General features: G+C 41.6%; 4 protein-coding genes across 10 annotated transcripts; all 4 read right to left on the bottom strand.

Moving 5' to 3' along the window:
• Positions 1-25,459: 25,459 nt before the first annotated feature.
• faxcb (failed axon connections homolog, metaxin like GST domain containing b) lies at positions 25,460-45,101 on the bottom strand. Its single transcript, XM_078251946.1, has 6 exons — positions 44,757-45,101; positions 40,490-40,625; positions 39,177-39,373; positions 31,101-31,318; positions 27,022-27,138; positions 25,460-26,463 (listed from the first exon to the last, which is right to left on the bottom strand). The coding sequence occupies exons 1-6, from the start codon at positions 45,014-45,016 to the stop codon at positions 26,141-26,143; spliced, it is 1,251 nt and encodes a 416-aa protein (XP_078108072.1). The 5' UTR covers positions 45,017-45,101; the 3' UTR covers positions 25,460-26,140.
• Positions 45,102-47,303: 2,202 nt separating this feature from the next.
• On the bottom strand, positions 47,304-60,127 carry coq3 (coenzyme Q3 methyltransferase). 2 transcript variants are annotated; one of them, XM_078253703.1, is made up of 7 exons: positions 59,973-60,127; positions 59,811-59,942; positions 56,883-57,020; positions 54,132-54,231; positions 51,237-51,503; positions 49,031-49,190; positions 47,304-48,300 (listed from the first exon to the last, which is right to left on the bottom strand). In XM_078253703.1, the coding sequence occupies exons 1-7, from the start codon at positions 60,032-60,034 to the stop codon at positions 48,110-48,112; spliced, it is 1,050 nt and encodes a 349-aa protein (XP_078109829.1). In that variant the 5' UTR covers positions 60,035-60,127; the 3' UTR covers positions 47,304-48,109. The 2 variants fall into 2 exon arrangements, with proteins under 2 accessions (XP_078109829.1, XP_078109828.1); XM_078253702.1 differs by having other exon boundaries at positions 59,811-60,127.
• Positions 60,128-60,697: 570 nt separating this feature from the next.
• pnisr (PNN-interacting serine/arginine-rich protein) lies at positions 60,698-70,923 on the bottom strand. The gene is given in 13 exon segments (XM_078253701.1): positions 60,698-61,071; positions 61,575-62,096; positions 62,098-62,677; positions 65,989-66,183; positions 66,603-66,656; positions 67,289-67,388; positions 67,486-67,620; positions 67,820-68,010; positions 68,354-68,516; positions 68,910-69,163; positions 69,813-69,989; positions 70,157-70,265; positions 70,835-70,923. Coding segments are annotated over 12 exon segments (2,493 nt in total). The 5' UTR covers positions 70,245-70,265; positions 70,835-70,923; the 3' UTR covers positions 60,698-61,037.
• A 1,027-nt stretch (positions 70,924-71,950) lies between these two features.
• Positions 71,951-116,355, bottom strand: usp45 (ubiquitin specific peptidase 45). 6 transcript variants are annotated; one of them, XR_013502169.1, is made up of 20 exons: positions 116,048-116,355; positions 113,972-114,082; positions 113,239-113,408; positions 111,926-112,026; positions 111,421-111,521; positions 100,488-100,639; positions 98,151-98,246; positions 97,290-97,420; positions 90,610-90,697; positions 87,932-88,013; positions 87,423-87,514; positions 86,731-86,787; positions 85,846-85,977; positions 84,359-85,013; positions 83,498-83,595; positions 83,239-83,325; positions 80,024-80,168; positions 78,572-78,654; positions 76,233-76,371; positions 72,873-75,027 (listed from the first exon to the last, which is right to left on the bottom strand). XR_013502169.1 is itself a non-coding variant. In XM_078253697.1 (20 exons), the coding sequence occupies exons 2-19, from the start codon at positions 114,072-114,074 to the stop codon at positions 78,157-78,159; spliced, it is 2,472 nt and encodes an 823-aa protein (XP_078109823.1). In that variant the 5' UTR covers positions 114,075-114,082; positions 116,048-116,355; the 3' UTR covers positions 76,281-76,371; positions 78,130-78,156. The 6 variants fall into 6 exon arrangements, 5 of the variants coding, with proteins under 5 accessions (XP_078109825.1, XP_078109823.1, XP_078109822.1 ...); XM_078253697.1 differs by lacking the exon at positions 72,873-75,027 and adding an exon at positions 78,130-78,255 and having other exon boundaries at positions 76,281-76,371; XM_078253699.1 differs by having other exon boundaries at positions 71,951-76,371.
• Positions 116,356-120,555: the final 4,200 nt, after the last annotated feature.

The raw sequence follows: 120,555 nt of genomic DNA, 5'->3' as shown, positions 1-120,555 counted from the left end.
AGTCGCACTTAGTATGGGGTGCCGAATGTAAAAGTTCGGTTACAATTTTTTAGCTGATACATTTTCAACATTTAGCTCACTTTCCTCACATTTAGCGCATTTTGCTCACATTTGAGACAGAAATGATATATATCTTATATCTAAATGTTAAATGTTAAATCTAAATGTTATATCTAAATCTAAATGTTAAATTTATATCTAAATGTTAAATCTAAATATTATATCTAAATCTAAATCTTAAATATATATCTAAATGTTAAATGTTAAATCTAAATGTTATATCTAAATGTGTCGCCAAGTGTAAAGCTAAATATTTAGAAAATATTCAAATCCCCAAGGAAACCACGCCCACTACCGTGGATTAAAACACATTTCGGTCAGTATTTTGTATTATTGACTTATATCACAGAAATGTCTTAATATTTGTGTGTACTATAATGCCGTTGTTTTGTTTGACTCATATCTCCTTGTGTGTTTAACGTTAGTTGGACTCATCCTTCACAAGCAATCTAGCTCACACACTGCAGCCGACATGTCATCTGAACAGGCCCCGCAGCACTGTAACTAGCTAAGTTAGCTAGGTCTCGCAATGCGAGACTGAACAGCAGTAGGCCTGTCACACTATAGCCACATGTAAGTAGTTTTCAATACTTTGGTTACATTATCGTATTTTATTAACCTGAATTATGTTGCTATATTAGCTTGCGAATGAGCTATCCGTTGCTAACGCTAATTTAGCTCAAAAAGCAGAAACGTTAGTTAACTACTGCCAAGATATGATTCCACTAGAGACCAGAGAGGTGTTTTAAAACTCGTCAAGTGTTGTCATGTGTTCACACTGTCTTACAATGAAACCATATCTTGGCAGTAACATTAGTTAGCTACTGCTTTTTGACATAAATTAGCTAGCTAACGTTAGCGTTAGCAACGGATAGCTACTTTGCGAGCCAATACAATATAGCCTTGGCAAACAGAATTATGGTTAATAAAACACGATAACTAGCTATGTAACCAGTATTACAAACTTCTTACAAGTGGCTGAATTGTGATATTTTAGTTGTGTTCGGATGAATATGTTGGATGCATAGCTGGACTTTATCCATGCTGGGCTAATGTTAGATTGCTTGGGAAGGATGACGTTAGTCACACACTGAGATATGTAATTCAAACAATGGTATTGTGATTAACACAACTATTAAGGCATGTCTGTAATATACCGGTCGGTCAATAATATAAAATACTGTAGATCAGTGCTTTCCAACCCTTCTGGTCTGAGGTTCCCCCACAGCCCTGTCATATAAACTCGCATACCCCGCCCTATCAATTCCCAATGTATACACTATTTATCATATTAAAGTGAATGTTCTTACATTTTCATGCAATTGAACTGTAAACATTTAGGTTGGATTGGTCAGAAATTCTACTAACTAGACCTTTTACTTGAAGTGTGGTTAATGTTTCAAAAGTCATCCATTACTTTTAGCTAATCATCTCAACTGTTGGCTAAGTCAGTAGGCCACTTTTAGCTATTTTTTTCTACCATTGATTACTTCGCTATATGTTTTAACATATGTGTTGAGCTGTTTTAGCTGATATATTGTTTTAAATCAATCATAATTCAATTATTCTTTTGATTAGTTAAGCCACTCCACAATCTTTCCAAGTACCCACTGGCTACAGCAGAGATACCCCTTGCTGGGGCATCACTGGGTGCAGCGTGATTTGAAGCCCTGCAGTGGGCGTGGTTTCCTTGGGGATTTGAATATTTTCTAAATATTTAGCTTTACACTTGGCGACACATTTAGATATAACATTTAAGATTTAGATTTAGATATAACATTTAGATTTAACATTTAGATATAATATATATAGATATAATTTCTATCTCAAATGTGAGGAAAATGTGCTAAATGTTGAAAGTTTATCAGCTAAAAAATTGTAACCGAACTTTTACATTCGGCACCCCATATAGCCCTTTGCCATAATGTGCAACGTAACGCATTCACTATGCCTATGTGCGCACTTACATATAAAAAAAATAAAAATCTCAAAACGCACCCAAATAAGTCAGTCACTTGCTTGTGAAAGAGACGTTATATTTAGCATATATCGTCACAGGTAAGCTAACCATGGCAAAGTGTTGCTGGGAACTTTATAAATTATAGAGTGTGGTCTAGACCTACTCCTATCTGTAAAGTGTCTGAGATAACTGTTATGATTTGATATTATAAATAAAATTGAATTGAATTGAACAGGCAAATTGTATCTTTATAGTTAGTAGTTGCTGAGGCTCAGACATCCATGGCGCACAGGAGGCGGGACGCACGGATCCATCTCCCCAGGAACAAACGCTGTGTCGGGTGGGAAAACTCATGTGATGCGTAATTGATCCCGTGGATGATTTGTAGGCTATTAAGTGAACAAGGTGTAACCGGTCCACCAAACACTGGGCCGTCTTGACTGTCTTAATTCTGCACATATTTCTGTTACTGTAGTCCTATTTACTATTTAATTATTTCATCCATGCGCGGCGCAGCGGATCCGTGCGCACTGTCATCTGCCGTGGAGACGCTGGCCTCACTAACCTCTCCTCCTCTGAGTCGGATCTCCCTCACGCTGGACTCAGTTTCACTGAGCGTACTAACACTTAGAAAATAAATGGCATTACATCAGTGAGTTCAAACTGTTCATTGTGCGTAATTTGGACTGTGTTAGGGACAGATCAGATGGCCAGAGACTTGAGACTTGACTTGGACTCGAGCTCAAAGACTTGAGACTCGATTTGGACTTAAAAAAAAATGACTTGTGAACATCTCTGTTAACCAATATCTTAAAATGCAGATAGTTTAGTTAAATCAATAAATAATGCTAATCTTAATATGCATGCTGTAATGGTATTTCTAGTGGCGTATTCATTTTAATGGTTGTAAACAATTACCATTTTTCTCAGATAATAGTTTGTTTTGTAGCTAGCAGTCGAAGTGAAAGTTTCCCATGTGCTAAAAGCCTCTCCTCTGCAGCCTCTTCCCTCCATCCCCATCAAAACCCTCCACCCACAGCAGACACGGATGTCACAGTATGTTACAAGAATACAAACGGCTGTCTGTTAAGCAAGTGTAGTTTCAAGCAAAGTTTCGAGTTTACCTAAATCCATCCTGAGTTGATAGACAAACACCCTGCTTTCAGAATTTATCTCAGTGCAGGTCTTTGAGGTTATTCTTGGTGGTAGCTTTGGCACATTTTTACATTTCAGGTGGAGCCAGCAAAAGAAGAGATCATAAAGCAAAATCTATAATCTCCCAAGAAAAACAGTGGGTTCTTCTCACTTTGCCTAAATTGCATCCCACAGGCTCCTCCACTTGCTTCCCTTCCACACAGGAGAGACGCGAGGAAATCATGGGAGGAGAGAGGAAACAAGCTAATGTGTTTTAGGGATGAGACGTCCTTTCCTCCGATGCGTCACATGAATTCGTCAGCTGTTTGGCTCTGAGACGGCCTTCGTGGAAGAGGGACGGAAAAACGTTCGGTTCAGGAATAGGAGCTATCGAATAAGGGACATGAGATGCAGCCAGTGGTGTCTCTTTGCTGATGTCGAGATGTGATTTGAAAAAGATTTCCTGGAGACAGATCTTTTCATTCAATCAAAAGATCTGAGGTTCGTACCTCTGCAAAAAATAACTGAAGGCTTACTAGGCTTTTGCCTGCTGCTTTTATACATTGAAGAAAAGGACTGCGTCATGTCTTAACCAATCACAATACTTGGTAACACATCACATATCAAGCTGACCTCAAGCGATTACATCAGACATCACATTCCGTTCACAACCTTTACCAAATAAGGCCCAGCAGTTATTTGCGCTGGCCAAAAAGTAAGGAAGCCTCGCACAACAGCTGCTGGTGTATTTCGCAACAGATCCTAGAAAGTCTCACAACAGCTGTTTGAGCTGATAAAGGCGCAGGCGCTGCGGGGAAGAGATGGCGATGCCTTTACTGTTTTGGAAATACTCCAATGCCCATAAATACAAAGAGCCAAAGCCACAGCGGTGTCCTGCAAAGGTTAAAGCAATTTGTGCAGAGTTATTGGTGGTATAAGAAGAATTTTGTTTTCCCGGGATCGTAAAGGTAACATCCTTTGTCATATGGATGTTTCACAAAGTACACAGATCTTGGCTTTCATGAATCTTAAACTCAGCCAGCTTGAGACACCATGAGAGAATACTCGTGTACAGGAATTGGGAAGGACCATTAGCGGCTGGATTCCTCAAAATATTGTCAAAGCCCCAGTCTCCAAAATAAAGGCCTCCATTTTCTTACAATCACATGAAAATCTGTAGATTGCAAATTACATATAATCTACCCGGTAAATGACGTACATTATTACAGAGGAACAGCCACATTTTCACCTTGGTATTAAAAAAAGGTAATTTAATAATTTCCATGTAATAAAACAAAACAAAAAACATACCTCCTACAGTATTTCTATTACAGATTCACTCACAGAGACCTAAAACAGCCCAAGACTCAAAACAGCCAATCCCAGTCATGAAACACGGGTCAGGTCAACACCCCCCCACCCTTTCTTAAAAGGTCTCCCAGTTCCTTAGCATACGACATACGTTGGTCTCAGCTGATTTGTGAATAGTTTTTAAGAGACACTCTTGAACTTTTAGCTATTTAGTTTTGCATACAGGTCTAAAGTATAATTTTCCACTATCTTGTTTAAAAAAAAAACAATACAAAGTTGTTGGTCTTCTATGTACTCCTAGTAATGAATCTCAGGAACAGTAGACACGGTTACGTGCGCTAATGGGGATGGAGGGAAGAGGCTGCAGAGGAGAGGCTTAGCACATGGGACACTTTCACTTCGACTGCTAGCTACAAAACAAACTATTATCTGAGAAAATGGTAATTGTTTACAACCGTTAACATGAATGCACCACTAGAAATGGAGCTCAGCGTAAATTCTTGCAGGAAGATTTCTAAATGTAATCACATTTCTCTCTAACAGCCGTTAAAGGGCGTTCACTTTTATCTAACCAATCAGAATCGGCCTTGAATTTCACGAACCAATCACAGCATGACATCCCTGTTTTAAACCTGTCTCTCTCTGCTGCTCAGTTGTCATTCAGGCTAAGAGCACAACCCTCCTCCTCCGCTTGCTCCTCCGGTCTTCATCTTGCACGGCTCCTGGTTCCTCCTCCGACAACACTGCCAACGGCTCCTCGGTTCGCTATTCGGGTTCCTCACACCACCATCAGTGTCTAGACTCCATCTGGGGGAATCAGCTTCTGGCTTCCCTAAATATATATATATCATTTCATAATGATGGAGTCTAATCTCCAAAGACTGTACATGTCATATCATGCATTCGTACAATAAATCTTTGCATATCTGCAACGAAGTCTCTCCTGATTGAAATACCATTACAGCATGCATATTCAGATTAGCATTATTTATTGATTTAATTAAACTATCTGCATTTTAAGATATTGGTTAATAATAAAAGTGGAATCATGAAAGCAAGCAAAATCATTTAATGACTCATTTGTCAAGTAAGACATGTTTTCCAATACTTGCAACACAATTAAAATAAGATATACTTACAAATAACATCTGGCAAGGTCATTTTTATTTTAGAGGTATTAAAGTCTTTCAAATTCACATTTATGCCATTGTACATTGTATAGTCTTGTTACAGTACAGTATACAGTAAAATCATTGTTTGTGTCCAACCATACCAGAGATGCAAGGCTTTTTGACCTTGTTTTTATTTGGATTATTCCAAATAAAACAAGACCAAGATTAAATTGGGTTTGATTTCATGCCTCAAGGCAGTAATTAAGAGATCACATCCGAGTGTGAAGAGTTCTGCTAAGTATACAATTGAAAATGTGTGGACATTTACACCAATAATGCTGGTATGATATCGTTTTAAAATATTACATTATTCTGTACTATGACTTGAGTATTCAGTGCTCAGCCCATGTAGTTTATTTCTTTCTATCTTTCTACTATTACCTCTAGTGAAAGTATTCCAAAATAAATGACAGACACAGACACATGTACACAATCTCAAATTCACAGATTCTTTCACACACACACACACACACACACACACACACACACACACACACACACACACACACACACACACACACACACACACACACACCCCACAGCGGGTAGGGGGCTGATAATTAAGAGCCTAATGGATCTTTTTTTGGTGTGTGTGTGTGTGTGTGTGTGTGTGTGTGTGTGTGTGTGTGTGTGTGTGTGCGTGCACGGTGGTGGTCACATTTTGGCTGGCATTTGCATAGATGAATGGCTTGTCCGGTCACTCTGTCTCTGCAGTGCTACGAGGCTCTATTGTCAAAACCAAAAGAGCTGATCGTCTCCACAGACCCGCGGGCAACCAATCATGAGTTCAGCTCTCATTAGCTGGCATCCATTGTGGGTGACAGGAGGAGATAATTACCTTTGACTACAAGAGCTCTTGCTCTTTTTCTCCCAATGGAAACAATACTTGGCCTATCATAGAGACCGTGGGCCGTTTTAGAGATAAAAAATACACCCCAGTGTGACTAAATCAGTGTCTTTTTTTTGATAGGAGGCATGACTATGACTTGCAAGGTGCTTTGATTGTAAGACTTTATAGTTCTAAAATATGTTGAATAATAAGTTACACTTTGGCGTCAATGCATTAAATCCACTGCTCTACAAAAAACTGATGAACTCTTAGCAATCCCTGTACCAGTTTTTCATCATTCTTTGTCTTGATTGATCTCTGTCTGAAACAGACCCATGCAGCTAAGACCATAACACAGAAACACATCAGAGAAAAGGATGCACCCCCCTACACACACACACACACACACACACACACACACACACACACACACACACACACAAACACATACAAAGACACACAGAGAGTATAAACAGTGCCCAGCCAGATTTAGAGTTAACAAGATAGGATGATGCGAATGAGGGGCAGTGGGCATGCTCTGTGATTGACAGGCCGGGCCGCTGTCAGCTCCTCCAGGCAGGCATCAGCGAGCAGCAGCCCTGCTACTGTCAGAGCTCTGTTCTGGTCCGCTGTGCCACACATACATATGCACATGGCCGAGCTCACACAAATGCAAATGGACACACACGTAAGCGCACGCACAGCTACATGTGTACACACACACACACACACACACACACACACACACACACACACACACACACACTCATCCATGCACTCACACACGTTCTGTCCCTCTGCTATGCCCCAGCTGTCGAAAAGCCAGTTAAATAACGAGTCTGATGCTCTCCTTCCTTTTTGCATAGAGGCTGAGGAGCTGGTTATTGCTTGTATAGAACAGTATATGTGTGCTTTTCTCCCAGCTGCAGCACGGTCAGCCCACATGGGGAAAAGTCTCAAGAGGCTCTGAGAATATCCAGGCATGCCTGCCCATCTTGGTTTAGATTGAGGCTGTGGTAGGCAGCCTTGTACTGTAGCTAACCTTCTATTTTAACGGACAAAAAACACATAGCAATGCATCATATGTATTGTCCTAGTTTATACACTGTGGGACTTTGCCTACACTAAGGAGTTGTAGAAGCTTGTGATTTATAAACGGATCGTCATAAGTTATAGTACAGCATAATTTACCTCAGACAGGTCCGTCGTCAGTGCCATTATAAACATGACTTCCAGGTGGCAGGGCATTTATTATTCACATACATTTAAATATATCTGAGAGTCCAACATGTTTTATGCATTTAGGCATGTCAGCAGTGCAAAACCTATATGGGCAGTTAAAGTGTGAAGTACCTGCGACTGAGAGGGTTGCATATGATTGACAACAGAGAGTTGTCAGAGAGTGGAGTGGGAGTTGGCGGTGCAGTGTTGTTCTCAGGTGAAGATTTACTTTGCTGTTAATCATTCAGTAAAAGGAGACAGGGTTGAGTGCAAATGTAAAACTGTAAGAGTGAATAAGCAATGTATTCAAATAATGATAAATGTTTTCAAGTGCGTCCGTTCCGGAGTATATCCGAGCCTTAAGTAAGAACGCATCTGACACAAAAAATCCTGGTGTGCTACATGAGTGTAAGGGAAACTCTGGACTATGTTGAGACTTGATACTTCGGACATTGTCCAGAGTTCATATGTGAAAAAGGCTTAAGTCTTTAGTGACAGTTCTGTTTTACATGCAGCATAGAGTTGACTATTATAGCACAAACTTCAAGAATCTCAACATTCCCATATTGCAGTAGGCTATTGGTCTGAAATGAACATCTGTTACATCCACACAACAGAAGGACATATGTTAATAATGTGATGAGCTGTTGATGGCTCCTGACAGCAGAAAGTTTAGCTGAACCCAAAATGTTTTGTCACACATTTCTGCAGGGTTTTCGAAGGACTAATTGAACGTCCAGTGACTTTTAGACCTTAGCTTGCACCTTGAGCAGTACGTCTAAGATAAGATTGTGACATTTTTACGAATGCTTATATATTTAGTGTTTGTGTTCCTGTGCTTTTTACCCTGCAGGCCTGAACTGAAGCCAACATCATGAAGTAATGTTTAGTTTTGTTTAATTTCCCCTTGCCGTCCTATTAATATTTATCATGCAAGGTGAAGAGTTCTGGTGATAAAGGTGTGATGATGCTTGTTTGTTCAAAGTCTCAAAATGCATGTACTCTATCAGCCTGTGTGCATCTCCTCTCTTTGTTCAGATGATCCCCGGGGTGAATTAGAAGTCGCAGGGTCAGTGTCTCCTCTGTTTGCCTCTGAACTCGCTAACACTGTATTTAATTAGGCCTCTAATCAGCCACTAAACACACAATAAAATGAGACTATCTGTATCTGTTTACCTCCCTCTCAACTCTCTAACACACATACACACACACTTTGCATATTTGCATGTAAAGTTGGTAAAGAAAAAAAAAATCTTTTATCAGGGAGAAAGATCAGGGTCATGACTCCTCTTCACACCCGATTCCCTGAAACCAATTAAACTGTCGGTCGGTGAAGTTCAGTTGGAGGACACCGAGTGGAAAACAATGGCAGATGACAGCTTCTCTCCGCTATCTCTGGCTGGGTTTTCTTGCAGCAGTAATTATATTTGCAGATTCTGTCATTAGGACAAAAAAGCCGGAGAAGTTTTGCAATCAGTCAGATATATTCAAACTGTTCTGCTAAATGGTATTGTCAGCTTTTGGAAACGGAGTCAGATGTCAGAGATTCTGATGGAGGTCAGACCTGAGACTCAAACGATGTACGAGATGTGATCTGCAATGGGAAATCAATTGTGCCGGCTTTATGAAATGCAAAAGTTAGTAAAGTAACACGAAGCATTCATAACTGTATAAACAAAACGAATGACTGACGTCAATGTCTTTCATTCAAACTCCATTCCCAGTTTGTAACCTTAGCCTTTCTATTATAACTGTTACTATCATCAGGGTTATTTTCCTAAACAGCTGTTTTCAGGGCCAAATTTGAAATGAACAGTGTTGGGCAGTAGCGGTGCTCCAAGTAACAGTATGACGTATGGGGAATTATGACTATAAAAACATGCATGCTAGGTAACCAGGACTACAGTTGAAAATTAGCCGTCTGGCTAACACTGGTGCATTTACAGAAATGTTGATTAATGTGAATTAAAAAAAGGTTTTAATTAGAAATATGTGGATGGAAATTTGAGAGAAATCAGTAAAGATTACTGCAGTTTTAGGGTGATACAGCAGTACGGGATCATATGACATGAACATATACCAAAAATAGAAAATATATTCAATCAAAACTAAATGGAAAAGATGAAGTAAAGTAAAAAAATTGAAATCAATGCCATACCATGTGAAAACGACATATTGCAGCTTAACATTACCATATGCAGTTGGTGTGAAAAATATAGGCTAGATGTGGTGCAAAAGCGTACATACAGAAGCAGATAACATATGTACAGATTGTAAGGTGAAAGCAAGGTGAGTATGTATACGTGCTGTATACAGTACACAGAAGCAGTAAGAGTACAAAGCGTATCTGCATTGCTGCTATTGTCAGTGTCATTATGAGTAATCTAAACCAAGGGAGGAAGTTGTTTAAAATGAGCAAAAATATCACTGCAGTGGCCAAACCTTTGATTTCCATTTAGCTTGTGTTCCTCCTCAGGCTTGTGAAGGCTATTTCACATGCAAACCCCCCCTTCACTACTGCAAACACCCCCCCCACCCAACCTTTTTATTCCCCAACCCTCTCATCCCCTCTCCACCCCATTTGCGCCAACAATACCCCTCTCACTGCACCGCCCCACTCTCAACAGGCTTCTGTGGAATTTATTCAAATATTTTGACATTTCGCCTCCCCTCACTTTCCTAGCAGAAATGATTTGTGACAGCTGGAGATGGGCTCGGTCGGAGTAGCTTCCTCCAACACCCTGCCTTCTTTTTTCCTCCCGTCCTTCTTTGTAGAAAGGCTGATTTTTCTCTTTTGACCCCTATCTTCCCCCCCTCCTCCCTTATTCACCGCCGCTCCTCCTGTCAGCTGGCGTAGGCCTTGAAAGCTCCTCTCCTCGTTGTTTTTTTAGATTTTTTTCATGTGACTCCACAGTGTGATAGACAAACTGGGTGATATATCTCTATTTGTTGACATTGTGTTTGCTGTCTTTTTTGTGCACAGTGCCCACCTGTCTGATCCTGTGCTGACACCATGTATTGGCAGCACGGAGGGTAATCCTCCTGTGAAACAGCTTTCATCTGAATCCTCTGGGGCTACAGTGCAACAAAATTACTCCTTTATTTTTTTTTTTATAGAAGATGAGAATGTTAATTAGATGATCACTATCATACAGTATGGTCACCTGTGCACACAGTAAGTGAAATCTGAACTACCAACAGTTTCAAGGTGCCTTATTTCCCACATGCATTTCAATAGGCGATAAACTGATAGAGCATCAAAATGAGGAAGTGGTGCATCAGGCGATGCAGACTACAGCGCAGTGCACTGACAACAAAGACTCCATTTGAATAATGCTGCTCATTAGTTGGGGTACAGGGCCTTTTTCTGTTGGCGCCTGTCCCTGGTCACTTTGCAGCGCTGCGATAGACAAACACACACACTCAACACCAAGGTTGTCATCCATCACCGCGCTGAGAGAAAGGTACGAGCTGCCCAAGACAAATGCGTCTTTCTGTTTTTTTTTATTTCCTCTGCAATGATTAGACATTTCCTTCTGGTGGAGCATCACAGCATCCAGAGAGAATAAAGTGATGCCAGCTCTCTCATACTGTACACGGTGCCTTCTGAAAAAAGCTATTGAAGAAAGATCTGAAAATCCAGTGGAGACTTGAGCTGCTGAAAATCCTTTATCAACTCTGGTATCAGCACATGAAACAACAATGAACCTCTTGGCTCACCTACACAAAAGCGTCAGTACAATTTGGCAACCAAACAAGATGTTTCTTTTGAGTTAGTCAGATACTGGACTCTCAATTTCTGTTAGGCTTTCTGTTAAAGGAATGCTTCGATATTTTGAGAAATCCGCTTATTTGCTTTCTTGCCACTTGTCACTGTGAGAAAACTGTGAGACTTCAAGAAGTTACTGCACCCGGCCAAGAAATAACACCCCCCCCCAAAAACAACAATACAATGTGTCTTTTTTACACAGCCTATGTAGGTGGCCTACGTCGGTGTGAGGATTTCTACTTGTGCACTGGTGTGTCTGCGTCGTTCTAGCGTATATCTTTAAGAGAATAGCAAAGCCGATAAGTAGTGTGTGTGTGTGTGTGTGTGTGTGTGTGTGTGTGTGTGTGTGTGGGGAGAGTGTGGAGAATGACGGGGGGGGATTAGCTTCAGAACAAGAACCGACTCCGGTGGTGGAGATGGAAAAACAAAGTGTCTCCCCTGTGCTTTCTGACCACGGATTTCATGTCGTTCACGGAGAAGGAGCACTTGGAAATGAGTAGGAGGAATTGCGATGCAATCAAGCCACGTCCAAGAGGACCAATTACAACTGTTGGAGTCTGCGTCGCCACGGCGCAAAGATACATTTTTGGGGAGGTGCACGTCAGGCTACGGCTTAGGGTGTAGTGTATCTGTGTGTACCTACATACCTACGGCGTAGATTTAACGCAGAACCATAAATCAGGCTTTAGGGGTGCTGGTAGGCGGAATTTGTCACCTTTGGACAGAGCCAGGCTAGCTGTTGGCCCAATCTTTGTGCTAAGCTAAGCTAACCACTTGCTGGTGTTTAGCTTCATATTAGTCTATATCCACAACGTTCCACTACCGGGATTGCTCCGGCGCCGCTGGAAATTCCGCTGGATGTCACTCTTTTGGCCAGATGTCCGTTACCTTCCTCTTTCTTTGTGTTGGCATTTTAAACTCCGGTGGATTTGTGAGGACTATGGTTAACTGCTCCTCAGATCTCTGCAGGGTAAATCCAGACAGCTAGCTAGACTATCTGTCCAATCTGAGTTTTCTGTCGCACGACTAAAACTACTTTTGAACGTACACATGTTCGACCCGCCCAAGACGATTGTGATTGGTTTAAAGAAATTACAATAAACCAGAGCACGTTTTACTTCCATCCCAGAAGGCTGTGTGGACTAGCCAGACCCTCCTCTGCAGCGCTGTGGAGGAAGGTCTGGCAATGCGAGACTAGCTTCATATTTACATTTACTGTCAGCAACCAAGCAAATGACCAAAAATGTTGAACTGCACTTCCTTTAATGCCACAGTTTATTGGGATGTAAAGGTATAACCACTATAAGCAACAACACTCAGCATCAGGAAAATCCATCTGCAAGAACGTGCATAAGCACATCTCTAAGAGAATTTAATTAGTCAAGGGATAATCCTTTATGCAAATGAAAATCCTGAAAACTAAATAATTGTATTTAAAAAAAAGAATACAGGAACATAGTGACTGTTTGAACAGACCTGAGGAAAATCCAACTGTAGCTCTGTAAAAGGAGAGAATCAGTCATCTGCCAAGGACAGCCGGAGCTAATAAGTGTGTAACATGATAGAAAAGAAAATTAGTTCATAGCTGTCATCTTCTTGATGAAGAGGCAATCAAAATCAAAGTGAATCATTCCGTGAGGAGGATTGTGTTTTGGAATTCAAACGGGCAATGCTTCAATATGACAAATCAGCCAGTGTGGTGCATGTTGATTGATTCCATCCATGAAAACCTAATAGATTTAGCCCTCTGTGAATTTGGCTCTCATTAACCTCGCAGCGTTTTCATATGAGAATGTATTGGAGCCATTTTATCCACCACTCAAAGGCAATTCACTGGGTGATAAATCCTTTGGCTTATCTGGCTGCAGGTGACAGCACAGTAGAGCATTGAGGCTGACTGGGGTACAAACACACAGAAACACACACAGCAATGCACGCTCACACAAATATTCACATCCCACATAAACACATGTACACACACTCTGCAGACACACGCACACATTTTCTTGAAGGGGTCGCCATGGTGACCCATGAGCGGAAAAAACTTGTGATCCAACCGGAACCGAAGACATGCTCCTCGACCCAAGCGACCAGCCGCAACAGAAAAATCTTCCTCTCGGCTCCCTGAAAAAAAAGAGGAAGAAGAAGAGGAAGGAGGAAAAAAAAAAAAAAAACTGAATTCAATTACACAGTCGAAACCCACTCCTTGCCCTCCGGGAGTGATATCAGCACCATTTAAAAGTCTGATTACTCACAAAACCAATAACATTTTGACTCCTTGGTAATGGACCAGTAGATTAGAAAATTTAGATTACATTTAACTGCCTGTAGATTCTCATTAAAACGCCACCAACTAGTTAGAAACAATAGGTAATTAAGAGTGTAATGAAGCGCAGTAGCGTTAGCACACGTCGGGCTGTATGCTACTCTTGTGGGACCCAGCTTTACTTTGCACTTATCCTGCAGCAAAGCCATACCAGCGTCTCATTTGGGCAATACGACATATTTAATTAGATTAATGAATTTCGGTGGTGTCTCCGTGGGGTTGGATGTGCTCCTTGCGGTGACAGTGTATCAACAGATTATGTATTAGGGGAGGCCTGCATGCTGCAGGCAGGCCGGTGTAGGTTGGTCCCTCGACAGAGGCGCGATGTGTGACAGTTTGGGTGGATCCTGTCTCAAGTTTACTCCTGCTAAATTGTCAAATGCAAATAATCATAAAAAAAAAAAAAAATGTGCTGCAAGAGTAAACACAAACTCGTATCCTAAACTCCAGATTTGATTTAGCAAAGTGAGGCCTATTGAATTAAACATGATTGATTGTAACACAAACAGAGGCATGAAAGCCCACAGTGATAAATGGGTTAGTGCCCGTGTTTGGCTTTAAGCTAGTCTCTGTGGCTCTGGCCGGCCACAAGTAAATGCTTTTACACAAAGTAAAGACTGAAGGAAATGAAACGGGGCACAGGTCTCTGTGGCCGACACAAACTAGTTTGAAATACTTCAGCCTCCTGCAACAGTAATCACAGTTTTTGTTGTGAAATGTAGATTGAACTCTGAAATCAACGTGACATCATGACTTCGCCAAGTGGCGTGTTATATGTACGCATTTTGAGCTATCCGCGTGTATGTCTACGCCGTATCCAGCGGACTGGTTTCAGACTGATCTCAATAAGTGGCGTATGTATGACACGCCAATTCGTATGCCATTTTGGCGTGTTATCAAGACGCATAATCGCTTTTCGGACGGTTGGGTTTAGGAAAACAATAACGGGGTTGGGTTTAGGAAAAGAAGAACTGGACGGTTGGGTTTAGGAAACGTGACACGATCCCCGGTCCTGTGTGTTTTGACCCATCCTCCACCCCGAAAAACCTCCCTACGCAGATTTTTGGGCTTTCATACTACTCGCTACGGCGTACATTGACACGCAATCGCGAAGGTAATGTAAGTCAATGGAGGCCAAACGACGTTGCTAAACACGCTAAAAAGCCGCTATGCGTCTTGATAACACGCCAAAATGGCATACGAATTGGCGTGTCATACATACGGCACTTATTGAGATCAGTCTGCTGAAATGCAGATTACACAGACTACTATATGAATGATTTCATGATACTGTGATGTGTTTTACAATTAAACAGGCTAGCTGACAGTTTCAGTACAGTGTTAGGTTAGGCAACTGAAATAACTTTCTGTAAAAATGAAGATTAGGTCATGTTTTCCGCAGTGTAGCATGAATATGCGTGTCCTTGGAGTTTGTGTCCTCCACCCTGACACTTCTGCATACCATGGCAGCATTTCAGTGTCACATGGCTGCCTTATTGTATCAAGTCTAAGCTCACTCAATCCTTTTCTGTGGTGGAGACAGACAGTAATTCTCTCTCAGCTTTCACATGCAAAGCACAAGGCAGAGCGCTCATTTCACAACATTCCAGGTGACCAGGTTCTTGCCTTCTGCCTAAAGCTGGAAGTTAAGTTTAATAACTTTTGCATTACTTTCACTTCATTTTAAGCTTAAGCTCAGGTTTACATACGAGAAATCTAACTAGATTTTAGTTTTTGCTTTGTTTTACAGTAGCTAAGATAGGTATTCACATCTCTAATTTAATATGACATTTACATTACACTTTAGGTTTGACTTTGGCTGTAGTTTTAGCTTTAAAGCTACAGTATTTTTCTTTTGATTTTTTGATTTAGAATTGGACACAACTTAATTTGTCTATAACCACATTTGTACAACACTTGACATTTTACAAAAAGAGTTTACAACTTAAATGTGCAAAAGAGAAAAGGAAAACACAAATGACCTCTTTAACTTTCAATCACCTTTAATGAACTGCTTGTGATCGGTGCTCTTTAGAGCTGAAGTCATAGCAACAAACAACTCTGTAGAAATATTAACAGGCTGTCAATATTGAGCACTGCAGAGTCACGCCTTTCTGTAGTTCCAGTGCTCGATGTTGTCTTTGAAAACATGATGTTTAGACCAGTTTTATTTTGTAGTGTAACACTGCCCTCTATAGGGATGGATCCTAACTGCACTGCATCGATCCTCAACACATAAGTTGTGCGTGTGTCAGTGATATACCCTCCCCAGATGTTATAACAGCACTACTGATCTACATGTCAACACAGAGAGAAGCTGAGAAGCAACATTTCCCTCAGTTGAGCTTTATTCAGTGTATACTGTAAATGGCTGGCTTTATTATAACTTCTGCGCTGATTTTCAGTGACACACGCAGATGTTGCACTGTCTGTGTGTATATACACAGATTGTATGTGAATCACAAGAGGACTATGTCTAGAAAACACTCTCATACACAACCTGGCAGAGTGTTTGTGCTTGTAAACACTTGAATAATTGAGCCAGATTCAATCACACCGCCACTCCAAAAGGAGTCATGGAGGAAGACGAGGAAGAGGAGCAGGAAGAAGAGAGAGAAGGCCCAGATGGCCCGGTGCTGATAGACTCAGAGACTGGGAGCGAGGAGTGTTCTCTGAAGGACGAGGGCTTGTATTGTTGTGGCTGCGAGGGCCGCTCTGTCACACGGTGTACCAGGGGTCCCCAAAGAGCCAGGGTCTTATGGTGTCAGTGTCCCCATAGTCCTCATCCCCAGCGCTGGCCTATTGTCATTCCTGTTTTTTTAATTTCTCAAACGCAATCAAGTGTGACACAACCTGTTTACCTAGCGTGTCTGCCACAACCAGGAAGAGAAAAGGAGGGGGAAAAACCGACACACAAGCCAGGATCTCGGCACAAAATAATCCTCCATAATACCAGAGAGTTTAAAGAGGCTTTGCCAATACCTCCCTGACCCCCACACACACACACACACACACACACACACACACCTCTTTTTACTCTCATGAAAAAAGGAGGGTGAGATAAAGAGGAAAAAAAGGGGGAAAAACACATCAGAAGAAAGCTGTTAAATTCACCCCTCAGTCTCGCTTGGGATTGCTAATTATTGTTTTTACATTACAACAATTGGGGTATTAGGGCATAAGCGGCTGGAGATAACATCCTGAGGAAGGCGATGGGAGGGAAAGGGGAGAAAAGGGAAGAGGAGCATGAGGGAGAAAGATAATGGGTTGACAGAAGGGAAGCTATGATAGGGTCTGATCCATGGCGGTGTCTCTCTGTCTCTCTGCTACAACACCTCACAGTATCAAGAGACTCACTGACTCACTCTGTCTCACAGGATCTTGAAAAGGGAAGGGAACTTGACAAGGAAAAGTTTTAATTGTTGGACAGTTTATGGATCGCCAAAAATCAGAGAACATGAAGGAGAACTGAAGTTACCACATCCACGATAGGATACTTCTCTTCACATTTTACCGGTTCAAATATAAACATAAGACACACAACTTTAAGACATCACATGTACAAATACACACACATACACATACACAGGATTGAGGTTAAGAAATTAAAAAAGTTGAAGCTGCTATAATGATTTATTTTATTAACAATGGACTATTTCTATGTGACAGAGGTCACTCATCGATGAACCCACGGAGAAGTATTACTTAATTACAACTCTGCAGTTTTCCTCAGTTCTACAGATCTTTATAGCAACATTCAACTTAATGTTTTAACTTCCGAGCCTGCAACTGAACTGTTTTGGTTTTCATAGGGTCTTTTCAGCCACAGCAGGCTGACAGCTGACTTTATTCTACCTTTTTCAGCATTTACAGCAGACAGATACAGTTTGATGAACATAGTGGAGCAGCTAAAGAGACATTTTCCGTTGGAGTTAGTGGGGATCAAAAACAGAGCTAAAAGGAGACTGAATATTGGACATTCTTCAGGAAACCAGCTCCACAGAGATCTCGAGGTTGTAAAGGGCAACTATTACATTGCATTTTCAAGATAATATTTGTATCTTGTGTTTGTAAATTATTTTATTATAAATTATTTTTCTCATACTGCCCATGGCTGCTGCACCTGTATTCACCCTTTGTATGAGACACTCTGTACGAGCGCCTGTCTCTTTAAACCCCCTCCTGAAAAACCCAGTCTGCTCTGATTGGCCAGAGTGTTTCCTGGAACTGCATTTCACTAGTGTCAGTTGGAGCTACTGCAACGGAGTACAATATGTAGCAGGACTTTGTACCGTGAAAATCCCCAATAAAGGCTTTTAAACCAAATACTACACAACCGGACATGTCCCAGCAGTATTGTGACCCAAAATTGGTGAGAAATTACCAGCATTGCCCGCCAAAATTACAGCTATGTCGCATTGGCATGCAGCTACTTAATATTTCGCACTAGGCTAACGCTAGATTGTAATGGAACGAAGCAGCACTTTCTACCATCAAAATTCGCAGATAAAGGTTTCTGAACCAAACACTGCTGAATCAGACATGTTTCACCAGCAAAGCGACCCAAAATTGGGAAGAATTTAACAAATTGGCAGCGAAGATTACATATTACGGCCGTTAGCATGTAGCTACTATAGTTAGCAGTGGACACTAGAATATAGCAGCACTTTCTACAGTCAAAAATCACAGATAAAGGCTTTTTAACCAAAATACTACATAACCGGTAATATTTCAGTAGTGATGGGCCCCGGAATTGAAGAAAATTTAACAACACTGGCAGCCAAGATGACATTTTACTGCCGTTAGCATGTAGCTACATGCGACAATGTTAACACCATAGTAACTTAAAAATAATTTTAGTAGTTCCTTCCTGCCTGCCTGGAGCAGATGACCAATCAAAGAAGGCCGGCTTAGAGTTGCGTAACACTTAGCCAAGAGTAGAAAAAACTGTTGGAACTGGAGCGTTCAGAACAGTTGGAAATCTGAACGTTTTAGCTCACGGGGATTTCTCTAAAATATGTTTACCTCATTATTTGAGGTATAACGTTTAACATTAAAATCCAACATTATAACATTGTAGATATGACAGAAACTACACAAAAGCATAATATGTCCACTTTAAGTCACATTCTTTGTGCTCATACATGGCAATTTTTTTCCCCACCCCAACCAAGGGTAAAATCTTTTTTTGTGATATTTTGATAATAAAAGAATATAGATTTTGTGTATCGTCGATAATGTATATTGCAATTTTGTGCAATACTGCAAGGTAAATTATGAGTACTAAAAGGCAGGTGATGGCTTGTGTCCCATGTGGGAGAATAAAGCCTCCTGGAAAACACACACACACACACACACACACACACACACACACATTGACTTTTATCCTGTGAATGAGCAGGCCAGCCAACGTCATCTGGAAGCTTCAACATGCCAATGAATAAATAAAGCTGTAATTAGTAAAGAAAACAGCACCACCTGTTGGTGTACCACCCCTGTGAACTCAGACCATTATAGGATGCTCTGGGAAACACCTGAGCCTGCAAAGGCTGTATGTTAAAGGGTTGGCACACATGCACAATGTGTGTGTGTAAGAGGAAGTTTTTTCATGTGGCCCTGTGTAACCATGTGTGTTGTATGGCTTCCATTTGTAAAGAGGCTTACCGAGCATATGTGTTGGTATTGTGATTGCGTGTGTGTGTGTGTTTGTGTGCTCCTCCGTGTGTGTCTGTGTGCTCCTCCGTGTACATGTGTGTATGTGAAAGGGTCTAACTGTGTGTCCTGGGGCCCACCTGGCAGCACTGTGCACATTCTGGGGCCTGAGCAGCTGGCCTGGGGGCGGGTGAGGGTGTTCGGTGAGGGGGAGATTTGAGAGGGGTGCGGGGGGTCTTCCATGGCCCCTGTCCCACCAGACCCAGACAGTAGGAGGCAGATGGACAGGCCACAGCCACTGCCAGAGGGCCAGAGGGGCCACAGGGCCAAGGGAGAGGGCCAGCCAAGACCAACTGAGCTCACTCAAGAACACACACACACACACACACACACACACACACACACACACACACACACACACACACACACACACACAGTAACAGATACATGTAAAACACAAAACTTATTGAATGTATACTGATTCTAAGATACTAATTATATATATTTTTTCCTCAATTTTTTCTTAATTGCAAAATTTTACATGATGGGGATTGAACTATGTAGTTGTGTTGTACAGTGCAATACATGTGTTATGTTGTAATTTACATTTTTAGTTGCTCCACTAACATTTAACGGATAATTTCATTTCATTGCAAGTTGGACCTTATTTTTTTATAGGTTTGGCCATCATTTATTTCGGCTATGTTGGCATTGTGTTTATTATATATATTATTATATATTATTTTATATGTATAAATTAATTGCTGAGATCTGGGAATGCAGCATCATTGCCACAAAGAAGTTTGACAGGTTAAGAACATGAGTAGTCAATCAAACCCCCAGGTTAGCCAAACTTATTTTGCTAGAGAAAATGAAAGCTGTAAGTATCACCCAAACAGCCTGTAGACAACCATCACTGTTTACAGACTGACTTTCTGGTCAACTTTGACCTACTGTGCTTGCTGTTGTTGTTGTTGTTGTGCACTGAGGGTTAAGAGGATTATTAGAGACATTTTTAATGCACTGACTTTCGGTCTCAATCACTCCAATATAAAGTAGTTAATTAGTTGAAGGCAACCTGTCTGATCGACCTATGCTTGTGTTTCTGCATGTCACTGTGATCCCAGATCTTAGCAATTTATTTTGATGAGTACAATGTTAACATAAAGAATGAAAATGCATACCTACAAAAATAAGATCCAAGTTGTAACAAGCTAGAATCATCCTTTAACAAGTCACAACATTTCCCACAATGCCTTTTGAATATGGCCCAAGAATGACTGGGAACATATAGAGCTGCATGTTAGGCTACTTGTTAACTGCGACTAAACTTTGTGAACAAATTGGTATTAGTGCGTCTTCGACAACAAATTTTCCCTGTACGAGCTCTACTTTAACAAAACTACACCAAACTACTGCAAAACAAGAAGGTGCTGGAAGCAAAAAACAGTAAAGGATGAAGACCAAAACATCTGCACACTTCTCTCTACTGCAAAACCCAATTCATTGTCCACATGTTCGGCCACGTAGCTCATCAGAGCATTAGACATGCCTGTTTTTCCCCCCTGTATGAGCTCTGAAAGGATCGAGGCCCTTGCTGTTTGATTTACCTGGCACTAGAGCCAAATCTTGATGTCCCTCACTGATGTCAGCGTATATTTTTAGCCAAGCTAGCTACTTGTCTCTAAGGATGTCGGCCTGTCAGTTGGTCGTTAGGTCCACTACTTTTGTTCAGAGTGAAATATCTTGACAACTTTTGGATTGATTGCCATGCAATTTGGTAGAGCCATTTATGCCCCCCCACAGGTTGAATTGTAATCACTTTGGTGATCTCCTTGACATTTCATCCAGCGCCATCATCAGGTCACAATTTCAAGAGGTGAAGATGGTAAACAGTATACCTGCTATAAATCTGCATGTTAGCATTTTCACTGTCAAAATGTTTGCATTCTAGCAATTACCTCAAAGCCCCACTGAACAATAGCTTTAGAACAGATGAATGACACCACTACAAGACAACAGAGAAAGCAGATGTGTTACAATAAAAAATCAGAACAGAATAGAACCCACTTAGGCCTATAGATATTCAAGACTGCACTACTGTACAAGTATTTTTGTATGACACACATATGCTTATATGCATACATCCACCAACCATCAAGCCTATGAATAAACCTTCTGAAGCTGATTTAAAAAAAAGAAGAAGATGTTTCTTGAAACTTTGCCCAAAACAACACCATCCAGAGGACTGTTTTAGCACAGACAGTCACAGTGATTTGAAGAGAATATGCTAAGAGTGTGTAGGATTGACACAGAGTTTATTGTGAACATGTACTATAGGTGGCGGTGATGGTGGTGTGGGAGGTAGCCACCGGCTCCAGTAGTCCAGAGAGCCACAGATGCTCCACTGTTAGTGTGTTGACTCTCTGTAATTTGTTTGCTCTAATTTGTTTTGCCGTGCCAGGGGAGTTCAGATTTTAATTTTGCTCTGTGTGTTTACCCCTCTTTGTGGATCGCTGAGCTGTTAAGCATAGAGAGAGGGAGAGACAGTCAGTGTGGAGGGTGGGCTGTTCAGAGAGCCAAATTAAAAAAGGAGCAGTGCAGATTGTTTTAAGCTCTGGCAGCCCCTTCAGGCCCAAAGGCCTCGCTCGCAGCCTGCACCTGCTCCGTCCCCCGGGAGCCTGGTTCCTGATCCGTGGCCCTCCCCGGGCCCCTAGCCCAGCAACCTCCTCCTCTCCTCTCCTCTGATTCCTACTCCTACTTTTAATGTCTGCTTTTTCTCCTCCCCATCCACTTCTTTCCTTTTCCTTCCCTTCTGCCACCTCCTTCTCTCTCCTCCTCTTAAACTAAACCCTCCATCTCTCCCCTCCAAAAACTCCTGATGCTCCTTTCCTCTTTCCTCCTCCCCAGTGACTTCCATCTATTCCTTCATTCCTCAGTGCTGGCCTCTTCACCCCTTCTCTCCTCTCCACCACCTGCTCCTCTACTCCTCTTTAGCCCTCTTTCTCCTCTTGCTCCTGGTTACTTCAACGTTTTGTTGTGCCTCTTTGCCCTGGCTCAACTTCCTCCTATCCCCCTTCATTGTTTTCTTCTACCATTTCCTCTTCCAGTTCCTGCTCCTCTCCCGTCCTCGTCTCGCCTCCAGCAGCAGGCAGACTCTTAATCAGCCCCCCTCTGCACCTGAATGATTGCGACTTGTTAGCCTGATTGAAAACACACAACCACACACAGATAAAATACAGTCAGAGCTATGACAATATAACACAATCTGGTGGCTATTATGATTACTAAACTGCAGTGCAGAGCTCAAGAAAGCAGCGTCATGACACCAACACCCGAGACACATAATAAGGATGCAAATTCAACTCAGAGACATGTTTAAAATTGTCACAGCTATTCTTTATTGAAATCATCTAGTCGCTCCAGTTTATGACTGCACATCCATAGGTAGTTTGATCAGTCAGTCAGCTCTACATACAGTATGGTAGACTATGTCACACATACAATATTTACATTACCCCAGCAGTAATGCTATGACATGGTTCTAATTAATAAGACATTTAGTTTTAATATGGCTTGTTTAAAGCAGTCCAATTCTATATGATGCCCAGACTGGATGAGGCGACTGAGAAAAAGCGCACAATCCAGGCCCGGGTGGGTCGGGATGCGAGCCACAGGGCGACATGATGGAAGAGGGTTGTCTCTGGAGTCCAAGTATCTGGATCAAACTCTGGCCTTCTGTCACTAACTCATCTATTGCATCTATCCAGGCTTCTCATTTAAAGGGTCACTTCCCCCAAACTGCATAAAAAACACAAGTGGTGTGTAGCCGTGCAGATAGTGTTGGGCTTAAAGTTGGCATGGCAAACTTGTTAACAAGCAGCTACATCTAGCAGACACGGAGCAACATTAGCATTCACTCAGAGTCGTGTTTCTGGCCACCTGATGAATGTAAGTCCAATATTCCCTCTGCTTTGTGCTCTCCACCAACTCCTGAGGGAAATATATCCCTCTTATGCAGCAAAATGCTCATGGTCATCAACTAGTCCCTAACTTTGTCTGTTGCCGTTTGGTGCAGAGCAGGTAGCGTACAATGGGTTTTAAAAACTTTTTAGTTTTTTGATGCGCATGGCCATTATTTTATGGTAAAAACATAAAGAAGGCGTAAGATGCTAAAACACTCTGTAGCGCTTAGGGAATCTGCGGAGTAAGGTGATAATTATCTGTGGGTTCATCATTACAAGCGACGACCCCTTTCACATTACATTAATATACAAATGCTGACTATAGCAGTTTTAAGTGAAAGTCCACAGGTATCCACAAACCTCGCTGGGAACTTGGGCTGTTACTTTTTATTCCAAATTCAAACAACCGTTTGAATGAGGGGGGAAAAGCATTTTGGGTTTGACACCATAGTTGAAAAAATCCTGGATGAAGATAAGGCTGTTTGTGATCTTGTAAAACTATGTTACGGTAACATTACCACGAATAAACAGAACGTCAATTTTACAGGGTGGTTTAGGATTATGCTGCGAGTGTTGAAAGGAATCTCAATGATTTATGTGTTAGTCATCATTTGCTTGAACTGGATTCTTTCGTGATATTACAGTTTTCATCGGATGTAAGAAAGCCAAAGTGACAGGATTCGCAAAATCTGAAAACCTGGAGAAATAAAACCCAAACTATCTGAATGGCTCAATACCATGAGATTTTGGTGAGAATGTTTTTTGTAATTTGAGTGCACTGACCCTTAAACTTAAGTCACATCTACTCTATATGCACCCCAATCTTTTTACAGCAATCATATTGCCATTACGAGCACTTCCACCAAGCTTGACGTGACAGACAAAAGTGAACACTTCCCGAGACATTTTGGTCCATTTTATACCAAAGGTTTTTAAACTAGCGATGTTCAGTTCTGTTTATTTGGTATTCTGACTGTCTCTGCAAAGACTTCATCAACTGCTTCACTGATGACATTCACACCCAGTAAGATTCACATACACGACATACAGTAAGCAGCACAGTCCCCTCGCAGCACAATCATTATCAGGACGCTCAATGTCCTGTACTACTGATATACACATTTATGTTTCCCATTCCTTTGGCCTACACTGTTCTCTACCTCCACAGCAGATTGCTCCCATTGAAATAAGGTGAAAATAAATTTCCACTAGTGCAAAATAACATCTCTCTTTGAGAGCAATAACAAAACAAAGTTTAACAAAATATATATTTGACACATAAGATCCTATAGAAAGAAAAATAAAGTGGCACAGATAATAAATTATATCACAACAAAAACAGGCTGGTTTCAGGCTATTTTCACCCATTTCTCTAGTCTTAAAGAACTAAGGCTGATTTGTTGCTGCGCTCAGTCACAGTGTGTAAGTACGCATACGTACGCACATTACACCTGCACACTGACTGACAGGTTACCTATGAATGGGAACCGCAATATTAAAGATTAGGACTGAAGGAGAAATGATTTGCTGTGTTAAATGGACTGCAGGTCCTCAGGGTGGATGTTACAGAATAAAGGAGGCACTAGGCTGACATCTAGTGGTCAAATATACAAATTACAGAGCTGAAGAGATGTGGAAATCAATGAAAGCTCCAACATCCCCAATAACAAAGCAAATAATTTCTACATGGAGAGAAATAAGGATAATAACCGGCAAATTAAACAGGCACAAATCTGCTCCTCTTTCCTTCTGGCCTCTATTCCATAGGACTATGATAGGGCGTTCAAAACACTTTTGATTCAGGTACCGATACCATTACCGTGACTTCGACACCGGTTCCTCAACATTACTTTTTTCAATACCAATTTTCTAAAAATCCATTACAGCATAAAGAAATTACAACATTACACATTACTTTTTTCAGCTTCACCTTTTACGATGTGTAACGACGTATACACATGCTGCACGCTTATTGGCTCACTGACGCTGATAAGATTTGCTCCTTAGATATTGGAATTTGGTATTGAATGACAATACTTGATCCTAAGGAGGCAATTCGGTCGGTGCCTAAAAGGTATTGGTACCCAGCCCTATGTTTTGATACAGGTTCTTTTCACATACAGTAGCATAAAATATCAATCTAGAGCATGGACTAGCACTAAATGTCATCTGTGTTTCTTCTCCAGCACACGGATGCTTTACAGCCGAGACACAGCAGCTGTTCCTTTCAGCCACATGATCAATCTCCACCTGTTCCAATGGGTTTGTGCGTTAAGACACATGGCAGAGTGGTGATTAGTTGCATCATTTCATAGCAAGTGAAGTGCCACCTGCCTTGTCTAGACCACTCTTCTGTCGCTGCCGCACTTTTCAGGAGATGAGATGTTTCCTTTGTGTTAACCTTTCAAACCAGCTTCTGCATCTGAGGACGAGACAAATAAGGCAAAGAGAAACTGCCACTGTGACAGTTCTGGTGTTACAGGAGGGGTAAACCATACAGTAGTATGTGTATTATGAGGTTCAGTTTGTATGCTCTGCATATTAATACCCGGTCGGTCCATCAGCAGGGTTTATCATTTTGGGTATTAGAGGTGGAGGAGCTGGAATATTCTTTCAGCTGTGAGAGCTGCTGTCTGGAAACCTGTCCAGACTGCCCGTTTTTTTTTTTTTTTCAAGCTAACCGACACAGTTCTCGTCTCCTATCACTCTCAATCTGTCTGCCAATCACGACCATTCTCAGGTCAGACCTCCAGGTCGGGAATTAACTCCTCCTTCAGCTGAATGTCATTTTCAGATCCCGTGCCCACGTCCGAGTCAAAGAGCGAGTGGTCAGAGTCGGGGGAGTGTGTGTGCGTGTGTCCGGCCGAGTGGCTGCTGGCGTCGCTGTCGTCCAGTGTATCAGTCCTGGAGAAGACACCAAAGCCTGTAGGGGAGCCGCTGCCGCCGCCGCCGCTGCTGCTCTCACTGTCTCCATCATAATAAAGATCCTCCACATCCACAAACCACTCGGGCCAGAACCTCCTTCGCATCCGCTCGCAGAACATGGCCAGGTTGATCAACTCTCCTGTGGAGACATCAGACAGAGCAGGTTCACATGCACAAGCTTCTACAGGTAAAGTTCAAACCAGCAGGAGGTATCACTGGTGATTACTGACACTGTGAGTCTGATACAGAGGAAGACAATACATCTAAGATACTTTATGAAGCATATTATGTGTTGTCTTTTCAATGTGAGCCCTCTCATCATAAATGATGTATCAAAACAACAACAGAGAACCCTAATCAGTGACATTATAAGCTCTGATTCTGCTCTCTGAAAGACAAGAGACTCAAGTGTTTCCCTACTCTGTGCAAGATTTGAAAGCAACGATCAAAGCCTATGTCAGCAGCACTGCATTGAAGTAGAATATCACTGCCATCTAGTGGCTGGAACAGACAAATACATCTATGACAAAGCAGCAAGGAAAACTGTAGATTATTATGTTAATTATGCTTAAATACTGCAAAACAGGGTAATAAGAAAGCTCAAACTGAAGAGACAGTATCTATTAATTCATTAATTTAGTTCATAGTTATAATATACTGTTCCACTTATGTCTGAGTACTTCACAGATCCACTGACCTTTGATGAGGTGCTCCAGCCGTGACCCGGGCAGAGTCCACATAGCCTGGGCTAAATGCCCAAACACTGTAGCATCTAATGTCGACATCTTAGAGCCCATAAAGTACTTCTTATCTCCTACAGGACAGAGAATAAACAGCAATTTGAAGTTTTGATGCAGAGATTTTTTGATAACAAAATAATATATATAATAAATAATCGTGACATGACACTGTCATAACTATGACATGACACTGTCATGAACGTGTCATAAACCTTACGAACAAGTCATAAACGTTTATGACTTCTGTCATTAAGTGTCATTCGGTTTTTGTCATGACAAGTTGACATTGTTTGGGAGTTGACATTAATCAAAGTGACATTACCAGAAGTTGTCTTGATCATGACAAGTTGACATTACATTTGTTTGGGATGTCTTTGTAATGACAACTTGACATTAACCAGGATGACATTAATAGAAGATGTCTTTGTCATGACAACTTGACATTACATTTCTTTGGAGTGTCCTTATTAAGACAACTTGACATTAAACAGGATGACATAATGTCAAGTTGTCATGACAAAGACATCATAAACAAATTTAATGTCAACTTGTCATGACCAAGACAACTTCTGGTAATGTCACTTTGATTAATGTCAAGTTGTCATAATCAAGACAATCCAAACAATGTCAACTTGTCATGACAAAAACCGAATGACACTTAATGACAGAAGTCATAAACGTTTATGACTTGTTTATAACGTTTATGACATGTTCATGACAGTGTCATGTTATAGTTATGACAGTGTCATGTCACGATTATGTCGATACCTTCAAGTAAAGTGTTACCGATTTTTTTATTGATTACTTTTTTGGCGATAAAAACCTTTATTAATTGTTCCCAATGTTTTATGTCTGAAAAAGGCTACCAAAGCCCTCTCAGATGAACTCAAGTAGCCTACCCCTTCATTCCATTGATTTTAAAGTAGAGGACCTCCACTGGAGGTTGAGTAACACAACAGAAAGTGGATATTGTTATAATATTTCTTCATACAATTTAATGTCCTACTACTACCACCACTTGGACTAGCAGAAACTGGATCTTTCATGACTTTTAGCTAACTATTTCAACTGTTTATCCAGCACACAAGAGAAGTTAACTTTCAGGTCTTTCTGCCAGGAAGGATTTATTTGAACCCAAACCACTAACTTTTCCTAAACTAAAACAAGCAGTTCTGTTGCCTAAACCTAGGAAGATTTCTTGCAGAAAAGGCTTTCTTCCATTCCGTTTATCCATTACCTTTAGCTAACTATTTCAACTGTTTATGTATTACTTTTATGTCATAATTTCACCTGTTATTTCATCAATTTTTGCTAATTATTTGAACTGTTTATTCTTCCTTAGCTAACAATTTACTGTATCCATTCATACAACTAGAGATGGTCCGATACCATTTTTTGCTTCCCGATACCGATTCTGATACCTGAACTTGCGTATCGGCCAATACCGAGTACCGACCCGATACCAGTGTGTTATATATTTTATTATGTTTTAACAACTGTATACTACTATCCCTGTATGGATGTGACATGATTTCTATTTTTGTTGTCGGTCTGGCTCAGGTTAAACTCTTTGTGAAACATGAACAAACACAAACAATGAATGCCACAGAACTTTCTTTTATTATGCAGTTTGACAGTCAGTTATAACGGAAAAAGAACATAAATAAACTACTTTAACGTAGATTTTCTTTAGGGCTTTATTACGTGGTATCGGATCGGTGCATAAACTCCAGTACTTCCCGATACCAGCGTTTTAGGCAGTATCGGAGGCGATACCGATACTGGTATCATCACTGGATACATCTCTAGTTACAACACACTTACTGTAGGTTAGTTTGAGATGTGTACAGGGCAGTCAGCCTATTGATTATTGGTAGTTTACTTACCTCCTAAACACAAATACGTATGTGGATTTTAATATATACTATAACATAATTTCTATTTTTTTTTTCAAATAAGCTGAGCTGCTAAAAATGTGTAAGCAATGTTAATGAAACAGAAAACACTACAGTAAGGCCAAGTACAAATACTTGATATTATTATCTGTGGCCTTAGATATGACTTATGCTAAATCAAGCCTCTTCTACTTCGCTGTCCCTTCAGAGAAAACTCTTAAAATAAACGGATTTCATTTTGAAGCTGAAAGACCTGCTCTTTAAGCAGCAACAACACATGTTATATTCACACTTCTGGTACTTGAGTCTGGAAAGCATTAAAAGAGAAGCTGCAAGCAAGCTGAGTGTACTGATGCTCTCACTCTGGGAATAACTTTCCGTTTTACAACAAGTGGTCATTAGTTGAAATGGCACAAACAGATCGATGCAAATCACTTTTCGTTCCAGCATCGGACTCTTTGTTCCCATCTGTACACAGATATTGTATCCCTGTGGCTGACATCCAGAACTTTCCCTGTTTCTTTTTTCTTTTTTTTTCAACTCTTTTTATTTGAATTTCACAATAAATGACATACAGCGAAGGCCATGGTGAACGAAGCATAGTTGAGACAGCATGTCAATTCCCCTCAAGTCCCTTACACCCCCGCAAACCAACCCAGATCAGGTCCAAACCAGACGGGGACAGACAACACAGACCCATGCACAAAGACAAGTACACACCAGTAAGGACATACAACATCCAAAAGATAAAAAATAAACAAATAAATAAGTACATAAACAAATTAACGGAAAACTTCAGTAGGATTTCATGTGTGTCTGATTGAAATCATGCATTCTGGGGCAGTGGTGGCCTAAGGCCGGTTACACACTGCCTGCGTGGCGTGAGCGTGGCATTTCTGTTGCGTGTCGGCTGCGTGGATTTTTCTATGTCTTTACACACCAGAAACGTGTCTGACGCGGCGCTGCTGCTGCTAGCCTTGTCAGGACACATGGATGTTTCCCATTGATAAAATGACATACCACGCTAAACATAAATATAGACTGATTTGATTACAGCAAAGACAAGTATCGGCAGTATTGACGCCAAAATAGGCTACAGAATATTTCGTTCTATATTGACAGGTGCAATATTAGAAAATCAAATTTTTTTTTAAAATTACATTTATATCTGCATATCAAAACCCAGAGACTTTAAAACATCAACATGTCATTTATTAATATGTATTCGTGTCTAAACGACATATAAACATCTTTTCCTATTCTATTTTGCCTGGAAACGCTTCCAACACGCTTGCGTGTCGCGTGAAAAATAGGCGTCCGTTCTATTTCTACCATGCACGCGTTTTCGGCGCGACTCGAACCGTGCCCGAGACGCAGGCAGTGTGTAAGCTCTAACCTGTTAACATGGGAGCCGAAATATAAACGGACACGCCACGCAGCTGACACGCTCGCGCGATGCATCCAGTGTGTAACCGGCCTATAGGTTAGAGAAGAGAGCTTGTGACCGGGAGGTTGTTGGTTCAATCCCCAGACTGACAGGATACAATCTGGGTGAGGAAAGTGAAAGAGCACTCCCTCATTACCACCACTGAGGTCACATTAGACTGCCAGAGCCATCCAACAATTTTCACTTTGGTCATTATTGCCTAGCAATGCCGTAACAAATTAGCTTGATACAGATGTCATTGTCATCAACATGACAATACTTCCTGTGCCTGACTCGTGGATAACGTGGAGTAATATTATTACTCATTTTTTTCTTTTGGCTGTCACTGGTTTTTACTTCTGATTTCCTGGGAAAACAAAGCAACTGTTTTGGAAAAGTTGCCAAATTTATCAACACTTATTCACCAAACTGAGTTTTTGAATACATTTTAGACTATAAAGTGCTTTTATAAACAGAACAGAACTCATCCTACTAATGGAAAGAGATGTGTACTGTAGTAATAAATGCATGTAATTCTATTATCCCAAATAAAAAAGTCTGGTAACTCTGTTATCAGAGTGTATAACAGAGTTGATGAGAAAAGTGGCTCCTAATGGAGTACATTTTAATGGCAAAGGTTTGGAGACGAAGCATTAGGAATGCTGATGCACATATACATGCACATGCACATGCACACACACAGCCCGTTTCCTACCCAACAGTGTGGCCAGCGTCCTCATGTCCTTCTCCATCAGAGTGTAGACCTCCTCCTTAGAGAAGCGTCCGATGCCATGGCCGTACATCTCCCTGCGCACCATGCTGCCGTTCAGGTGGCTCAGCAGCCACTTCAGCGTGTCGCTCAGGGGACCGCTCATCGCAAGAAGCTTCTGAGTTTCCTCCAGGTTGTCCACCCACTGACAGTAGGCTATCGTCCTGTAAGAACACACACACACACACACACACACACACACACACACACACACACACACACACACACACACACACACACACGCTACATTGGTTACCTGATTGTGTCAGAGCAAGAATGGTCTGGCACCAAACTACTTATATCACAGATCTCTAAACCCAGGATGAGTCGCAGTAACACTTGCAGTTTGTCAGGAGTAGAGTCCCACTAAGAAGGAAGAGGTTCTTGCTCTTCTTCTTGATCTTTCTAAGATGTAACTTGGGCTGCAACTAATGATTATTTTCATTGTCGATTAATCTGTCGATAATTTCCTCAATTACTCGATTAGTTGTTTGGGCAATGAAATGTCAGAAAATGGTAAGAAAAATGTTGATCAAAGCCCGAAATGACGTCCTCAAATGTCTTGTTTTGTCCACATCTCAAAGATATTCACTTTACTGCAATCAGAGAATTTTGAAATAGCTGGAAATTAATTTAACTGTCGACGACTAATCGATTAATCGATGTATGTTTGCAGCTCTAGATGTAACTGCAACTTCCCTATTCAACAACATTCACATTTCTGGTGAGATAGAATCTATTTAATTCAACCATCAAAACATTCACACAGCAGCAGGGTAGTGGATGTTTGGTCTATTTCCAAACTGACAAAAGGTTATCACTAGGGCTGTCAAACGATTCATTTTTTCTTAATCGCTAAATTTCTATAGTTAATCACGATTAATCGCATGTTTTATTTCATGATTAAAATTCTATTATTTTGCATTTCAGAACTGTTTTTAAGTACATATTAACAATGGAAAGCAGTTCTTACCAGTGGATCTTGATTGGGAATCAAATGAATGCAAAGAAAGTTGGTTTATGAACTTGACTTTAAGATTTGTAGTTGTTTATTATTTATTTACTGTAAACAAAAGAAAAATGTGCAAAAGTCTTGCTGCTGCGATCATATTCTGTGCACTCTGTGTCGATAGTTGTAACTTTATTTGCAATGCCCCATGTCTCTGCAACTTCGCTTAAGTGCTTAAAGGCACATGTTTCAGCATAGTGTCATTCTTCTGTATGTCGAACCGTTAAGGCAAATGAGTGCAAAGTCCAACCAGAGTCGATATAGTGTGCAGTAACTCCTAAATAATGTTGATTACTCACTGACGTCCAGTGATCATCAGTTAATGAGACAGTGTTTGCAGCACTTTGCAGCAGTTCCAGTTTGGCTGCTTTCTCTGTGTCGTACAGGCTGTGTATGCGTGAAACTACAGCCCTAGTTATCACACATCTCACCAGTATCAGGATCATGCCGCTGAAGGAAATGACTGCTACCAAAGATGCTCCACCTTCTAACAGCCTCACCAATCATCTGGCTCTTACAGCATCATCTACAGTAGCATTTCATCTACACAGATGTGAACCAGCTTGGGTCAACATTTTAACAGCAGAAAACACAGTCCCCCTATATTCATGTCATGAAAGACTGGAGTCCCATTGTGGTGGGGGCTAATGGCCAATAGTTCACCTTGTTCCAGATTCTGTGTGCTTAGTCTTGACTTTTTAACAACATATGATGAGTGGGGCTGGGTTAACTGAAATTTCCCTAACCTAATTGATATTGAATAAGGACATGGTGAATCGAAATTGAATCCATTCAGGAAATCAATGGCGATACCCAGCCCGTACGATGAGAATCTATAATTTCAGGATACCAAAAGCAATCTTTCACACTAGCACACAATTCCTTATAAGCAATTCCAGTTAAATAAAAAGGAAGCGCCTGAGCCTTTCATGAATCAAACATGTAGGGTGCACAGAGGCGTCAACGATAAGGCTTTCTAATCAGAGGTTCGGCCCCTGTGTCCTGTTACCAACAAAGCGTTATGTCTATTGACAATTAACCTTGTCCAAATCAATAAAAGTGCGCCACCCACTTCCATCCCACTGCCCATTTATCAGCTATACTGTTCTCAACTCGCTGCCGGGAGACAACATCATATATTCAGCCAGTCAAACTGTCAGGCTGCTATTGTGTACATGAGGAAATGCTTGGAGACTGTCGATGCCTTTCATCCAGAAATAGGTTAGAGAAGAAAAGGTGACTGTGCACTTGCCCCAGAAATTCCATTACAGATTTGGATTGAAAATCTCTTGGACAAAAACACCCACTTACTGCTGCAATGCTTGGCCTCTTTGTTGAGTCATTTAGATTCCGTCTTGCTTGTGTTAAAAAAGAAAGAAAGGTGTGGCTGGGTTAGCTCAGTTGGTAGAACAGGCACATATATAGAGGTTTACTCCTCGACGCAGCGGCCTCAGGTGGTTCAACTCCGACCTGCGGCCCTTTGCTGCATGTCATTCCCCCTCTCTCTCCCCCCTTTCATGTCTTCATCTGTCCTGTTAAATGAAAGGCCTAAAATGCCCCAAAAAACGAAAGAAAAAAGGAAACCTGAGTAGCTACATGAGCCTTCGTGACATCAAGTAGAGGTGTGTCTCACAGCAGTAGACAGACAGATCCTGTCTGTGTGTGCAAACAAACCCAACTCAAAGCCTCAAAATCCCTCTCTAACTCTGCCTCTTTTTATCTGAATACCCTCCTTTGTGACCATTACAAATGTATTAAAGGAAACCAATACAAGACACTTGTTTTACCTGCATGTATCTCATTACTAAATATAATAATAAGAGTAACTGTCCCTGCTATTTGGTACAGTCATTGTTGACTCTGCTCATGAAGCTAATTTATCATTACACACTTGCCCTTTCTCACACCACCTTGTTGGAAATAAAGGCTCTCCCACAGCTCATCTGAAAGCTTGGAAGCCTCATTCTATAATTCTGCTGTCTGAGCCGTACTACGGCTGTAAAGGAGCCTCTGTCTCCAGCCTGCAGTGTTCTGGATCACTCTAGATGACCAGTCGCTCAATGGAAATGAAATTAAAGCATCTGACCTACATCACATCTGGGAGTAGTGACTATCCAGAAGCCATATATTACTTCCTGTTACATTATCTGTTGTCCCAAGGGGATATACAGTCCTTTGTTTCAAGATTTGGAAAAACCCTGCGTAGCAGATTAGAATATCAAATCAATTTAAGGGTGTACAGTACACAGGCGATGCATGACGACATAGTCTGTTTATTGTCCCTTCTGCAAGGTTTTTCCCCCTTGTGGTTGTGGAGTCTTGTTTCTTTAGCTGCTAAATTCTCCGCTATGTTCACCAGCTATAGTTGCTAATGTTGTCTGTCTGCCGTTTGGTGCTGGGCCGGTAGTTGTACAATGTATTTATCAAAGCTCTTTCACTGAAAACAGCTGCTGCTGCTGCTGCTGGGAACAGGGATGATGAGAGAGCAGCGTTTATGGGTCATAAAACAAATACAGGGGGCTAGAGAGAGGCTAAAAAGCTGCGTAGGGCTGAGTGCAACTGCAGCCAGGTGATTGTTCTCTGTGTATGTCACTAGTGACCCGTTCCCATTACACAAAGTCATTTGAGCCATCCATCCATCCATCCATCCATCCATCTTCATCCGCTTATCCGGTATCGGGTCGCGGGGGTAGCAGCTCCAGCAGGGGACCCCAAACTTCCCTTTCCCGGGCCACATTAACCAGCTCCGACTGGGGGATCCCGAGGCGTTCCCAGGCCAGGTTAGAGATATAATCCCTCCACCTAGTCCTGGGTCTCCCCCGAGGCCTCCTCCCAGCTGGACGTGCCTGGAACACCTCCCTAGGGAGGCGCCCAGGGGGCATCCTTACCAGATGCCCGAACCACCTCAACTGGCTCCTTTCGACGCAAAGGAGCAGCGGCTCTACTCCGAGCTCCTCACGGATAACTGAGCTTCTCACCCTATCTCTAAGGGAGACGCCAGCTACCCTCCTGAGGAAACCCATTTCGGCCGCTTGTACCCTGGATCTTGTTCTTTCGGTCATGACCCAGCCTTCATGACCATAGGTGAGGGTAGGAACAAAAACTGACCGGTAGATTTGAGCCATTGTTAACCTAAAACACCTTAGATTAGTGCAGGGAATTGTTGAGAATTGTTGAAAATATAACACGCTCTCTGAAAGGCTAGTTGTATTTGTCAGTGGTGGAATGTAACTAAGTACATTTACTCAAGTACTGTACTTAAGTACACATTTGAGGTACTTGTACTTTACTTGAGTCTTTTCTTTTCATGCCACTTTCTACTTCTACTCCGCTACATCTCAGAGAGAAATATTGGACTTTTTACTCCACTACATTCATCTGACAGCTTTAGTTACTAGTTACTTTACATATTAAGATGTTTGCACACAAAACACATGTAGTTTATAAAATACGATGTTGTGGTTGTGTATATTTTTGCGTGTATATGTATGTTCCCTGTTGTGTATATTTCTGTTGTGTATAGTTCTGTTGGTTCCCTGTTGTGTATGGTTCTGTTGTGTATATTTCTGTTGTGGTTGTTTATATTTCTGTTTCCCGTTTTATTTTGATAGTCTGTTTTTCCCCCTTGTCTTGTCTAGTTTTACTTCCTGCATTTTCCCGCCTTTTTTAATTACTCTGCCCACTCCTAATGTGTTGCACCTGTTCCTCAGCCCTAGTGTCACCTGTTCCTCTTTTTCTCATTTTCCCAGTGTATTTAGTCTCTGTGTTCCCGTTGTCTCTTGTCAGATTGTTTTGTGTGTGCTCCTGGCGGTGTGTTTCAGTCAGCATGTCTGTTTGTTGGTAGCACCCCTGCGGCTTCTGTGTTTTTGTTATCCTTTTCTCTGTGGACTATTTTGGACTTTGTCTTTTGCCTTCCTTAGTATTGGACTCCTTGTGTTGTTTCCTGCATTTTTTGACTGCCTTGTGGTATGTACCCTGGTTTTTGTGCGTAATACATTTCAACGAAACTTCCGCCTGCTCCCCTGCATTTGGGTCCACCATTCCCTGCACCTCATAACATATGTTTTATTATAAATTAAACTACCCATCAATGTAAGCGCCTACAAGTAGAGTTGAAACAGTTAGCCGATTAAACACTGAGTTGACTGACAGAACAGTTTAAATTGTTTCTAAAATGTAAGGATTTCTTTCTGCATTGAATACTTTTAATATTTTGACACATTTGTGATGACACTTGCATACTTTTACTTAAGTAAAATGCAGGACTTTTACTGTAACAGTATTTTACAGTGTGGTATTAGTACTTTTACTTGAGAAAGGACCTGAAAACTTCTTCCACCACTGGTCTTTGTTGACTTTAATCTCTAACTAATGAAAGCATAATAAAGCGTAAAGCACAGGTGCCCCAGCTGCTGGTTCTTCAGTTTCCTCATCTTATTTTCATAGCAGCATCGATCAGAAGGGGCTCGTGGGAAACAGTGAGCGTATGAACTACCCATCAGTTGCTCTGTAGCCCTTTTTAAAGAGCAACCAAGATGACACATTGCCCTTCCCTGACATAAATAATTCAATCAAGTCAATATGCGAGTCTAAACATGGCACGGGGTGGGTGGAGGAGCAGAGAAAAGCGAGCAAGGTGGTGACACAGAGGGGGGGGGGGATGTGGGTTATATGCATGACCTCTAGCTTTGGAGAAATGGTATGGAATTCCCTTTTTACACCACACAAAATGTGCAATCTCACATTCATATTTTATCCAATTCTTCATTTCTAAACACATTAAACAGTAAGGTTACACATGTCCCATCCTCATTATCGCTCCAATATGAACAAGCTGCAGAGGCGACGTCATCCCGCTCCATCTCTCTGCTGTGCCCCGTTAACGTAACAGCGGCAGTGAAACGCTGTTTGCTACTATGATGCTTAAGCTTTGCAATTAATCGGCGGTTCACGTGCGTGCCGAACCGTAGGCGTGGTCCGTTACACCACTAATGTATATTCAACATCACTGCATTTATTCATTTATAGAGAATGTATTTCTAAATAGAAAACATGACCTTCAAGCCAAGTTCATAATAATCAAACAATCTGGGCCCAATGCGAAAGCCCCTTTACAGCATTATATTCCTTTTATATTTTGAATTGTTTTTAGTGTTAGTTTAGTGTCTTCCTTGACGTAAAGATGTTTTCACCATAAATTGATGCATACAAATGTATCAGAATGGAGGAAATTAAGTTTTGATGCTCAAAGTTTCCTGGGGAAGGACCCCAGACCCCCCACTTAGTGTGTGTGGGCACACAACACTGTGTGTGTGTGTGTGTGTGTGTGTGTGTGTGGGGATAGTGAAATATAGATGGAGCTTGTAGGTAATGGAAAACATTAGCAGAGCCCCTGTGGCTGTGTCAGTAGTGGTGAATGATTTCCTAGCAGCGGCATGTTACTCACCCAGAGGTACTGGAGTGACTCACCACAGCAAAGGGTGGCTGAAAACACTGTACTGATGGTGAGGATAGAGACAGCCTGGGCTGAAAGGCTGCATAAATAATGCTCAAAAGTTAAAAGATCCCAACATATCTTTTTTTTATCTGTTAAAACCAATCTGCCGTTGTTTTTCAATGACATCGTAACATCGAGTGGTCTATATGGACGACGTTCTACTTTCGGGATTGCTCCGGTGTCGCCGGAAATTCCACCAGACGTCCCTCATTTCAGCCTGATATCCCAAACCTTCCTCATTCTTTGTGTTGGCGTTCTAACCTCCGGTGGATTTGTGAGGACTATGGTTAACTGCTCCTCAGATCTCTGCAGGGTAAATCCAGACAGCTAGCTAGACTAGCTGTCCAATCTGAGTTTTCTGTTGCACGACTAAAACTACTTCTGAACGTGCACGTTCCACCAAAACAAGTTCCTTCCTGAGGTTGTTTTGCAGAGGCTCCGTCCATGTGTCCCGCGCTTAGTGCCGCCCAAGGTGATTGTAATTTGGTTTAAAGAAATGCCAATAAAACAAAACACGTTTTTCTCCCATCCCAGAATGCTTCGTGGACGAGCCAGACCCTCCTCCACAGTGCTGTGAAGGAAGGTCTGGCAATGCGAAACTAAACATTGAGCTTAGCTGTTAAAATATGTATTTAAATATAAATATACTTGTTACATGTGCCTCTGGCTGGTCTTGTTTTCTCTCTCTCTCTGTCCCTCGTTCTGTCCCTCCTCCCTCTGCCTGTTGCACACCTGAGCGTAACCAGTGTTCAGGTAGAGTGGGGGAGCTGATAGGAAGGCAGAGAGTGAAGGGACAGAGGCACATGGAGAGCACACCAGCAGCTCACTATCACCTTTTTTTTCTCCACAAGCAGGTTTGTGTTTCCCAACCTCCATGCACACTTAGGTGCTGGAGTTTTGTTATTTTAGTTTATTGTATTAATTTGGGCTGGAGATTACCGGTAGTTCAGTTATTTGTCTCTTTTGTTTGTTCTAGGATTAGTTTACTATTACTTTTTAAGTAATTTAGGGGGCGACGTGGGGAGAGGTGGGGAGACGCGGGGAGCGACGACCCATTGCAAGGTTGGTGCAGCGTCTTCCCATCTTTTGTTCTTTTTGGACAGGGTCTCCTGTCCCTTTTTGTTTCTCCTTGTTTGCTACTTTTGGGAATGTTTTTGCATTATTTAATAAAGCTTGTTGGTTAATTGTTACCATTGTGTCTGGCATCCTTTTTTTTATATGTTGCATCCTCCAATCCCTTTTGAGCCTTGGTTTGATTCTTTAAATGGAGGTCGTAACAATACTGTACATATAAATGTACATATTTGAGTCAGCAAATGCGTCATTTTAGCCCTCAAGTACATCAAATTTGGGAAAAGTCACTGTATTTGTCCTTTAAAATCAGCTAAAAGTTACTTAATAAGACTGGAGACTGAAACAAGGTTGCAGCAGGTGAACTCAGTTTCTAACCGGTTTCCAAAGACCTATCTGTAACTAGTCCAACACTCCATACTCTGTACACGTATGAGTCCCCTACCAGTACAGGTGTTCCTCGACCATTTTGGTGACAGCTCGGGACACGGCTCTTTCCTGCGGCGTGAGGTTATTGTTGAGGTTGACACCCAGCTTCTCCTCCAGGAAGTCTACAATGAACTCTGACCCTGAAGCCTGCTCGTGGTTGTACTCGATCCAGGGCATCTTCCCCTGCGGCGACAGCTTCCCATCAAAGTAGTTCTGCAGAGGGAAACGGCTTCATTTGAGAACTTGTAGAATTCTACATACAGTTTCTAGGCAAACGGAGCATGTTTTTGTAGACCGACATGCCAATTGGTTATGCAATGTTTTCCTGTTACTGACTTTTAAAATGGTGTATTTCAGTGGTTCCCAACCTGTGGTTTAGGATCCTTTTTTAAAGGTCACGCCACTGATTTTAAACAATGAGTCCAATTTACTGGTCATGAGGAATACTACTCAACCCGTGACAACAGTTGTTATACCTTCTCCGGCTCTGGAGGTTCGGAGTATAAAAGACAGGAAGGATCTAATGTTAGATGCTATTGAGTTGCATTATGGGAATTGTAGGATCCATTGTTTATGGAGCTTAACCCATACTCAGAACTTAAAGTTAAGAAAGCTTGGTCTCTGCTGCACAGATCTTTAAACCATTCTCTCTCAAGTCATCCAGCTTCACTGGAATCCATTTGACAAGATAGGAAAGCAAAAGAAAACAATTTTGCTACACAGAATTAGGTTTTTTTCATTTATTTTTTTAAATTTTGCTTACTCTAGTGGATTACTGGATCATGTATCTGTTCAGGCCACTAAAGTATTCCGATAAATCCATTTGAGAAGTAAAACCCAACGCAACCAGTGATGACAGACTCCTCCGCTGTAGCTCTGTGTGTAGTCTATCTTCCACCAGTCTTCCCTTTTTTTTCCAGCCGGATGTTACCTTCCTCTTTCTTTGTGTTGGCGTTCTAACCTCCGGTGGATTTGTGAGGACTATGGTTAACTGCTCCTCAGATCTCTGCAGGGTAAATCCAGACAGCTAGCTAGACTATCTGTCCAATCTGAGTTCTCTGTTGCACGACTAAAACTACTTTTGAACGTACACATGTTCCACCAAAACAAGTTCCTTCCTGAGGCTATTTTGCAGAGGCGCCGTCATTGAGTCCGGTGCCCAAGACAATTGTGATTGGTTTAAAGAAATGCCAATAAACCAGAGCACGTTTTTCCTCAATCCCAGAATGCTGTGTGGACTAGCCAGACCCTCCTCTGCAGCGCCGTGAAGGAAGGTCTGGCAATGCGAGACTACTCTGTGTGTAATAAACTCTGTGTGCAGAGTATCACCTGGTAGGGCAGGTCCACCATGCGCAGGTACGTCTCGATTTTGAGGCAGAAGGGTGAGAGGCTGGGCACGCCGTTCTTTGGCCTGGAGAACTGATGCAGGATGATGGCGTCTTTAGAGTCCAACTCCTGCTCCTTCCTACACAGATGAAGAAAACATTATCTTTGGTAGATAAACAGTGTTAAGCTTATGTTCCCAGATCAGTTTGAAAATCCCTATTGTGTAAGATAACTGAATACATATATATATAATTTGTTCTTATTTGTCTGTTAGTTTTCCATATACTGGCATATTTAAATTGACAACTTCATTTGATCTGCTGTCCCCAAACCCACCTTAAATAAAACGACCTTACTGTCAAAAATATTTTTTTTCTTTTGAGGAATGATTTGATTGACAATAAGCAGAAGGCAAAAGCACTTAAAGTGCTCATATTATGCTCATCTTCAAGTTCATAATTGTGTTTAGAGGTTATATCAGATTAGGTTTACATGGTTTCATTTTCAAAAAACACCATATATTTGTTGTACTGCACATTGCTGCAGCTCCTCTTTTCACTCTGTGTGTTGAGCTCTCTGTTTTAGCTACAGAGTGAGACATCTCACTTCTGTTCCATCTTTGTTGGGAGTCGCACATGCTCAGTAGCTAGGTAAGGACTACTAGCCAGTCAGAAGCAGAGTATGAGGGCGTGCCCTGACAGTACCTAGGTAAGGACTACTAGCCAGTCAGAAGCAGAGTATGAGGGCGTGCCCTGACAGTACCTAGGTAAGGACTACTAGCCAGTCAGAAGCAGAGTATGAGGGCGTGCCCTGACAGTAGCTAGGTAAGGACTACTAGCCAGTCAGAAGCAGAGTATGAGGGCGTGCCCTGACACTACCTAGGTAAGGACTACTAGCCAGTCAGAAGCAGAGTCTGAGGGCATTCCCTGACAGTAGCTAGGTAAGGATGTATGAGGGCGTGCCACGCTAGCAGCTAGGCGAGCATTATAACGTGTGTTACAAAGTGACCACGTTTGTCTCTGAAGTAAAGGCTGGACTACAATAGAGCTGTTTGGAGCAGTTTGTGAACAGTGTTTTCTGTTGGAGATGGTAAGTCCCTTTGGGGGGGACTTTGGCCTTTTTCACTTTGGAAACCTATAACATGCAGCAAACGGCTGATTCTTCAGGGAGGAATATAAGCTTTGATATCTTTAACCCTGTTGACGATGTGTAGGAACAATAGTAAAGAGAGCATTGATACAAACTTAAAGGACAGCAATGGTATCCTTTGATAAAATGTTAAATTATCACAAGTCTGGCTGAGAGCAACTGGTGTTACTACCCGTTTTCTAGGTCAGCCAGTGCTGTGAGATAAATACCAAACAGAACTCAGCGGCTAGCAGGACTTGCGGTTTGTTATCAGGCTCTAACAAACCTTCCTGGGAGGAAATGGTCACACACCTGTAGTTTATTATAGTATGGTGACACTGCAGTAAGTCCCGGTGTCCCTGAGCTCTGCTTTTTTAAACACTCTCAACCAGCCACACACACACTATTTTATTTTTAGAGACTGCGGTGGCTTCACTTCATTAACTTCCAAACAATAGCTTTGTGCAGACCTACATTTTGTTGTCCTGGTTGAACTCCATGAAGACATATCCTTTCTGTTAATCTGCAATGCTCAGTCAAATACAGGTTGTTTTATGATTTCAGTCAATATTGCAACGTCTTTATGTTTATGTAACTAATATGACCCCAGGTATTAACCAAAGGTACTATATTAACGAGAACTGTTTGTAGGGCATATTAAAATGAGAAAGCTTTCTTAGAAGTAGTGGTCGACCAGGTTTTTGTTTTCAATGGGCGAGACAGCAGGGCGGCCGATATATTGACCAATGACCATTTCATGTTGACTTTTTGCACCTGATGAATTACAACAAGTTGGTAATAATAACAAATGAAACACAAACTTTGTCTGCATTACCTCTGTTTGGTTGTAGGCTATAACTTCCAGCATAGGTTTGAAAACGCAACGGAAAACGACGTTTTCCAAACATTCTGTTGCCGTGTGGACGGCACCTAGAAGTCTTCACAGTTACACTTGCTTACCGTCCCACAACCATCCCAACTCATGATTCATGGTTTCTCACCATAAGTTATTTATACAGCACACAGGAAGGGGTAAAAGGAGACTTTACAAACTCCAGAGCCTGTCTGGTCTGTTTAGCATATCTTATCACTGGCCAAAGCTCTTCAAGTCTGAATCATTTAATAAACCTGCACTCCATACTCCATACTCCACTTTTTACATTATTTCCTGAATAATACAATTACTTGCCAGTTTAATAATACAACTACTTGCCAGTTTAATATATTTCAAATATATAAATCAACACTTCTCTGAAACACTTCTTTAGGTTGTAACATGATTAGGTAAGATCTAATACCCTGTTGAGCTGCCTCCATTTAAAGATGAAAATGAGAGTAAATCCATCAAAGCACAAAATGACTTCCCCTTTAACCCTACTGTTATGAAGTCAGCGTAGGTTCATTCAGGAAGACAACTATGCTTCAAATTCTCTCTCTCCCAACCTAATCTGCTGCATTGTCATCAGCTGAATGTGGGCGTTTCCTCTTTTAGTTAAACCAACCAGATTTTGCCACAATCTCTGTGAGCTATCGCGTTGTTGCATTCAAACTTTAAATCTGTTCTCCTCTGTGTTGTTGTCAGTTGTCATTTTCATGGAAAAAGAGGTCGGTGACAGTACAAACTTTGAATTTAAACGCTTTCTTCACAATGTCTGAGTTGAAAATGCATCTTGTTGTCACGTAAGAGCCCTGTTCATGTTGCACAGACATTATAATTGCATTTTGTGTCTGTTAAGAGGCACAAAGGCACTCTTTAGAACATGCCCCCACAACTGGCATTTTAGCTAACTGGGAGCTTTGACCATTAGATGCAGCAACTCCAGTTTGCTAGCACCGATTGTGGTCATTTTTTCCCCTATCGACAGTACTCTGTGACATCTAGCGATCAAGATTTAGGTAAAAATCAGCTGGATTTCTCTTTTAATTGCCCAATCTGGATAGTATTAGTATGTACATCTATGTCTGAATAGTATTCCGAAACAAGCAAACTGCCAGCCTAAAAAATAGCAGTAGAGTCGACACCTGTCTAAAACAGTGATTTACTGCAGGACTGTTGTATTAGACTGCATTAGTTTTAGCTAGGTGTACCTAATAAACTGGCAACTAAGTGTGCAGTGTATTCATACAGTATGCATAATCTATGAACTGTAGAAGTGGGCTTGTCGTGTCTCTGTCCACTGTCCTGTGGTGCTGAAACCGATCCAGGTCTTGAAAGTCGCTGTCCACATTCACATGGTGCTGAAACCATTCCAACTCTCATCGTCCACTCTGCCTCATCTGTTCTAGGCCATCCTATCATGCTAATGCGTCTGTCCGTTTAAATGTGGTGCTGAAATCTCCTTGAAGAGCCACTTAAAGAGCTCTCCGGACATTAAGGGTCTCTCATGGAGGAGACACGGAGCTGCGCCAGTGCCAACAACACATCAAATGGCATAAACAGATGATGCCGGCAGCCTCAGCAGCATGCACGTGATTTAGCAGCGTTTCTGCACGAAATACAAGGTTACACAGATTATCACGAGGGAGGGAGGGGAGCGAAAGCACACTACCAGGCCACTGTTACAGGATGTACTTACTCCCCGGCACTGGCCTGGCCAAAAATAATCCCCTCATTGACAGGCACGCATTCCTTGCACTAACAATAGTCCTGAGATAATCACTTTTCCATCGCGGGGATTAATCATATCTCTCATCCGCCATCATTACAAGGTAAAGGCCTAGCTGTAAATGTGTTTTCTTTCAATATAACAAAGCGGCAGATGTGTATCTCACGGCAGAGTGCATTAAAGGTCGCTCTGACGCCGCAGCGCCCGAGGAGCGCTCCGTTTCTACACGCTCAGGTGCCGACGGCGCTGGCACAAGAGAGAAAACGTGACTCGGTTTTTTTTTATTTTTTATTTATTTATTTATTTTCTTCTCTCCATCTAGCTAGTGTTGTGTCCTTGGGAATAGGAAAACAGAGTGCTGAAAGCTCAACAACCACCGCGAGATCTGCACTGAGATGACATCAAACGAAAGGACTCCCATGTCCATTCATGGTTTTGTCCCAGGCCATTCAGTCAGCAGGTGGGGTTAACAATTAGACCCGCAGCTCTGAGGGCTAAATAATAATAAAAGAAGCGATGACCTGTGTGGGTCCTACCTGATGGCGAGCAGTTCATGCAGTAGGTAGGCTGCAGCAGCCAGCAGGGCCCCCCCGGTGATGTACAGAGTCTTCTTCCACCAGGATTCCGATCCCAGAACCGACATAATGCCCCCGTAGTCCTGTAAAGGGAAGGCGATGATATAGCCATACAAAGACTGCTGCTGCTCGGAGCCGCACAGCCCGAGGGGCAGGCTGTGATTCCGCCCGAGTTCAACCACACACGGCCGGGAAGAGGCGAAGCCAGCAGCCCAGTACATCCTCCCTCCCTCGGTTACAGCCACCCCGCTCTCTTCCTGCTGTAGTCAACGTTAGGCTTCATCTTAACAGCCGGCGGGTTGTCTACGGCATGGCGGCGGTGTGGCTAATGTTTCTCCAGAAAATCAGAAGGTGTAAACATCTCGACTCGCCCTCCCCAGCTGGATGATGCTCTGCACCCAGTCTTTCCCTTTGCAGGGTTTTAGAGAGCGCTGTCAAGCTAGGCAGAAATAAAACGGCTAGACTTCCGGTCACACATTTCAAAACAAAATGTCACCGTTGGGGCTGTACGTGTTGCAATGGTTTTTGATGAATTGTAGGCCTACAGTGGTGTTATATAAATTATTATATATATATATATTCATCCTTTTGTCTATAAAGGTCTGGCCTAGAGCCAAACGTGATACATTCAAATAACTTGCTTTGTCTGACCAGCAGTCCAAACCCTGAACATATTCAGTTTAGTATCAAATGAGAAAAAGAAAAAAACAGTGCATCCTCTCATTTAGAGAAGCTGGAACCAATCTTTAGCAGTTTGGCTTGGAAAATGACTCAGATTATTTGATTACTAAAATAGTTGCTGATTAATTTCCTGTTGATGAACTGAGTGACTAACTTTTTCTCTAACAGGCTTGTTCAGTGCTATATTACGTTACCTTTTCCAAAATTCATTCAATCATATGCATTCTACATTGTATAGCCTATCAACTTATTACACTGCTCCATCTTTCTGTAGGTCTTTCACACAACTTTGGTTAAATACCCTTGGTCTCTACAAACATAATGGTATATTTAAACATAAAAGATCATTCTTGAAGGTAACTTTTCATTTGGCTAGTAGTTTCCATATGAGACAGGCTTTTTTTCTGTAACACGAGCGCCATCTATTGGTGCTATTCTTCAGCCTTTAGGGTACATTCTTACACACCTTCACCAGTCTGCAGTAGCCCGTTTCGTGCTAACTGGAGCTCTTTATAGCGACGAACGTGATTGTGAAATGCTATTTATCAGAATAAACAGCTGTGATAGCCAACGAAGAGCGACGGCTTCGTCTGTAACGCCACACAACACGAGAGAGAGAGAGAGAAGGCCTACACACACCCGCTACACAAGATCATGCTTTTATTTTCACGGTGAACTCGGTCAATATCCGGTGTTATTGTGCCAAACTCTGGTAACTTGACGCAGCTGGCCTTTTGTCTGCTCCAGCGGAGGAGTCACCCCGCCCTGCTGCATCCCAGTGAAACCAGTGGCTCACCGTGACACACTGCACACTAAACAAGTCCTTTTGATATCATGTAAGTAATTAAACTGTGTACTGGAGAGTTCAGTGATCATTAGGCCACTTCACTGGAGGATATCTGCTAAAGATAGTAGTTTATTTGTTTACCTTCGAAGGTTTAACCCCCCCAAAAAAAAAAATCTTACTATATTGTAACGGCCGGCAGGACGCCGGTGCGCCATATATTGACTACTTCTCATGGGAAATGTTCCGAACTGTTCCTGTTCTAGTTAAAGTGGGTGATGGTCTCTGGGCAGTGAGTGCGTGTTCAATGTCAGTTAAAATATCTAAGAAATCGGTCATTCTGACTGCTGAGTGAGTACTTCCACGTAGCTCGCCTGTATTTGAATGTAATTCGAATAACCTACTGCATATGCTCGATTACAAACTATCCAGGATTAGCAGCCTTCAAAGCCTTCTAAACTAAGTATAGCCGTTAAACGCAGGACACAGATCTCCTAGCTAGAGCTAATAATTCACCAATGAATGAACAAAAACGTGAAATAACACATGATAATACAGGCAGAATGAAAAGTCTACTCACTCTGGAACAACTTCGGAAGTGTAAGAAGACATTCATCTTGACGGATAAATCTACCGGCTGTTCTTTGAATCGGTTTGTGGAGCATGCCGAAAGGTAGTTGTGGACAACTTCAAGAAAAGATGATTTTAGCAAAAAAAAAAACGTTTAAGTTAAAAGTTTACAGCACTATCGGTGGCACACTGATGCCAGTAAATACCCTAAAATCCTCCGGTCAACTGGTAACACTCTGTCCTGGTCGATAACAGCTGGTGTGTTTAAAAAGAACAGGATGAAGTGACGATGTGAATTTAATCTATGTGATCTAGGTGATGGTACTTTAAAGTCCTCACTGCAGCCATGGCTACAGCAAGTTAGGTGCGCACTCCCGCGGCTTTTAGGGAGCGCGCATTAGAGCAGGAGTGTTTGTTATTGTAGACAGGTGAACCACTGTGGGAGAAATCCACTGCAGACGCTACTGTGTGGCAGTTCTTTTTTATTATATATTATTATAATTTTAGACAATCAACACAGCGGTTATCATTGTCAAATCTTCTACACATTTGATAACTTCTAAAACGTGAAATAACAGAAGTATCTGAAAATCATCATCAACCCACAAAGTCTGTTTTGTTAGCTTGTGCATCAGAGAAAAACATCTTTGCGAGCACTTACAGCCTGGTTATTGGTCTCTCTAAGAACATCATGCAAGCAAGCAGAACTAATTCTCCGCCACAGGCTTGATTTGTATTATATAATCCTTCCACATGAGACCCATTATAATCATAAGAAGATGTGACTGTCCCATCCCCGTGTGTGGACATGTCTTGGAAAGGCGCTACAGTGTGCCGCCACAACCACGAACCATGAAATATGTTATATATATCTATTGTTAGCAGCCAGAACCAAATAAATCAGATGTTTCACCGTTACTGTACTTTCACTCCTCAGAAATACAACCGAGGAAATTACAATTTTAATACATGTGGCAAATCACAAAATATTCCACCTAAAATATGATTCAGATTCAGTACAGTATATACTGAAAATGATGAATGTGTGTGAACATAAACTCTGTTTGGTTTTAGCTCTGCTACTGAGTGACACAATTGGAAGATGCACGGCTGCCTTGTACAGCTCATCAAACACTTCTTAAACCGTTTGGAGCACTGGTTCACAGTAAAGCAAAGGCTGACAGAACACCAAAAGCTTAATGCAATCTTATTCTGAGTGTGACTCTGCAACTGCAGCTCATCTGAAAGCATTTTCGGACTCGTTCTGCAGTGGTTTTGCTCAGCCGTGTGTGGCTGCCGCGTGGTGGTCCTCTGGGTGGGGGCTGCTTCCCCCAGCCTGCTCTGCGTGGGGATCGTCTCTCACTTTGACAGCGTGGAGGGCGTAGTTGATGGCAGTGCTGTCAGTCCAGCTCCAGGCTCCTGATACCGGGTTGTACAGCATTCCTTGGACAGACTGCACCGAGAAACCATCTGAGAGAAGATGAAATGGATGGGCGGGGGGAGATGCCAAAGAAGAGAGGGCATGACAGCAACACAAAAGTTTTGTTTTTATATACCTATAATAGACATGGCATGCTAGTGCAGCTGACTATAGTGGCTGGTTACCACACTGAATATCAGCCTCTGAAGTTTCTAAAAAAATAAATAAATGAATGTGTATAAAGGAGAACCATTTCAACGCACTGTCTTCTTGTCTTTTTAACTGTCCATTAGGGAAAAATAATGACCCTTAATTTATCCTGTTTAGATAGTGAAATGTTGCTTTATTCAACTCCCATTTAGCGCTGGGAACAGAACATGATGTCAGCTCCTATAAATGATGAAATCCCCATCGTTGTTCTTATTGAAGAAAAAAACGACAACAAAGTGTTTGTACTGTCTGGAGCAAACACTTTCATTACCCCTGCAGTTAATAAAAGACATGGGCGTCAATTGGACCACTAAACGGCATGTGGATGAAAATGTGCAGAAAAAGTAAAAAAGTATATAAAATATAAATTGCTTTCCATGTCTCTATTTGTATCTGCTGAACAGATTGTGTGGTTTAAACCACTTGCTGATACTGACGGAGGCTTTTACATGATTTATATTTATTCCTACAGAGCACTTGTGCTGAATTATTACCACTTGGTAATCTGCTGTTTATCATTTACAGGGGAAATACTTGATTGTGTGTGATGTGGAGATGAGAGGGACTTACTGGACTCCAGGAGGCGCTCCAGCTCTACAGGGCTGATGAACTTATCCCAGTCGTGCGTCCCGCTGGGGACGATGCGCAGCAGCTGCTCGGCCACAACGATACCCAACGCGTATGACAGGTTGGTTTTATTTATAGTAGTGATGAAGAGTGAGCCGCCTAGCTGCGCGTACAGAGAAGGAACAGTTTTAGTTTACAAAAGTATTAACGATTTACAGTTTCTGCTGGTAATATTGCTTCGGAAAAACCTATTTCACAGTGACATCACATCTCTACTACGTACACAAGTTAGGGCTGCACGGTATGAGGAATATTGCGATAACGATATTACTAACTAAGAGATATTAGAATGTACTGTGCTGCAATATACCAGTTAAATAATACAACAAATTGCTTGTTGAATTAAAAAAAACTGAAAGGAGATTATTATTATATTTAACAAACACTGAACTGAACACAAAAGGCAGGCACCAATAAAAAAAAAAAAATGATAGTTACATTTAAATTGTTGTAGTTTTTATACGGATACCCTCTTTCAATTAACTCAAAACATCCCTGAGTGTCTTTCGCAATGTGTTTATTGCTGAAGTTGATATCGAGAGGACGATAAAAAAAAGGATTTATTGTGCAGCCCTAAGACAAGTGAGGTGCTACCTGAGTCATGAAGGTATTTAGAGAATGGATTAGATGGACAGAGTCCAGTATAAGAGAGCAGGAAGGAGCAGTGCCAAACCTCAAGGTTCAACCTTTTCTACAGGAGGGGAGGATGAAGGAGAGTGGACAGGGAGAGACAGAGTGGAAGAGATAGAAAACACAAGCGAGGGAGTGCAGTGAAATGAATGCAAACAATACGAGAAGTCATGCTAAAGCATCCCGGCATAGACGCCCTGAGGCAAGACACATTTTAAGGCTTTTCTTAGTAGAAGAGCAGAAGTGAGAGATTTGTACCAGAGAGAGAGAAAGACCAGTCTAAGGTAGCAACATTCTGGGAATATTCAAGGGGGGGGGGACACTTTGCATGGGAATTAACGGGAATAAAATGAAAACATAGGGTTTATTTGCTCAGGCTATATTTTTCATGTCATATACAGGGAGAAGCAAACCCTTTACCATACCATAAGCAGACATAATCCATCATTTTGTCAAATGAATACAGTGTGAAATGTGGCATGTGGTGAGTTAGCTAGCTAGCAAAGTAACTCATGGGTAAAGGCGCTTAGTAGCTGACAATGTGGGCAACTGTGTGCAAACGTAGGGTTTAAAGTGAACTAAGTTATAAAATAAATGTTGTAAACTAAAGAATGAATGGAAATCCATAAATTAAAACCCCCTAAATTGCATGTTACTTTGCTTCAGGACACTATCTGAGCTGTTGGTTTACCGAAATATCATAAGAAATATAAAATATATTCACTCCAGTAATATAATCCCAATGTGCCTGAGAGCATGTAGCCCCTTGGCTCACACACTGCAGTAGTGTTGGCTGTAATGTGGGCTGCACATGTGATGGGAGAATGCACTGTGCATACAGAGAGTTGTACATTTACTGAATTCCTGTTTAATGGGATGCTGGCAACTGATCTGTACATGTGTTGAAAGAGTGCACTGGTTGCAATTCAATAAAATGGGCATTTTTAACCAAAACATGCCATAAGACCTAGTATTGCCTTTTATGGGTAGTTTTACCCCCAAATAAATTTATTATAATTTATTAAATTATTCAGAGTTACAGATTTTAAATTGAAATCGTGCACACTTTGCAAACTTCCTGAGCTTTGCTTCCCATTGAAATCCCCGGACCTTTTGCAACCCTGGTGCAGATTAGCTGTCTTTTTCCCCTCCGGCCCACTGCCCTGGGAGATTACGATCATCTGGTCTCAGTATTGATGTACAGCTTTCACTAAAGCTCGTCAAGGTTCAACGCAACCCAGACACACACACACACACACACACACACACACACACACACACACACACACACACACACACACACACACACACACACACACACACACACACACACACACACACACACACACACACACACACATGCTAACCCTATTCCCAGTGAAACACAGCAGATGCAAACACAACAAACATAACACAATCATCATATTATGCACATTAGCATACGCTCAGATGAACACACAGAGATATGTGCCATGAGCTAACAGCTGGAGGAAAACACACGCTCCGTCCCGGCACACACCTTCAGCACTTGGTTGCAGCAGAAGGCGAAGGTTTCCAGGTCGGCCAGATGTTCCACCACCTCAGAGGCTACGACCGCATCGAACTGGCCCGCCCCCTGCTCCTCCTCTGCCTCATCCTCTTCTGCCGCGAGCTCCTCCAGAGTGCTGGCCCGGTAGCAGACCCGCTCACAAAGGTCCGGGTCAATGGATGAGTGCAGCTGGGCTGTACCGATGCTGTCGGCTACTGGATCTATACCCAACACATTAGCTCCCAGGCGGCCTAGGGGCTTGTGAGGGAGACAAGGAGGAGAGAGGGGAAAAGAGAAAAGTCAAAACGAGATGTACTGTATGTCAATTTCTAAAAGCAATCCCACACTACAGTAGAGCAACATTAAGCTATAAACTATATTCCACATTATAGAAAAGTGTCTTTAGCTCCATCCCGTAGTGTAAAATAACAATACAAGACAATTGATGAGGACAAACAGCAGGAACAGCGGATAGTTAGCTGCTGTTCCTCAGACTACATTTCCCATAAAGAGGATATTGCTGCTAGTCAGTCTCCAAATTCAACATTTTACTAGGCCTAAGCAATGTCATCTTTTTTTATTTTTTTTTTTTATTATTACAGTCATTACATTAACTGTATGTAACCTAGAATGGATCAAGGGCGCCAACAGTTTGTAAAAAAAAAAAAAAATATTAATAATAAGTTATGACACCATTTTACAGTTTTTATGCACCAGAATTATTTTGTTTTGTTTTTACAATAGGTTGCACACATTTCTCTGTTGAGTTCAATTTTCCAAAACTCTTGACGCAGTTCTCATTACCAACATGGAGCTCAGCATAGCAGCTAACACATACATACACATCTCAGGATCAAGTTATGTACCAGAACACTGACAACATTCGTCTACCAACAGTAACACTCGGCCACTCCTTACACAATGATCTAACACACACCAACACCTGGTAGCATTACAATATGGATTATGGTGGTCTTTGTTTTTATTTATCATCATTTTTGTTGTTTTTGTATAGACCAAGATTCCATTACAACAAAAAGAATGGCATCTCTTTACTGCATGGATTGTGCTACCTCACAGTATATGTTGCAACATGTTCCAGTAGGGTTTTTTCTCAACTAAAGTCATTCCAGTAATGCAACACGAAACAAACATGTACAGTATCTCACTAAATTGAGTACACCCCTGACATTTTAGTAAATATTTCATTATATATTTGGGGGCAACACTGAAGAAATTACACTTTGCTACAATGTAAAGTATTAAGTGTACAGCTTGTATAACAGTGTAAATGTGCTGTCCCCTCAAAATAACTCAACACACAGCCATTAATGTCTAAACCGCTGGCAACAAACGTGAGTACACCCCTATGTTAAATTCCCATAGAGGCAGGCAGGTTTTTATCTACCTAGAGATTAACATGGTTTTATTTCAGTTAGCCTACTAGCTGGTTTGATTTGCATTGAGACATGATTTTATGGAAAGTACCCCATGCCAATCTCTAGGTATGGTGAAGGGGATGTGATGATGGGGGGCTATTTTTGTTCCAAAGGCCAAGGGAACTTTATCAGGATGCATAGTATCCTGGATCCATGAAATAACTGGCCTTTAAAAATAAACATCTGCCTGCCTCTATGGGAATTTAACAAAGGGGTGTACTGACTTATGCCCCCTGTATTTTAAAGGAAGAACATTTATTTATTTATGATACATTATTCATTCAAAGAAAATTGGTGTCCTCATTTTTTTAATTAAGGCATTAAGATCAATTTCCTAAAGATGATTTTTTTTTATTCCCCTTTTTAGTCAACTATAACAATGGTGTCCTAATTTTTTCACAACTTTATATACACTATACATACAGGGTACATACAGAGATAAACGGGGCTAGTCTTCCTATCCACATCACACCTTGTGTTTTTTCCAGGTAAACTATTTTTTTTTGCATGTCTCTGTAATGTAATGTCTTTTTAAATAGTATGTAAATGTGCAAAATGGACTTTAAATACACAGGCTTGGTGGTGGTTGAGTTTGAGTGAAAACCAATGCATGAAATGTAAATGATGTGGACACTGAATGCGTTTTGTGTCAAAGCAATGAAAAGTGATCCACAGTTTAGTCCACAATGACTGCTGTACCGAGTGTGTGAAGTGCTCTGTATAGAGAAATGTGTGTTGTGTAAAAAACTGTTAACAGCATTTTAGACCAGGTAATAAACATCACAAGAGGCTGGGTGAATGTGAACAACAATGCCCTCTTCTGGACAAACGTGAACACACAGGCCTGTGCGGTGAGCTGCACATGCCCAGGGGCCGATCTCCGTCCTACCACAGCTGATCCCTTCTGATGGGAGAGGGGTGTAGTGACAAGACACCCAGAGACGCAACCACAGTTGCAATCTTAACAGACACACTGTTTTTGTGTGTCTAAATATGACAGCCTGTGTGACAGAGCCATACAAGTACAGGACCTGATTTTGTCTTGTATGTCCTCACATCAAATAAAGGCAGAGACAGAAGCCCTGTCCTGGCTGCCCAGCTTTCAACACTAACAAACAGATAAACAAGTTTAAATGACCGACTGTCCGCTCCACCACACTGAGACCAGTCAAATCAAAAGGGCAGCAGAATTAGGCTGACGTTTAAATGTTTTGTTGGGCACTGGTATGTATGTGAAAGGACTGGCACTATAATGCACTGAGAGCAGAATCTTACACTGAAACAGACCGCTATCTGGAGGGAAAAGAACTCAATGTGACGTGAAAGGTAGCAACTGAAACTATTGGGAACGGACAGAGGAGGATAGGGGCAAAGCTATATTTGTCTGCATGTCCTTGTTCAAACTGGATCTGCAGCTTCCTCACAAAAGACACGTGCACCCACTTACCTCTGTGAGCAGGCCTCCTCCACAGCCGACATCCAGTATTCTGAGTCCTCTGAGAGGTTTCCCAGGGTGACGCACTCTGTGCACATTCAGCAGATTATCCCTGAACAGATAAACCACAAGTGGGTTAAATTTCAAATAAAAAGAACGACGCATATCCCCCTCTTACTCTCCAACATACATCCATCATGAGGGAAGATGTGTGTGTTCTTAAACATCCACAGCCTAATGCTGCTAAGCATAGAGAGGTAGGCGTACGGAAGGTTGGAGACCATGAGAATCTCTTCATTTTTGCTTACACCCTCCACTGTCCCAACCGTCTTCATTTCACCGTGGGCTACAGCGTCTGCCAGCTAACAACCACAAATATCCTCTGGCTACAAATTCATCCCAAGCTCGCTCCTCTGTTCCTTCCTTCCTACCTTCCCTCGTGCACTGTCTGCCGACTGTCTGCCTCAGGCATTAAACATGCAGAACGGGCCCGAGATCTGGGTATGCATCGTCCTCATTATAGCTCTGCTGGGGTTTAGGAGCATCCGTGCAAACAGTGAAGGAGAGAGGATTAGGTGTTGGCAGACATCCACCTAACTAGCTCCCAACCCCACCACAAGCACAGAAAGACGCAAACAAAAGCTAGTTAGCCACAGTTAAGGAGTGGAATGTCAAGCCATCTCCACATGAGGAACTCTTACTCGCTTAAGAACTATTAGGCCAGCAATGACAAAATAATACTGACTTGTCAAATTACTCTGAAAGTGTAGTTATAAAATAAAGAGATTTTTTAAATGTACATGTCATTCTCTTTCATTTGAAATCATATACAAATCAAAACCAGATTTCTAACGGCATTATTTTAAGATTGCTGCAAGTATGGATGGTAGTTTTCACAACCGTTTCAATGTGCTGAACTATTATGGCAAAAAAAGCCAAACCGACTTGCTAAATTCTTACCTTTAGACAGAAAATGTGGTCCGTTAAATACAAAGTGCGAAACACTAAAGGCGTATTACTAAGCGTACAGAATCAAGTAGGGCTGCACGATATGAGGACAATATCTAGTTGCGATTATTTTGACTGATATTGCGATATGATTCACGATATTTGAGGGAATGATCGTTTTTGTACCATTACTCTCATTTTCATTGAAAATTATTAACATTGAAAGAAATGTAAATGATTATAGTGGGATTTTTGTGAGGATCTGTTTCTTTAGTTTGTAGGATAGGACGTCTCTGCAGCACCACAATACTTCATTCAGAACGGTTTGACACATATTTTGACAGTAACAAATATTGTGCCCCCCCCCTGCGATTTGGATATTGCACTAGTCCATATTACGATTTTGATACAATTGTGATTAATGGTGCAGCCCTAGAATTAATGCGAAGTGTTTGAATGCATTTTTCCTTATTTTGGCATCCCCCCAGGCATCCCCCCCCATGATTACTGTCAAAATGTCTGTCTGTTGCAGTAGAGTCAACTGTGGTTTAATATTATATATGTTCCAGGATTACTACAACTTGCTGTATCTCAGCTGATTAGTGGTAAGTGATTGAAATAAATATTAAATAAATATAAACCTAAATATTCAAGGTTTGGTTTGGTGAATAAAAACACAAACTTTGTGGCCAATACGGAACAGAAAAAGTAAAACAGTGAAGTTTAAAGACAAATGAGCTTTTTATGAATGTAGGATTTACTGTAGGGCTGCTTGATTATGTAAAAACAATCATAACGAAAAATGATTTTGGTCAATATTGAAATGACGAATATTTAACACAATTACTCATTGACTTTTGGAAAGATGTTGCATTTACTGAACTCACTTGACTAAAAATCAACAGTGAAAACACCTTGAACTTAAATGTAATTCATTTGACTTCATTACTTATCCCGTTTGTACCTTTTGAATTCCCCTTTAGAACAAAAGACAAAGTAAGAGTTTACTTGCAAAATGTAATTTGCAAAATAATCGTTTTTTTCTCGATTACACCGTTTTTGTCATTGTTAGGAGCCGAAATCGCGATCAAAATTCGATTCATTGCACAGCCCTGACTGACTGTCGTGTAAAGTGGATCTCCAGACTCCATTCACAGTAACGGCATATTCAATAAATACAAAGTTTTCAAAAGTCAGGATTGACTGAATCACTGTAAGATTGCCGGAGTCTCAAAGGGTGAACAGCAACAGTAACAGTAGCAGTGCTGCTGCTGCTGCTGCTGCTGCGTCTCATTTAGACACACCCTTAGGGCAGACTCACATCGGGCAAATCAGCCACACTCAGACATACACTGGCACTCGATCTGTCATGCTGTCACCATAAACACACATCATCCCCACCACTACCACCACCACCAGGACCACCGAGGGGGGGGAAGGGCCGAGCAGCAGCGGGCTCTTGGCTGGATGGGTAATGTCGTGATTATCTCGCGGGGGCCCCTGCAGCAGATCTTATCAATCAAAACAGACGCAGCCACAAAACATGTAGGCTACCGATGTAGCGTTGGGGCAGTGGAAAACGCTGCTGAAAATGTGCTGATGTGTGGAGGAATCCTGTCACTTTCAATTCATGCCACTTCAATGTATCCCTGATGTGTTGTTTTTGCTCTCAAATACCACAAGGCTGGATCTCCTCCAGGTTATGTTTTGACACAATTGCTTGACGCCTCTGCCTATCCGTCCCGCGTTGACAGTGACTTAGGGGTGACTTTTTACATATGACTATTGACATGCATATTAAGTACAAACACACACCGTATGAAAGGCACCCTCAGGTCATTCATGGCATGGAGGGCTGCGAATTCTCCCTGTTGGTCCCACCACTTGCTGGCCAGAGACTGGAACCTCCTCACCTCATCGGGGTCCACTGTGGTCTGGGAGGCTGACCGAGCACTGCGCATGGTAAAATAGACAGGACGACATCAACAGTGTACAGGCCTAAACACAACACCTAATACAGGGGACACATACAACCGTGTAAACATGTCTCGAGACCATGGATTCAAAAGTCACTATCTAATAGAGCTGCAAAGATGAATCAATGAATCGATAAGTTTTCAACTAGGGCTGGGCGATATGGAGAAAATCAGATATCGCGATATTGTGGCGATATTATAGGGTTGACACATGGTGCTTTAACAAAATATCTTCACAATGAGATTTTGGATAAATAATCTTCAGTAATGTAGATATAATGACTAGGTGGGCAAAGGTAAAAATAATAGAAGAGCTAGAACAGTCTGGTAACACAGAAAATGACATCACTTTACTGTAATGCACTAGCCTCGAAATCTAGACGCACCCTATCTGCAGCCAGGGTCAGTCAGCAACTCTCCGTTGGCTTGCGAGCTGGAAAACCCAAACTCTAGTCAGGCCAATCACATCGTGTATAGAGTCGGTGGGCGGGCTTATGGCTGCTGCTGGTGAACAGCGGTCTTTGTAATTGGCTTTGGCCGTGACCCTGGAAGACTTGGAGTTGTTCTTTTCTTTGAGAAAAGAACAAAGAACGACACTGAAGTCATTCTTAAAAAAGGAAGATGTGTTCTGATTTTAAAGTTGAATCTATCATCTAGTGTTGCTCTGGTTGGTTGTAGAGCTATCCTATTGCGTGCAGAGGGAATTTGAAAGACAACCGTTTATCCCGCCCCTCGGATTGAGCTCTGCCAACGGTGAGTTCCCAGACCCAACATCTGGATGTGGGTCTCGCTTGTCAGGCTAGTAATGCAGCCTTTAAAACTAGGGGAAAAGACAACACTTAAGCCATTTACGATTTTACAATTTCCAAAATCTAAGACGATATCTAGTCTCATATCACAATATCAATATAATATCGATATACAGTATTGCCCAGCCCTATTTTCAACTATTAAATAAATCGCAAACTATTTTGATATTCGATTAATCAGTTTCAGTCATTTTTCAATAAAAAATTCTCTGATGTCATTTTGTTAAATATGAATATGATCTAGTTTCTTCTCTCTTCTGTGACAGTAAACTGAATATCTTTGAGTTGGGGACAAAACAAGACATCTGAAGAAGTCATCTTGGGCTTTGGGAAACACTGATCCACATTTTTCACCATTTACTGACATTTTATGAACCAAACAACTAATCGATTAATCAAGAAAATAATCTAACTAAATCTATTTAGTCATTCATTTTTTTTAAACATTTGTGGTTTTAGCTTCTCAAATGTGAGAATTTCTTTTCTCTTTTATATCACTGAATATTAAATATGTTTGGGTATTCTCTTGGATAACACAAACCATCTGAGGCCACCTTGGGCTCTACGAAACTGTTTGTGATCGGCATTCTTTACAATTGTCCGACATTGTTTATAACAATTGATTAATCAGAAAGGTCATTGACAGGTTAATCAATACTGAAAGCAAACAGTTGGTTGTAGTCCTTTAGCCTTTATTTATTCAGGAAAGCTCTCTCTCTTTAGCAGGGACACACTGATCACATTCACAGGAAGCTGCCCAGTACAACCAGTCTGATCTACTGAGACCTTTGTGCTGCCCCCCAGCACAAAGGGGAATGATTTATTTCCACTATCACTCCATCCATTAGGAACACACTGGCAAAATGTATGACTATCTTGGTCACGGTTTGATACACTTTCTGTAATAAAACATCTAAAAGCAAAAATACAATCAGGTGTTGGACCCTGGGACAAATTCTTATTAAATGTCCATGGTGTAATTTGTGTCAGTTTAGGGGTACTTGACAAGGAAAACTTTGGGAACCACTGTACAAACTACTACTAGTAAAATATAAACGGAACACGTGTTATACATTAGACAAGTAAAAGCTCAGTTTTAAGTGACCTTTATTTGATTTGGCAACTTGAACGTGGCTCATAACGATTTCAAGAGATCAACATTTGATTCTTTAACTCACACTTTGTAACGTCACTGTTACACATTTCCCCCAAATCAGGGGCAATTCTAGGACCAGACCTTTAGGGGGGCTCAGCCCCTAATGAGAATGTGACACGGATACAGTGCCTTGCCTTTAGTTGCTTACGTTTCAATTTGGGTTCTACTCTGCGCCATGACATGACTGACTTCTTCTCCGGGGACTACCGACATTAAACTTCACATCCGTCTCCTGCTCTCCCTCTGACAGATTACAGAGACTCAGCCAAAGCTGAAAGTCTGGCACAACCTCCTCCCATAGTCCCAAACTGCATTTCTGTTAACCCTTTCCTTGACGGGGTTACAGGTGGATAGCATCGGCAAAAGACACAGGATATTAAACCTGTTTCAAGCCCTTTGAACCTGTAATTGTTTATCCTCTGTCACTAGCAGACATGTTCGCAAGCTCTAACTTAAGACACAAAAATTGATAAAAAAAAGTTTTTTTTTAGTATTATCATTTTTAGGGGGGCTGAGATGAAATTTAGGGGGGCTTGAGCCCCCCTAAAAAGGGTCTAAAATCGCCCATGCCCCAAATATGAAAAGTATTAGCGTGGCAGGTAGAAAGACGCAGCGTAGATAGACGCAGCGTAGATAGAAAAGCAGCCACAAGGACATTCCAAGACGAGTGGGTTACATGCACAGTTCTCATACCACTATGGCTGCGAGCGAGCGTGACATTTTAAGGCAAGTTAACGTCAACTAAGTGGAAGCTCTGACGTGACTGTATTGCGCTGTGAAGTGTGTCAATGCGAGACTTTACCTGACTTGACAGGGCACGGTATTTTGCCGGGTATTCAGACAGGCGCTCCTCTGCAGCCACAGTGTCCGCTGTTTACACACCGCAGTCCAGCTAAACCCGCTTCGTCCTGCCGTACTCTGGAGCCCACCGCAGGCAGTGGCCGTACTCTGGAGCCCACCGCAGGCAGTGGCCGTCTTCCGGCTGTACAGCCCTAACATGAAGCGACCAAACTTATTCGCGTACATGCTGTCAAAACAGTTGTGCAGCTAACTACTGCATCTCAACCCGTCGCTGGTTCACTGCCATGAATGTGTTGACTGCACTTGAAATAGCGCACCTGTCTTTTCTGCTCGGGGAGAAACATCGCACACTTTAGTTCCTATTGTCCCGACACTTATTGCAAAGTACCAACGGCAAAACAAGTAGCCAACAGTTGGGAGGAAATGTTGTATATAGCATTTTATTGTGTAATGAATGCCTGATGACTACATTAACATTGACAATGTTAGGGTTCTGTTATGTGACATAACTCATAATAATTACTGCTTAACTAGCTACAGGCTTTATGTAAGTTTCAGAAGTAACGTTATCCATGCTGTATGGTGAACTATGCCATCCAAGGTTCAAGTTGTCATCCGTTGATAGTTCGTCGTAATGGCATCTTACTTTCTAAAAATGTACCGTATCTTCTAATGAGAAATTACACTAGCTTAAAGCAGCTTATTTTAGAAGAAACCCCTTCAGCTACACTGATGGGAATGGGATGACATTTTCTGGCCCTTTAAGTGTTTGGATCTCTTAATGTTGACTTACAAATGTAACATTAATCCTCATGATGTGTTAAGAACATTTGAAAGAAAGTTTGCTGTTAAATGTAGCATTATGAGAAAAGAGACAGGGAGGCAAGACAAGGAACAAACAGTTTTATTGGACATTTACAATAATGTTTGGAGAAAAAAAGTTAATCCTGTTACGGTTTAAAATGGTACAACTTGAGTTCTTAGTGTCCACAGAGTCTTATTAAGCTTTGCATAATGATACAAGTGAAAACTCCTACCATTCAAAAAGTCTTGTTCTTCAGTCACACTTTTAAAAATAACAACATATTTACAAAGATGAAAGATGTATGAAGGGGATGGGGGAGGGGGGGTCACCTACACAACTGCCTCTATAATGAGACAAGCCTGCTCAACTCATGGAATTTAAAAAAATGGTAACGTGCACAGATCAGGAGGTTAACTGTGCTCCTCAGCGTCTGCTACGACGGGAGGGGGATGTTGACCTGAAAGAGAGGCGTGGACATGACATTAATACTGCACCAATCACACTCACCCACGCAGACTACAATACACAAACATGCACAAATCCCCCCCCCCCAACCATACATACTGTACTCCCAGAGTACAAAACTGTTCATAATCTCCATAAAAACTAATGTTCTGCAGCCCTCCTCCCTCCCCTTGTGCTACCAAACAGACTCTACTAAGACAACAGCGGGGAATTGTTGAGACTTCATGTGACTTGTTAGAAATTCAGAAATGGCAAATTTGCATTTGATAGATAAGACATGAAGCATTAAAACCCTTTATTGCATCAGACTTGACTTTACACAGTTACGCAGAAGTGACTGCATTTGACAGTACATTTTCATTACATACAGTAAACAATTTGCCTTTTTAAAGCTATTGCAAATACGTTGATTAAAGAAAGGACTCCAGAGAAATCACAATGAGACATACAATGAAAAACATACAGTAGGGAAAAAGGAGAAAAAACGAATACTACCTTGATCGCGACTTAGACTTGTGTTTGCGGCTTGCCTTCTTACCAGACTTGTGAGATTTTTCCGTCGATCTTGAGCGACTACGTTTGGATTTTTTAGATTTCTTTTCCTTGCTAACTTCGGGGCTAGGGGATCTACTCGAGTCCGAATCGGAGCGCTTCTTGCTAGCTTTGGCGGAGCCCTTCTTGCTAGCTTTGCTATCCTGCCGGGAGTGCTTGTCACTCTGGGAGTCCGTGCATGAGTCACTCTCTCTCCTTTTCTTGGATTTGCCATTCTCCTCTGTAACTACAGAGCTTCCTTTCTCTTTCTCCTTCTCTTTGGCCTTTGGCTTTTCCTTCTTTTTATCGGACTCTTTCTCCCTATCCTTATCCTTCTTTTTCTTGTCTTTCTCATGGCTATGACTCCTTTCCCTCCTCCTCTCTCTGTCTTTGCTGGAGGCCTTCGGCTTGTTTTTGCTGCTACGACTATGACTGCCGTCTCTGCCATCCCGGCTCCTTTTCCTCTCCTTATCCCTCTCCCTCTCCCTCTCTCTCTCTGCTGCGACTGCGGCTGTCTCTGGCCCTGGCTCTGGCCCGGTCTCGCTCCCTGGATCTGGATCTACTCCTGCGGCTCCTGCGCTCCCTGGAATCACTGCGATCTTTCCTGTGGCGGCCTGACCTCTCAGCGCTGCTGCGCCTCCTGTCCCTGCCCTTCTCACTGCGATGCCTGTGGGAGCTGTGGCTGCGGCTGCGCCTGCGGGCCTTGTGGGAGGACGAGCGGCTGCGCCTCCTCTTTCTCCGTGGGGAGGAGGATCGCGATGAACTGCGGGATGATGCAGAGGAGGAAGACGAGGAGGAGGAGGAAGAACGACGGCTGCTGTGGCTGGAGGTGGAGCGGGAGCTGCTGCTGTGCCCGTTGGCCGGGGAATGGCTGCCGCCTCGCCCGGATCGCTCCTTCCCTCTGCCCGAGTGCTTGCTCTCGCTACCCTCCTTCTCACTACGGGACCTACGCCTCTCTACCAAGGGCTCCGCCTCCCTCTCATTTACTTCCTGTTTGTGTGGATTCTCTGGCTGGCCCTCATCATAATCCCCCTTTTCTCTGATCAATCTCTCCTTCACCATCTCTTCTGTAGAAACAAACAACAAAAAGACTCGTTGAAAAATACACAAGGACCAACGTGACATCATGACGTCACACGTAAACATACACGCCACTTTCTAAAGCCAAGTGGCGTGTTATGTGTACGCATTTTAAGCTATCCACGTGTATGTCTACGACGCCGTATCCAGCGGACTGGTTTCAGACTGATCTCAATAAGTGGCGTATGTATGACACGCCAATTCGTATGCCATTTTGGCGTGTTATCAAGACGCATAATCGCTTTTCGGACGGTTGGGTTTAGGAAAACAATAACAGGGTTGGGTTTAGTAAAAGAAGAACTGGACGCTTGGGTTTAGGAAACGTGACACGATCCCCGGTCTCCTGGGTGAAATTCCTGTGTGTTTTGACCCATCCTCCACCCCGAAAAACCTCCCTACGCAGATTTTCAGGCTTTCATACTACTCGCTACGGCGTACATTGACACGCAATCGCAAGGTAATGCAAGTCAATGGAGGCCAAACGGCGTTGCTAAACACGCTAAAAAAGCGAGTATGCGTCTTGATTAGGGCTGAACGATTTTTGAAAATAATCTAATTGCAATTTTTTTCAAAAATATTGCGATTGCGATTCAACATGCGATTATTTTTTAAGCTCTTTGTCTTCTGTATTATTCAACAAAGACGAGCAATAAATCATTGTATAGTATGAACAACACAAGATTAGATAGATTAAACTAACTGTTCTTTCCTGGAGGCATCCAGGATGACATCTTTTATTTAACTACTTCAGTCCCAGTAGTATACTGAGCACTGACCGCCTGGTGGAAACATTCATATGAAAGTCAGAAACATATCACACAAACTAAAGGGCAGATTGCAGAAATATAAAAACAAATACGTGGCTTTACCACACTTAGTAGTATTTACATTTAATTATCATTTACTGTAATAAACATATGTAAACATGTGGATTGCACTTTTTAGACAATGTCTTTGAACTTTAGACAGTTAAATAAGTAAAAATATAGTATATACAATATATACAACAGTGTATTTTTTTTACAGCGCACACAGAGGAGCTGCCTCCAGCCCCTCCCTCCCCTCATGAAGTTGCGTGCCGCGTGCATGACAGCGTCAACATTGCACTCAGAGACAGAGAGGCTATCGTTACGTTAGCAGTAGCATGCTGCTGCAGGTCTTGCCGTGAGATTAACTGTACTAATAAAACCGTTGAAACAACGCAGCCACGCTGCTGTGAAAGCTCCCCGAACGTCATTTATCAGAGTCTGGTTGTTAGCCCTCTCCTCCACTCCATAGATTTATAACGGAGCTAGCTAACTGGAGCTAACCGTTAATCAGAGCTAATCGTTGCTAACCGAGCCTTCAGTTCTGCGTGCCTGTATCCATTAACTGCATGCATGGACTCCAGCCTGAATAAAGCCCTTCATTTTATTAAAATGGCTGTAAAAGTTTTAAACTACAACTCAGGGTTGTTTGAATGACAGAAATCTGCTCAAGGTACGGCGTAGCGTTAGCTTGCTAAGTTGATGCTTTCTCTGCGGGTGCAGACTGATTTGCTCTTGCGAGTCACGTGACCAAATCGCAGCCTTTGCGATCAGGAAATTGCGTCTTAACATATCGCGATATTATCGCAAATGCAATTAATCGTTCAGCCCTAGTCTTGATAACACGCCAAAATGGCATACGAATTAGCCCGAAAACAAACAAACAAACTATGAAGTAGTTTATTTATGTTCTTTTTTCATTATGACTGACTGTCAAACTAGATAATAAAAGAAAAGGTCTATGGCATTCATTCTCTGCATGCGTTTGTTCATGTTTTACAAAGAGTTTAACCTGAGCCAGGCCATACAGCAACGATAGCAATAATATCACATCCATACAGGGATAGTAATATACATCTGTTAAAAAGAAAAAACATTTGATGTATGTATGTATTAAAACGCACTGGTATCAGATCGGTACTCTAGCCTAGGTATCAAACTCGGTATGGACTGTAGTTGAAATGACTTCCCAACGTTCTGTAATCTTGAGTGACGTTCAAGAGGAGCTCAAGTCAGCACTAACTTCGATCATTTAACTCCTGGTCACTGTGAGCATTTTGCACGGATTTAAATATATATTCCAGACAAGTATCACCATCTTCCTTTGTTGTTGGATTACTACTCCAACGTTAACGGAAACAGAAAAAGCCAATTAATATGCAAACGTAAAAGTTGTAAAATATGCAAAAAGTTGGGGGAAAAGTTCTTCCGTCATGTTTATTTTGGTTCAGTGTTGTATCACGCCGTTCAACCATTTTGAGGCATTAGAGTCAAGCGATGTTAGGGCTGCACGATTATGGCCAAAATGATAATGGCGATTATTTTTGATCAATATTGAGATCACGATTAATTATCACGATTATTTGTTGATTTTAACCTAAGGAAATTGTATTGTCACACAGGCTAATTGTAACTGCTTTCACATCCATATTGTGCTACATTCCTCCTTTGTTGAAGGATACTATGAAGGAGTATGCCATTTCAGCTGTTGTGCGACCGCGTTCCACACATGCGCGTTTGCCGTGAAAAGATACAGGCAACGCGATTTTCTGTTCACGTTAACGCCGCATGTGGCCGGTATCTACTGGACAAAATAGCAACGCGGATTACGGTGCCACTTAAAACGTCTGCGTCTGTCTGATGCTCCAAAACGGACGTTAGAGGCAACAGAAACATCGCTGCATGTCACGCCATTAAACACTAATAACACGTTACACAGCAGCTAACGTTAGCCTACCGTTAGACTAAATGCTAAAATGCTGACAGCTAAACGGTGTAGTGTGACTGTATTTCACTGTAGAGGATTCCAACAGCGGGACGTACAACAGTCTGCCGCTAAAGCTATGAGCTAAAAGACTCAAACAAGCATTGGTCACTGCTGTTGTCTGAAAAACAACACAGACGGGACAAAATGTTGCGTTTACCGGTAAACCTCGGGACGACTGCTATCTGTTGTGGAACGTTCCTCACGTTACTCTGTCCTCTGTGACTGTCTACATCTAAACTAAGCTGCGCGGTGCAGGGAACCACTCCGATTGGCTCATGGAGGCACGTGATCAGAGAGTGGTTTACGGAGCTTTGGGGGAAAAAAACGTCGATACAGAGCGTTCTATGAACGGAATGACGCATTTTAAATATCGCTCGATCACGTGAATTTGATCGTGGGAAGCCAAAATCGTGATCGTGATTCAAATTCGATTAATTGCGCAGCCCTATGCGACGTAGCGTTGCTCCTTGTCCAACCTTGCAAAGACACAAACATCGCGTCTTACCACGTGCAAGCAGAGCCTCCTGTGCTTGTTTGTCTTGCAGCTGCTGCGTCTCCCGCTCTTTGCGGCGGAAGGCGTCCTGCTTCTCTCGGATGCGGTGGCGCAACTCCTCGTCGTCGGTGTCGGAGGATTCAGACCCTCGCACGCTGCGCTCATCCTCGTCCTCGCTCTCATCCGAACCATAGTCACCAAGCCCACCTGCCACAACAGAACCCCCGCGTTGTTGAGTGTTGGTAAGGACGAGGAGATATAGTCTCACAGTCAGGCTGCACTTTTGAAAGCCCCCAATCCCAACCCAAAGTCCCAGCGAAAGGCACTTAATCCTGTACAACTTTATATTTCACACCGATAACCCCTTTAAAGACAAACTAATACATATAATCCCTCAAAGAAAAACTAGACACACTTTTGTATTCAAGAGCATGCTTCTATCATCAAAAGTGCAAAACTAAACCCAAATCCATCATTGCGATTCCCCTAAAACTGGAACGTGTATTCGGGTGTATAGGCTTGTACTAACAGCTTTTCCCATGTTCCTACTAACACCCTGCCATTAATTTAAAAAAAAAAAGTAATTTCCTTCCCTCCCCCCCAGTGACAGAAAAAGGGATACTCACTGAGACCAGTCAGAGAAGCCAGTGCACTTGACTGTGCCAGCTGTTTTGCAGGAGCTTTGATTCACATCAACAACAGGAACAACATGTTAAAACACATTTTCTCAAAGGCAAGAGAGTCGCTAGAGAAGGGGGGTGTCACAGGTAAAGCACTATTCACAAGAGCTGCCATTGGTAACAAGAGAAAAGAAATAACAAAACAAAAAAAAAAATGGAGAAAAGAGAGAGGGTTAAACAAAATTCTGCCACACAATCCAAGTCAAACAGTCGGACGGGAGGGAAAGAACCAATCTGTACTAATGCACGTCACTTCAATGGAGGAAGTCACTTGTTATCTACAGGTGGAAGCTGGTCAGATTCAATGCTGAGACTTGATTCACTCGTATCGTACAGTCTTTCAGCAGGACCTTCAATGCCATGTACCAGAAGACCACGTTTTCAAATACTGTTTGTGAAAAGCACTGCTCTGCTCTCTCTCTCCTCCTGATGCATTAGCAGAGAATGGTTGAATATATGCATATCAGATATACTCCCATGTTTGCCGCTCAATCACCCTAGCTTACAGGGCATAATTGAGTTTCATTTAAAGAGATTATTATGCACACATAAAGAGATTCTCTTCAGATTTAAACACAATGTCTTGGGGACAAGCATAGATGATGTATGAACTGGAAAAGACAAGAGCAGACCTCGAGTGGCTCTCCGGTGTGTCTCTTTGGCCACATGCAGGATCTCTTCATTGGTGACCTCGAGAAGGATCTCTGTCAGTAGGGTTTTTGTGATGATCATCTAAAGATGGGGGGACACACACACACATATGAATTCCATTATTTTCAATAAACCATCTCCGTCTCCATGCAGAACAGATCTGAATGGTCAAACTGACCAGCTGGAACTCCTTTTCCTCCTCCGTCATTTCAGGTTCACTGTCCTCTGCAGGAGGCGATGGGCTCCGACCTGAAAATTCTTTCTTGATGGAGGCCTTTTCTTCGTTGTCGTCATTCTCCTCATCGTCACTGTCCTGATGCATACAGAAGCATATTTATGTTTATTCAACAAGCGGGCATCATTTGTGAAGGCAATCGCTGCTACAGTCCTGATTATAGTACCAGAGAAAACGGTTCATGCCCCTGGATGTCCTTTCCACAAACACACACACACACAAACTGTTTTTCAAAAAGGTAACAATTACTGTCAAGAACAAAAACTGAGTTGCTTACAAATTTACTCTTGCGGGGCATACGTGGCCCATCACCTCCCTCGTCGGCCTCGTGCGCTTTGCCGTCGTCTTTGGCCATTTTTGCACGCTCCTTCTCCATTCGTTCTCGCTCCAGCTTCTTCTGCTTCTCTCGGTCCATCTTTTCGAGCCCCTCCCGGATCCACGCAGGTAGCGTGCGCCTTTTTACGGCATCTGAAGGTGAAATACCAGGTCAAAGTGAGTTATCAAAGTACTGCCGTGTTGTTAAGACTGCACGAACCGCTTTTGTAATCTACTATGAGAATATCTGCCAATGTATTTTCTGCTGAGTGACTAACTGCTCTAATGCTATAACAGTACTATCATCTGAAAGATAAAAGGCTGTTGCAATGTTACTGTCGGTTACAACTTTCACATACGGTAGTGCAAACAGGTAAGGGATGACAACTAATACATAATGTCATTATTATTAATTGTCATAAGATTAGGAGCATTATTTTATGTTGCACAAAAGATAAAGAGAAGTCACCCGTTCATGGTGAACAAACACACTCACCTAGCAGGGCTGGGGCCTCCTGTTTGACAGGGAGCTGGATAGGGGATCTGGGCCGCTCTCTGAAGCCGGGTGGTCTGGTATCTCGTCTGCTCTGAGGAGGACCCTGCCAGTATGGGGAGTGGAAGCTTGCGGGTGTGGGGGCAAAGGATGAGGCGGCTCCATGCTGTGGAGAGACAGCACAAACTGAAAATTAAAAAGGGAGTTCAGAGTACAGAAGGTCCTCTGTTAGCTGTGTGCGGGGTTGTTGTTGTTGTTGTCTTTCCCCGGATTAAGTTAGCTGACATTCATCCATCACTCCTGACTGGGCTAGAATGTCTGTTTGGTATGTTTGTTTTTAGAAAGAAAGGGAAAAAAAATGCTAATAAATAATAAACAAACCATGCTGGATCCTCAAAAAGCCAACACTTTCCTCTGCACCTCATCAAGAAAGCAATGACTGATAGCTCTAGATGCTGGGACCCGGCACAGTTTCTATGGACTGTTCCTTCTTGTGTTACTTGGTTGTCACACTAAAACCCCAAACGCTTCAACAGTTTCTACTGTAGCATCTGCATACCTGATAATCAAACTGGTTCATGGCCATGGGGGCCATGGCGTAGCTGTCGGGCTGTGCCCCATACCCATGGCTGTTCTGGGGGTAAACCCCGTGGTGGGCTTCAGAGTTGAACTCCACGCTGTCCTGGCTGTTGCTGTCCTCGCTGGGGTTCACCACATCCATCGGTCCGGACCCTGGGGGGATCCAGGGCTGGTCAGGGGGTGGAGGAGGAGGAGGGGGTGGAGGAGGAGGGGGCTGGCCATGCATTCCCCATTCTGTTAATGACAACATCATTGATAAACCAAAGATGAAGCAATCTGTACACCTTATGTTTTTTTTTTTCTTCTCAAGAGGGATTTGGTTGGTATCCAGTATGGCTGAACGATTTGAGGAAAATATGCTAGAACGGTATTACTTGCGATAAATAAACCGATTTTAAAAGTGTACTCAATACTTTCAGTATTCTGAAACAAAATTGCTTGTTGAATTTAAAACAAATGAAAGAAAATCGTTTCCAACATTGTATTGAACAAGTTGGATATGAAAAGCACCACTAAAAAAAGAATAATAGTTACATTTTAAAGTTTTCTACTGGTTTCTTTCTTTCTTTCAATTAGCACAAAGAATCTCTGAGTGTCTGTCGCGTTATGTTGCAGCCTTTCGCGAGGCGTTTATGACGCCAGTTGATATTGACGATAAAAAAAAACCGATATATTGTGCAGCCCTAGTATCCATCAGTTGTGCACAAATACACATGGGAGATCACATATCATGTCATAAATCACAGTCATTCTCTTCAGTCTAATAAATTATAGTAAGTCTGTAGTGAACCGTTTTCAGTACCAGAAAAACCAAAGAGAACAGCGGAGAAAAACAACAATAAAACAGAGAAACTTGCTAAGATTCAAAGGGTTAAAATTGTACCTGGCTGCCACATTCTGCCGAATGCTGGGTCACCCTGGAAGGCGCCGTGGTTGCCCTGTCCAACCGGCTCAAGGCCTGGGATGCCCTGGCCATTAGGCTGAATGGTCTGCTGCTCTGTTCCTGTCGACTCCTTCTGGGCTATCCATGCTTGTGCCAGAGCAGCCCAGTCTACTTGACCTGCACACACCCAGAAAATACACCCAAAGAGAAGCTCTTACAGATACTAGTGAAACTAGTGAATCAAGGCTGCTTGAGCAGTGGGAAGATGTGGGAAGATGCCCTGCAGAGGCACATTTCATTTTACGAAAAAATGCGTTCATGGTGCATGTGAATCACTCACTAACCTGGATCTTGCTGGTGCTGGAAGGACTGCATCCACTGCTGCTGGCTCAGAGGCCACTGCGGCCAGGGCTGTCCTCCCTGGTCCCACATCACTCTCCTCTGGATTCACACCTGGAATATCCAGGCCGGCAAGATTTAGATTTGCACCATCAGCATCTCTTTTGCTGACACGGAGAGAGCTTCTGCAGTGTATGCGCTATAACATTACACCCGAGTCTCCTCTAACGTTAATGGCCAGAAATGATCGAGCTTTAGCTTCGATTTAAGTGCTAACGTTACGTTACATCTAACGTTAGCTGACCCGGCTAGCTGTATTTAGAGACTCCCGTTAGCTGGAAACTATTTCCCCCAGCTAGCTAATGGTGGAAACAAACGCTATGTAGTATACGGGAACTTACTATGTCATTACTGACGCATGATGCTGAAATAGATTTGGGGCCGGTGAAATCCCAGCATCTAAAGCTAAAGCTGCCTGTGGTCATGCCATTGTGAGCTAACGTTAAGGGAGCCCACTCAAGCTAACGTGAGCTAAGCTAAAAAATAAATTAAAAGCTAAAAGATCGTAGCACCATGTTCTAACCGGGTGAACAAATATGCCTTTACATTTAAATTAAATTCCACGCTGGCGGGAACGTATGAAGGAAATATCAGCGTCGTGCTTTGAGTAACATAATGCCCACCTTTTCCAGACAGTTTCTCTTCAGTGCTGCGGTTCCAAATCAAAATGGCTGCACCAACTACTCGGAGAGGAAGTGTGAAACGAGGCGCTGCTGCTGCTGCCTTCAGAGGCGGTCGGTAATATCACAACTCAGGCGTTTATTTGGTTATTATTTTGTGACGCTGCCTGCCTCTTGAAGCAGATTGGGGGTGTATAGTTGCACGTTCCTAAAATGGAAAGGGGAAGAGGATCTAGTATCTAGCTCAGGGGTGTCAAGCTCAATGTCACTAAGGGCCACACTGGAAAAAGAGAATCACATCAAGGGCCAGACCTGTATAGTGTATTGACATGCTTTTATTTCATCGAAAAAGTCAAATATCTTTGACTCAATTATTGCATGTCTCATATAGTCTTCTCACTTACAGTTTGGTCGACATAAAGCCCTAAAGAAGTGAGCAAAAAAAGTTCCAAAGCCATCCTAGAATTTAGCAAATCAAGCAAAACAATGATTACATTTTCTAAGTAGGCAACCACACAGCTGACTCACAACAAGCTCTTTCACAGCCTGAATATGAAAACTCTCAGCTTCTGGGGGAACTTCTGAGTCTCAAAGTCAGCAAATTTGCCAAATTCTGCTTTGAGTGTCGCGTAATTGCAAGTTGAAAAACAGTTTCCCATGTTTTTGGTTTGGCACGCAATTATAGGTGGGCCAAAATATATTGTGAACCTAGATTGATATGCGGGCCGGATCAGAATGTGCGAGGGGCCGGATTTGGCCCGCGGGCCTTGAGTTTGACACATGTGATCTAGCTAGTCTCTGATTCTGTATGTGGGTGTCTTTGAGTCTAAAACACGTAGACTACCGATGTGTTCATTTTTGGGACTGGGAACATTTTGTTTCTCCTATTAAGCCACTCAGTTTTTGGTCATACGTGGATCTCTACACTGTTGAAATGTCACTTGTAGCATGTTGGCAAAGTTAATCCTCGATGTTTTAGGGGTTAGAGCAAAACAAATTCCGTTATTAAACCTACAGTATACTGTATAGTCAGCGCATTAATCAATCAATCAATCAATCAATCAATCAATCAGTAGGCCTATGTTTAATGTGAAGTGTAACGTTACACTTGTTGCAAGGGATTTGCCTTGGTGTATTTGGCGCATACTATAAACACAACAAAAAGAGAATAAACAATAAAGCAAAGCCTACTGCTAACAGTCAAGCCTACATGTAGACATATACAACATAAAGAATAGACACAATAAAAAGTAGGATATGTAAAAAGACACTCGGACATAATCAATTTGCATAGCTTTCCCCCTAAAACGTGTCAGCCGGTGTCATCATTGGATTTAGTGCATTCGCCTATTATTGTATGTCTTGTTTGAGGGGAATTATGTAGCCAACACACACCTGTGGGCAGTATCTTAACCAACTAGTTTTACTTTTCGCTATCGCTTCTTCGTTCTGAAGTCTAGGAGCTTACGAGCGGCACGTAAAGGCAGCATAGATCCATTCAGATGCTAATGAGGTTGATGATAATGAGCACAATACTGAACAATTTAAAACGTATATGACAGGCACTCAGGTGATCGATGTAATTATCTATCATCTTATGATGTGGTCGATAACAGTTGCATGCCTGGGTAGCTCACCTGCTAGAACGGGCGCCCATGTGCAGCGGCTCAGGGTTCGAGTCCGACTTGCGGCCATTTGCTGCATGTCTTCCCCCTCTCTATTCCCCCTTTCCTGTCAAAGGCTAAAATTCCCAAAAAATTATCTTAAAAAAACCCAAACAAAATAAGTTGCATTCCTGTATGCTTATACCTCCTTAATATGATCAATTAAAACTAAACTGTAGATTTGGGCCTTTTTACAAACACACAGACCCACATGAGCATTCAGCCAGCATTCTTGTCCATTACCATTAGAGCTCAGAGTTATACTTTTTAAGTGATTTACGATGTAAAAATGGTAGGCCGATATTGTCAAAACTGTTGTGATAAAAAAACAAAAAAAACAGATTTTGTGATTAGTTTCATCACACTGACATATGTCAAGTAGTATATGTATTACCACTGAGGTTACTACTAAGCTAAAGAGCACCTTTGTCAAAGTTCTACAAGTTTTAGAGGAAGCGAAACATTTGCACCAGGTTCACATTTATTAGTCATCTGATTACTGACAAATATAATAAACTATTTTAGTATTGGTCTCTTGCAACAGTACTTTGCAGTAGGTTGCAGTGCCAAACAGCATACAGCATTTGGACTCTTAAATGTGTATTGTAATCCCATCTTGTCTACAACATGATTAAAAAAAAAAAGCTTAATAATGTCATATTACATTTTTGGTAACAGTAAAACAAAGAGTTAATTCTAGAATGAAGGAAGTATCTTGTTTAAAGATATGTATACAAATAAAGCAATGTGTAGTGGATTGACGGTGAGGATTCCTGATCTTAAAAACAGAAGTTGAGAAGAATGATTTTAATGCACACAGTAGATGATTCATAATGCCCTTTTCTGAAGACAAAAAACAGGGACAAGTTTAGTGGGTTGAGTACTTCCCCATACAGAGTTACAGTGGTGTATGTAAAGCCCACCACACCAACCCGATAATCGGCCGTCGGACAGTTTGGCGAGGTCGGTGAGTCTGTTCGGTGTGTTCCGTGCCGTCGTCCTTCATTTTGGCCGATTTGACGTGTATAATCGGCAGGGCGGACACTGCCGGCAGTCGGACTCAAATGACCCATCTGATTGGTGGAGAGCTATCCCGGAAACGGGGAGCGGGATGAGCGTGACTAGAGTCTCTCAAAATCGGAGGAAAATCTTTTAAACTGACCTTTGTCGATCTGAAATGAAGACAGATTCAGTAACTGCACGGCCTATTTCTCGCTTAAAATGTTTTCAGAAACGCGTTTCGGTGAACTATTTTAGTACAATATGAGATCGTATTCTGAACAAGCCGCCACTACTATCGGCTGGAGAAGCCAGACCAACGTGACGCGTTCGTCATTTTTCTGGTTTTAATTTTTTGTATTACGTCTCGCGCACATGCAGAACGTACGCTCAAGTCGGCGTCGCTTCGGTGTGTTCCGAGGCACTTTTTGGACCTCGGGGAGCCGACTGATCAGTCCGACTGCCTTTTCTGCCGACGGGTTGGTGTGTCAGGGGGCTTAAGGATAAACCGTAGAATAATATAAAAGCATGGCAACCTCCGTGTTTATCGAACATGGATTGGAATTTTCCCAAGATCTCAAAACTTTTTGCAATTTTAGTTTGAAGCCTGAAGGCTGCTTAACTCACCAGAGGCCATCCCTCCTCAGTTTCAGTGAGTAACATTTGACACATTTATTCTCAGTACCATTGTTGTGTTAAAAGTCCCTAAAGAGAGTCCACCTGACCTAGTTTGATTGTCTCTAATGCACACAATTTATGTTCACGTTTGAATCATTATTGAAATTTTGTTATCTCGTTGCAGAGAAAAAAAAACACAACACACACACACACATTGAATCTGCCAATCTGCTGACAACGTCTCCTTCCATGCTAATATAACATCAGTTAAAGGTGCTGTAGGTAGGACTGTGAAGATCCAGGACTTAGCCAAAAAAGAACATCGACAACTTCTCAGTCCCTCCCCCCTTTCTGCTAAAACCCAAAACGGTCTCCTAAGCCCCTCCCCCCACAAGGGAGAATGAATGAGTGTGCATGAGCAGTGATTGACACGCAGTTAGACACCCCCCCTGGCCCTGATTGGTGCATCTGAACAGGGAACTGTGGATTTTTGCAAATCTCACTACAGGCTGTAGGTGGTGTTAGAGGAGCTGGATTTCTTTTAAATGACCTGCTTCATGTAGTTCTACTGGAACATAGAAAGTTAGTTTTATAAGGCTTACCTACTGCACCTTTGAGTCAACTCTCCGGTGTTTCCTTCACATTGGGATGTCTCTGTGCTGTTGTGTAATGAAGTGTTTTTAAAACAAACTGAGTGACCGTTGCCTACAAACATCCCTAGATCATCAGCCAGGCTCAGAAGTACGCCATCCACAACGGCTTGAACAGAAGTCTGGATGAAGCAGAGGAACTGCTGTGATGAGTTCACGCGCTGACTGTCCTCCTTTCGCTTTATTTTAGATGTTAAAGAAGTCCGATGAGTGGATTCAGCTGCTTCTTCAGTTGGCAGCAAAAACATCCACTGCTGCTTCCTGCCTGAAGACGACACCGAGGGAATGACATTCAAAATGAGTTATAAAGTGTGGCTGTAGCTCAGTATAGGGACTTGGCTTGGGAACAAGTTCCCCGGTTCAAGTCCCTGTGCAGACCAAGTACGGAGTGGGTACTGGTGGCTGGAGAGATGCCAGTTCCCCTTCTTGGCACTGCCGAGTTGAGCAAAGCACCGAACCCCTTACTGCTCTACTCCCTCCATTAGTGCATGTATATAGGATCTGGGCGTGTCTGTGTATTTCAGGCACTGAGTGAAAAAGTGTAACTTCCCCTGCAGGATTAATAAAGTGTCTTAATCTTGTCAGTTGAATTTTTGACATTACACCATGATACAGGAGTTCTGTGCATACTGTATATTTTACATATAATACTGCCTGTTTCAACAATGCAGTTTTTGGTAATCCAGCCATTTAACCTGATGGTATTTCTAAAAACATGTCTATATCAGCAGAGGGCAGCATACGCTAAGCATGCGTTGGCTGCCTGGATAAATTTCAATAGCAACGATTAGCACAGCAAAAAAAAAAGCCAACAATGAAATACAAATGCAGTACTGTGTCCGGTTGCTCTGTAGCTCTTACTGGGTGTCACCAGTTTCCTAAAACATGTCTGAAATCTATTTAACACATCCTGGTTTAGGAAAGAAAGGGTTATGTGCAGGTGTTGTTCAGTGCTATGTTGGTGTTAATAATAGTGATGTACAGTATATGCACTGTGAGGAGCAAAGCCTGAGGCGTGTTTTCATGAGAAATGTGTTGACTGGGTTATGGATTAACGCAGGATACGTGTGGTGTGGTATCAACCTAGGTGACACTGACAGTGACAATGGCGTGCATGGTGAGAACAGTAACATGTAACCTCCACTGCTGGTAGATAGGAAGACAGTAATAAGCATTCCAGCGTTAGTTTCTTACATCTGCCTCACACAGGGGGAGGGTGTCTTTCATTAAGTGAGATTAAATCACATCAAATGCTTCAGCAGCATGTCCCCAAGCCAAAAGCCCCCCACCCTTCCCGCTTTAAAAATAGACAAATGTATTTCAGAAAAGATTTGCTCTTTTTGTTGGTGGCGGCTTGACAACCTGTTTTAATGTTCCAGCAGCATGACTCGGATGTCACAGCGTGTGGGAACAAGAGGACGTGCAAAGCGATGTTTTTGGACGTTGCCCTTTTCCTGATTCCACACCCACCTCCTCTTCACCAGCTCGCGACATGTTCTGAAGCAGTGCTGCTTTGCTCCCGTCAGGGCCGATCACCGGTGAAGATGGGTTGAGTGTGGCACCACTGGATCCACAGCGACAGCCCACAGCGATGCTGGACAACATCTCGCTGAGAGTAAAAACAGAATGACATCAAGTCCAAAGCAGAAACAGTATAAAAAAAATAAATAAAAACTTCCCCCTGGTGCTGTTGCACAAGGCTAACGCATTGAGAGAAAGATGAGCCTTGTAGGATATTCAGTTCATAAATTAGTTTTATTTTGATACAGTTTGTGGGTATACTCATTTCAATGGTTTCTTTTTTTTAATTTTTTTTTATAAATGAAATTAAATGATTTTCTGGAAACAAAAAGCCGCCTAGAGGAAAAACCCTGCACGCCTTAAGCACCATGATTTTGTGTTGTTTCTAGTATGTACAATTACATATACTCATTATTTTTTTCTTACAGTAACTTCTACTGTACATAAATACTGTTTGTCACAAATATCCCTCTTTGCATTTGACTATGCATATGTTTTTCATTTCACCATGCACAGGTTTCCTAAACCTGAAGCACAGGCACTGAATTTGTCCTCGTTTCAAAATAAAAAATAATCAAGCTCTAGATTCTGATGCACGTGTTCAACCCTTTCCCTTCTACTGTTGTGGCAAATGTCAACAACCAAGAAAAATGTTTTCATTTAAAATATTTTCATAGAAAAAGATGAACAGCTCATTTGACAGACATTTCAATAATAGGCAATACATTCATTGGAACATTAACCCATGCACATTACAGCAAAGACGTTTTTTTTTTCCTTCTAGTCAGGCTTAAAGCCTTGAGTTTGCTTCTTTTTTATAGTACCGTTTTGCGCAACCTTATTGATCGTATAAGGGATATTCACAGCGCTGACGTTTTGTTGAACATCTTAATGGGTTTGTGAGTGCGCCTACACAGTTGCAGTAGAGCTGAAATACAACAAAGGCAGACATGGTGCTTTGTTGGTTTGATAAACAGAGTAGGTTTGTTTGTGCAACGACACTCGAGAACCATACTGACGGCCTCGAAAGAAGAAATGTTAAAGAAACTGTATGAAGTAAACTCCTCGTGGGTTTGGTTTGGATTTTCTGCTCCGACTTGCAGTTGCAAAACTTGTCTTTGGCAAATGTAATTCACTGATAGTCTTACATTTTAACATTCTGATGTAAAGAAGAAAAAATAATGTGTTCGAAGGAGGCTGTAAAATAACTGTTGTGCTGTTCTTTAAAAGGTGCTATGTGTAACAATTTCAACCACTATGCCAATGTAAACTACTATTAGCTGTGATAGCTTGGTTATTATCAGTAACATAAATAAAGAGGGCAAAGGCTGAGGGAATTACCAGCCACTATTTAACACCACTGGTGCTATATTATTAGTGCTCGAGTTTCTCAAATAAACGCCCGTGTTTCCCATAAACTCTGTCACGATTGATATTGCTACTTGTCCTCATGCATCAATCTCTTTACTGAAAAGAACAAACATCTCTGAATTCATTTTTCTCTTGGCATTTCTTACCATCTATAATCTGCCACTGCCAGAAACAATCAAGCACACATCGGAACAAATCTGAGCCAGTGCCACACAATGAAAAATATTCTGTGTAGAATGCAGACAGAGGAGCCAATCTTCTTCACGAGTGCTTACGTTAATTACACTAACTATAATACTAACTCAATTTATTGTGGCAATGTGAAAATGATACACATAGCACCTTAAATCTACATTCTCCTGTCTCTCACTCACTCATTCACTCACTCATACATGTGTGCATGTGTACATACATGCACACTTGACATCAACTAGTCAGTGCTTAGCGCAGTTTAGCATGCGATAATTCTGCTTACTTCCTGTAGTTACTGTAGAAAAGTCCTTCATGCAGATACCTCAGGCATGTCATCGTGACGGTCGTTAAACTTAAAACAGCTCAGGAACACTATTTTCTCCCGACCTCTTCTTAAAGGGTAGGATTTCTAAAACATGAATTATCAGAAAATAATAACTTTAACATCTGATGTTCATCTTTTATATCTAAGATATTCAGAGGTGCCAATTTTATTTGAGAATGTGGATGCAAATGATAGTTATTCCTCTAGTAAGAAAAGTGAGTGCACAGGGAAGTCTTTCCCTTTTCTTCCCCCCACTTAGTCACAGATAGAGCATGAGGAGTAGTACAGGCATGTATCAAAAACAATACGAAGCAAAACGGAGCTCTAGAGAAAAATACGTCTGCTAGACACGTTACAGCAGTTCCTCGTAGAAGAGCAGGTATGCCTGAGAGTTGAGTACCCTTGACTCTGGTACCATCTGAACAGTGGTATCACTGATGTACACCCATTGGCCCTGGAAGCTGCTGCCGGCATCCCTGGCACCTGAAAACACACACACACAGACACACAGAGAAATAAGCTGCTATGTGGTTTTGTATTTGTCTCGTGGTGGCGACGTCATTAAAGATACATTTAAAAAAAAAGCACTAACTCTTTGGTAGTGGTCTTCTGTTACTTTCTTTAAGTCTGACTAAAGGCCAGTGTGGGTAAATAATCTTGTTCGGTGTACAGATATGTGGAGAAGCGGCCCTTTTACCCTAGACGGGTTGTAACGTTGGTCTATAGAGAAGTATGTTTGTGTGTGTTTCAAAGGTGTCTCTGTATATCTGTCAGTCATGAGGGTCCAGATTTGTCTCTCAACATGTTTGTTATAAAATACAAACAGCCATGTGGGAAGCAACATGTGACTTCCTGTCCATAAACTAGTTTAGCGTTTGTAAAATTCATTTAGATTTCCTAAATAGCTAATAGGCTAATAAGCTTATATAAATGTTCGTCCCTTATCTTGATATTATAATAAAACTATAATGATGCAAATCTGTGCACTTCATTACTAAATTAGGTAAATGCAAACAGAGTGATTTGCCTAAGATAGCACTTTATACATGCTGGTTTGCATAGTACAAAACTATTTATTTGCATATGTTTGGAGTACCATGGTTGCATAGACCCGCGACGAGCTCCTGGAATACCGCCATGGAGTTCCTTCGGCGCATTTACCGAAGGAGATATGGAGACACTATCGCCGCGGCAGGAGAGTGGGTGTGAAGGTCAGAGAAAAATTAGAGAAGGAAAGAACATTTAAACCTTTTCTTTCGATCATTCGAGAAGGTAAAGTCCCTCGCCAACAAGATGGATGAAACAACAAGGACTGTGAAGGTCTGGTCCGAGGACACTGAGGAAACCCTCCAGGAGTGTTTTCATGTCACAGATTGGGAACTGCTCCTGGAGGACTATGGGGATGCTATTGAGGGTCTCTCTCATCGCATAATGGACTCCATTTCTGAGAGGACACCATTGTCCCATCCAAAAAGGTTCAAAGTAGATGAAAACACCACTGTCACTTTACCATGTCATTTTGTCTTCAAATACTTTTGTATAGTTTTTTTTTTTTTATTCTATTCTTATTTTAGATTATGTAACTTTTATTATTTATTTTTGTTACCTTCTATACTTCTGTATTTATTTATTTCCTTGTACTGCTGCAATAACCAAAATTCCCCGCTGGCAATCAATAACGGCTTATCTTATCTTTATTAAACCGAGAATATTGCATTGAGTGAACTAAAAAGAGAAGAAAAAGTGAGGCCTACTGCAAAATTCTGGTCACTTTCGTGAACCGCACTCAAACACACGACACAGAAAAAAGATAAAAAGGTCTTTAAGGAGCTCAAGAGAGCCAAACCCTGACCTGACAGGTTCCTGTGGTGCTGTTCTCTTTTCCTCTGGGGAGCACGCACTTTTACATATGCAGTGTAGTGGCCCCCCCGCATTGAGCCACTATGTTCGACAATCCCATACAGGTTGTAGAGGACACGCTCACCAGCTGCCAGGTTCTAGTAAAAAACGAGAAAAAGGGTTAGCAAAAAGGTAAACAGAGCTAAGAAAAAGGAACTATACAGAGATGGAGGTCTCCAAGAACACTACCACCTAAGGACTTTCATTACAAACTGAACTACTAGAGACCTTAGAAATAGTAAAGTAGTGGTGAATGTAAGAGAGATTAACCTCTTAACAATCCGACATACTGTCAGTAGTTCTCACTGTTGAGAGGCTGTAGCGGGCTCGACTTCAGCTACAGTGAAGATATTGGTATCATATGAAACTAGACGATCTAAGAAACTATACCTACCTACCAACCATAGCTTTGGTAGTGAGGGAATAACTGGCATGGACATTTTCAAAGTAGACCCTTATCCTCTCTAAATAACGCTCCAAAGTAAGGCTCAATTTAGTGAGGGAAAAACTGGCATGGACATTTTCAAAGTAGGCCCTTATCCTCCCATTTCAAGATATCCGAATGAAAATGGGTAGTATGAACACCCACGGGTCTCTCCTTTACCGACATGCATCTTTCTCATGCAATAAAAATGTTTTATTTTCTCCTATATGAAAATGTTATATTTGTATACAGTGGGGCAAAAAAGTATTTAGTCAGCCACCAACTGTGCAAGTTCTCCCACTTAAAAAGATGAGAGAGGCCTGTAATTTTCATCATAGGTACACTTCAACTATGAGAGACTAAATGAGAAAAACAAATCCAGAAAATCACATTGTAGGATTTTTAATGAATTTATTTGCAAATTCCTCGGGAAAATAAGTATTTGGTCACCTACAAACAAGCAAGATTTCTGGCTCTCACAGACCTGTAACTTCTTCTTTAAGAGGCTCCTCTGTCCTCCACTCCTTAACTGTATTAATGGCATGTGTTTGAACTTGTTATCAGTATAAAAGACACCTGTCCACAACCTCAAACAGTCACACTCCAAACTCCACTATGGCCAAGACCAAAGCGCTGTCAAAGGACACCAGAAACAAAATTGTAGACCTGCACCAGGCTGGGAAGACTCTGCAATCTGCAATAGATAAGCAGCTTGGTGTGAAGAAATCAACTGTGGGAGAAATTATAAGAAAATGGAAGACATACAAGACAATAATAAATAATAATCCCTCGATCCGGGGCTCCACGCAAGATCTCACCCCGTGGGGTCAAAATGATCACAAGAACGGTGAGCAAAAATCCCAGAACCACACGGGGGGACCTAGTGAATGACCTGCAGAGAGCTGGGACCAAAGTAACAAAGGCTACCATCAGTAACACAATACGCCGCCAGGGACTCAAATCCTGCAGTGCCAGACGTGTCCCCCTGCTTAAGCCAGTACATGTCCATGCCTGTCTGGAGTTTGCTAGAGAGCATCTGGATGATCCAGAAGAGGATTGGGAGAATGTCATATGGTCAGATGAAACCAAAATAGAACTTTTTGGTAAAAACTCAACTCGTCGTGTTTGGAGGGGAAAGAATGCTGAGTTGCATCCAAAGAACACCATACCTACTGTGAAGCATGGGGGTGGAAACATCATGCTTTGGGGCTGTTTTTCTGCAAAAGGACCAGGACGACTGATCTGTGTAAAGGAAAGAATGAAAGGGGCCATGTATCGTGAGATTTTGAGTGAAAACCTCCTTCCATCAGCAAGGGCATTGAAGATGAAACGTGGCTGGGTCTTTCAGCATGACAATGATCCCAAACACACTGCTCGGGCAACGAAGGAGTGGCTTCATAAGAAGCATTTCAAGGTCCTGGAGCGGCCTAGCCAGTCTCCAGATCTCAACCCCATAGAAAATCTTTGGAGGGAGTTGAAAGTCCGTGTTGCCCAGCGACAGCCCTAAAACATCACTGCTCTAGAGGAGATCTGCATGGAGGAATGGGCCAAAATACCAGCAACAGTGTGTGAAAACCTTGTGAAGACTTACAGAAAACGTTTGACCTCTGTCATTGCCAACAAAGGGTATATAACAAAGTATTGAGATGAACTTTTGTTATTGACCAAATACTTACTTTCCACCATATTTTGCAAATAAATTCATTAAAAATCCTACAATGTGATTTTCTGGATTTTTTTTCTCATTTTGTCTCTGATAGTTGAAGTGTACCTATGATGAAAAATACAGGCCTCTCTCATCTTTTTAATTGGGAGAACTTGCACAATTGGTGGCTGACTAAATACTTTTTTGCCCCACTGTCCCTAAACAGTCTTGGGATTGCATAAATTGGGTATGACTGGAACACTGAGACTTTTTTTCCCTTTATTTCAGAGTGAGAGACAGTGGATAGACAGGAAAGGTAGGCGAGAGATGGGGGATGACACGCAGCAAAGGGCCGCAGGTCGGATTTCAACCTGGGCCACTGCAAAGGCCTCAGCCTACGTGGGGCGCACGCTCTTACTGGGTGAGCTAGAGGTCGCCCCAACACTGAGACTCTTATGGATTCAGTAAGCCCAAATGTATTTATGTGTGATAATGTTAGTCCCCATAGTAGCCATTTTACTGTAGTAAGACCATTTTTTGAAATTTGACCTCACTGTATAAAATGACCTGTGCCTGTATATTGACAATAAGGGGGTTTCTAAAGCATAGATTTTTCTATGGTTTTCCTCAAGGTTGGTCCCTTGGTGTCTTAGTGTGGTGTTTGAGGGATTTCTGACCATTTTTATCAATTCCCCAGTGGTACTTTTTTTTTAATTTAGCAAATATGTGTAACAAATGGTATCAACCCAGAAATTGCTGCAATTTATGAGACATAATTGAGCATAAGAAAGGCCATCATACATTTGCATCATGTTTTAAGCCCCAATACACATTCAATTTATTTTAAATAATTATTTTTTTATTAGAGATTTATAACTAGAACAACTTGACACGCAGTGCTGAGCTGCATCTCAAATAATTCTTTAGGTTTGCAGCTTTTAAATAATACACACCACTTCTATGTGGCATATACTGTTGATTTTTTATCTACCCCTGTCCTCCACCCCCAGCCCTTTATGCTAAGAGGTTAAACATCTTTTATCACAAGTTTGACAAAGTACACTGATCATTTTTCAATTTTGGATTAGAAGTTTAATACCTTGCAGGACGCCGAGCAGAATGGAGCCAGATCCAAGATCAGGGGAAAGTCAACGTGGCGGTTCACTTTTCGTAAGTTCATCCCTGCCTTGAAATACAAAAACAGAACAGCGGCACATTAACGGCCTGTAGACCACAACAAAAGCCCCACAACGTCACCGTTTAGGATATGTAAAAGACACACTACTGCATCAAATACACTATTGAACCATCTGCATGATTAAATGGATGGCAAGAAAAGGCAGCGTGTGGCTTCTCACCTGATGGAAGCGTTTCAGATGCAACGTGATGACAGGAGGCAGCAAGGATATCAGCATTTGCTTCCTAGCACTGGTGTAAATCTTCTCCACCTTCTTGTCTATGCCAATAACCCAAAACACACAGAAATGTCAGGTTTAACAGTTAAAACATCCATACCGTTTTATTTAAACTAAAAAAGTCATGAATCTCTGGAAAAAAGATTTGAGTGATTAAAAAAAACACACTGAAAATAGCAAGTGTTTATAACAGGATTACAGGAACATCTGGAGCCATGGAGAAAATGACAAAAAAGATGATGTTAGCCCTTTATTTTCACACTAGTAAGAATTTGCACTTGCTCTGGCGTGTGCAAACACACCTTGCTACTGATGATCTCAACACGGTCAGTTGAGTTATGGCAGAAATATGAGAAGTAAATTATGCCACAGGAGTGGATTAAGAAATTTCTATGGCTGTTTTGATACTTTTTTCCAGAGCAAAATCTGGAATTGTTGGAATCTATTTCTAAATGACAAGAACTCAAGCTCAATGTAGGAGGAAACTCCAACCTTTTTACAGCCAACGATCAAGCCTACAGGGGATGAGAATTCGATATTCTAAAGATTAATTCTGTATGTGGAGTGTCACTTTAAATAATAATAATAATAATAATGTATACTCTTTATTGATCCCTAATGGGGTAAAGACAATTAAAGGGTTCCTATGGACAACCTTTGATGTAATGATCACATGTACAATATTCTGGCAATAATTCTGAAAATATTTATGTCAATCATTTGCAGGTAGGCAACTTGTAGACTGTTGCTCATTCTCAAAGCTCCTAAAAAGCTCTTTATCGTTTGCAGATGTTTTTTTCTTACCGGCTGAGCTACTCTTGAGCAGCTGTTTATGTCTACGTTCAGTGCAGCTCTCGCACAGTAGCTTGTTGTTGCCCATCAGCAGTTCTACAGAGGTGAACTGGTGGAGGCAGGACTGGATGGAGCACTCCTTGGAAGTGGGTGTGTAACTGTGAGACAGCGCCTGGAAGGCCCCCTGGTGGTGTTGATGGTGGAGGTTATCTCGGGACTGCGTTTCTCCCTGCTCCTCTGGAGAACAGTGTGTCGAAGGAGGGCAGTCCCCAGAAGTAAACCCAAGGTTGACTTTAGACACTGCAGTAACTAGCTGCTCTACGGCGCCACCTTGCCTCTTGGAGGATGATGCAGAGGAGGCGGCGGCAGAGATGGGCGTAGGGGATGGAGTGAGGGTGGACGATGGGGTGGACATGTGCCCGTGGCTGGAGGGGGAGGTGCGTGGGGCCCACTCGCTTTCTGAGGCCTCACTGTCAGCGTCATTACTGCTGTCCTGAGCACCTGAGTCTCTCTCACTGCCGTCTGATAGGCTGCCAGCAGCGGCCATCTTGCAGACAGAGACACCACGGGCTGATCCACCAGCTACCCCCTCCTCCTCTGGCCGCTCCGCGCTGCAGCCTGCTCCCTTCTCCTCCACAGAGCTCGAAGACCTCCTGCTCTGCTGCTTCTGGGGGAAAAGAAGAACGGCTACATCAGCCCCTTTCAGAGATGCAGACTCATGGAAACTTGACATGTTTGTGTCAGGGTTAAAAAGGATCTCGATTCATTTGCTCTGGCCATCTGTCAACATAATTTTTTGCACAACTCAAATATGAATTAAAGCATTGCCAGCACAGGCACGTAAAATATTCTGACGTCCTTACGTATGACATTTTCACAAGAGACTAGGGAGGAATGCTTTAAATGCTGTGACTTGGTTACAGAAATCAGCACATTTGACTCTGAGGAAAGACTTTTGCAAGCTACAACAGATATACTACTTTTGTAAGGATGGCTGGAAACTTAAACTGAAATAAGACACCATATCTCTCTGGCCCAATATACAGTAACACAAAGATATAGCAAGACAGCTTGGTGACTCGTTGCAGTAAACAATATTCCACCCTGTACATCATCTGAAATATCCTGTGTTGTTTAGCCTGATGTGCCAGATGCCAAATATTGTGCAAGCGTTGTGGCTCTATCTGTAAGCAGAGTCAACGTGGAAATAGGGCATAACATGGATGTGAAATACTCTAGAGGGGAAGTACCAAATTTCATAAATATGTTGTGATAATTACACATCAGAAAAACATCAGTTATTAGCTTACCCACCATGAAATTAATATAATGTTGGCCCATGCTTTGCACATTGCAAAGATATGTGTGTATGTGTGTGTATCTATCTACATCAGTTTGCAGACATTGGAGGAAAGAAAAACATGTAGCATGATACAGAAAAACAACAAATGAACAAACCCGGCAGATCATTTCACGAGAAGCATGAATATAAACAATACCTGTCCGCTCAGCTTCTTTGTGTTTCTGTTGACCGAGTGTGCTGCGGAAAGAACCTGCTCATTGTGAGTCACGTGGCTGTCTTGCTCCCGGTTGCCCTTACCCAGCTTACCAGGGTTGGATGGTTTTGATATCTGAGTACAATAAATAAAGCATCATCCAAATAGAACCATAAACAGTATGTGGCAGCACTTGTTCTGCAAAAAACAATTAACGAGCAAAGCCTTGCATATCTTGTAGAGCCCGACCGATAAAGGATTTTTAAGGCCGATATCGATACAAATATTTGGTGATTTAAAAGTCTGATATATATATATATATATATATATATTTAAACATCCAGAAACGCGTAACAAAACAAACAGATTTCCCTAACATTAGTTATTTGTAGTTATTTATGAGTCCTCACTAAAATATGATAATGCAGTTTAAAAATAAACTTGTTTGATTTATTGTCACAACAGAACAGAGGAACATCCAAATATATTAAAGTTCTGATAAATAAAATGTATAAAAATACAAACTTAAAGATATGAAACTTAAAGGGTTAAACATGAGTGTTGCCAACAGGGACGTTGTAGAGTGCCCTCTGGTGGACAGACTATGCAACGCCAACACTCAGAACATGGTTGAAGGGTGTTTCGTCCGTTTTTATTTTATTTTTTAAATATTCATTTATCGGCCATTATAAATGCTGATACCGATAGTTTAGAAAATGCCTAATATTGGCCGTTATCGGTCGGGCTCTAATATCTTGCCATCAGTCAAATAACTTTGACACTTTGTTTTTCTTACTCATTAGGTTAGGTATACTCTATGAGAGTAATACTCATCATTCTTTAATATTATTTGCATTTATTTTCTTATGAACAATTGTAGCAGCTCACCCTCTCCTCTATGATGGGTAAGGATATGTCTATGAAAGCCTCCTTCACTGTGGAGATCTGAAAGAGAAATCACATGTAGGTCAGTGTCGGCAGCATATGCATTCATTACAATAGCCAATCAACTAGTTGTCACCTGGTGCTCTCTACCTTCAAGGATGTTCATTAGTTTTCATAATGGCATTTGCTTTGTTAACAACTCTGAGCTCCCACTTTATTGTACATGCCTGCTGCAGTTTTGCTTTTTCTGTTGACCTCGGAATTCCTCTTATTTATTTTTCAGTACATCCTTTGGTTGTGGGTACTGAAGTCAGAAATGTTCCCTGAATGTAACAGCTAGAAGAGAAACGGCAACTTAATGTTGGTTAGCTTCACTTCAGGTCAGTGACAAATATCTGTCAATTCATGATTTGAGAATGCCAGTGTTGCTGGAAATCGTCTGGCAATCGACTGTGCCTCCTGCAGCAATAGTTTAAAGCAGTAGTGAAATAAAATGAAATATGAAAAAGGTGGGGAAGCTTTCACAACAAAGTATTAAGTAGTAACTGGGTTACACATTTACTGCATTCAAAAGCAACTACTGTCTGAAGATAAGGTTGCCTGAATATAGAGTGACCCTGTGCTTCATCAGTGTTCCATTGAGCTATGCCTGCCTGAACCTGATTGGCTCACACGGTTCACCTACGCACACTTACATGCTCACACTCTTCGCACATAATTGTGTTGGTCAGCTCGCCTACAAAAATGCGGTCAACGAAGTTCATCTTCACACCTTCCTTTCCGTATGCTAGTGGGAAAGATAGACATAGTTTTCAATTGAACAATGTAATTAATAGTCTGTCACTTCACAATCCACTTAACCATTCGGGTCACTATTAGACCTCCAATAAAGGCTGATAACTAGTTATATTAACCTGTCTTGGACTAAAAATGCATATGTAGGCTTACTTTTTGAAATTAAGATGACGTTAACTGTCTAACTTTTTTTTCAGTGTTAACAGTGACGTAAAGGCCAGGTATACAACTGGGTTTTATTGATAATATGAATACAAATGTGACAGTTAAGGTTTATCTAACATAGACTAGCTCTGTCTTCCATCAAACCACCCTTTGCCTGATTAGTAACTGAGCTGTATTTCCATTTACTGCCACAAGATGGGACTATTGATCTTGGCTATGTATCCACTACAGCGAGTATATGAACCTTTGACTTGGCGTTTGGTCTCCTCATCTGCTGTCTTTTCTGTGGGATTGTTGAACGCCTTCAGAATTCCCGCTTTCACCCTCTGGACACAACAAAAACAAAATAATATAAAAATGGTCACTTAAAGTGATATTCCTAGATGCAAAACAAATACATGAATTAAAATAAAACTCACTCTGGGATGTTTTTTCTTGAATTCCCTCTATTACATCCATTAGTGAAATATCAAAGTCTAGCCTATAGCTCAGTTTGACAGGTATACATATTACAAGCATCATTAGTGTAAAATAATTATTGTGCATGTCTAAAAACGTTACCGTGTAAATCTCTTAATGAACAGTGTTTGTGTGTGTCTATACGTTCATCACAGGGCCCACTCATTGAAGGTGACATGGTCAGTGAGTGTGTTGGCGACAGAGCTGTGAGCAGGCACAGCCATAGTAAAGCACCAATCAATAGATAATTGGCCTTGGTCTATGTCTGTGGTCGAGACCAGTCAGCCCCCATTGTCCCGGGACCCACGCACTGGAATGGCTATTTAGGTCAAAAAGTCCTGTTAATCCCAGCCCGGCCAGCGTTCACCCCTCAGTCAGCAGTCAAACCAGGCTGAGGCTCTCCTACTAATTAATTACCAGTAACCCCCACCCTCCCTCTCTCTCTCTCTCCATAAAGTAACAGCGTGCACTGTCCCACACAGGATGGGCTGAGGGAGGGGGTTAGAGGGGGTGGAGAGGGTTGCTGGTACAAGGGTGCAGGGGTGGAAACTAAAACGAAGACAGGGCGAAGGACAGTCCATGCCCTGAGAGAGTAATACCTACCATCTCAGCTAATTGGTGATAATTGACTGGGGACAAATTAGCATATTTAGATCCCTGATACTAATGGCCAATCAACACAAACACTTAGGGCCTCTAAAAGGTTGGCGACACCCACTGCAAAAATGCCTACCTCGGAGGCACACACGCAGGACAGTGTGTGTATAATATTTAAACGGTATATGAATTACTCAAATATGCCTATTCAAAATTAATGGGTTTATTCTGGCTCACTCAGGTATAGATTAATCGCTGTCAGTTTAAGGAAAAATATTTGTGTCATGTTTGTCCAGTCTTTGGACTTGCTACATTAAGAAACCTTCTATAACACATTTCATATTTATTAGAGAAGTTAGTAACTAGTTTAATGTTTGCGTTCATTTTAAAAATCATTCAACAATGTAGGCTAAAATGCCACTTGTGCTTGGCTGTATAAATGAGTTTCTGAGTGAATGAATAGATGAGGCCGTACCCCCTCCCTCTTTACCTCCTTGATTGGATTGGGAGATGGGCTGATGAGTGAGTGTGTGTGTGTGTGTGTGTGTGTGTGTGTGTGTGTGTGTGTGTGTGTGTGTGTGTGTGTGTGTAGGAGGGGGCTGTGGGTGACAAGCACAATGGGACGGCCCTGGAGCTCATTCAGCAGCTGTGGGTTTCCCAAGATCACACAATGATGCCGGTCGTGCCACTTGCAAGTCCCCTAAGTGGCACAACTGTCGGTGTTCACAAGTTTAAATGGGAATAGGGGAGCTTAGCCTGCGGCCCCTCCTGGGTCTGGGCCTGACCACTAAACACACCCGCTAACTTCTTCTCCTTGGTTCACATAACCACTGGTGGGGCCCTGCAAAGGGCTGCTGTGGGGTCTCCTAATTGCCCCGTGAAGGCCTGGGGGGAAGGGGTTCTCTGTACTTGCCAAAAACATGGCACCATCAGGTTTAAACACAAAAACTGGCTAGAGCCAAGATATTGGGATATGTGAGAGCACACAGCCACCCACAAACACACAGCTGAATGTCTTACATTATGACTATGCTAGTTAAGGATGGCTTTCAAAAACAAACAGAATTCCATGTGTGTTTGACTTTTTTCTAAAGATTATTTTTTGGGCATTCTTAGGCCTTTATTCGACAGGACAACTGAAGACATGAAAGGGGAGAGAGAGGGGGAATGACATGCAGCAAAGGGACACAGGTCGGAGTCAAACCCATGCCCCCCCGCGTCGAGGAGTAAACCTATATATATGGGCGCCGGCTCTACCAACTGAGCTATGCGGGCGCCCGTGTTTGACATTTCTGTTTTTGGTGCTACTATCAACTCATTTTGGATATTAGCATGAACACAATTACAGCAATCCAGGCCAACACTTAAAAATACAATTTGCCAAATCAAGAAGAAAACAATTAAGAGTCTACAGCCATGCTAGCGGCTCTGTGAGGCTGCACTCAAGCACAGCAGTGCTTTGAGCTAAATGCTAATGTCAGCATGCTTTTCACAGTTACAGTGCTAACATGGTGATGTTTAGCAGGTATAATGTTTACTATGTTCACCATCTTAGTTTTGCATGTTCACTTGTTATAAAATAAGCTAATTAGCACAAAACACAAAGTGGAGGATGATTAGCATTAGAGTGGCTAAAAAATGAAAGACAGCTTTATATCCCCGGTCAGCCTCGAGTTTTGTTATAAACCGACTAACTATGTGGTGTCTTCACTTTTAGCACATTTTCCTCTACCAAACGAAAACTAAAACTTGAGCAAAAAAACATGACAAAAGATCCCCACCAAATATATTCTAGACTTTGAAAAACCATGTGGGTTTAAGCTTTTTACAGCCATTACAGGTGTATGTATAAATAAGTAAGCTCACTTTAGTTTCCTCTACTCGTATCGAGTCCAGCAGGTAGTGCAGAAGCTCCTGGCTGTCTTGCTGTTGGTAGCCCTTGAAGCGTGGAGCTCTGTAAAAAATAAATAAATAAATAAATAAATAAAAACATTGATGAAAGTCAAAAACAATTATGTGGACCTCCGCCAAGTCATTCTCTATCTCACAATGTTAATACAGTGTGAATTTTCCCAGACGCAAACAAAAGTGAAGAGTTATTTGTGTATCCGCCCTGTGATTTGGATCCTCTACAAAATGTAATGGGTTTTTCCTTGGCCTATGCCTCTACCAAGTTTCCTGAAAATCGGGCCAGCAGTTTTTCTGTAAATCCTGCTGAGAGACAAACAAACCACCAAACCGAACCGAAAACATAACCTGCGTGGTGGAAGTAATAAAGCAATCACTAGTACAACAGAGGTGTTACAGAGCTGAGCAGCGGTATAACAAAGTCACAAGTTAAGACAAGTCAAGTCACGGTTGTTCAACTACCTTGGACCACTCAGATTGTGTAGAACCCCAAACATCTGTATCTAATGTCACCCCCAGGTCTCTCTCCCAATTGCTTTGAAGGGCACTCCATCTATCTGCCTGGAAGCTGTTCAACAATTTGTAAATCTGGAAAGCAATACTTTCTTTCTATCTAATCATGTTTTGCAGATCACCTTTTAATTTTGACAATTTGGGTATACTCACTGTGGCAGTTTAATGTTTTCAGTGTTACAAATCTGTGTCGTCAAAGTTTTAAAACTTGTTTTGCAGACATTCAACAGTCCTATTAGAGATTTAACTCACTTTTTTCTCTTTTCACAGATTCAAACCTGCTCTTTCAGCTTTGCATTTTTGGATTTCGGACGGCGTTTTTAACAGGGGAAATGATCTGAAACTGAAGGAAAAAAATCATGTGGCTCCTAAAATCCCCACAATGCCTTTCTCAACAAAAAACTTGTATGCTTGCAAGTCTGATATTTTTTAACAATGCACATATTGATAAGCATGAAGGTGACATTAAGCACACCATGACTCCCCCTCCCAGCAAAAAGTTCAAATTATTTCAATCAATTATTTCATTGATTCTTCTTTTTTAACCAGTGTTTAACCAGGAATGATATACTGTATTAGATCCTCATGCATTCTTTTTCTGTAATTCCATAATTCAAAATAATTCCACAGGTTTTCAATCATGATTTATGCTGGCAGGAAGTCGCAAAAGGTAGACAAGGCTCTAAAATGAATAGCCAATTTACACAGTCTTTCTTCCATTGGGTTATCTCGGTAGAATACAGAGGGCCATTTCAAGGAAAAAGTGCTCTGCAGAAAGCAAATAATGATAATCAGCAGTCAAACCACAGCTTTACCGTTGCGGAACATGTAATTGCCATTTAGTTGGTGGATATCCATCCTGGACATTAATGCCAGAGCGGTTAGAGGGGAGGCTCTCCTTGGGTCCGTCCCCTGGCCGTCCGCAGTGAAGCAGATGTGGGGACAGATGCCAGGGGCAGATGGGCAGCCAAGGCTAGAGCCACTGCAACCTGTTGGGCCGAACCAGCCACATAACCACAGGACAGGTTGGTCCGACGGGCACAACACACTCTAAGATGCCACATCACTGGTTTGAAAAGCCATCAGTCAAATGTTGAGAATGTTAGGACAACGTGGAGTTGGTCTGGCGGGTTAACTCCATTAATAGTACTGGTGGTCCTTTACTGGTACTTTATGGATTACACCAGTAGCCGTCAGTTCTTTATGGTGTAGTATTAACAAATCTCCTGTCAATTTAAAGAGATCTCTTTTGTGTATTGTGGTTTGACGAGGCGTTTTTAAATGGGAATCTTGGCCACCAATTCTTTGACACAGCAGATAGCCAGCACCATTTTGATAAATATTTATTAATATACACAGTAATAATATTCACAGCCATTTGTGTTCTCTGGCTGCAGTGTTTTGTAACCATCGTTTTCATTAATGCTGTCCATAATCCTACTTGTTGAAAGAATTCACTTTAAATGAATCATCCCTCTGAGACACGCTGACATGTGGCCCAAGAATGAATGTCTGTAGTTGGGGGAGAGATAGCCAACCACCTGCCCTCAACACAGGTCATAACCAGGAGGTCTGGAGGAGCCTAAAGTTGTCTCCCCCCCGACATATACAGACACAATCTCTGTCTCTTCTGCCCTTTTTGTGCAGACATATGGGGAAGGTGGGGGGGGGTAGATAGCGCATATGTAATTTATTCGCCAGCCCAAAAAACGTTCAGCATGCAAAGGAATGTTTCCCTCTTGTTCAGCTAACTAGTCTGTCAATCTCCCAAAAGAGAGACACAGAGAGAACTATAAAGCAAAACTGAGAAGGAAAAAACTGAGACAGAAAAAGAGTGAGAGAGGGGCGCAGAGAAGTATAGAGAAAAAAAAATAAAAAGGTTGGTTGGGATCACTGGGAATGAGGAGGTCTGGAAGCTCATCCCAGTGGAGAAAAGCAGAAGGGCCCTGTAGCGCTGCTCTCAATCTGGCCAATGCAAACAGCTGCGGTGCTAACACAATTAATAGCCGGATGAGTTAGTACCAGACACAAGGCCACACAAGCTCCCCCCACAAACACACACACGCACGCACTGTATGAGCAACACAATGCACCCGCACACAGTTCACATATTAAATTCATCCTTTTATTACCATTTTTAATGTTTACTGGCTGAATATGCTGCTAGGTGACAGACATAAAATTATTAAAAATGCAAAGGTATATTTATGCATGCTATATCATGATATATTGGTATATTTGAATGCCTGTAAGCCAATCACAATATCAAATTAAAGCCCACTGTGGAATATAGATACCTTCAAATATTTTTATTTTTTTTAATCAATATGTTTGGTATCTACTGACCTCTGGTCCCTAAGAAATGTTTTTAAAACATTTATTTTCTACTTGCCTCACTAAAGCTAAGTAAAGCACAATGATATGGTATAGTATGTAGACCATACAACATATTAACATATCACTATAACATACTCTATCATCTAACATTCTCTCATATTTAGCTATACTGTAAAAAACAGGATTATCCTATGTTATTTTTATTCTATTTTTTAGAGGGGCCATGTAATAAGCATTTTTGGTTCTGCTGTAGTGCAATATTTATATCAATGTCTTTTGCTGCAACTTACACGATTTTAAGGTTAAGTATTTGCCACCTTTGCCCTCGTGTCTCCCTCTAACAAACAATGTATTTATCAACTAGGTATTCTTTTTTCCTATTTTGGACATAAGAAGATATCCTTATTTTCAGATTTCCTGAAAATTCACAAGGTAGACCAAAGTGAATGGATTCTAATCATCAGATTGGAAAGTTAGAACCCCTTGACTGCGCTTCTCGGCTCAGCATATGTGCGCAAACCAAAATTTCTATTACTTTTTTTAAGCAACTATGAATATCTGCCTCTTTTTTTCAACATGAAAGCGGTCTTCCTTTTGAGCAGATCAGCATGCCGGCCCTGCCTTTTTGAGTGTGTACTGCATTTATGTCAACGTAGATGTGTGTGTGTGTCCTGGATGCCAGCCAGAGCACTAGATGAAATATATTGTTGTCCTCTGCTATTTCTATCAGGAATGTAAGGTTTCCCATAAAGGCTGATAAACATTTGAAGGATGTGGGTATGTAGTGGAGCAGAGAGCCAGCACAATGTTCATGTTTTTGCAATACAAGTGTCCAGTGGCTGTTCTGAAAACTGAATCAGTCCCTGAAATAAACAGGTGTAGATGAATGCCTCTGTACGGCCTTTTTGTCCATTAGATATACGTAGAGACTGGATTCCATTCACAATAACACAGGCTGTATAAAAACCCCTGTCCCTGACCTCAGACTCCAGGTGCCCAGGAGGATGTAAATAAAATAAATATTTGATTCTTTAATCCAATGTTATTTTCCCCTGTCTTGACAACAATGATGCTTGGTAGTTAAAAAAAAAAGCCTGGGTACAAGCTGGGACCCTCTCTGGCACCAGATAGTGTGTGGTGCTGACCATCCAACCCACATAGCTTGGCACTGGTCCGAGCCCAGACCAGACCCCTTCCGCTGGCAGGAGGAGAAGGCAGGCTGTGGGGTACTCAGCTGGTTGAGGTCAAATGCATGTGCACACACGTGCAGAAACACACATACAAACTAAGGCGACGATTCACTGTTTTCAAATTGAAATCTCGATTTGAAATTGAATCGTAACCGCAATATCTGGCAGAACAATTGCAATTCGATTTTTTCCCTAAGTTATTCAGCCCTAATACAAACTATTGGAAAGAGCGGAATTAATAGGCTGAATAGAGCTCCAGTGTTGCACATAAACTCAACTCAAACTGGCCCCCATTGGAGCCAGAAATCCTTATTAACCTGCCTGTCAACATCAACATACTGAGAAAGACAGTGAAAGAAAAATGGAAAAGCACTCTCTGCCCCCACAGACCAAGTGCAGACACAAACCTCTTGGAGTGACAAAAGCTTGCAGCGACAAGTCAGGATGATAGGCTATATTCACAGAGTGTAGCCATCACAAAGGTCAAAGAGAAAAATATCTCTGTAAACAGGAGCAGTTATTGACTGTCCTTTCAGCTCAAAGCTTTAGACCTGACTGAATGGAAACGAGTTGCTGTGTGGAGGAGTGTATTACCAGGGGACTCCACTAGGCGCATATGTGGCTCATTCTGGTTGTGTTGTGGATTTGTTCTTCTTGTTTGTCGTCCGCCATGCACCATACCACACCAGGAGTGTCTCCGAAGCAGAGCGTCTTGCCTGCCTGCCCAACTCAGAGATTTTGTTGTGGATTTTTGTGCTACTACCATAAAAGTAAGTATTCTACATAGTTAATGGTTTCTTCCATTTAGTCCAATTATGAACATCATGGAATAAAGATTTGTGGCTGTGTTTTAGTTGTTAAAATAGTGTAGCAATGTGATATATGATCAGGAGTCTCCACAGGGTTTTTATTTTGAAAGCTGACTAGATGCTTTAGCCCTTACACTCCCTGTCCGGCCTGTGCAACACCCCACGGCTCCATCAAAAATATAATAAGAATATAATAAATATAATAACTGGTATTTTTGCATATAGCCCATTCGAAAAAGTTCTATGCAAACCAGAAAGTCTGCAGGAGAACCAAGAAATCCCACACACTGTGTTCCGTCAATTCTTGCTATTTTCACATTCAAAGTTTTTTTTAATCTGACGCAGACTTTTGGTGTGTGCAACACACTTTATTTGTTGTTACAAATAAGGTATGTTACCTGCTGGTTAACCGTAACCCTAACCCATCTGCTCACTCCCACACACATATACAGTATACCTGGATACCTTGCAGCTCCTGTGAAGATGTAGAGATTAAAATAAAGAAAATGAGTTTAAGTGCTCAACAGTGTGTGCGCTTTTCTTGGTTCTTTCACTGTTTTTGTTCTTTTTAAATCAAAATTGTTACGGATTGTTTTTTTTTTCTTAATCGACTAATTGATTCAGCTCTATACCTATGCAACTATGTATTTAATCAGAAAATGCTTAGAAGTTTTAAACAGGGCTGTAACATTGTTTTTCTTTTTAAATATCTAACTTCCCCACAATTCTTGCTGTTTGCTACCCTTTTGTTTTTGACAACAGTGTGTGGATATTTGGGCTGCATATTTGCATTCACTGTATGGATATATAAAACAACATACTGGCCTTAATAAAAGTTTACCAGGTGTATAAGTGTACCATACTGTATGGGTAATGGGTGCTGAGGCAAAAAAGTCATATATATCTATTTAAACGCATGTCACTGGAATGGACAAGCCCTACTTAAAATTAGACGCATATGAATGCATAAAGGTGGGTGCAATGCTTGCTGTCTGAATGCACAATTGCCTGCATGTGTGTTGCAGGCTGAGGTGATACCAGGTGAGGTGGCCACACACACACACACACACACACACACACACACACGGCCTTTCTGATGAAAGCTAGGTACCAGAATAACTGTCAAAGCGGCACCAGAGACGTAGGCAGTCATCCCATGTCAAATGCCCTGGTCACCCACCTGCACCACTAAACAGTGCAAGACCCCCCACCCCCACACCCCCTACTCAAATACACACACACACGGGGTGGACCCAACCACCAGTGTACCATGCTCAAACAAGAACCCAGCCAACTGAAAATTCACACTGTTCATAAAAGAGAATAAAACCGTTCGGTTCATAAATGTAGGGCTGTTTCTGCCTGTGACACAGCCTGTTAGACCTTGCTATGGATCAAATGTGACACAGGTGGCACAGCAGTGCGGCAAGTGGCAGAAAGAGTGACACATCAGTAGCTGCTGCTACACACTTAATAAGGTACAGTGCCTGTATTAGGTTTAGTGTATGTTGAGCTTTGAGTGCGTGAAAGTCATTCAGCTGGGACCAGGTGCTACCTGGGTCTGGCTGGTTAAAGTGGTCACAACAGCAGTGAGGGGATGAAAGCAGGTGAAAGCTGTGGCTCCTGTGTTGTAAACTGCTAATGTGATGATGGAGAACTGCATTACTAACAATTATGGCACAGTTTAACAACTTCATTGACCCTGTGGTGAAATATATCAATTGAGTCTGAAGCTAGTGTATCATCATGGGGGATTTTATGGTAATTGAGATGAAGAGTAGCGTCTTACTTCTGGCAGAGCTGGTTGAAGAGGATCTTGGGATTGACCGGTCCTTTCCCTGGTTCTTTCATGCTCTGGAGGAAGAGAAACATGGCCGCAGTCAGGGGCTCTGGACTGGGCAGTGTTACTGTCAATGGACTCTGGAATATGAAGAGACCAAATACAAATAAGACATTAACAAAACAGGATCCAGCTTTAACTTAATGTGCCAGTACAAGTTATATAATAACAGTTTTGGAAAACTCAGAATTACTTTAGTTTTAATGATTTACTTCTAGGATGATATTTAAAAAGGTCAAAAGTACAATAACAACTAAATTAAATGTAATTTAATTTGTCACAAATGCTCATAAAGAAGTTTCAAATTTACTTCACAAAACACGTTTTAAAATTAGACCGAAAGTTGCCAAAATACCAAAACATTTGCTTTACATAGGATCCATTTTCATTTAATTAATTAAAACTATTTATTATCAGGGTCAGCTGTCACTGATCTAATGAATGCAAACGGGGAACAACGAGTCTGCAGCATTAGGATGATCATTTCAAAAGCAAGGTCATTTTTGATTTGTTCAATCTATTGTTTAGTTTGGAGGAGACAACACAGGCTTTTTCCTGCAATTATACAGTGTAGGTGCACCGCCTAAGCTTACACCCCCCCACAACCACACACACACACGCCACTCCTCCAAGTTTTGGAGTTTAGTGATCTCTCCCTCGCTGCAACCGACAACCACTAAGCTTCGTGCAAATAATTGCCTGATGGCGTCCCCAAAATGTGCAAATGAGCGTATGAGTTCATTTGTACCTAAAACCCAGGTAAACCCCGCAATAGCTTAAGAAGTAGAAGAGATGGACAGCAGACTGTACCACATTGGTATCGACAGTGGGGCTGATCCTCAGTTTGTAGCCTTTGTCCTTCACTTCCTGGATGAGGTCGATGAGCAGGTGTGTCTGAGACAGGTTCTGTGGAGAGAAAAGAATCATTTTAAGACTGTTTTACTAACATTTCATTAACAATTCTCAATCCATCTATGCATTGAATGGCAATGGGTAAAGGTATTGTTCATAAGATCAACAAATGTTGCATGCATGTATTATGTATTAGCATTATTCATCAAATCATTGGATCCTCAAATCGATCATATAGAGTGGTTTTGCTATTCATCAGATTAAAAGACCACAACAACAATTTTGTGGACAAGAAAAGAGAACAAAAAGTTATAATCCTTCAAAGATATTAAACTGTATTGATACTAAGCTTGTAGCAATCCAATGTCGTCAATTAAAATACCCTTGTAAAATGTTATCTCCACTGTAGTAGGACTTGGAAAACTTGTGGTGAGTTCATTATTCTGAAAGAGGCTTTCAAATCTATCTATGATCTGTGAGTTTGAAATGACGAGAAGGTCCATGGTGAGGAGATAGTCTGAAGCAGTCACTGCCCCTTCATGTTAGAGAAACATCTTTTCCTTCCCTTTTCCTTGTCACATCTGGCAATGAAGACAGTTGCTATGGAAAACACACAATGGAGCTGGCAATGTGAATGCAGACACAGCTCACCCTTTGACAATTATGGGTTTTCACCAAAAAGATTGCAATTTTCAAGAAGACAATACAAACAGACAGGGAGAGGGAGGGAAAACCATGTAAAGCGCGCTCACTCAAATTTCAATCAACGAGGAAGGCCCTGAGGGTGATGAACAAAATGGCGGAAAAAAACTGCTTCATTGTTGAAGAGGCATATTGGTTTGAAGTCACCATGACACGACCAGAGAAAACCTGGGAAGGCTCTATAGCTGTGTTGTCATGGTTGTTATGGTGAACATGCCCTGCACACGCTGAGTGCCACTAGCGTTTGGGAAGGTGAACGTGTCCAAGCCGGCACTGCATTTACTGCTGCATTAAATATACTTCAAAATGACCTCAAGGCCAAGCCTGTTTACACTCACAGTCATTGTAAGACTGGTTCACTATAGGCCAGACAGCTCAGAGGCAGCACTTGAGTGTTTCCACCTTGTAACGGGCATTCATATTCATATTGCCATGTTACCATGGAAATCCCTGTGACTCTCTCATATTGTCTCATTAAATAAAGCAATGACCTGCAACCATAGGCCTGTACAACGAAGCAAGATTTGCTGTTAACAAGGTAACTTCAGGTTCAACCCAGGGTTTTCTGTATCACGAAGGTGGATCACTTCTTACCGGGTTCAATCGCCTTGGTAACTCATGCTGAGCACCTAACCTGGTCGGGAGCAGGTTATGTTGGAGATTAGAGATCAACCGGTGTAAAAGCACCGCCTACTGACCAATCAATACTCGGTTGATAACGGCGTCACCGTTCTTAGAAGATCAGGCGGAGTTCGGTGCGCGGAGAGAGAGAGAGAGAGACAGAGAGAGAGAGAGAGAGAGAGAGAGAGAGAGAGAGAGAGAGAGAGAGAGAGAGAGAGAGAGAGAGAGAGAGAGAGACAGAGAGAGAGAGAGACAGAGAGAGAGAGAGACAGAGAGAGAGAGACAGAGAGAGAGACAGAGAGAGAGACAGACACAGAGAGAGAGACAGAGAGAGAGACAGACAGAGAGACAGACAGAGAGACAGAGAGAGAGAGAGAGAGGTGCGCTCATAAAAGTTAATACATTTAGAGACAGACAACCCCGTTAACATTCCCTGATGGGTATTTGATGGGTCCTATGAAATATATAGATTTTAATGGGGGGGAATTACGTGTAAGATATTTGTCGGCTTCTTGAGCCGAGTGTTGCCAATGCGCACATCAGTTTGAATTATGTTTTTATATATTTTATTTGCTCTCACGATCACTTACCACTGCCAGGGTTGCAACTGAAATAAAAAGCTAAAGCAACGACAGTTTATGGAAAGCAAAAAGTGTAATTATGGTCATATCTAGTGCCTGACTGATGGGGAAGTGATATTGATAAGCCTTGTGATTTACACATTTACACCGTCAGCTATTTGAAGCCGGGTGACTGAAATAAATCCAGGGCATGTTGATCTTGATTCGTAGTACAGGCCTCAGTAATAGCGTGCATCACACCTACTTCTGGGATTTCCTAAGGTATTTATTTTGACTAAATATTGTAATATAACTGCACCATATTTCATAATGCACGATAAAATGCCCTAACAGTACAGAAACACATGCACAGAAAATGTTCATGTTTGAGCCGACCCATAGTTATACCAACCTGCATAACAGCATTGAAGAAGCAGGTGTTACCAAGGTTATTTATGCCTTTGACAGGGACCAAGGTGCTGTTGATGGCTGGGCTCTTGCCCTTGGGCGAGTCAGTGTAATCTGATGCTTCCTCTTGCAGCTTGATGATCTTGGGTGATGCTCCTGGAACACAAAAAAAACAAAACAGGTCAGTGATGCAATAATGTATATTTATAAAATTATTCAACAGAAACACAAGCCTGGAAATTACAGATACGTAACGGGGATATGGTGTGTGGGTGGTCTTTGAAATTGACAAAAGATTCAGTTTCTAAACCCTGATTTGGCTTTTACTTTAAGGTTGTTGTTTTTTTTTTTGTATTAAGAATTGGCAGCCAAGCTTCAAGATAGAGCCGAGATGGTGGCTGAGTTGGTAATTTGGTTGGAATTGAGGGTAGAAGTCGGCCTCCCTTAGATTGAGATTGTGGCAGGACACAGAAAAAAATTGGGCTTAGCCTTGAAGCGAGACTAGGGCTGGGAGCAGGGTGCTGGGATGGCAGCTGGAAGGAAAGCTGGGTCATTTGGGAAAGCAGATGACAGCTGTAGAAGTTTCCACTGGTTAGTGAGGAAGGGGTGGGGGCTGGGGTTAGAGAGATGGCTCTCCAGAGCCAGCTGTTACTCCTGATCACAAATGAAAACTAACATTTAACAGTAAATCAGCCACAGATGGTCAGAATCTAACAGTGACATACAGATAGTCTGCTGGGGGACAGACTAGAGTAGGTAGTGTAGCTGTGCGAGCTGATGGTGTGCCAGCAGCTAGCAAAAAAAGCCAACACCATGATGACACAATACCAATAACAGTGATACTGACACGTTAGTAGTTACTGATTCGCTTACTAGTAAGGAATCCTGAAAATGGAGATTAGAGTAGAAGAGGGTTCAAGCCCTCATGCACAAAATGTGTTGAGTTAAATGGGATGATGTGTATTCGGTAAAAAGCATTACCTGTCAGCCAGTTTCAAAGGAGCAAAGCAACCCTTAGCTGCCACACTCTTTCTAACTAGTGATCACATAATGGATATTTCTACGTTTTTCTAAACTTTGCATTGTTACCCAAGTGCCATAATGGTCAGGAGAGGCAAAAATTTACATTAGCTCTAAGCAGCGGTTTATGTGCAACAAGTTATGGATGCCAGCATTAGGTTTTTTGCCACTGATCTGTTGATAGAGACTCCTGTTCTCCTGTAACAACTTACACAGTCACATAGAACACTTAAAGTATAATTAAGTCAGAAAAACCAACCAGTGATAATATACAATGTAGAACAAAATATGCAATTCAGTGTAACGGCATCTGCTAAAACACTACTACAAATTTCATGAGTTGAAACATGTCTATCACGCAAGCTGGACAAAATATGGATAATTTAAAGGTAACATTCATTCAAAGACTATTGTAATATTATAGTCTTCAATAAATTATAATTAGACTTTTCACTGCTTTCTATGTCAAATTGGTAGTTGCAGTTGGGGAAAGAATGGCTATGTGTGAACACACTATAACACTACATTCAGAGCGAATGAAGAAATGGAGGTGGTGCCAATGGATTTGAAGTTAAGGGAGGGAGATGAGTTAGGCAATGAATAGAAGATAAGTTAGAAGGTGCTTATTGAGGCATAGAGCTGTTCACTCAATATGATATTAGAAAAGTTTGACAGATCCAGAAAATTCCAGCCAGTTGGCTTCATGCAGGATATCTTGGGCTCTATGATGAATGGCAAGTTCAGTATAGTAATACATGGTGCCTCTGATCTCTTAGGCACAATATACATTAACTTACTGGTATGAAGAGAGATGTAATCAGAAAGGAAAAAAAAAAACACAGAAAACGGTCCATAGGATGGATGTAGTTTCAATTAAAACAGTGGTGTTTTTAAACATGCTCAAATGTTATCAATGCCAATTTCACTTGCTTACTTTTCAGTCAAATAATCATGCATCTATACAGGCATTAATGAGAAAACAAGTGTGACGTCCGGAACCCTTAAAGAGTAGACAGGAGATGATTTTCTCCCCTTCTTGCATGTATTACACATTTTACACTATTTGTGCTGCCTTCATGCTCCAAAACGTTTGAAGCTACTAAACACAAGCACATGCATTCACATACACCTCTAACATACATATGCTTGCTGTACCACTTATTGAATACTGAATGAGAGACACACTGATGGCTCAAAAATATAACAAATTATTAATATCCGATTGATATTGCCTTGGTAGGAGTTGGTAAGAATTAACTATCTTTTATTAAGAATGCAAAACTGTATAAGTATTCATATGATTATTTTAAGCAACATTGTGAGCAGTACCATTTTTCTTTTTTATCTTATGGTTCTGGTAAATGCTCATGATGATTAAGCCCATTAAATACAAATGTATATTTCCCAATACTGTTGACCATTTTTATTTTATTTTTTGACATTTCACTAAAGATTCTTTACATTGCAAATACTATTTCTTTCAGGAATGGTCTCTAAAATCTCAGATGTTGGAGCATCTTTGAATACACCAACCAGCGGATTTGCACAACAGTAGCTGGTCTACTGGCCACATGACATGACAAACTAGAATTACTGCCTTGTGGTTGTATGCCTCCACAAACTACTCAAGTTGCAGTTTACATTCATGTCTGTCCAGACTCATATATGTATTGATAAAAAAAACATTAAGGGTTTTTTCTTTTTGCTAAATGAAAGTTTTAACTGTATTAATACAACTTTCATTTATATAGCACCTTTCAAGAAACCCAAGGACACTTTACAGAATGACTGTGGCTAAGCTAAAGGAGGTTGTAGGCTGTGGTGAACAGGTGGCGTTTCAGGAGTTTTTTTTAACATGTCCAGGGATGTAGCATTTCAGATATGGAGGGTGTTCCAGAGGGATGGGGCTGCAACACTAAAGGCTCTGTACCCAAAGGTACAGAGTCTGGTGGAGGGAATGGAGAGCAGGCCAGCGTCTGAGGACCGCAGGTTTCGGGGTGGGGTGTATGGATGGAAAAGGTCGGAGAGGTACAGTGGGGCCAGGGCATGGAGGGATTTGTAAGTGAGGAGGATTTCATATGTGATGTGGGACTTAATTGGGAGCCAGTGAAGGTGGATGAGGGTTGGCGTGATGTGCTGCCAGGTCTTGGTGTGGGTGAGGACCCTGGCAGCAGAGGTTTGGACATACTGGAGCCTGTCTAGGGTTTTGCTGGGGACCCCAGACAGGACTCCATTGCAGTAGTCCAAACGTCAGGTAATGAAAGCATGAATGAGGGTTTCCGCCACAGAGTCAGAGAGTGATGGCCAGAGTCTGGAGATGTTTTTGAGATGAAAAAGGCTGATTTGGTGATGGATTTGATGCAAGTATGGAAAGAGAGGGTGGAGTCCAGGATTACTGTACACCAAGGTTGCAGACCTCAGAGGATGGGCAGATGGCGCACCCATCAACATCCAGGATGAGATCTCCAACCTTCTGGGGCAGCGCCTTGGGGGCCACAACCAAGATCTCTGTTTTATTGCTGTTCAGTTTGACTAGGTTGGTTGACATCCAGGCTTTGATGTCATGCAGACAGTTGACCAGGGAGAGAGGTGGGGATAGTAAAGAGGATAGCATGATGATCAGAGACAGTGTATTGACACGCAGTGCTGGGCGGTGTACCGGTTGATCTGGTAAACCGGTTTTAATTTCCCGTACGGTATGAATGTTTCACATACCGGTACATAGCCCCAAAGAGCGCTACGGTCGGGGCAAGCCATGAGTGTATTGAATGCGGACCCCTAATAACTACGTACCCTTCTCACTCAAGGTTAAATCAGCTAAAACACTGTAAGAACGTACACTGTAAGAATCCTTGTCCATAACATCCTCTGCACTCATATTTTCACTAATGGAAAAGTAGCTAGTTTGCAATACAAGAGAATAGAACAAGGAAGTTTGTGAACGGCACTGCGCAGCTACATGTACCAAAGCTGAAGTAGCACTCTGTAGTTCAGTAGATTTTGCAGGTGCAGCTGGATGAACCCCAGATACACAGAAAAAAATGGAAAAAACTGCATACTTGTTTACACCATATTCCTAACCCAGATGGATAGAGATAAAGTTGGAAATATGTGAGTTTTCCCTTTAATAATAATGTGCACATTGAGCACTTCTCACATATAAGCCAGTCAAGAGAGCAGACTAGCAGCGAGGTAAATGGCCTGAACCATTTATGTCCAAACAAAGGAAATTCAATTGAACCATAAACCCTCATTTACTCTCACCACTCTTCTCATCAACATACAGCGGCATTGCCCTTGAACATTCAATTCACAGAACCACTCCTTGTGCACAACACATTTATTGAAAAAGCCATTCATCCTACAGTGGTGGCAAGTCCACTGCTGGCTGCTACCTCGCAAGCTTTTCCTCTTCAAGGCCAGGACATAAGCGGCAGTGTCCTAGACACAGTCGCTGGAATGTGAACCGTAGGCTTTTCACTAGTGGCCTGGCAACTTGCATTTTAGACTCTGTGTTGCTTTAAATTTCCGTGCTTTAAGCCTAACTGAAAAATGGTCAACAGTGAAGAGAAATGAAGAGAGCATTTTTAGGCTTGTCTTGCAGTTTGGGGACTAAAAAGGTTCAGCTTGTCGGGAGCTGTGGCGCTCCACCCAGCGGTGCGAAATGCATCTGTCCTTCCGTGCTGGCAACATCTGGAGGCCTATTTCCAACTTCAATATGCAGCCATAAGGGAGCTCCCATATGTCAACACACACAATGCATGGAAAACAAGTGGAGATGGGGTAAGACTGCAGACCCGATCAGGAAAACAAACTGTATTTCTGGATTTGGTGTGAGACAAACAAGGTGTGAAGAGATGTGTTTACAAAATGTGAACTGAGCAAAAGAAAAAGTAATTGAGAGATAGAGTATGCAGATGTATGTGCCTACTTGTTGTGTTTGTAAGAGGATCCACAAAATCAACAGACTGAATGCAACTTGAGTGTAAGAGCTGCGACTGGCACTCTGGCTAAGAGGGAGCAGAGGAATGAGAAAACTAACTGGGCGGAATGGGGATGCCGATGGACACTCTCTGCATCTGGGACCGTCACCCAAGGTAAACAATGTTCAGGGAGCCATCTGGCTGAGACTGGGGAGAGGGGAGCAGAATGAGGGAGTGGGATGGGGGGGCAGTAGGTGGAGGGAAGGGTTGCAACGAGCACAAGCATATGGAAAAGCAGATTTTTCCTCTCCCTGCAGCAGTCAGCGAAGGCAAATGTCAGCATGCGCTGTGTCCACGCTTGACTGTGCTGCACTCGGCACCACCACCTGGCCCTCCTTGCTCAGCCACCGAGTATGGGCAGCAGTGACAGTGTGGAGCCTTTCCCCAGGGTGGAGGAAAGCATCACGGTGCTCAGGATTGTCCACATGCACGCATATTCCCTAACACCTCCTGCACTCCCTGCTCTTTTTCACACAAGAGATACACAAAGAAACATGGGCCTTGTTTACTTTTACAGAGAACAGTACTAGGGTACTTGCAAAAGAAGAAAAAAACACACAAGCTCAACTGAAATATTTCAAAAAGCATTATGTTCTGTCATGCATGTGTCTGCATTTTTTGGACATTTTGTCGAGCTAACACAAGGCCAACACCAGGCCTAAGAAGAAAACTCAAGCTCATGAAACAATGCCATAAACAAAATGTGCTGCTTTCTTAAATCTACAAGGGAACAGTATCTAACTCAATGCCAGTTTTTTGTCTCACAGCCACTTTGCTCATATAATAAAACAAAAAAAACAGGAACCTGTAACAGTATATTTCTTTTCAAAAAAAGGCTTATTTGAGTGGCTTTTTCATAGCCTTCCTAATCTGGTCCACAGTTGTGCTGAGAGGCCATCAAATTGTATGGCCAGTGGGCTTCATGACTCCATGTTCACTCACAGTGCAGCAGTGTGGAGGTTCAAGGCCAGCTCCCCTCATGCAGAGCAGGCAGTCAAGAGGAAGGCCAGGCAACACCAAATGTCTTATTAATTCACTAATTTGTTGTGACTGCAGGGCACAAAAAGCCTGTTTCCTTGCCATCTGAGGCCAAGAGAACCCAGTGCCATGTTACTCTCTCTCTCACTCACACACACAGCTTTTGCTACTCACTATCTGGCCTACTTTCATGTGCGGTGGTGGGAATAAAGACAGGATCACCCTTGATTACCTCCATGAAAGCACCACCAGGGGACAAGCATCTTCCTGGCTACTGACTCGGCTGAGCTAAACTGACAGAAAACTGAGGACTATGGTTTTCAAAATACAACAACCAGAGGCAGGAAGCCAGGTGAATAAAGGTGCAGTAATCATACAACACTATCACCATCATCTACTTCAGCCAAGGTAAGTAACGAGGAGTTGTCTCCACCGCAGCCTTTCTGATCTGCTGTCCGCTGACTTGGTTCCGTGTGTGTGTGTATGTTTGTATATGTGTGTGTGTGTGTGTGTGTTTTTGGAGGAGCTCAGCCACGAGCAGGGGAGAGACTGCAGCATGATGATAAATACTACAGTTTTTAGCCCAGGGGTCCATTTAACACTGGGTTTTGATACCCATCCCTTAATAAAATGGTTTTCTTTATTCATCGCGTTTCAAGCATTTCAGTCTTTTGCGATGGCGGTGAAAATACGATTTATCGGTCAGAATTACTACAGATTACATTTAATATCTATATTCACATTACAGACACCACCGCTGACTATCCCTGTAACAATTTGGCCACAATTAAGCATTTTGACTATACACGGTCCAGCCATATACTAGGTTTTGACATAGTCTTGTTGAGATTTGAAAATAGCAAATCCTTTTGCAAAGCCATTTTGGGGAAAATGCATGAATATGTATCTGAAGAAATTTAAAGCTTACATATTGTAGAAGGACCACACACACATTTTGCTTTATTATCTATATCACACAAATGTACAGTAATTGAAAGATGGACCAGGCCCTTAGAAATCAATTATAATTTCTGAATCTAGTAAAGACAATCAACTTTTAAAATAGACCTACATCATATTATATAGTATACATTAAGCTAAATATTTTTGTTTACAGATACTTTAAGTTGCGAAAAAAAACTGAAAAATGAAAATAAACAGTATGACAGTATAATGAATGATGTAGTAATATAGCAATTGATAACAATCACTACCATAAAATCAGACAGAATATACAGATTCCAATGAGAAGTAGGCTCTAATGCCTTTTCAGATTCAACATTTTAATTATCTCCACAAAGACTCTCCCAGCTGTGTGACAAGCTGGAGTCTAGCTCCCTGAGGTCAATCAGCTTTTTACTGTGACTCAGGTACTAGAGCTGAAAGCCTTGATGGTGAGAGAGCACAGTTAATCAACTTTCTTTCTACCCTTAGTTTCTGTCTGAAAAAAATAAAAAAAATCCTTGCTGGGGCTCTTTTGTGCTTGGGGACTACATAGGAAAAATAGTACAACAGCAGCTTCTTCTGAAAACATGGCCTTCATACCTCAATTCAATATCACCAACAACCGCAAATTCCTCAGGTCTGTAATGTCCTCAGCAAATTAAAGTTATTCAGATTCCTTTACAGAGAGAGCTTGTGCTCTGTTGCAAAGAATACATTGTACCATGAGAATTCCAATAATTCTTCTTCTTACTGAAACATAATACCATTTTTGGCCAACTACAATATAATATATACAATACAGATTGAAAGAAAATAATGTATTTGCTTGAGTTAAACATTATTTTCAACATTCTGCGAATGTGTATCTGTGTGTCCACTGAGAGTTAGTGTGCTCCAGCTGTAAGGATCCAGTCACTATGACTTGTCTGAGGACCCTGGCTCCCACTAGTGCAGCACACAGGCCCAGAGGTGGTGAGATATCCAGCGGCTTGACAGAGGAAGCATGGGACAGAAACAGATAGGGATGGAAAGACAAAGAACGACAGTGCAGTGGCTGAACCCCACGCAGCTGCTCTTGTTCTTCAGGGAACCCAGCCGGGAAGCATCGCTCAAGCGCCTAATTCCGCTAATGTGTGCAGTCATGCGATGTGAAATGTGAGGGGGGGGGGTATTGCTCCAGCATCAATCCTGCAACTCTGAAGCTGTGGCTGAAAGACTAATGGGGAACCAGCCTGACTGGGCCTGGATGGCTGGCCTCTGGCCACCGAGCTAAGCTGAGGCGGTCAGTGAGACCGAGTGGTGATGCCCACCACACTGATCAGCTACAGCCTGTTAAGAGGCCTCTCAGCATGCCAGCACAAAGTAGGAGAGGTAGGGGGAGGCAGGAACAGAAGGTGTATGAGTGTGTAAGTAAGGAAAGGGAGTGGGGGGGGGATAATATCTATGTGGTTGACTGACTGGGCAAGGAGGGCTCAGGTGGCTTGAGTGAGGTGAGAGGACATTAGACTGAAATTAGGCAGTCAGGCTGTCAAATATCAGAGTGAAAGCAACCTGCTGCGACACAACTCTCATCAAACTCAAATTCTTTACATGATTTTACAGGGAAAATCGTCAAAATCACGTAATATGCAATATAAATGTAATGTGTTTCCAAAACTCCCGGACGGCTCAGTAGACAAGTCGAAAGCCATATGCACGTTGTGTAAAGCTGAATTAAAATATCACCGAAGCACGTCAAGCTTGAGCTACCACCTACGAGCTAAGCATAGTAGTACAGTTAACGTGATGCTACCCGCTAGCACAACCCGGTCTCACGGCAGTTTGTGTAAATGTCACGTTATTTTTAATCTATTGATACGTGTTCACGGGGACGTTTTTCTCGTTTTTTTCGTGGCAGCCAGCATGAAATACCCTACGGGGAAAGGACGACTCATATGCCAGGAGGTGGCCGCTGGGGACGCGACTATGGGGAAAGGACGGGGGACACGCGGGGGACGCGCGACAATAACGGGATGGCGGAGGTATTTTACCTCTCTATAGTTTAAATAGGTATTTTATACTATTTTGGAGAGTGCTACTTGCCGACCTGTGGATGAAACCAAATCCCAAAAAAATACTACAGCTCTTGCGAAATGGGTGGCAACTAACTGCAGACCTGTCAGCATCGTAGAAGATTTGGGTCTAAAAGACGTGCTACGGTTGGCATGTTCTGACCTGTCTTATACATTGCCGTCGAGGGGCACAGTAGTTTCACCATACACAGCCTGTATGACACGGAGAAAGCAGCCCAACCTCATTAACCGTCTCATTAACTGGTGATCACTGGACGTCAGTAAGTAATCAACATTATTTAGGAGTTACTAAACACTATATTGACTTTAGTAAGGATAGGGATTTTTTGTTTTTTTAGTTAGGTACTTGGAGGAATTGTGCAATAATGACAGAGTCACACATTTTTCTTTTGTTTACAGTAAATAAATAATTACAAATCTTAAAATGAAGTTCATAAAGTAACTTTCTTTGCATTCATTTGATTCCCAAGATTGCTAATATGTACTTAAAAACTGTTCTGAAATGCAAAATAATAGAATTTTAATCATGTGATAAAACATGCGATTAATCGCGATTAAAAAAAAATAATCGTTTGACAGCCCTACTAATGTAGGATGACAGGTTAAAGCCAGGTAAGTAGTTGTATCACTGACAATAACACATTTGAACCTACAGTATGTGACCAGAGGCCTGTACTACGAATCAAGATCAACATGTCCTGGATTTATTTCAGTCACCCGGCTTCACCAAACCTAACAACCGCGGTCCCGCATTATAAGCTGTGTCACGACGGTGGTTAACAACTAGTTCAATCAACCCAGGGTTTTCCAATCCAGCGACGGGCGAGTTCACATAAAAGTGGTGTTTACACAGCACGACCAATCGCAAACATCTACCAGAGCCGCATCTTTTATATAAGAAGAGCAATTTATAATTCTCCATAAATATGAAGTACACAGACACGGTTTAACAGGCAAAACGCAGGAAGGAAAGCTGGCAAAAAAAAGCCGACGCTGTTATGTGTAAATCACAAGGCTTATCAATATCACTTCCCCATCAGTCAGGCACTAGATCTAGACCATAATTACACTTATGCTTTCCATAAACTGTCGTTGCTTTAGCCTATTATATTATCAGTTGCAACCCTGGCAGTGGAAGCGACCGTGAGAGCAAATAAAAAATATAAAAACATAATTCAAACCGATGTGCACATTGGCAACACTCGGCTCAAGAAGCTAACAAAGATACGTAATTCCCTCCGCTGAAAATCTATATCTTTCATAACAATACCCATCGGGGAATGTTAACGGGGTTGTCGGTCTCTAAATGTTTTAACTTTTATGAGCGCACCGAGCTCCAGCCTGATCTTCTAAGAACGGTGACGCCGTTATCAACCGAGTATTGATTGGTCAGTAGGCGGTGCTTTTACACCGGTTGATCTCTAATCTCCAACATAACCTGCTCCCGACCAGGTGCTCAGCATGAGTTACCAAGGCGATTTAACCCGGTAACAAGTGATCCACCTTCGTGATACAGAAAACCCTGGGTTGAACCTGAAGTTACCTCGGTAACGGTAAATCTTGCTTCGTTGTACAGGCCTCTGGTAAGCCAATTCATCGTCTGGTATACAGTCATAGTGTTATTGTGCCGGTAGCTTCTGGTGCATTGGTGTACTGCGGACACTAAGACGATAAGCATGTGAAACCTTATTTCACCAGTGCAGATTTTTACACATAAGCCATTAATATGATTGTTTTCTTGTTTTCTTGAACCACTATAGGTTGTCTGTGTTCAAGGCCAATCATTTTCTACTTCAACTGAAAAGGTTGCTAAATTATAAAAAAAATTTGTACAAAACTCCAAATTAATTGACTTCAGCCTTGCTGAAATTGCAATTAGGATGCACATGTCTAATAAAAGCTTCAGTACGGTGCCAGGCCTCCAGGATGAACACCTTACCTGATGTTGCCTTGACAGAGTGCTTTTGTAAAAAGTCCAAGGTCTGAGCCAAAGCCTTCTTGTTGCAGTGAGTGGAAAGCTCCTCATTACATTCAAAACACCTGTTATAATGAGACAGGGTCATAGACAAGACACAAAAAAGCTTTACGTTATTGTTGAATTTAAAAACCCTTAAGAAACTCTTGCTGAAATGAACCATTATTTAAGAACGCAATTTCTTGGCTGAAATAGAAAACCATTTATACACACAATCAAAACAAAGATAATGGAGTGAAATGATGTCAAATGAAATATAGGTCTGAAAACAGAAACTGCACTGTAAATTGTGGTAGCCAAGATCATCTGTATGACATGCGTCAAGACATCCACGGCTATCGTTTCCTATGTAAGCCCACACACTGACAGCATCTTGTCATGTGTCAGCGCAAGTTGGCATAAATTGGCAATGTGTGCAATCTTGGCTATTCATTACAGTTTACAATGATTGCAGTTTGAGGTTTCCTACCAGGCCTTCCAGGTGCTCAAGCTGATGGTGATGCAGTGAGACTCTGGATGGAAAGCTTGGTGGTGCTTGACAGCATGCTGGATCCCTGACTGGTTACAGCCCTGTAAGATAGGTAATTTAAAATGTTTTAGTTAGAAATCTTTGCTAACAAGCACAACATACATCCACAGTGCACATGCCTATATTTAAAGACCATGGCTAATTTTCCACCTCAATAAAAGCCATGTGGTAGAGCTAGCGCTATAAGGGTAAAAATAATATAATTTTGTAAGCCTTTTGGCGATATACAATGCACTGTATATGTGCATATGTATGCATGCATCTCTTGCATTTTTAAAAAGGTATCTGTCTAATTCGAAAAATAGTTTTGTGTGTCAATTATTGTTTTAAATGTCAGAGTTATCAGTATTTGTGCGGTTGGCAAAAAAAATGGACATCAAGATTTATCTGTCATTCTCTGTCTTACCCCTTCCCCTTCGTCTTACCCCTAGCCCTTGTCCCTCGAAACTGAGTGGTAAGGGCTAGAGGGTGAAAACATACCCCTATGAAATGAGACACCACTTGGTTACGGTTACGTCACCATACATTGTCGCTAGCTGGCTGACATGGTGTCCATTCCATGCTAGTCAGAGAAATGCGGGACTGTTGTGCAAATCAGCAATGTAACGTCAGCGTAGCAAACTAGCGATTTTTAAAAATGTTTCAATTAAGAACATGGTTACAAATATATATGTACAGGACTGTGTAGAGCACAAAACAAGACTGTCGTAATTTTTAAATCAATTATTTAAGCCGAAAATACTTACATTTATGGGACTTTGGGTACCCATTGGTTTCAAGTAAGCTCGTGAAAATGCTTGGTTTTAAGGGGTATCTACCCCTTCCCCTAACCCTCGATCAAAACGAGAATTGGGAGAGCCCTTACTCTCATGTGAACGTGCAAAACTAAAGGGAAGGGGTAAGACAGAGAACTGGGATTCAGCATTTAAATCTACATGTGTGCTCGCCTCTTAGTAATTTCTGTTGTGCAATAATTCACTTGTCATGTGAGAGCCACTTTAATTCATACTAAATATTTTGGTGGCTGACAGAGCAGTACTAGTAAACACACATACAAGAATCAAAATGCCCATGATGATATTGGCACTCTTGGTTAATAAAGATATTGTCCTTCTGTGTACCAACATTGTATTGACATTGACAAAGAATATCACAAGTACAGCATATTGGTAATATCCAGTATACAGCTGAGCCCCAATGTGTGCTATGTATTGTGCTGCACATTTAAAAAAGACAATTAAAACAATTCTTACCTGAAAGCCACACTTTAAGCACACCAGGATGTCATGGGATGCTGCCAGCTCTCCATCGATCATGGTCCTCTCCTTTAGGCACTCAGAGCACACCAACCACACGCTGGAGAGCACCGATTTCTTTACGGAGCTCAGGTCCACTGCCTTACTCACATGCTGGCAAGTCAACCCTGGTTAAATACAAAATATGCTGTAATGACAAATTGACCTGCCAATCGCTACTAGGGACCAATTTAGGACTCTGAGAGAATATGTTTCGAAAGGAAGACAATGTGCACACACCTGATGTTAATTACATAACGTGGGACAACCCCACATAAAAATAACTATCCATTGTAAAATAAATTCCCCAGTATAGATATTCCACTTGTGTCACACTCACAGGTTTTCATTAACATATAGCTTTGTTGCCCTGGTCTAGTTGGACACATTTATAATTCACAATATTATCAACAAAATAGACAACAATTTTAAAAAGATCACTGTTTAGTTGAAACCAATGTGCTGTTTCAATCGAGTCAACAGTCAAGGACAGTGGATGAATGTACTTAATGAACTTGGTAAACATTTTTACAGAAAGAACTATGGTTTTTCATAAATATGTACCCTGCCTTTTGAGCATATCTTAAAGAGTTAATCCCATTCACTATCCACTGTGTTAGACTCGGCCAAATCAAAACTCACAGCCCCAACTTTAAACAGTGGGGTGCCCTGTACTGCTTCAGTGACTTACCACTGACTTCATCTGATGACTCCTCATCTCGAGGTTTCCTAGGTTTATTAGTCCGCTTAGTCATTTCGGCGGCTTTTAAAGAGAAGGGGTCCTTTAGCCGCATCTGGAGCTCTGGATGGAAAGATTGAGGACACACATAGGTGCTACTACACAGAATTAAACCACCTCAACATAACTGTGTTTCAACAAAGGTACTTGAATGTATCAAAGCTTGCACTAGTCAATAATTGCCATGACCATTTTATGTATAAAGAGCACACAATACTTTGAAAACCAGCTCCAGTGCAGTCCATAATAACAATAATAATAATAATAATAATAATAATAATAATAACAACAACAACAACTTTATTCAGGACACAAATGGAAGGTCCATAGTACATTAGAAATGACAATATTTACAAACATATAGCAATAAATATACAGTACAATTCATATAAATGAATAAAAGGTCAACAACCTTCACCTGTTATATACAAACAGGAGCGCCAATGCCTCCACTGTCTAGATGCATACCTGACAGAGCTAAAATCAATGTGGGCTAAAGCCTGTATGATTCTGTTTTCTGAGACAGACATTCTCCACATGTATCGATCAATGAGGTTTTTTAGAACAGGTAGGCACACCAACACTAACAAACATTTGACTAGCACTACACCATCTTGGTTGTTTTAGAAGCAGTCTCATGGCATCATTATACGCTACATTCAGTCTGTAGTATATACAGCCATAAGTATCTGTACAATAACTTGTTTATTGTTAACTTTGTACTCTAGCACAGTTAATAAATGACTGTGAGCCATCCTAAAGTGCTATTCTGAGGGTATTTACATTTGCAACAGATGAACTCATACCAAAATTACCTTGAAAAATTTATTTAAATAAGCTTCCAGGTATGAATGCGTAACTGTGTGAATGTGATCAGGGCGTTCCTGCAAAAGAGAGGCTTCCTCTCAGTGAACCTTCCCTGAATAAGTAAAGGTAAAAAATAAAAAAAAGTCGTATTTTTTAAATCTAGGTGCAAATCCTATGCAACCAATGACTATCTTAGGTCTACATCACACATGTCAAACTCAAGGCCTGCAGGCCAAATCCGGCCCCTTGCTAATTTTGATCCGGCCCCTATATACATTTTGGCCAACCTAATTTTTGTCACTTTTCACAACGTTTTCTTCGACATTTTTTATGCTTTTTCCAAACGTTTTTGGCATTTTCTTCGACCAAACTGTAAGTGAGAAGACTATATGAGATATTCAATAATACAGTCAAAGATATTTGACTTTTCCCATGACATAAAAGCAATAAACTCTATGTCTGGCCCTTGATATGATTCTCATTTTCTAGTGTGGCCCTTAAGGGAGTTGATTTTGACACCCCTGGTCTACATCCTACAGACATCTTCCAATACTTGGTATCTTCCTGGTCTGTAACTGCAGCCATGTTCATTTCTTGCCTTTTTTTTTTTGGGGGGGGGGGGTTACAACCTAAGCCTGGTCTTTAGCAGGTGAATTGCTCAGGTGAATTGAGGTCAGGTGAATGACTCTGCCTGTCAAGAATATTCCACTGTTTGGAACTTATATTTCCATGGTAGCTCGTAGGTTTAAGATGTCATGTTTGAAACCGTTCCTACCGTTTACCCTATATAAGCTACTGTAACCCGGAGTCAAATTCCTTGTATGCAGACCTGTAAGCACACCTGGCCAATAAAGTTGATTCTGATACTTGGGGGCACCCTCATGCATTCTTAAAGCTTAGCTAAAGTCACATTACTATTTTTAAAACATTGTATCGGAGTACTGAGCCAAAACAGAACATGTGTAACTGTCCAAATAGTTAAAGATAGCATAGTAACGGTATGTTACCAACAACAAAGGTGATACTAGCTATATTAAGGATAACTACCCCGTAATGTGAAAATAACACGGTTAAGAAGCATCAATTAGCCCCAGCCGTCCAATGTAAGTGAGCATAAGAGGCCTAACGTTAACAGTTATAGCTATATCGTGTCAACGAAATTTAAAAGAATTAATAAACAAATGTTCTTGTTAGATTTGGCGAAAAGCCGTATGAACTCACCTCTTTATTTTTGCTCCTATGTTGACTGTGTTAGCTAACCCGAAGCCAACAGTGAGATGTCAACTCTTTCAAGCTAGCAAACAGGCTAGCTACATTAGCTTGTCAGAATAAATAAAACATTAACAGTAGTGTTTTATCCAACAATGCATTGAGATATTAAGGCATGTCGAAAAAAAGTAAACAGTACCGACAACAACAGCACGCTTCTCTCAATAATAGTTCGTTTTTGACTTTGACTTTCTAAATGTGTTTAGGCTTTTGGTAGCATCAACTAGCAAACCTAGTCAACATGTGACGCACTACGGCAGCTCAGTTGGCCTAATGCTGCATTCATGTACAATGGTAAATCTCACATAGCAGCGCGTCATAGGTTCTAAGGCATTCAAGAGCTTTTCCAACGTTGAACTACAAATATCGGGTTGTTGTCAAGTTTATTTTTAAAAAGACCACATCTCTGACAGAGTCCAAACATCTGGACTGTTGGTGAAAATATCACATAGTCCTACTATGTCCCACTATGATTGAAAACGTAATTATTGTATGTGGTGTTGTCTTTTTGTTAATTTAATGTGAAATTAGTGGTATCATACACACACACACACACACACACACACACATCATAAAATCCAATCCTTTATTGTCAGCAATAATTTAGATGCTGTAGTTTATAATACCTTTGACTACAAACAGATATAGGATTAATAGCAGGGTCATTTGTTTAACGGTCAGTAAAGCTATAGGCCTCTACGGCATGGAGCATGAATGTATTATGTTTTAGTATGATCTATTATTTTAAACAGTCTATGATTGTTGTTGTTATGATGTTATGAGAACTCTTGATAATCAAGGGTCAGATGTGCAACGTGTGATTGTCAATTTTCCGTCTTTCCCACGACGATGAATGCATCATGAATATCTTTAGTGCATACGTTTTAGCTACGTTGATTTACGCTATTTTACAAAGTAATTGTCCCACATTTATACCTTAAAATGACTTCAAATCTGAAACTCGAGGGGCTAAAAGACTATTTTGCTCCATAAATCCAGTCAATGACTAAAATATTTGAGTTGACATCTCTAAATCTAACAATTTAACTGTATGAATATGGGGGGTTTTCCAAGTAAAGACCAACATTTTTACTGTAAAATGACTTTAAATCTGAAATTGTAGGTGCAATAAAACGACGTTGCTCCATAATTCCAGACAATGACTGATATATTTGAGCACAGGACATCTCTGACTACACCCATACTGAAAATCAAACCATTTTTACTGTATAATTTAGGAGATGTTACCAAGTAAAATCCCATATCTCTACCTTTAAATGACTAAAAATATGAAACTCAAAAAGGATCAAAAGGATCAAACTTTATTCTTAATCGTCACGATATATTTGAGTACAGGACATCTCTGACTACACCCATACTGAAAATCAAACAAATTAACTGTATAAATATGGAGATTTTTCAAAGTAAAATCCCATACCTCTACCGTTCAATGACTAAAAATATGAAACTGGAGGTGCTATAAAAAGACTTTGCTCCATATTTCCAGACAATGACTGATATATTTGAATACAAGACAGCTTTGACTACACCCTTACAGAAAATCTAAAAATTTGACTGTACAAATTTGGAGATTTTTGAAAGTACATTCACACATTTCAACAGTGAAATAGCTACATTCCTGAAACTGGAGGTGCTAGAAAAAGACTTTGCTTTATAAATCCAGACAACGGCTGATATATTTGAGTACAGGACGTCTTTGACTACACCCTTACTAAAAATCAATAATTTTTAGTAAGCCTATATTTAAAATCTTTATTATGTGTAATGTTTAAATGACAGTGTTTATTCACCACTGCCACCAACATGGTAGATTGGAGGTATACACTTCTCACTCATAAACTGATCTTGTAATAGTACATTACTTTCTTTGTAGTATACATATCCCCATTCTTACACATTTCCTTTCCTTCTATTATATAGCTTCCTTTAACATTGCCAGCACCACAGGAAAACCACTTGATTTATGCTGTGTAATGGTTATTTACCCTGGATTAGTAGTTAGGGTACAATACAAAATACAAACATACATTAAAAAAATTTATTAAAATACTACTGTTAGAACTTCATAAGAACAATGAATCTGAATAATTTCAATAGTAATGACAGCTACAAAAGTCATGATATTCAGAACTTAAACAACAGAGCACTAGCACTGTGACATGTTTAAGGAACAGAGCCACCGATGCAGGAAGGTGTTACATAAATTGTGACTCAATGGGAAAACATTTTTGAAAGGTTCTCAATGTGAAGCACTTCACCTGTTATTCACCAATTATTTTAGGTAACCAAGTTCTTTAAGGCGGCTGATTAAATGAGTCAGGGCTAGTTAAAGGTCCCATGACATGGTGCTCTTTGAATGCTTTTATATAGGCCTTAGTGGTCCCCTAATACTGTATGTCTCTTTTATATAGGCCTTAGTGGTCCCCTAATACTGTATCTGAAGTCTCTTTTATATAGACCTTAGTGGTCCCCTAATACTGTATCTGAAGTCTCTTTTATATAGACCTTAGTGGTCCCCTAATACTGTATCGTCTCTTTTATATAGGCCTTAGTGGTCCCTAATACTGTATCTGAGTCTCTTTTATATAGGCCTTAGTGGTCCCCTAATACTGTATGTCTCTTTATATATAGGCCTTAGTGGTCCCCCTAATACTGTATCTGAAGTCTCTTTTATATAGACCTTAGTGGTCCCCTAATACTGTATCTGAAGTCTCTTTTATATAGGCCTTAGTGGTCCCCTAATACTGTATGTCTCTTTTATATAGGCCTTAGTGGTCCCCTAATACTGTATCTGAAGTCTCTTTTATATAGGCCTTAGTGGTCCCCTAATACTGTATGTCTCTTTTATATAGACCTTAGTGGTCCCCTAATACTGTATGTCTCTTTTATATAGGCCTTAGTGGTCCCCTAATACTGTATGTCTCTTTTATATAGGCCTTAGTGGTCCCCTAATACTGTATCTGAAGTCTCTTTTATATAGGCCTTAGTGGTCCCCTAATACTGTATCTGAAGTCTCTTTTATATAGACCTTAGTGGTCCCCTAATACTGTATCTGAAGTCTCTTTTATATAGACCTTAGTGGTCCCCTAATACTGTATCTGAAGTCTCTTTTATATAGACCTTAGTGGTCCCCTAATACTGTATCTGAAGTCTCTTTTATATAGACCTTAGTGGTCCCCTAATACTGTATCTGAAGTCTCTTTCCCGAAATTCAGCCTTGGTGCAGAATTACAGCCACTACAGCCAGTCCCACAATGAGCTTTACTTAGGATGTGCCATTTCTGTGTCTGTAGCTATTGAGGAGGAGAGAGGGGGGGGGGCAAGGTGGAGGGTGGGGGTGTGGCCTTGACCAACTGCCACTTTGCTCGTTTGAAAGCCATGATGTCTCTCTCTCATGGGTGGGCCAAATTCTCTGGGCGGGCAAAGCAGAGAAAGGGGAGGTAACCTTTCCCCTTATGACATCATAAAGAGGAGATTCCAGATGGGCCCATCTGAGCTTTCATTTTCTCAAAGGCAGAGCAGGATACCCAGGGCTCGGTTTACACCTATCACCATTTCTAGCCACTGGGGAACCATAGGCAGGCTGGGGGAACTCATATTAATGTTAAACAACCTCATAAAGTGAAAGTTCCATGCCATGGGACCTTTAAGTTTTTGATAACTTTGATATTTACACTTACGAAGTCAACAGCACTTTATTTTAAGCTGCTTACTCCATGTAGGCCTACCTTGGATACTTTATACCAAAGGAGATGAGAGTAGCGTGCTGCAGATAATTGCAAAAAGCAACTTTTCTTAGAGACTGTGATGAACAAAGGATAACTGTCATCCCAACATGCAAGTATATTCTGGTGTAGTACAGCCGGTACATAGCACTTCCCCGGACGCTGTATGCATAGCTGTCCACTGCTCCTAATACATAGGATGGGTTTAATGCAGTAATAGAATTTCACTACATTGTACTGTGTGTATGTGACGATTAAGAATAAAGTTTGATCCTTTTGATCCTTTTTGAGTTTCATATTTTTAGTCATTTAACGGTAGAGATATGGGATTTTACTTGGTAACATCTCCTAAATTATACAGTAAAAATGGTTTGACTTTCAGTATGGGTGTAGTCAGAGATGTCCTGTGCTCAAATATATCAGTCATTGTCTGGAATTATGGAGCAAAGTCTTTTTTTATAGCACCTCCAGTTTCAGATTTGAATTCATTTTTCACTAGAAATGTGAGACTTTACTCCATAAAATCTCCAAATGTATACCGTAAATTATTATTGGAATTATTAATGTTATATTCTTGTAAAATCCAACAATACATTCTTTTCACAATTTAGTGGAATTTTATTTGTATTGTAAGGGACACAGGTTAAATATATTTTACTTCTGGTGAATATAATCCATTAATCTTGTTTTTATATGTAGCCTACTTTGTATTAA

The sequence above is a fragment of the Sander vitreus genome, chromosome 6, assembly GCF_031162955.1.
Source record: "Sander vitreus isolate 19-12246 chromosome 6, sanVit1, whole genome shotgun sequence".
Classification (NCBI taxonomy): domain Eukaryota; kingdom Metazoa; phylum Chordata; class Actinopteri; order Perciformes; family Percidae; genus Sander; species Sander vitreus.
Note: the sequence above shows the minus strand (reverse complement) of the source record. Positions and strands in the feature narration are given on the sequence as shown.

What these genes read in the sequence shown, in the direction of transcription:
- faxcb (XM_078251946.1), bottom strand. Translation starts at nt 45,016, where the DNA reads ATGTACTGGGCTGCTGGCTTCGCCTCTTCCCGGCCGTGTGTGGTTGAA. An exon ending in GTCGAGGAACACCTGTACTG is followed by an intron (nt 31,319 to 39,176) that starts GTAGGGGACTCA and finishes GTGTTCTTACAG; the next exon opens with GACGATAGCCTACTGTCAGT. An exon ending in GACGCTGGCCACACTGTTGG is followed by an intron (nt 27,139 to 31,100) that starts GTAGGAAACGGG and finishes TCTGTCCTGTAG; the next exon opens with GAGATAAGAAGTACTTTATG.
- coq3 (XM_078253702.1), bottom strand. Translation starts at nt 60,034, where the DNA reads ATGTACGCGAATAAGTTTGGTCGCTTCATGTTAGGGCTGTACAGCCGG. An exon ending in ACCGTGCCCTGTCAAGTCAG is followed by an intron (nt 57,021 to 59,810) that starts GTAAAGTCTCGC and finishes TACCATGCGCAG; the next exon opens with TGCTCGGTCAGCCTCCCAGA. An exon ending in GAGGAGGCCTGCTCACAGAG is followed by an intron (nt 51,504 to 54,131) that starts GTAAGTGGGTGC and finishes CTCCCTCACAAG; the next exon opens with CCCCTAGGCCGCCTGGGAGC.
- usp45 (XM_078253697.1), bottom strand. Translation starts at nt 114,074, where the DNA reads ATGCGGCTAAAGGACCCCTTCTCTTTAAAAGCCGCCGAAATGACTAAG. An exon ending in TGTGCGAAGAGTGTGAGCAT is followed by an intron (nt 86,788 to 87,422) that starts GTAAGTGTGCGT and finishes TTTCTCTTTCAG; the next exon opens with ATCTCCACAGTGAAGGAGGC. An exon ending in AGATGGTACCAGAGTCAAGG is followed by an intron (nt 78,256 to 78,571) that starts GTACTCAACTCT and finishes TTCATGTTTTAG; the next exon opens with AAATCCTACCCTTTAAGAAG.